The following is a 144179-nucleotide window of genomic DNA, read 5'->3' as shown; positions in this document are numbered from 1 at the left end:
AAAGATTTAAACAAACCGTCCATACCTAAGCCCACACCTGATAGTAATAGAACTACAGATGAGGAGGTAGACATAAATTATATTTTACAACAAAACAGAACTAATCCTGAATGGAAACAATGGTTAATCTGGCCCACAGACACGAATGTTGTGGGCCAGAGACAACATCCAGGGATAATAACGACTTACAGTGTAGGAAAACTGTGCCTTGAATGGCTACAAAAATCCACACTCCCAGAAATAAAATAACACTTAACTTTACCTAAAAATGACATTGACTTACGAGAATTCTTACTTGGACCTCGCAAACCACGTCATAAACGTTTCATATACGCCGTATTTACGCTGCTTATAATGAAACATGGAAAGTCACACAAATGGAAACTGCAGAAGTAATATGAGAAATTGATCGTATTAATTTAGAGAAAGCAATCTCTGTAGTTGACAATGGATTAACAACTCCGTCGTCCAGAATGTATTCTTTGGACAGCATCGTATCCTCTGCCATAGACATAATGGATCAAGACTTGCTAATGTTACAACATGGCCAGTCTCAATTACGTTCTATAATGCTGCTAGGCTGGATGTTACAAAACCTTCATTCTGGCTATGTGCCTTGGCTTCTAATCAACACCACGTCATTGTTTACTGTTTTTAACCTTACAGATAAACAAATCTCTTTGGCACAGAGGGGAGCAGACTGTACGTGCTGAGCATAGAAAAACTGGTAAGATTACCATTGACCGTTTCTGAGAAACCAGCCGTTGAATGGATAATAAATGGCACCATCACGATACCAGTGACGATTTTCCAGTTTCAGTATTGCTTAAAACACATACCAGCAGGCCTGTATGAAAGGTTGGGTAAAGAGTACATAAAGTCGACCTGGGATTTACCATACACACACAAATGTTGGAGTGGGGAAAAGGAGGTATTTCTTAGTGGTAATAATAGCAAAACCACATTTAGCGGTACACTTCTATGTCAAGGCATTCATTTACATGGAGCCGTGAGGGTTCTTCAAACAACTTATCATGCCACCTGCAGGGTTCCCCGGCAGCAGTGATAGATCCAATTTTTAGGCAGCTTTCCAATGGAACCTACATAATGCTGAATGATCACAGCTGTTATGCAATGATGCCAAGGACAGCCTATCTCGTTAGTTTGTCAGCCAGGGTCACTTGTTGTATGCAAGTATTGTTTCCAAAAACTAAGACAGACGGGGAGTCGCCACTATGGCCTCCACTGAACATCTCTTCTATACAAATTGATACCTTAAGCAGAATGAAAGCCATTCTTTTACAAAAAACTGTGCCACTGACCTCATCCAGAGACACATATGATCTGCAAGTTGCAAGGTCCTCTGCGGAGATACATGCATTATTATCAACAAACTGCCCCATATATTTAGCAGAAATGTTAAGTTGTATCGTAAACATGTCTGATACCAGTGGTAATGTACATGCATTCAAGACGATTTATTCGGGACTGTTAGCACCCTTTGAAGCAGTCCTGGGCATTTTTCCTAACTTCGTGCACTCTGTGTTCGGCGGCCTGCCTCTCATCTTGGGACTCGTAGCAGGGATACTATTTTTATTCCTCCTGCTCCGTTATGGCAAGTCCAGTCACCAGCGAAACCCAAATTACCATGGAGAATGCTCTTCTGGCAATGCAGTATCGTCAACGCATAACACAGATCCTTGGCTTGGCTCGTTTGAGAGATCTGAATACCACATGGTTCCTGTCGTCAGATCAATCTGGCAAGATGGCATCTTGCCTGTTCTACGATGCCTGCTTTGTGGAGAGGAATGCGTGTTGGATATCTGTCTAACACTTCCATCAGCAATGCCAACGGATGTTGACGCATTACTGGGTCCGGTAACGGCTCATGCATTGTGTTGCCCACAACGGCTACCAATCCTGATGACGGCATTCATTGAGATCTCACCGGTAATTCCAACTGTAGGTGTGATACGTGGACCGACAGGCACACAGGTACCATCAACTGCGAATATTGTTAATGCGACTGACGCTGACGGCGATGCTTCTCATCTGTGTACGATTGATCTACTTAATGAAGTGGTTCAACTTTCATCTACTGTGGTAGAAGATTTCTTTGCCAGCCTAGACAAATTTATGTTTTCTCCTGACACCGAGAATAACTTTTGAAGTTAGCACACAGCATTCTTTCAACTCTGAAATCCGACCTTCACTTTTTCATAACAAAACTTCTAATTTTGGGACTCTATTTTTTTTTTTACAAATTAATTTGGCTTTTTTCCAAACACAATGAACTTTGGCACAAAACAATCTGCTTAAAGTAGAACAATTCTTAGAGAACAAGAATTCTTTGAATACTTCCTAGAAACAATATTGACCTAATCCACAACCCAAAACAGTTTGTATGTTCTGCTATGGGATGTTTTGACTTTTCTTCTGTAACTAAGAGCCATTTTATAAATGTAATTTCATGATTCATTCGGTTATTATTTCCAATATGATATTAAGTGCTTACGATGAAATCCTTCATTTTTACTGCGTTCAGTACAAATTCTAATTTTTTCGTGTACAACCATTTCAAAATGCATTTTTTATGTACCTTGGGGTGGGGTTAAAAAACACATGCTCTAAAATATGTTTTAGTGCTTGAACTTAGTTGAACATGATAAACGTGAAGTGGGTGTTGTATAGCATTTTAGGACCCTACTGTAATTTTCCCGATTCATGCCCTTATATAGGTATACATCACCATATCCTTATATAGGCATAAAAATCATAACCATATTTAGACATAGCTCATGCAGTCCAAATACAGCAGGGCTACTTCCACTAGTTCCGAAAATCCACAACGATTTCTTGGAAAACTGCTTCAGCAGCTAGGGACTTCCCCTTGCTCGAATACTGACTTGTCCAAGAACTCATGGAGTTTTCAAAGAACTGAGGCTCTTCGATGACGTTATTATGTCCACCTTTACGTCAAACTCGGCACCTTCAAGGTATAAATATACCCACACTTGCCATAGCAAACACACAGTGGTTTGGAGCAGTTCGACTATCTACTTGCCCGTCGCATCCTGCTACAGCAAGTGCCAAAGGAAGCCGACTCTCCAGCAGACACACTGAGAGAAACGCTGTCTTTTCTCTTGCCAAGAAATCCAGCTCCAGTGTTTCCAAGCTACCCTTGCGGGTTGTTGGGAAATCGAGTCCTGAGCCTGACCTTCTTCATTCTAAACCAAGGTACGGAGCTGATTAGACCCTTAGAGAAATCTTGGATAGATTATTGGCAAAGAATACTACATTTATGGTACACCTTAATTACTCCTCCCTCGTACTAGGCTTAGGTTAGGTACATCAGGTAGGCGTATTTTAGAAGCACCAGTTGAGTACTTTTTATCCTCTGTTATTTATGTATGTATTTATCTATGGTCTAGGAGCCATACAATGCTTTTACAATATTATTTTATCCTACTCTTATTACTGTACGCATTATACTTTGCAACCAGTATTACGATTGTAGCAGTTCATTTCTTTTGCTCGGGAAAGAAGACTGTTCAATAAATACTTTTATTGAAAACGCCCGTCTATCTACTTCTCTGCAAACTCTGGTGAAATGAAGCATGCACGATTGACTGAGTGAAATATCTATCTATTGCTTCCATGACTCTGAAGATCAGTTTTATCTTGGGGAAACAAAGTTGTCATGTTTATGCAATTGTCAGAAACTACATCCCTTTTTGTGAACTCGAGAAAGTTTCTAGTGACCTCTGAGCTAACTGGCACTCACAATTAAGTCTAATATACTCGATAGAGACCTAGTAGACATAAGTCCTACGTCACATCTATAGGTTATATTATTCCAATGCGCAGAGCCTATTGGGAATATAGGAACTACACTACAACCGCAGACACGTTGTCCATGCAAAGCAGAGTACAACAGTCAATTTTTCATGGAGAAAGGCAGCGGATCGCAAAGGAGACTGACAGAAGTTCCAGGCAATTAATATGCAATGAAAGTTCCTCCTGCGACCAGCGGCCGCCCGTGGAAATCTGGCTGCAGCGGGCTCCCCAACCCCATTGGATGGCATTGGATTCTATCACTACATCCGGATCCGGGGTAGATCTGAAGAGGACTCGGCTGTATCAGGCCTCCATGTGGTTCTACCACCACAACATCTCTAACCTCGCCTCCTCGGAGAGAGGGATCTGTTCTGAGTACCCGAGGCCTGTTTATCAAGGCTCCCTTGAGCCGGTCGAGCTAACGAGCTCATGGTTACGCACCTGCGCGCCGCGAGAGGTATCAAGACCTGAGAACACTTTTGGCAGCCTACGCAGCAGCCCCATACACACGCCTATTCCCTGCTGATGAGAGGTAACAACCTCGAAACACGTGTCCAGGGATGGCCAGCACAACGGTGGATATACTCGACATTTTTTCAGAAGCGCACACGCTGGAACGAACTGCATTTACCATAATGCCCAGGGCCAACTGGCTGGTAGGAGGAGCCGTGTGCGACCATATGGATTGTTGCCTTTCTGGAGATGCCAAATCTTGAGCCTTTGGAGCGCCCGGTAGTGATGTGGATCCGGGAAGATCTCCTGAATTGAGAAGGCTAGCAGCTTGCGACCCGGGCTACATATCTCAATGACACACTCTGTTAGTGCAAAATCAACCTCAACTCTCTCTTGATAGACCTGACTATCTCAGCTGGCAGGAGCTGACAACTCCGTCAGTGGATCAGAAAACCCAAAAACTCTATCAATTGAGTTGGAATTAAAATCGATTTTTTGTGGATTTACAATAAATGCGAGACTCTGTAAAAGGTTGATCGCTCATTCTAGATGGGTCATCACTAGTTAAGGACAAGGAGCCATGATGATGATGTCTTCCAAGTATATGATCAGATGTACGCCTGTGCTCTCAATGATTCCACTAATGGACGAAGGAGTTTTGTGAAGCACCAAGGTGCTGACGAGAGGCCGAATGGAAGGACTCTGTATTCGTACCACACTTCCTGCCAGTGGAACTGTAGAAAACGTCGATGTGGCTTGTATATGGGAACAGACAGGTACGCCTATTTGAGGTCCAGATAGACTATCCAGTCCCCCTCCTAAAGGAGGTCAAGTAGGGGATGGATGCCCTCCATCTTGAAATGCTGAAATACTACTCATCCATTGAAGTAATTTAGATTTAAAACTAGCCTGGATCCACCCCCCTTCTTCTCGGCTAGGAAGATTCTGCTGATGAAGCCCCGGGGTGAGGATCTGTGGCTACTATGGCCCCTTTCCTTAGGAGAGAATTTATCTCTTTGGAGATAAAGTCCTGATCTTGTCGGGTAAAATACATATGGGGGGGGGGAGGAAAAACTTGATTGGGAGAGTTGTAAAGCTCTAGCTTGAACCCCTACACTGCCTCTAAGTCCAATGCATCCTGCAAAATCGTGTACCAAGTTTGCAGAAGAACTGTATCCTGCCCCCCAACATTACGTCCGTAGACGGAATCAGGCTCACCTGAATTTCCGGTATCCTGCTGACCGCTCTGATTTCCTCCATATCTGCCCTTCCGGAATCTGTTTGTGGCTCAACGGGTCGGGTAGAAGGAGAAGTTATTGTTGCAATTTGAGTCTTGTTAGCTTCCTCATTGCTGTTGGTACTGACCATGCAGGGCACCCAGTTGTAATCACGGGCGAACAACCGCCATTGGTATCATCCAGCCCTGCCAAAAATCGGGCGGAAAGCTCATTTGAGGGATCCGTGAGCCTTATCCAAACCACTAAATGTGGCAACAAACTTCGTCAGTTCCTTGTGAAAGGATTGGCCGTATAGCAGGCCCTGGACTAGGGGACCCGATTCAGAGGAGGAGAGTTCTGCTAATTTGGGATCGAGTTTTTGTAGTATTGAGCAACGTTGCTCACTGGACATCGCGCAGTTCGCATTGCCCAGCTGACAGACCGCCTTCTGCATCCAGCCAATCAATTCCTCTAGATTAATAGCCATTGCGGACTCCTTGACTTGAAAGCCTAACTACAGTCTCTTCGTGAGGTGTCCTGTCATGTCCAAAGCTTGTCCTGGCATGATCTCCATGCCCGGACTATGCCCTATTTAGGGTCTTTCGAGTACTACTTAAGGTATGTGAGCATGGAAGGATCCACCTCCGGCGTCTCTGCCACTTTACCTGCCAGGTCAGGCCTTGAGCACTCTGACCTTAGCCGTGCCCTCAATTTGTCAAATGCCTTCCTAAGGTTTTTTGGAGGGTCTAGGGGCCTCCTCCTGGTCAGATGCCTGGTCCGAGGAGGTATCATTGCTATCCCCCTGAGGTATCTCAGCGATGGTTGCTTCCTTATTGGAAGTGCCATAATCATGGTCATTAGCCTTCGCCTAGGCCAGCTTCGCGTAGTCCGCCACAAGGGGATTCTTGGTCCCTTTCCCACTGGCGCTGGGGTGACTGCCTGAGCTGGGGAGCTAGTCCCGCTGCTTGGCAGAGGTGCATAAATGGCCCTTCAGTGGCTCTATAACCCTCACAAGGGCCCTATTCACAGAGTGCTGCACTCCTGCGTCTAGCGCCTCAACGAGGTCCTGCTCCATGGACTCAGAGTGTTCCTCCTCAAAATATTCCTGCTCAAAGTAGTATTCAGACATTATGGCACACCGTAGTGATAAAGTTTCCCACAGGAGACAGCCTGTCTTCCACACGAAGGGTTAATTCACATAGGTAATCAGATTCAACTGATAGTCAATAAGGAGGAGTGGAGAAACCTTAGGCAAACCAATGCACTTTTATGCAAATAGTATGTTTTAAATTTGGAGGGAGGGCTTGCCAGATCCACTCTAGGCAGAGCCTATGCACAATTATTGAGCCCCTCTCAGTACTATGAAGGGACGTCATCGATAGCCTGGAGCGAACAAGTGGGAACCAGAGCAAGGAAACGCTGCTCATGCGCTCATTCAAGCCCGAATAAAGAATTTACAATCGGCAAAATGGCTGTCGCGCATTCTCAATGCATTCTGATCGTCAGCACAGAAAGAGGACTATGCATCAGATTGATGCGTGTCCTCACTCCCTTTTCCTCCCTCTCCACTGGGACACAATATGGGAGCAAGGCGCCCGGTTGGGGAGGCAGACGTTCCCAAAGCACGTGCACGACTCGCGTGCCTACAATTAGCAAATACTCATTATCCTGCATTCAATTGAGGCAAAACGCGCTTCAGCGTTCACCTGACAAATATAAGCTCCTGTTGCAAAGCAAAGCAGAATCAACATAAGACAACGTCAAATATCACCATGAGACTATAACAACATCAAATACATACCCTAAAACTAACGTCAGTGATACTAACAAACAAATTAAATGGGGATGCACTGAACTGGCTGTAGAGCAGCAAAGAACGAGGAGACAGTCACCTTGGCTGGAGAATATATCTGGGACATTCACCATGGTTGGTCATGTGACCCTTAAGGTATTCATGGGTATTGTAGTATTTTGGTTACTTTACTTTTATTGGCTGCGGAGAAAATATCAGTAAAGAAAGCATAATCTGAGCCTCCGGTCCTGACATAGAATCGAGAACTTGCGGCCTACATCAATTACGCTGGTCAAATTACCACGTCACCCAACGGCCGTAACCTTTATCTAAAACGCTAGTGAAGAACAATAGTTATCCGATAACGGCTTGCATATAAGAAAGGACATATTAGAGAGAGCTTTGGTGCCTCTTGGTAAACTACATTTAAGTAGGGTGATTGTATTATAATTATTTGTCAAACCCCACTGGGGGGAGGGTTTACCTAGTGGACTCTAACTAGTCCACCTTTATGACCTAAGTAATCCATTTTTAACCATTAGATTTAATAATGTGATCCTGTGAAACATAAATTTGATTTGGGGGCGTGGTCACGGAGGCGACCAAGATGGCCGCATCCGCTTGAAGCTCCACCGGTCGGGCCAAAAAGCTGCTAATTAGTTCGATGTAAGAGCTTGTTTTTGGCAGCAGGACACCATCCTATAGTGCCCGGGAAAATGCGGAGCCCTGGAGCGGTGCGCCATTTGCCCCGGATATACGTCGATGCGGGCCGGCGCTGTGAGCTGAAGCGGCGTTGCGGCCTACATCGCAGCTGCAGATCGTCTGATGGGGCGGTGAGTCTGGGCCCGTTCCCTGCTCTGGCACTGCTTTCTGCTTCTTTCCGCCCTGCCCGCGAGCTTCTCGCTTCCCGCTCCTACCATGCCACCCTTCCGTGCGGGCCCCGTGGTTTCTGGTGCACTCGCGGGGTGTTGCGGCCTTGTGGGCGTTCCTAGACCGGGGCCTGCAGTGCTGGGCTCGGCGGGGAGCGGGGCTGGGTCTGCGGGGCTCCAGCGGGGGGCGGAGGCGGGAGCGGGGTGGGGCTTGTTGGCTCCCCCCTCAGCCTTCCCGGCGTGCTCCGTGACTGGTGTGGTGTAGTGGCCTGCACTGAGAAACTATCCCGGTGTTGTTGGCGCCGCCTCGTCCGGTCTGGAGCATCATTGGGGGCACTGACTGCTTTTGGTCCCGACTGTTGGTCGCATTGCCTGACTCTGGCTGAATTCCTGCCCTACTGCTGCGTGTTGGCCACCACCTGTGGCAACTTTTCCAACCGGGGGCCTGCTGTGACTCTGTGGCCTGTGCATCTGCTGGGCGATCCCCACTTGGGCGGAGCCACGGAGTTGGCGGCGTTTAACATTGCTGGGAACACTGTCTGCTCCAAAGGTCTGTCTCTGGCGCATGGTCTGACAATGGTCGCAGGCCTGACTTCCTGTTTGGACACAATTCTCACCTGTGGCACCTTTACGGACTGGGTGCCTGCCGCCGCGTCGTGACCTGTGCCTGCTACAGCTCCCCACACCGTGGTGCCTGGTGCGTGTCGCCGCGTCGCCGCTGCCGTGTTCACGTGCAAACATCCTCCCATCTCGCCCGGCCTCTACGCTGGTCATACATGGTTGGTCCCGCATTGTGCCTAGGAGTCTTCTTCTCCCTTCCATTTGCTCCTACAACTCTGGTTCCTGTCGTTCTACGATTCTGGCCTGGTGTGGACAGCATTGCCTGGCGGCTTGGCTGCTCAGTGGTACGGACTGAGCAGTGGTTATAGCCTCACACTCTTATTGTCTGGACCCCCTTCTCTTTTTTAACACGATGGTGAAAAAGGACCCTAAGCAGAGTAAGCTGCAATTTGATAAAGCACTGGGTGCCGCGTCGGAATGCTCCCGCCGATCAATCTGCTGAGGCCTCTGGCCCACAAGACGCTGATTGCCCTGCCTCCCTTGCCACGGCCATGTTAGCTGAAATCAGGGCCGGTTTCAAGGCGTTGGATGGCCGGTTTGACGACCTGGACAAGAAATTGGCCGATATGGGAACTAAAATTCAGGTGTATGATCGGCGGATGGATGCCGTCGAGTCTAGAGTGTCAGACGTCGAGGACGGTGCTGCATCCTCCTTGAAGCGGCTGGAAAGGGTCGAGAAGATCCTCAAAGATGTGGCTATCAAGAACGAGGACTTGGAGGCCTGCAGTCGCCGAAATAACATACGAATTCTTGGAGTTCCTGAGACGACAGCCACCAGTCGGATGGACACGTTCGTGGAACAACTACTGACGGACCTGTTCGGCAGGGTAACATTCACTCAGGGCTTCGTGGTGGAGCGCGCCATAGATCGCTGGGCCCCCGTCCTCGACCGGGCCTGCATCCAAGGCCCATCATTGCCAGGCTCATGAATTTTCAAGACAGAGATGCCGCTCTTCGCTCTGCTCATTACATGGGGCACGTCCAGTGGCAGGGTAACAAATTGGCTTTCTTCCCCGACCTCACCATCATGGTACAGGAGGCGAGACGCAAGTTCCAGGAGGTCAAGGCTACTTTGAAAAACGTGGGTCTCCGTTATGGCATGCTGTACCCGGCAAGGCTAAAGGTGGACATAAACGGCAGGACTCGAGTGTTAGACACTCCGAATGAGGTGCAGGAGTTTTGCCGGGAATATAATTGCACCATTCCCACTGACTACGAGTGTGTGTGGTGGTGCATGTTGTGGTCCTGAGGCGAATAGCCGGGACAGCGTGATAACTTCTCTGCTTAGCGCTAGAACTTAAAAATTGCATTTCTTTCTTATATTGTGCATCTGTGTAATTTCTGCTTGCCGCTTGATTTTTAATCTGCACTCTTGCTTAATTTGTGCACTCGGGAAAGCCCGTTTTTAACTGTTCGGAAGCAAATCACAAGCACTAACTTTTGGAACTCACCTTCACGAGTCGGGCCGCCGCTGATTTAGAGCGGGTCCTGGGCCCCCCTCGAGAACAAACAAATCCCTTGGCTCCCCTGCCACTAACGATCATCCGGGTCCGCCATTTTAGGGGAGGCACCCGACCGCATTGCTAGGCCCCGCCCACCCCGAGGCACACCCCCTCAAAAGTAGCCACCGATTGCACCATTCCCACTGACTACGAGTGTGTGTGGTGGTGCATGTTGTGGTCCTGAGGCGAATAGCCGGGACAGCGTGATAACTTCTCTGCTTAGCGCTAGAACTTAAAAATTGCATTTCTTTCTTATATTGTGCATCTGTGTAATTTCTGCTTGCCGCTTGATTTTTAATCTGCACTCTTGCTTAATTTGTGCACTCGGGAAAGCCCGTTTTTAACTGTTCGTAAGCAAATCACAAGCACTAACTTTTGTAACTCACCTTCACGAGTCGGGCCGCCGCTGATTTAGAGCGGGTCATGGGCCCCCCTCGAGAACAAACAAAGCCCTTTGCTCCCCTGCCACTAACGATCATCCGGGTCCGCCATTTTAGGGGAGGCACCCGACCGCATTGCTAGGCCCCGCCCACCCCGAGGCACACCCCCTCAAAAGTAGCCACTGATTGCACCATTCCCACTGACTACGAGTGTGTGTGGTGGTGCATGTTGTGGTCCTGAGGCGAATAGCCGGGACAGCGTGATAACTTCTCTGCTTAGCGCTAGAACTTAAAAATTGCATTTCTTTCTTATATTGTGCATCTGTGTAATTTCTGCTTGCCGCTTGATTTTTAATCTGCACTCTTGCTTAATTTGTGCACTCGGGAAAGCCCGTTTTTAACTGTTCGGAAGCAAATCACAAGCACTAACTTTTGGAACTCACCTTCACGAGTCGGGCTGCCGCTGATTTAGAGCGGGTCCTGGGCCCCCCTCGAGAACAAACAAAGCCCTTGGCTCCCCTGCCACTAACGATCATCCGGGTCCGCCATTTTAGGGGAAGCACTCGACCGCATTGCTAGGCCCCGCCCACCCCGAGGCACACCCCCTACTTAATGACTCCCCCACCCCGGAGGCGCAGCGGACGGGCGTAGCGGCGGCGCCGGCGGGGTGCCGAAGGCGCGCCAAAGGCAAGCCCGTCTGCGCCCGTCTGCGCCCGACCGGGACCAGGGGCCACAACCGCTGGTCAAATTCCACCAAGATATTATACCTCCCACACGCTACATCAACTGCGTGGGCATACCAATGATCACTGTCGCATGTCCTGGGACCCCCTCTCACAACTCTTCGACTGTCCGCATTGTTTGTTCCTCAGTCACCCTCCCTCACAACCCCCCTCGCTTCGTATGTTTCTGCTTAACTGCAGATCTCTACCCAAACATGCCACTGAACTATCTCTGCTGATCTCGGACAAAGACCCTGATGCCATATTCCTCACGGAAACATGGCTCAACACTGACTCCGATCCCGATGTCATTCAAGCCCTCCCTATTAATTACCTTATACACCGAGTCGACCGACCTGTAGGAAAAGGAGGCGGCATAGCCATTATATACAAAAACTGTATACCTGCCGCTCCTTCCCCTCGAACCTTGCAAGCTGCGAACATCTCACCTTTTCGCTGGACTTCTCCCCCACCTGTACGTTCTCGGGAACCCTTATTTACCGACCACCTGGCACCCCGATCAACTTTATAAATCAGCTTGCCCCAGAGATAGCCAATGGTGTATGCTCCTCACCTAACTATACCCTATTAGGTGACCTTAACGTACACCTGGACGACCCTTTAAACCAAGCAGCCATCGAACTCAACAATAACCTATTGGCACTTGATCTTTCCCAGCTGGTCCAACATCCCACCCACGAAAAAGGGCACCTTCTGGACCCTATCTTTAGCAACTGTGTGCATCTCACAGTTAGCCCACCCATCACCCTTCCCTGGTCTGACCACTTTTTGATCCCATTCACTTGGGCACCAGTAGGATCCCGCGCCTCACCCCCCTCCGCACCTAGCAGAGGCCGCAAGTGGTCCCAACTCAATACCAATCAGTGGACCTCCACACTGGAATCCTCCATTCCACGGAATAACTCAGACCCCATTCTCAGCAACGACAACTTCAATAACTGGATCGCAACTTCCCTTGACCTTATCATCCCTTTTAAGGACCTTCCTTCCAAACAGAGACTCAAAAGTGCCCCTTGGTTCTCCCAGGACCTACGCACCCTCAAGAGAGCATGTAAAAGATTGGAAAGGAAGTGGCGCCTCGATTACTCTCACAGCAGTAAAACTGAATATCGTGCGTCCATAAAAACCTATAAAACAAGTATAAAAACAGCTCAAGCCATCTACTTCGAAAATAGGATCAATGATGCAGCATCCAAGCCCAAGGAGATCTACCAGATTGCTAAAAACCTACTCAAACTCCCTGATAAACCACCAGACCCTCTGACCGCTCAAACCCGCTGCGATGAACAGGCTGACTGTTTTCATAACAAAATAGCCACAATCTATTCCTCCTTCCCTTCCTCCCCACTCCCCCTCCCAGATCAGCAGCATACCAGACCCCCCCCCCCTCTCCTTCCTTGAAACCTTTCCTTCTCTGGACCAAGCCAGTCTTGAACCCATAATACTTCAAGTAAAATCTAGGATCCCCCAGTGACCCAGCCCCAGCCCGTTTCTTAAAAACTGTCACGCCGACCATCCTCCCTACCATTTTGAATTTGATCAATAACTCTCTCTGAACTGGGATCGTCCCCCCTAAATGGAAACAAGCTACAGTCAAGGCCCTCCTGAAAAAACCCAACCTGGATCAGGCGAACCCGGGAAACTACCGCCCGATCTCCCTGCTGCCATGGATCACCAAAGTCACGGAAAAATACGTTAATCAATTCCTCACCAAATTCCTGGAAGAAAATAATTCCCTGGACACCTCACAGACTGGGTTCCGCCCCATGCACGGAACCGAAACTGCACTATTAGCAGTAACAGAAGGTGCCAGAAAGATTGTAGACGAGGGTGGCACTGCGCCCATTATTTTATTGGACCTCAGTGCCGCCTTCGACACTGTGAATCATGACATCCTACGTCACAGAATGTCAGAGCTCGGAATAACATCCACTGCAGCAGCCTGGCTCCATTCCTTTCTTTCAGACCGGTCTTTCCGAGTCTGCGAGGGCAACACCACCTCACCCAGCAAACCCATCAGTTGTGGTGTGCCTCAGGGCTCGTCCCTGAGCCCCACACTGTTTAATATTTACATGCTCCCCCTCGCAGATATAATCCGCCCATTCGGCATTGAAGTCGTGTCCTATGCCGACGACACGCAACTGGTGGTCACTCTTACTCATCCCTCCTCCCACCACAGTGAACTCAGAAACTGTATGGAAGCAGCCTACACCTGGATGAGTCAGTCCTACCTAAAGCTCAACGGAGAGAAAACTGAGCTAATGGTGCTGGGCAACTCTCCCCAAAAATACATTAATTCTCTGTGGCCCCCTTCACTAGGCCCAGCCCCCCCGCCCAGGGATTCCATCAAGAGCCTGCGCATCTGGCTGGACTCTGCTCTCACCTTTGGCCACCAGGCAACAAAACTAGCAGCATCCTGCATGGGTATTATCAGACTCATTAGGAAGATCTTACCACTCCTCCCTCTCAAGGCCAGACAGATCATGGTCCAGGGTCTCATCCTCTCCCGGCTGGACTTTAGCAATGCCCTATACCTAGGCTCCTCTGAATCCACCCTGAAAAAACTGCAGGTGATTCAAAACTGCGCGGCCCGCACCCTCCTGCGCATTCCCCGCCGGCAATCAGTGAGAACTGAATTAAGGGCACTTCACTGGCTACCGGTAAAAGATAGGGTCATTTTTAAAAGCATGTGCATCGCCCACCGTGCCTTCTGGAGGAAAGGAGCAGTCCTCAATCACAGCCTGATTACTCCCTACAACCCCAACAGGCAGCTGAGATCCTCCCTCGCCTTCCAGCTCATCATCCCCAGATATAAAAGAGAAAGAAGCGGAGGGAGAATGTTCTCTACTAACGCAGCAAGGCTCTGGAACTCCCTTCCACTTGCCATCCGCTCAGAACCAAACATCCTACCATTCCGTAAAAAATTAAAACCTTTCTCTTCAGGAAATAATCCCTGACCCGCCTCATCCCCATCGTATTCAGTTATAGCGCTGGGACGCCTGCGGGTAGCTATCGCGCTTTACAAAAACATATTCCATTCCATTCCATTCCATAAGAAAGATCATGCTGGGGCGTCTGGTGTGCCGGGATCTGCTTACCCGCCACAGGGGGACTCACAGACAAGTGTGGAGCTCTTCTCCCAACCCGGGACTGGTTGACGGATTTTTCATATTTCTTCTCTGTGTCTTGCTATGCTTAATTTGTTCATTCATGTTGTCATTAATGCAATGCTGTTATTTGCTCTAATGCCCGACTGGCGCGGCGTTGCCATGCCCTATGGTGAATACCGTAGTGTCCTTTCCTAGTGTTCTAGCTTTGCATTGTGCTTCATTTGCTCCTACAGATCTGCTAAGATTTCCTATGCACATGCACTTAGTTAACTATTTCGGGGTATGCCTCTTTGGGGTTTGTAAGAGGCTAGGTGGTGGGTGGGGGGAGTGTTGGTTCAGTTCTAATGGTCTTTGCAGTTTTTTTGATTCAGTGGTTGCAATGTGGCTGGGCTCATGAATGCCCAGCGGCGCGTTTGTTGTGACAGTATTTCAATGGTTCAGCTAGGAAATGTGCCCGGTCCTTCCGGGGTCTCGCTAATGACATGGGATGTTAGAGAACTAAATAACACTAGAAAACATAGGCAGGTCCTCAATTACATAGTGCGACGTAAGGTCGATATAGTGTTCATGCAAGAGACACATTTGTCTGCATCAGATCAAGCTCCGGTTCCGGCAAGTTGGGGTCCTCATAGGTTCTTCTCCAATTACAGTCGCTATGCTCGGTGGTTTGCCATCTTCATACATAAGCGGGTCCCGTTTGCACTTCATAACATGTTCCAGGATCCCGAGGGTCGTACCCTGATTGCTACTGGTTCATTGATGGGACAGAGGGTTACCTTGGTTGGGATTTATGGCCCTAATGTGGACTCCCCGGCCTTTTTTTTATGATGTACAGGTACGACTCCTTTCACTGGACCCCGGGCTATTGATATTGGGGGGTGATTTCAATCTCCTATTGGACCCCGCTAGAGACAGCACCTCCACTTCCCCGACACTAAGCCCCGTGCCCGACAAGCCCTCAGGGACATGTGTGCTCAGTTTTCCTTGGTGGACGTTGAGCTCCAACTGCATCCACACCTTCCGGATTTCACTCATTACTCAGGGTTTCATAACACATGGACTAGGATCGACTATTGGTTGGTCTCCCCGGGGGTGGCGGATTGGTTGGCTGATGTCCTCACCCTCCCCCGCACACTTTCGGACCACTCTCCAGTGCTATTGCGGTTGAATATTTCCAGACCGGGAGATTATGAGAGACAGTGGCGACTCCCTGGCCGCGCATTGTTAGACAAGGTTTTTAATGAAGAGATCAGACTGGCGATTGAGGATTACTTTGATATAAACACTGGGTTGATGGACACGTGGGCTGTTCTCTGGGAGGGCTTTAAGACCTATATTAGGAATCAATCGTTTTTATTGAGCAGTATAACGTCACATAACACAGCTTAGCTGCCTACATCCACCGGCCGGCAGAGCAAGATCAAGTAACAGTACATATGAATCAAACACAGCCTTTGGGTCTACACCCCGGGGGCGACCCGGCGAGGGCGTCTGCAATGTCAGGTGGGACGGCCAGCACTCTTAGCATTTTACTGCATTTAAGAAGAAAGACAGGAACAGCAAAAGAAAATAGAAAACCCGCCCGCGACCCCAACCCCCCACCCCACACCCCCTCCCCCCTCCGCATCAGTCTCGTCTATCCCCCTTGCGCAGACTAAATCAAACCCGCCCCCCAAGCACATCCCAGACCCCTTGAATCTATTGGAGTACCCCCTGGGGCACCACCGGGATAAGTTGCAGGATCTGCAGGAACTTTGGACATGTTACTTCGCGCAGATCACGAGATAGGAGGTGGATGAATGGTTCCCACAGCTCTGCATAACCCTCCCCCCTGCCATCCATGCTCAGGGAAAGTTTTTCCATCGCCAATAAATGCCACAGCTGCCGAATTCAGTCCCTCTGATCAGGAAGGTCAGTGGATTGCCATTGCGTAAGGATGACTAAGCGCGCCGCTAATAATACCAGAGCAATCTACTTACCCCTCATAGAGTGCAGCGGAAACGCCTTTGCATGCGGGAGCCTTAGCAGCACATGTTCAGGAGCCCTGGGAAATGTGATGTGAAATGCATCATCTATATCATCGAGGACCACCTTCCAGTATCGCTCTAGTTTCGGGCAATGCCAGAGCAGGTGCGTCAAGGTGCCCGGCGCACCACAGCCCCGCCAACACAGGCCGGAGCATTTCGGGTCCCAGGCCTTAATACGCGCTGGGGTATGGTACCAGTATTCCACCGCCTTGCAGGCCAATTCTGCACCTGCAACATTGGTAGCGGTGTGATGCGCGCTATAAAACACTTTTTCCCACTCCTTATGTGACAGCGGGCGCCCTTGCTCCGTCTCCCAGCGAACCTGCGCTTTAGTACGCGGAGCATTAGGGCATGCAATGATCATAGCATATAAGTCAGAGATAAGTTTGCGGTCATCTTTTTTGCAAACCACCCATCGTTCCAGGGCCGTCAGTGGGCGGGACATATCGGCAACGTTAGGGGGCTGAGTAACCCAATGTGCTACTTGCGAAAAGGGGAAGGCATCGGAACCGGGGAGGGAAAAGTAGTCCCGACAGAGTGAGGGGAACGGAATTAAACCATTAAGGTCAAACAATTGGCCCACCCTCTTGCATCCTTCCTCCCTCCAGAGCTGGAAGATCGGGGAGGAGCAGCCAGACGGGAAATCCAGGTTATCGACAATGGGCGTCATGGGCGAGGGGAAGATGGTCTAGCCTTTGCGCCACGCCAATTGGTCCCACGCCTTCATAGTCGGCGATGTCACCGGGGACGAGTATAAGCCCCAAGCTCTATGTTTTCTAGGGAGCCATAACTTACGCCAAACTTTGCAACCGGCCACCGCCTGATCCATAAACAGTCAGTGCTTACTGGAGTATGGCCTGTTCCATTCGAGAACAAATCGCAGACAGGCCGCCTGGTAATACGCTTGCAGTGCGGGAAAGTCCAGCCCAGCGCTAGCTCTAGGGGCCATTAACACCAAGGAGGCCATCCTTGGACGTTTGTGATTCCATAGGAATTTGGTAAGCATTCCCTGCAGCTTCTGTATGGTACCCGACGGGGGCTGAGAGGCAACATCTGGAAAAGGTATAAAATGAACGGCAGGACCGTCATCTTGATTGCCGCCAGCCTACCAAACCAGGCGAGTTGGAGACGGGACCAGTCAGCTAGAGATTTGGTGGTTTGCTCCACTAAGAGCTTGTAGTTAAGGGAGACTGTGCGTGCTATATTGGGGGCAAGGCGAACTCCCAGGTACGGGATATCAGAGTGAACCCACTGGAAGGCAAAGTCCTCTTGTAGGTCTTGCACATTAGTAGCAGGAACCGATACATTAAGTATCTGCGATTTAGAAAAGTTAACTTTGAAACCTGCGACGTCACCAAAATCTCGCAACTCTTCTGACAACTGCCGCAGGGAGGTGTGGGGACACATAAGCGAGAGAATCACGTCATCGGCATAGAGGCTTATTTTGTGTGCATCCGCGCCAAACCGAATCCCCTCAATACCTCTATTGGACCGCACTCTCTGGGCAAAGGGCTCCATATAGAGCGCGAAAAGCAGCGACGACAGGGGGCACCCCTGTCTCGTCCCGCGAGTGATGGGAAAAGGGGTGGATCTGCAGCCGTTTACTCGGACCGCCGCTTTCGGTGCCGCATACAGGCAGCGCACCCACCGTAGGAAGTTATCCCCCATTCCAAAAGCCTTCTAAACCGCAAACAAATACGTCCAATCGACACGGTCGAAGGTCTTCTCCGCATCTATTGATAAGAAGAGGGCCTGCGTGCGAGAGCGATGGACAGAATCCATAAGGTGCAGAAGTCTCTTAGTGTTTTCCCCCCCTTGTCGCGTCGGTATAAACCCCACCTGGTCCGGTTCTATGAGACCGTCCATGAGTGGGCTAAGGCGAGCAGCCAGAATGCTAGCGAAAAGCTTGGCGTCGATGTTGAGGAGCGAGATCGGCGGTATGATCCTCACTCCATGGGGTCCTTCCCGGCCTTGGGGATAACTGTGATCGAGGCCTCCGACATGGAGAGGGTCACCTCTCCTGTCTCCAGGAATTAATTGAAAAGGCGCGTTAAAAAGGGCGCTAATTCTACACAGAACGTCTTATAAAAAATCGCCGAAAAACCGTCTGGTCCCGAGGATTTGGCTAGCTTCAATCGCGCAATCACTGAGATGACTTCCTCGATACGAATGGCAGCGCCAAGCGCTGCAGTCGAGGTCTGGAAGAGGGGCATGATGCCACATGAAGCAAGGTACGCCTCGACCCGCTCCGGCACCGAAGGTTCCTGGCGGTACAAGGTGTGATAAAACCGCCAGAAGGAGTCCTCCGCAATAAGGGAATCGGTAGTCTGCTCCACCGCACCTGCATCCCTAATGGCCTGGACGGCATTCTACTGTGTCTGGGCTCACCTATGTGCCAGCATCCGACCCCCTTTGTCCCCGCTGAAGTAAAACTTGTGGCGCAAGCGCAGAAGGGCATATTCCACTCGATCCAAGTCGAGATGCTTAAGCATGCGCCGTTTCGTTTCCAACTCCCGCCAAATGCGCGGAGCCCCGGTCCTCTTGTGGATTGCCTCCAGACCTCCCTCTCCAACTCTTCGCGCTTCTCCCTACGAATCCAGGCAAACGATGCAGACACCGCAATAAAGTGCCCCCGGGCCACCGATTTGAGGGCTTCCCAGATGGACCTCAGCGACATACCATCCCGGTCATTGTCCACGAAATATTGAGTAATCGTGGCCCTCATGCGGGAAACTACGGATTCCGAGTTAAGGAGGGAGTCCCGAAGACGCCACCCGGACGACGACGGGTGCTGCTCGTTACATGCAATCTGTACGGAGATAATGGCGTGGTCAATCAAAGAGCGTGGGGAGATCTCTGCGGCAGACAAATGGGGCATTAGCGACGTCGTAGCGAGGAAGTGGTCCAAGCACGCATAGGTTTTATGTGCTGCGGAATAGTAAGTGAAGTCGCGCTCTAGGGGATGCTGAGTACGCCAAATGTCATGTAACCCCCCCTCTTGCAACCATTGTTTCCCTCCCTGTGAGATGGCCCCTGCTTGATGCGAGCGCTCAGCCGACCTATCTAGCACCAGATCCATTACTACATTCAGGTCTCCCCCCACCAGCACACAGGCATCTGGGGAAGCCAGCACCTCCGCAAGCGCCATCTTCAAAAAGGGCTCCTGGTGTTTGTTTGGGGCATACAGGGAGCCTATCGTGAGATGCGTGGCCCCCCATTGAATCCAGACCGCCAGAAAGCGTCCCCTGACGTCAACCACTTGTGACAGGACCTTACAGTGAGCTTTAGCACTAAACAGGATAGCCACCCCTTGCTTCTTCGCTGGACCTGAGGACCACAACTGTCTCTCATCCTCTTAGTATCCTTGGAGAGGAGATGAGTCTCCTGTAACAGACACACAACCCCATACGCACTCTCCAACAGTGAAAGTATGGCTGCACGCTAAACCGGGTTATTGGGACCCCGTACATTCAAGCTAACAATTTTCAAAGCTTTACCCATACTCGCTAATAAGGGCTAAGAGCATTAGACCGGGGATCAGAAACAGGACCACTGAAGGACCTCTCGGAGGCACCCAACCCCCCCAATCTACCCCTACTCCCCCCGAGCACTGATGCGGAGCCCCAAAAACAACCCCTCCCGAAAACCCCAACAACCCATGGCACAACAGTTCAAAACAGGGGAGCAGACGAAAGTTCGTAATAGAGGCCCCAAAGGCAGGGGAACATGGCGCCAACCAATCATTCATCCAATTCCTGATACAGGACTCCCTGCCAAACCAGGACATAGATCATTTAGTCATTTTCCTCATGCGAACCGTCCCCTCCGGCGCCAGCTAGTGGCCCTGCCAGGGCCTAGTGAAGGTCCATACCTCAAGTGCCTGCTGAAGTGTCCGTCACCTGGCCCACAAAGGCCACCGCAGCCCCACGTTCCACCATACTCTCTGATAAGTCAGGTTTCGCCCTGGAAGCAGGACTACCAACTCTCTGCCATTCCGCGGATCGCCGCCGCCGTCGACTGGGAGAGCCGCCAGCCTCAGGCGGGGGGGGCGGGCCGGTCCAGCCCCAAGATGTCACAGGACCGGAACTGGATGAGCCTGGTCTTCCACTTAAAGATGAGTCGGAATGGGTGCCCCCATGTGTAGGGAACATTCTGCTCACGTAGGTAGTTGGTGACGGGCTTGAATTCTCTCCTTTTAACCAGAGCAGAGGCCGCAATGTCTTGAAAAAACAATGGATGATGGTCGTGGAAATGCAGGACTGCAGGGGGGAGAGGTCACAAGCCTTCCTCAGGATGCGCTCTTTGAGTTGAAAGTCATGCACACACACCAGTATGTCGGGGGGGGCCTGCGGTCCCTGGGGGAGACCAACACGATGCACTCGGTCTAGTTGAATATCCTGCAAGCCCTCCTCATTAAGAACGTGCCTGAAGAGGGATCCCACATATTCGGGTAAGTCTGACCCCTCACCCTTCCAAGGTACAGCCCTAATCCGGATGTTATTGTGGCGGGACCTATTCTCTAAGTCCTCAGCGTGGGCCTGCAGATCCAAATTCTGTTCTGTCAGACGGATCATGTCTTGCAGGAGGTGATGAATGTCCTCTGCTGCCCCCAGATCATGCTCCTCCAGGGTCGCGACCCGCTCACCCACACCATCCACGTCCCTCCGCACCTCGCGGAGATCAGACACCAGCTGGCAACGCAATTCCGCGATGTCTTCCTTGATCACGGAGAACAGCTCCACCATGAAGGCCTTAGTCACTGGCGCCTCAGGATCTTTCTTCCGCAGGGTCTTGTCAGCTCCCGGCGAGAGGGACAACACCGCCCCCTTTGGGGTCCCATCTTTCAGTGTCTTATCCTTTCTGACCCTGGCCGTTGCCATAGCTAACCCTGCAGGAGCCAACAGGCAAGCTAAGAAAGCAATGGGGACCGCCCCACACGGGCTCCCTCTGCCGGCGTCTCTGTAGGCCTATAGGCAGCTCCACTCGCCAGGCCCGCGTACTGACCCCATGCCCAAAGTGCTGCTACGCTCCGCTGTTGACCGCCTCCGAGTTCGGCACAATGAGTGGCAGCAGAGAGCAACGTCCAGTTCCAGGTCCCTCACTGCCTGTCTAGGCCCACTCAAACCACCGCGGGGAGGGGGTGTGGCAACAGCCCCAACCACCGAACAGCGTTCCACTCTACAAGGGGGCCCACCACCGTCCGCCAGCCTGCGGACTGAATCTCAGCCACCCCGGGACCCTCTCCCGCTCCTCACCTCCAGGTGTCTCCCAGGGCTTTGCGTTGGAGTTAGTGTTGATGATGGGTATCAGGCACCACCGGGACCCCGGCTGCTGGGACCACGACGTCCTTTACTCCTCCCGGCACACTCCACACACCAGTTTTGGGTCAGTTGCGCAGGCCCCTCACTTCATCCCTCCGTCAGCCGACAATCTCCTCCAAGGGCCAGCCAAGAGCCCCCGTACTTGTGTGGCCCCCACCACAGCAAGGCCAGCCAGGAATAGCTCCTTCTTCCCGAGCGGCACTATGCCTCAGTCAAGTACCCCAGGCGATGTAAGCGCCGTCACATTCAGGCACCCGGCAGGGACGGCCGAACAGACCCAGGGCCCACTTTGGGCTTCAGGCCCACCGTAGGCCCCGGGCCACACTCGGGTGTCGCAATGCAAGTCCAAGAGCGGGGGAGGGCTCCTCCGCAAGCACTGGCACCCCAATGCACTTTGGGCTTCAGGCCTATCGTAGGCCCCATGGAACCGCGTAGCCTGCCCAGCCGCCCCGCTGCAACCGGGACCGGGGCACTGCTCCTCGCTCCTACGCCAGGCTGCTGTAGCTTTTGAGCGGCGGCGTGGGCCGGCGTACAGATGTCCCCCGGCGGCCCTCACTGTCTCACCGCCCGCCGAGGCCGCAGGCCGGATCAGCGCTCCCACCGGGCTCCAGGAAGCTCTGGTCCACAGCGTATTCCCGGCAGGCCCAGCCTCCGTCGTCACCCCTTCCGCGGGGACCCAGCCGGCCCTCTACTGCGATGCTGGCTGCGGTCACTCAACTCCTCCCCGCTCGGGGCACCCGGGACAGTCCCCGATGCCACTTCCAGGCACACCAGTCCGCAGGGCAGCCGCACCACTCCGGGGCCGCTCAGCTCTCCGACCACGAGGCTCGCCTGGCGGGTAACTCGTCTAGGCCCCACTGCGCTATACCTCCTTAATCCGACCCGATTGCAAAGGAACGGCACCGGACACCGCCGGGCAGCACCCGGACTCACGGCACCGCAGATTTAGATGTAGATGGGCGCCTAACAGGGCTTTAATCAAAGCTAAGTAATATGCGGCGCCGAGGGACTGAAAGCACGTCCTACTCTGCCGCCATCTTGGCCACGCCCTTAAGACCTATATTAGAGGAGTATGCATCGCCAAACACGCTGGTGTCCTACATGACCTCCGCTCCACTTTGAATCGTATTGAAGGCGACATCGCTGCTTTAGACCGTGAAATGCTCGCTGCGCCTTCTGGGGCTGGGGAGTCGAGGCGTTTAGCGCTGCTACTGGAGTTTAGAGAAGCTGCAGAGAGGGAGTTGTTGTTCCTCAGTAAGCAACACGTTGCGCGTCGATATAGCGAGGGCGAGCGTCCCGGTAAATTGTTGGCCAATACTCTACAACCCCCGCGTGACTCTGCTTACATCACTGAAGTGACTGGCCCTAATGATATCCCACTATATTCTACTCCGGACATTTTTGGCCATTTTCTTTCCTATAATAAAATGCTCTATACTTCAAAGCTCACTGGTGGTCTGCGCGATCAGGGGTATTACCTGTCGGAAGTCGCTCTGGTGCATTTAGAACGTTACATGCAAGATTTTCTGTTGGTTCCCATCACTCCGGATAGTATTGTGGAGGTCATCAATGTCTTACATGGCTCTTTGGCTCCCGGTCTTGACGGGTTTTCGGACGATTTTTATAAGACATATAAAGGCATTCTGGTTCCGCGGTTGGTGGAGGTCTATGCGGAGGCCCTTGAGATCGGTATCCTTCCCCCAACTTTCAGAGAGGCGGTCATCATTCTCCTGCCTAAACCAGGGAAGGATCCTAAACTGTGTGGCTCTTACCGGCCACTGTCGTTGCTGAACCTAGACTATAAAATATTGGCCAAGGTCATTGCGATTAGATTGTCTTTATTGATGGAATCTGTCATTTCACCGGCGCAGTCGGGATTCGTACCTCACAGATCCACCTCTCTTAATTTGAGGACCTTATATACTGTGTTGCATAGGATTGACCCTTCCATGCCCGCCGCTGCTATACTTCTGGATGCTGAAAAAGCATTCAACTCCCTCGAATGCCGGACTGCTTTGTTTCCACAGTGGATCTGTTATATACCAGTCCGACAGCCAGGCTGCGCCTGAACGGCACTCTCTCTGACCCTTTCCCCTGGTCTCGTGGTACGAGACAGGGGCGCCCTTTATCCCCGCTCCTTTTTATTTTGTCCGTGGAGCCTTTGGTGCGCCAATTCCAGGAGAACCACCTACACTCTGGCCTTCAATTTCAGACGGGTCCCCTCTTAATTTCATTGTATGTGGATGACACTGTCCTCTATGTTAGGATGCCCCATATCAATTTAGAACCTTTGACTTTGGAAATCATTAGGTGCGGCAAGTTCTCAGGTCTCTGTGTTAACTGGCACAAGTCCGTTATTTGCGAACGCTACTATTGCGATTAGTGTGGGGGGACAGGATGCCCCGAGTCTGCTGGCACACTCTTACTTTGCCATATGATAGAGGAGGTTTCGGGGTTCCAGATCTTTATTTGTGCTACCTGATTGCACAATGTTGCTACGCGTATGTATGGTTTCACCCGGATGCACGCGTCCCGTATTTAAAGCCGGAGGCAGACCTGGTACTCCTGCGCCAGCTCAATACTATCCTCCCTACGGGATTCCCCAGTGATCCGCGAGATGTTCAAACGGTCTCTAACACCTGTTGGGTTTGGGACAGGCTACGCAGGTTGTTGGGATTTGAATCGTTATACTCTCCTGAGTTACCACTGCCTAACCCTTCTCTGCTCCCAATAATGGGGGAAACCTTGGTCCAACGCACCCTGGAGAAATTTCAAGTTCGTACACTCGGAGATTTATTCCGTGATGGTCACGCCTTTTCGATATCGGAGGAAGCCCGCTTCAGTGATCGCTCCTTTATGGACACCTTTGTCCTGACTCGTGTTCGCTCCGCACTTCGAGCCATTTTCCCTTCCTTTCCTTCTGCCCCTGAGCCGACCCCTCCATTGACGTCGTTGATACAGAGCCCTGCTGGTGCGCATTTGATCTCAAAATTGTATAAACAATGTTGTGCGATTCGGCCAGTATCTGATACCAGGGTGAGGGCGGCCTGGGAAGTAGACTTGGGTAAGCCTATTACCGACGACCAGTGGGAACAGTGTTGTAGGGCCACCAGGGAGGTCTCAATGAACAGCAGACACAAACTACTCCATTTTAAGTTCCTTCGCAGGATGTACAACCTCCCGTATGCTCCCATACAATAGACCACACCAGGCCACACCACTGCCAGAAGTGCTTGTCTCCCTTTGTCAACTTCACCCACCTCGCCTGGACGTGTCCTAAAATACATCAATATTGGACTCTTGTTCACTCTACACTGGGGGACATACTATCCATGCTGCTTTTGCCCACTCCTGAGATTGCTCTGCTGGGTTATGTGTCCAACTTCCCTCGGAAGGTTAGAAAACTGGCTGCCTTGGGCTTTCTATTGGCCAAGCGTGAGATTGCATTATTGTGGGGTAGCAGTAGAATACCCACTCTGCAAGCCTGGCTCCGAAGCTTGGCGTTTTGCAATGTAAACTGTGAGGAGTTTTAGACTTTAATTCCTAGTTCTTCCAGACCCGTGGACATATGGGCCCATACAGAGACTACATAGTCAGGCATAAGGCGACTCAGGGCTCACAGGTGGCTGATGGCATAGTCCCTGAAGGGGTGGGTTAGGTGTCCACTTTTAGGTACGAGTGGAGGGTATTATTTGTCATTGTTTATGGACATTATTGCCTCACTGATGCAAGGTGTGGTTTTCCTTGCTGTGGACGATGTGATCTTCTTCTATTTTGAACCACTGTGTTGTTTGCTCTCTTACGCATTGTATGTGTTCAATATTTGATCATACTTCACCACTTGCTTTCATTGCCATATGTGACAGTTTTATGCTTGGTCTGTTACAAGTGAATTCTGACACCCTTATTGTTATAAGCTGCACTGTACCATCGTTGCAACGCTTATGTGTGAAAACCAGAAAATATTTTTTTTTTTAAAACATACATTTGATTTATTTCTAAGGCACTGCACGGAAGTAGTTCTGTTAGATTAAACTAAAGGATTCACATACATAATCTATCTCAAACTGTGACTATACAGCTTTAACGTAATACAATCTTTTTGTCTGGACACTGGGACAGACATTTTGAAGGTGCTTCCTGCCCGGCAAGTATTTAATTGGAAGGCTCTTAAGCTTCATTTCCTATTTTTATATGACCAGAGCAAGTCTATTCTAATTTATATTGGAGGTGGGTTATCCGCAGGTAATATTATATAATGAGGTCAAACTGGCAATGAACAAAGTATTTTATATATTTTTTTCCTCTTTCCTTATTAAATGCAGGGATTCCCTGAACCTCGATATTGATGTGAAGCGTAGTGAGTGATCATTCAGAAACTCCGATTACCGCTAAATGTTTTGCAGACTATATTAGGAGTGGTATAAAACTATGATAGATATGTCTTGCCTAAGCATAGAGATTTTTTCTTCAGTTTAGAACACTGATCCAAGAATGGATGGACTAATTATGCATGTGCGTCCACCCTGAGATGATGCGATTTCTAGCTTTGTTTTATTTAGGTTTTGGTTTTAATTAAAATTGTTATCAACGGTCCGAGTGAAGTTTATCTCACCTCACCAACATATTAATCTCGGTGAGTTGGATACATCTAGATCACAGAATGAATGAGGATGATGAACGGAACGATTGGTATGGGATTTGTGGAGTATTTGCAATACCTCCAGTCTTGAATGGTCCATAATGACTAAAAGTTTAAACTGAATGTATTGTCTGAGCTTGGGGAATGTAACAGCGAAAAATGTAATCGATGGAAGAACGAATAGACACCTCTGACTGTTTTGCAGTTTTATTATAAGTTTTATGTAAGGTTTTGTTTGCAAACCTACCTGCTAAAAGAAAAAGATTTGTAAGATTACATGACAGTGTGGTGTAGGAGATTTTTTTATTTTATTATTCTTGTTTATAATGAGAAAGGCTCTGTTACTTACCGGTAATCTTCATTACTCCTTGTCCCGTTATCCTCGTCCCATTCATTACTAATTGGAGATAACCATCTCCCGACATAAAAAAAGATCAGAAGAATGCTGGGACACTAACCCCGCCCATTCCACCGGTAGTACATAAGGGGTACTTACCCAGCATTCCTCCTGAACAACCTAAGCCCACAAGGAAGGCCGGCCGGCCAGGAGGGGGGCGCTGGTGTATGAATGGGACGAGGACAATGAAGATTACCAGTAAGTAATAGAGCATTGCCTCCAGTTCTCTTATGTCCTCATCCCGTTCATTACTAATTGGAGAATACCAAAGCAGAAAAGCCGGCCTTCCCAAACAAAACAGATGCCAACCCAGGAAACAAAACCAAGGCAGCCACTGTAGGAAGCAAAAGGCAGAACTGGCGGAAAACCCCAGGCAGAGCACCCAGACAAGAGGGAGCCCACCCAAGCCAGGACGCACTCAACAAAACAAAGTTAGAACAGCCGGGAGACCAAACTGACAACCCACAGAGGCCAACCAGCCCACAGAAGGAACACCCCACAGCCAACCATAGAACGGGAGAGCACAGACTCACAAGTCAACTGAGGCAAGAAATAACAAAACAGCGAGCAGGCCACACAAAGAGGAACAAACCCCCGGAAGCCAACCCACCAGGGCCAAGAGCCAGAAGGGAGCAGACCCAGCAGGGACCAGAACCCCAGAGGATGATAGTCGACCAGGAAACAAGGCACCAAAGGAATCAGAACCACCAGGAAGCCTGAACAGCATGAACCATTAAGGGCAATCAACCCGGACAACAGAACTCGGGAAAACAAAGAAGAAAGGGGAACAAGAGGAACACATGAACCCAAGAAAACAGCCCCAGCAGAAACCCCAACCTGCAAACCAGCGAAACCGGAGCAGGAAGCCACAGCCTGAAGAAGGCACACCCCAAACCAGAGAAGGAGAGCAACGGAATGGGCAAACGACCCAGAGAACCCAAGACCACAGCAAGGGAACCCCAAGGGAGCCAACACCAGTAGCAGACAAGACCAGGCAGAAGGCAGGGGCAAAAAACACAAAGACCTGTAAAGACTGAGGGCCAACAACCCAGAAAGGCCCCAAAGGAGCGGGACAGGCCCAAACAACACAGCACGGAAACCCTAACCAACCAGGGGAGAGGCAACACCAAAAAAAAAAACCCGACCACAGAAGCAACAGAAGCCAGGGCGGAAAGCATAAAAAACCAAACCCCATGGCCCAGCACGGCCAAAGGCAGGGCCCGAGCAGGGGAAAACCCCCCAGGGCAGAAAACAGCAACAGAGGACACCGCAGCCGGGAAGCCTAAGCTGAGCAACCCGACTGACCAGAAGGACCCAAAGGCCCATCCCAGAAACGGGGGAAGGCTCAAAGAAGGGAAGGCCCCAGTAGAGCACAGGCAAGAGAGCAAACAGCTCCGGTGTCGCCCAAACAAAATCGCCAGAGTAGGGTAAAACAGAAGCGGAGGACAGACCCATACAGGCGCATCCAGAGCCAAGAGGCCACAATGGCTGGAGCACACAACACCCGCCAGGACCAAAACCAGAATGCAGAGGGACCAGCCACCCCACAGGCAGAAAAGACACGAGCAAAGAAGTGGCAGGCCACACAAAGAACCCCCAACACAGCACCAGCGAGCAGCCCAGGACCGCAGCAAGAGAGCACCCAGGCAACTCCGAACAGGTTCAACCAAACGGAAACCCACAAACCAGCCAAGAACAGGAGCCAACAGGGAGGAAGTCCGAAGGTAACAAGCCACCACAAGGAGCCACCGCCGAAGGCCAAGCAGACGCAGCTGCAAGCCAGCAGATGAGGAGAGACCGAAACACGCCCTCCGGAACAAAACGAGGACAGGGAAAAGCTGATGCACAACCCCAACCAAATAGAAACACCAGAAAGGGCAGGGACAAGCACCACCCTCCACAGTGTACCAAGCCAGAGGAGAACACCGCCGGCCAGAAGAGACCCAGCGTAGGCCAACAGAACCCGGGAATCCAACCAGGCAACAAACAAAGCCGACCCAGAAGCACCACTGACACCAGACGAGACAAGAGGAAGCAGGGAGGAAAGGCCGAAGGCAGAAGTACAGCCACCAGCCAAGAGGCCAAACACAAGACACCCCAGAGGAAGCAAGAAGCAACCCAGACAGCAGAGCAGGCGAAGTGGCTAGAAACCCACTCAGCAGCGGGGACCAGAGAGTGCTGACCAGGGCCCCCAAAAGCACACCGGCAAGGGGGACAGATCCAGAAAGGAGGCCAGACCAGCACCACAGTGCCCTCCAGCAGCCCGGGGAAGCAGAGAAGAGGAGAAAACCCCAACGGGAAACCAAGGCCGACATTACAACCCCAAACATGAGAGAAGCTGCCCCCAGGGAGGAAAGGCCACAGGAAAAACACCTGAGGCCAGGACCAGTAACCCCGAGGCACAGGACACAGCCAAGGAAGCCCCGCAACCCGCCCGAACGCAAGGGCCAGCAGACAACCAGGGCTAAAACGCAACATAAACTAGTGCGCAAAGAAGAGCCAGGCCGAAGAGCAGACAAAGCCACATGGGTTATAACCACGAGAGCCAGGACAGAAGCAGGATGACAGAGACAACAACCAGCACCACAGCCACACAGGCACAACCTCCAGGAGAGGCAACGGGCAGAGACCCACCGAAGCCAACAAGAAGAGCCGGGGCCCAGAGCACCACCACAGAGACACAGGGAATGAAGGCCAGGCCAGGTCCGAGAGCAGAAGAGACCAGGCGCCCACAGACCGGCAACACCGGGGTGCCAGAGGAACAAACATAGAACTCTGGCCAAGAAAGACAACCCAGCCACAGCACGTAGACAGCCCACCAACAAACGGACAGCAGCTAAAAAGAACAGGGCCACAGGGGAGAAGAACCACGGGAAACCGGAGGGGAGGCACCCAAAAACAAGCTTACGCAACGGAAAACACCTACTGAAACAACCATGCAAGGCAGCCCAGTGAGAGACGATCCCGCAGTGTGAGCAAGGAACAAGCCCCATCACACAAACCAATAAGCAGCCGGCCAGGGAGACAAACAACCCCGACCCAGGGCACAATGCGACCGCCCCAACCCGCCCAGGAGCAGGAGAACAGAAGGCTTACCCCAGCGCTTCCGAAAAAACGTCAGCAGGAGCGAAACTCCATGAAACCAACTCCCACACAGAACAAGAATAAAGCATGCGAGGGACAGGTGAGGACTCCGCAAAGGAAAAATAACACAGCAATGAAACCAGACCCGACGCCGAACTGAGGGAGCCCCACAGACCGGCAGAAAACGAAAACAGGTACAAGGAACTGAGCACCGGCAATGGCTCCCTGGAGTACCAGGCCTGGGCAGAGCACAACACCTCCCAAAGCACCCCTTACCTGGGAACGACAGCCGAGAACAAGCGCAGGGACACGAAGACCCAACCGGACGTGACAAAAGGAAACTCACCACCACAGGCAACCAAAGATGGGCTAAAACAGCCAGCATAAGAACAAGGCTCCCCCACTGGATCACCAGGGAAGAGGCACCGGCAGGAGCCTGCGGTAGACGGAGGGCCACGAACACCCACCAACAACAGGGGAACAGGTCAGTGGCAGGCAGCACAACAGTGTAGCTGCTGGGGGGGAGCGCAACAGTACAGCGTAACACACCCGGCTTCAGCGGGGCACACAGACTATCCCCAATGACAGCCGAGACCATGCCAGAACGACATGTCAGCAACCAATGCCAAGCCGGTCAAAGCAGCGCCCAAGGGCCCAGTCTGGGATGCAGCAGTAGCCTCAAACAGCAATGCAGACCGTGAAGAAGCCGGCAGCAGCACACCCCCAACCAGCAAAGCCGAAGGTACACACAACCCAGAGCAAGTCACCAACACCGCAAGAGACCAGAGGGTGGATGGGGCAAAAAGACGAAACAGCACGCTTCATGAAATAATGCTGGCTGATAGAACCCACAACAGCAGGAGGCAGTACCCAAAGAAACAGAAACCCAGACACGCGAGGGGGTAGACCCTGTCAGGGCAGACTCGGGAAAGGAGAGCACTGGAGCTAAGCAACCCACAGAGCCATCTGCCACCAGCCAAGTCATCGGTTACCCGCCCACTCAAACACAAAAATGCACCTGCAGGAGCCAGGACAAAAGGAAAATGTGCAGCGTAGGCAGTCTGAAGCCCATCCGAAAACTGCCACCACACCGAAAGGAAGCAACAAGCATCAACCCATACTGCCTACAACGCCAAGCGGAAGTGGGGGCCACCAAGCAACAAGGTCCCCACCGCCAGCCACAAACAAACACACCAACAGCGCAGAAGCAGCGCACAGGGGGCGTGGAACAGAAGCAAAACAGGCAGGGAAACTAAAAACCTGCAAGACGCACTCACTCGGAGTGGGGGCCAACCCCAGAAACAAGGCCCTCACTCCAATAGCCCATCAGGAGAACAAACTGATGAAGAAGAGAAACACAGCAAAGCGGGACTCACCGGGGGGGGTGGGCGCAAACAGCCACAAGGTCCCCCACCTACACCGTCCGGGATCCAGGATCCACCGCCAGACACCAAAGGCAGCAGAGCTCTGGCAGGAATCAGGAGAAACAGGAAACCGGCTCGAAATCCACCCGGCCAAACCCCAGGAAGACGAGCCACCAGTAACCCGGAAGGATATGGGAGGCCGGCTCACCAGCCGCAAAGGGCCACTAGAAACCACAAACATACGAATCAAAGAGCTGGTTGAGAAACCAATCCTTCCAGCAAGCCCAGCAGGCCGGGAGGCAAGGAAACATATACCCCAACCGCGCAGCCAGGTAGCCAGGCAGCAGGACGGGGTAAAACAGGAACAGAAGCCACTCAAGCTCAGCAGGAGCAGCACCAGCATCCACAATCAAGTCTGCCAACAGACATAAAAAAGAGCAGGAGGATTGCTGGGTAAGTACCCCTTATGTACTCCCAGTGGGAGGGGCGGGGTTAGTGTCCCAGCATTCTTCGGATCTTTTTTCTGTCGGGAGCTGGTTATCTCCAATTAGTAATGAATAGGACGAAGATATAAGGGAACTGGAGGTAATGTTTAAGTGATATTGGTTGTACCGTATAGGATGAAAGTTGTTAGATTTGGATTTTCATAGCTTTTATGTGAAATTTTAAATCGTGATATTTTTTATCCTTTTTCAATCATGTCTTCCATGGTGTGTAGAAATTTGGTTCAGTTTTCCAGTGTGGCTTCGTTGTCATTTCATGGTTTTCTATTTTAATGCATAAGGAAAAATAATTGGTGAAATGACTGATTAGGTCTCGTCTACGCAGCGCGCATGCGCTGGAGAGAAAAGAGACCTTCAGCCATCGGTAGAGCTTTCCAGTTAAAAACGTGCACTTGTGGCATTGCTTCCAATGGCAACGCTTGCACGTCTGGCTATTCACTCACAGGAGTGAGCAGCTAGTGCCAAATGTAATCAATTATCGGGGCGCCAGCCCCTCGCTCCTGCGGGGGAATCGCGCCGGCCCCCTCCTCCCTCCCCTCCCCCCTGCTGCTATTGAAGGCGGCGCGCGCACACCACTCGTGGTCTTGTGTTCTGCTGCAACCACTGTATGAATATCGCCGAGACCCGTGCTGTAATCACCCGTAATATAGAAGTACTATATTTACTTAGTACTCGTAAATCCGTACCGTGTCACTGACCCGTGCAAAGCGCCTTGACTCTCGCTAAGTAAAACTAAAGACACGTTTCCAGGGCAGGCAGTAACTTCTTTTACAGCGCCTAATACATCCTGCCACTGGCCCTATTCACCAGTGTCATGTTCGGTCTGAGAGAATCCTTTCTCTAAAATGACCCTGTACTTCCCAATAAAAACAGGCACTGGTCAGATATTGCCACGTCCAAAAATAGCCTGCATTTTTTGTGAAAATGGTAAATGTCTTGAGACAGCCTCAGGGGTAGCTGCTAAGCACAATTTGCTGTCTGTCAGGGTCGGAGAAGGATCCATTTGTCAGGTAACTGGATCCACGTCTGCCCTATCATCGATCTGACGGACGGGGCCATTCTGGGGCAGATGATGGGGTTTCCTTTGTCCAGCCCGCATTCACTAACCTAAGAATGGTGCCTTCTGCTGATGAGGATGTGTTCTTCCAGGTGTGCATGCTTCTCCAATAAAAACATGTTTTTATTGGAGTGTTTAATTCAATTCCCCTGTGTGATCCAATCAGAGGCTGCACACCCTAACCCATGGGTTGGGCTGTGGCTGCCAGGACGACAAGTGATGGAATAAAACTGCATGTTCCACTGAAGCATCCACGCCACCCTCTGCAGCGTCTTACATAGGGACCCCCATAAAACGCCTTATCTAGGGATTTTTATATGGGGGCCCCCCTAAAACTCCTTACCTAGTGCCCAGAAGCCCTCTGCTCTGCAGCCTGTGGACGGACGAGGCTGTGGGTATACAGGTCCTCATTTTAGGAGGCCCACTTGTTTAAATGAAAAGCATTTCGGAGCTAGGTCCACTTAAGGTAGTGGCCGAGTGGTGAGGTGAAAGTAAAGGAATTGCAAAGAAATGCGGAGACTGTAAATTACTTTTAAAGCTGCAAGTTAAAAGATTGCTGGTTTTTGAATTTTGCTTTTTTTGCTCAGTGGGTTTTTATTTTCCTCGCACCTAAAAGACAATGATTGATGATTTATTTAAAGACAATGGTCAAAGATTAGTTCGTAGAAATACAATGGTGTTGAGCAGGGAAGTATTTTAACTTTTTCAGTTTGACCTGACCTACATGCAAGCATTTAAATAACTGAGGATAACCACACTTTTACCAGTTGATAAAGGCTGCAAGGACAGCCGAAACGCGTCCTGAATCAAAAGCTGCTACCTGAATTAATGCTGATCCATTTTAACACCAGTGAAAAGTGTCTGCTATTGAAATTCATGAGAATACTTACACCTCGTGGGCAGACCTCTTCAGTAGTTTTTAGTTGAACTCTGTGTATGCATAGACGCCAGCGGTGACGTCATTCTCTGCACCCCAGGGGCCTCATTTATGAGGCTGTGCGTCACTTTACGCCGCCGGTGCGTCACTTTTTGCGATGCACCAGTGAGGTCATAAATGCGCCTTGTTGCGCCATATTTACAAAGTGACGCATCTAGGTAGATGCGTCACTTTGTAAACCCCTGCACCACATTATACCTGCACCAGGTATAATGTATGCAAGGGGGTCATTTTGACAGAAGAAAGGGTCATGGAAGTGACGAAGTGAAATCTATAAGATTTCACTGCGCCATTTCTTGGCCACTAATGCGTCAAAATCTTACGCCTGCTTCATGGCAGGCGTAAGACTGACGCAGGCACTAACAACATGGGACTTGTCCATGTGAAAGTACACATTGCTGGAGTTGCGTCACTTTTTTGACACATTCCAGCAATGCGTCACTTTTGCGCCTACAGATACCTCAGAAATACTGACGTATCTGTAACTCCTTGCGACATGATGCATCATATTATAAATACGACGCATCAATCATGACGCAAGAAGTGCGCACTGAGATGCGTAATTTTTCATAAATGAGGCCCCCAGTGATTTGGAGCACTCGGATCAAAAAGCATTTGTTTGAAGGTCACTATATATATATATATATCAGCCTCGATGACATTGGCTATGAGGGCTTGGAAGTAGGGGACCCAAGGACATTTGTTTGCAGCACCTTCGGGGGTTATTTTTTCCCTGTGGCACATCGTATACCAACAAGATGCACGACGGGATCAGCAGTCCGTGGCAGAGGCTGCTGTGACGTCAGAGAAAGTATGTGCTGCAGCTGGGCCTTTCATTATTCAATGGGAGGAGCTCGATATTAACTTGAGGGAAAACACCTGCGGCATCTGAGGAAGGCTTGACGCCGAAACCGGTCATGCCGACTTTTGCTTAAATGAATGTCCTGAATGAACCCCGCCGTGTCCCTTCCCTTTTTCAACTGAGAGAGGATTATTGGTATATATATATATATATATATATATATATATATATATATATATTATATATATATATATATATATATATATATATATTATATATATCGTAAATCGTATATTTACGTATATCGTAAATCAGAAGGCTGGGCGCTACTAAAAAGACGGAGGGCTCAATCGTAAGCGGTTTTATTGGCAACATCACCAGCCCGTGAATTTCACCTACCCACTGGGGTTTTATTGACTATATTTCAGGAATGTTGCAGAGTCCACTGGGATAACAAGACGCTCAAAACTACCAATACCAGAAAGCATTGGGATTGCCGATGACTGCAAGTACACGCCCACTGAGGCAGACTTATTAAAGCTGTTAAAAAGAGTTTGAGCATGTCTGTGATGTTTCTTGAGTCATGCTCGTGATCAAGGATTAGCCACCCGAAACGAGTTGAGCTGTTTGAGATTTGGAGAAAGCATGTAAGCTGGTCGTGCTGCAAACACTTACCTGCAGAGGCTCACTCTCCGTGTGGGCGTCCCCACAAGAGGCTTCTTTGTGATTTGATGTTAGCGGCCATTGCCCGGCCGCTGGGACTAACCGCCGCTGTGAAAGCGGATCTTTCGGCGTTCAGAAGGCTGGGCGCTACTAAAAAGACAGAGGGCTCAATCGTAAGTGGTTTTATTGGCAACATCACCAGCCCGTGAATTTCACCTACCCACTGGGGTTTTATTGACTATATTTCAGGAATGTTGCAGAGTCCACTGGGATAACAAGACGCTCAAAACTACCAATACCAGAAAGCATTGGGATTGCCGATGACTGCAAGTACACGCCCACTGAGGTGGACTAATTAAAGCTGTTAAAATGAGTTTGAGCATGTCTGTGATGTTTCTTGAGTCATGCTCGTGATCAAGGATTAGCCATCCGAAACGCGTTGAGCTGTTTGAGATTTGGAGAAAGCACGTAAGCTGGTCGGGCTGCAAACACTTACCTGCAGAGGCTCACTCTCCGTGTGGGCGTCCCCACAAGAGGCTTCTTTGTGATTTTATATATATATATATATATATATATATATATATATATATATATATATATATATATATATACATATATGGGAAACATCCTTTAACAGGCGGATTTTACTCCGCGTGGCCTTTACAACGCGTCCCTTACAACGCAAGTCGTTACCACGACTTGCGCTGGAGGGCGCTAAAGGATTAAAAATAGTAAATTTACTATCCCAACACCTTCCATAGTGTCCACGGGGACTGGTGTTAGAATAGTAAATTATACTATTCGAAATCCGCGCCCCCAACGCAAGTCGTGGTAACGACTTGCATTGTAAGGGACGCGGTGTAAAGGGATGCGTTGTGACGGTACGCGTCGTACCGTCATACATCCATATATATATATATATTACCTACTGGCGGTCGCCAGTAGGTATATATAGTTAGGATTTTTTCTCTATGGGTTTTTTGAAAATTCTATGTCTAATAACTTTGGCGTTTGTGGACGGAATTGGCTGAAATTTTCAGGAAAATGGAACATTTTGTTTCTGAGCAGCCCCTGAAAATTTTGGGGGGGTTCGTCAAGGGGGGGGCCGAGAAAAAAGGGGGGTCCCAAAACGCGTTTTTCCCATGTTAATTTCCATAGGGCGGTTGGCCTCACTTTTAGCCCGAACGGCTGAATGGATTTGCACGAAACTTGGCAAAATTGTAGGGACTGGTAGCCCGATGTGCCTTTTGTAGGTCTCAATATATGTGCTCCAGTGGATTTTGAGAAATTAACGTTTAAAAAAAGATATATATCTGTAACAGCGGACTGGGCAGCGGCCCAGGACGCGTACGTGTCGCGCAACGGAGCTTTGTGAAGCGAAGCTGATTGGTTCTCCGGCGTCTGTCAACATTCCAAACAGTCCGTAGCGGCCGCCATCTTGTCTCTCGGTAGGATCGAGAGACAAGAGGAGGTCAAAACAAAGGGGGAAATAACTATAAGGGGGCATAGTAGATCCTCGCTGACCCCCTAGGTTTGATGTGGAGGTTTTAAAAGGGCCCCGCGGGGCAAAAAAAAATAATAATAATAATAATCGAACGGCTGAATGGATTTGCACGAAACTTGGCAAAATATTAGGGACTGGTAGCCCGATGTGCCTTTGCTAGGTCTCAATATATGTGCTCTAGTGGATTTTGAGAAATTAACGTTCAAAAAAAGATATATATCTGTAACAGCGCTCCGCTTCGCGTACTTTTCGCGTTACGGAGGTTTGCGAAGCTGATTGGTTCTCCGGCGTCTGTCAACATTCCAAACAGTCCGTAGCGGCCGCCATCTTGTCTCTCGGTAGGATCGAGAGACAAGAGGAGGCCAAAGCGAAGGGGCAAATGACCATAAGGGGGAATAGTAGATCCTCGGTGACCCCCTACGTTTGATGTGGAGGTTTTAAAAGGGCCCCGCGGGGCAAAAAAAATAAAAATAATAATAATCGAACGGCTGAATGGATTTGCACGAAACTTGGCAAAATTGTAGGGACTGGTAGCCCGATGTGCCTTTGCTAGGTCTCAATATATGTGCTCTAGTGGATTTTGAGAAATTAACGTTCAAAAAAAGATATATATCTGTAACAGCGCTCCGCTTCGCGTACTTTTCGCGTTACGGAGGTTTGCGAAGCTGATTGGTTTTTCGGCGTCTGTAAACATTCCAAACAGTCCGTAGCGGCCGCCATCTTGTCTCTCGGTAGGATCGAGAGACAAGAGGAGGCCAAAGCGAAGGGGCAAATGACCATAAGGGGGCATAGTAGATCCTCCCTGACCCCCTAGGTTTGATGTGGAGGCTTTGAAAGGGTCTCGCAGGGCAAAAAAAAAATATACCGTTTTTTTAGTTTTTTTGCGTGGAGTGCGCCCGGTTCGCGAACCGGGAAGCGGTCTGGGGAGCGTACTTTCTTGAAAATTAGTGAAAAAAGTTAGAGTAAAATAATAATTGTGAGTGATCAGATGTAGGGTAGCTCTGAGAAGAGCTTTTGGGTTTATGGTACATTTAGGTACTTATAAGTAGGTACCAATGCACAGTCTTAAATTCAGAGTGAAAACTCTGTTGCCCTCATCTGAGAAGTGAACTCCATCTGCTCTGTAGATATCTTGCATGTAGTAACGCAAGTTATTGTTGTACAGGGAGCCCATTCCATGGTCTCTCATGTAAGCTGAAACAGATTTGTTTACATGCTTCCTCGATTTCTCAATTTGTGGACAAAATTGGTTCGACCACCTCCATTTCTGTCTTTGGCATATATTTGAATATACCAAGGCAGTCTGAGGAAAAAGTGCCATCAATTGCTCAAAGGTGTCCTTTAAAAGCATTTCCAGACCTACCCCAGTCAAAGTGCCCAAATCATTACCTCCACAGTGCACAATTAACAGGTCAGGTTTCGGCAAATGCATAAAGGTTTTCACCAATGGTATCAATTGGTGACATTTTAATCCTCTGTGGCCAAACCACTTAATTTCCACATCTTGTAAATTGAGGTTAGGTAAATTCCTGTTTTCAGCGTACCTTTGAGCCCAATAGATGTAGCTATGTCCAACAATCCAGACAGAAAACATGGCGAGAGAAGGTTCTCCTGCAGTCAGATGAAGTGTGGCAATGAAATGGCAGTTGAAAAAATGAGAGTGTAAAATGAAAAAAACTGAGGAGTTTCTGTGTTAATGAAGCAGTAAGAGTGATTGGTGGATTTTGATTGCTGAAAACAGAAAGTTAGTGTGCATGGATGAGTTCGTTGAAAGATGTATTTTGAGTGGCGAAGAAAAAATCATTAAATGAAAGATTGCATTGGATATGCAGGTGCACTGAGAGTTCAGAGTTCAATTGCAACATTGTTGTGTGAGAGGTCTTGCAAGAGGTGGTTGCTATGCAGAAAAAGCAGAGAGGGGGCAGAGGGGGGAAGGGTTTTGCTTTGAAAAAAAGTGAGGGAAGAGTTTTGATTGGGTGACATGAGAGATCTGTGTGAGGAATTACAGCATTTCTGTGCTTTTGATAGCTGCAGACTCTGGAGTGCATACCTTTTGCTCTGCTGAAGACAAATTGGTGTGTTTCTGAGACTGTTTTGAAACTCAAAGTATTTGCTAAGGTGAGAAAAAATTTCTTTAATTTAGATAGAACATAGTGTGCTTTAAGGAGAAAATTATGAAGAAAGTTGTGTTTTTCAAATGTTGCTTTGTCTCAAGTGTTTCACAAATAGATTTTTTTGTTTCTTTGAGAAATTGTAATTGGAGAAAATGTGAAGTATTAGTACTGACAGGGCTTTTATGTGCATAGGAGTTGTGGAGTGTTTTCAAATTATGACTTGTAAATCGTTTTGAGAAAAAGCAATGGTTTTAATATTGATGAGAAGGACATAATGGTGTCTGCTTCTTTATAAGGTAATTGAGAGTCTCTGATGTTATTTTTCCCATTTCAATGTAAGAAGTTTGTCTGTGGAGCAAATTGCTTGTAAATATGCTCCCACCTGTGCATGGCAAATTTAGATTTTGAATGTTTCCGTTACATAGGCATGTTAAAGGTGACTGAAACATGCTGCAAAGGCAATCAAAAAATGCTTTTATGTGTCTTAAGGACATTTTAAGTCATTTCCCCATGTGCAGTGTTTTCAAATTATGAGTTGAAAATCGTTTTTGAGGTAAAGGAATGTTTTCAAAATTTATGTGCGCCATATGACCCCAAATTTCTTTTTCAGGGGTGCAGCAGGGTGTTCTTGAGACACCCCTGCACCGTCGGAAAAATTCGTAATTTGCGATGAGGTAATTGCTAATCGCAAATTGCACCTTCATTCCTATGGGCCTCCTGCTGCATGGAAATGAATGGGTAATCTTGCTGAAATGCAAAGTCGAATCTGTATTTAAAAGGGTCTGCACCTCTGTACGGGTGTTCGCTATGTGAAGCACGAAAGTTTTACGGGCCGAACTCAAGGCCACCTCTCTCTGAGACAAAAGAGCTCTTATTCTTGCCATGCCGTTGAAATGTGCTCCCAAGGTTGGTATTTGTGGCCAGATTGAAAACTCCCTATGTTCATGTGTGGGAGGAAATAGAACATTTCTGCAGCAAATAACCCGTTCATTTACTGTTACGATAAAATGAATACTTTTAATTAACCCAGAACAATCTTCATTATTGAGCATCAAATAACTACCATTTTCCAAGAACTTGAACGTGGGGATGATAGCAGGAACTGGTGTGCCTTGCAACACGCAAGCCATATTTGGTCGGTGTTTGTTGCATGAACCGTGTAACTGTATGTGCCTACACATTAGTGAATGATCTGGCGTCTCAGTGCATTCCTCTCCATTCAGATAAAGTTCTTGATCATCTTTGAAAATCTGTATGTGTATGGAAGCGACCAGACTTCATGAAGAAAACCACTACCTAAAGGTTAATAACGACCTATTGGTATATATTTCATACAATTTGAAAACTTATATAAAGCAAAAGGCAGCGTTATTAAACCGTGGATAAGGCACGTTGCCAAAGCAGTCAACCTTTTGGATTTATACTGGAAATGTTAAAGGAAGAGTTACGGAGTAGGGCCTGTAAATCTTTAATAGACAACGAGTAAAATTACTCCAACCATCATATTCCTCTAACTCCGGGATAGTAGGGGTGTTTAATTTTTGAGAAGTAGCCAATCCAAAGCATTTGGTCTGGGAAATTGTTTCATTCACAAACCACATATGTTTTGGGATGAGACATGCACGGTGGAAAGCCTCAGTGCCTTGTACCTGCCAGGTTCGTGAACCCCAAACTGATGTAGATCCTGGATATTTTTACTCTGTATTACGTTAGCATGGTCTCATTACTGGTTTAAACGCCATTTTTCCTTTTTTGTAACTTCTGCACACGACACTTAGTTGTTGCTTTAGCTTTCAGCCTACCTGCGTCAAGATCTATGCCTGCTTCAAGCAGGCGCAGGGTTTTGATGTAGCTTTGTCCTATCTGATTGTAAATGCGGCACACCGTGGGTGGCAGAGCAGCGGTGCACGTTAACTGGTGCATCCCTGGGGATGTGCTAGTTAATATAAATCTGCCCCTTTACATTTAATTATGTGCAGGGGACACAGAGTAGGTGAGGTTTATCCAAGGTTAAGAAGAGATGAGTCCTGTTCAGTGAAAAATTGGAGATAGGCTTCAGTATATTATATACTTAAGTAGTGTGTTAAGTTTTTGATGACTGTTATTAATTTACTGTTGGGTAATAGTGGTTAATAACATTTTTTATTATATTTTACCACAGATTCAACTGCAGATTATTTCAAGATTTTAGGATGCCTAGCAAAGAAAGAGTAAGAAAGGCTGCAAAACGTCAAAGACAGCAGGACCATGGAATAATGCAGCAGTCCTCTAACAAAAAGATTTGTCAAGTCACCAAGAAAGCACCGGGTAAGAGTCGAAAAACAGTCATAAGAAATATGTGTAGTAAAAAAAATATTACTACAGAAAATGTTTCAGTCCAGAAAAGGACAAACAATTCAAATGGTAAGGAAAGGCCAATGAGAAATGTTACTGCTAGAGTAAGAGATAACTCTATGCATGAAAGTAGAAGGAAACAACAGTTTAGGGATATTCGTAAACGAATGTTCCGCCACAGGATAATTTGGAATTTGTTAAAAAATATTAAGAAAGGTCAGCAGAAAGTGGTTTTTTATAAGAGAAAAAAAATAGTTGAGAAAGTTATTGATCAGGCATTTGAAATTAAACGTAAGTTATTTATTTTGACAATCAATAGAATTAGGAAGCTAAACAAGGTAATTTATGATTTCAAAAGAAATAGTAGATGGAAGAGAATAGTTAATCGTAGTAATTTTTGTGAAGTTTTTTCTGGAGAATGGATGCATAGTTCAAGCTCTGAGGCATTTTTTAATGAGGAGAGTTATTTCCAGGATAATGATTTGGTGCATGCAGTTGACACCAGTGGTCGAGCTTATGAAGTGAAAGATGGTTGTCCAGTTGAAAAAGAAAAACTTGTGAGAACAGAGATAGAAGAGGTGTTAGGTAATGAGGTTTTAGGGAGACGTCCTAAGGGTCCTGTGTACACCTGGAAGTGTAGTAGTATTTGCAGTGTACGACAGGATTCCATCAATTTGCTTTGTGATTTTATACGGTCATTTAGTAAGAAAAGTTTGAAGCAGAAAATGAAGTTGTTGCAAGAATTAGATCCTTGCAGAGTGAGAGAAGTGATAGGTTTGCATGGTCATTCACTGGCTTGTCTTTCCAGGAGAGTATGCCAGAGTGTTTTTCATCATTTCAGGATGCTAGCAGTGCATCATAATAAAGTGAGGAAATTAGTTAGAATGTTGTATTATGCTAAGAGTCCAGCAATTATGCTTAAACAATTATGCGCTGCTCTTTTGCATGGTTCTGAAATAGATGTGAAGAATATATGTGAAGAAATTGAGTTTTGTTACTTTGGAAGTAAAGAGGAGAATGTTGAAATTGACCAAGAAGAAGAGAGTAATGTGGAAGATAGTGTACAGGTTTCCAGTACAGATAATTTCCAGAGGGAAATTGCGACGTTTGAGGTGAAATCAAGTAAGAGGCCAAATTTCACTTGTGTGTGTTGTCGACGCACTTATTATAAGAATCAGACTAAGTTAGTGGATTTATATGGAAAAAGTGAAAGGGAAAATAATAGTGAATGGAAGGATTTTACAACATACTTGATGGTAGAAAATTGTTTTGATTTGGGATTGGATCAACGTGTGTGTACTTATTGTTGTAACAAATTAAATCAAAACCAGATGCCTGCTAGAGCAGTTCATAATAATCTGGAATTGGTTGAGATTCCTTCTGAATTGAAGGATTTAAATACTTATGAATCTATTTTGATTCAAAGTATCCATCCCTTTCAGGCTATTGTAAGAATGGAGCCAAAGACAGGGAAATTGCCTCCATCAGATTTACAGAGAGGATTAAAGGGAAGAGTTGTTTATTTGCCTCTAGATTTGAAGAAAAACATTAACACAATTGGAGTAGAAAAAGTGGAAGAGGAACCTCTTGTTATCTTAGTTAATGGGGTTCCGACAAAGAATAAGAAAATATGGCAAGATTTAGTAGATGTTAGGAAAGTCAAAAGGGCAACATTGTATTTGAAAAAATATAATAAATACTATAAAAATTTATATGTTGCAGAAGAGGAAGTAAGTGAGGAAGAGGATAGCGATTTGTGTGCTGGTCAAATTGAGAAAGTAGAACCCTGTACTAGTGAAGAAATATATGAACATTATAGTGTTCATCCTTTGCATTCCAAGGAAGTCATGGGGAATGCTATTGAGTTGTTTCAAATGAAACAAGCGAAAGGGAGTCCCATTAGTGTTTGGGAGGAAAGTTTGGAAGCTCGGTGTTTCCCACAGCTTTTTCCAACAGGTCAGGGAGGAAGATATGATGAGCGACCTCATCAAATTCCTGCTTCTGAATACCGGACTTTGCGATTGTATGCAGGAGATCCTAGGTTTCGACAATGCATTCCTTATTTGTTTCATCTCCTGTTTGAAAGCGATCTGTCTGGACTGTCATATGCAGTGAACCACATCTTGAAAAGTGGTATACACATGTAAAACATCTCGGCAAGTGACTTTATGGATAAAGTCAATGTCCAAGACAGTATTTTGGATTCTCACCTGATTAATCTCATGGCGTGTCAGCGTGGTACTAATGAGTACTGGTACCGTCGTCATGGTGATTTAAAATGTATGCTGAGGAACTTAGGAACTCCCACATGGTTCCTCACTTTGAGCTGTGCTGAGTATGGCTGGGAAGACTTACTTGAATTTCTACGAGAGGCAAATGCTAACGTAGAAAACATCGAATTCAAGACACCCGGAGAACTGTGCTCTTTGGATCCAGTCAATGTATGTAGGTACTTCAATCATAGATTTGAAGGTATGATGTCTTTCATCATGAATAAGAAGAATCCACCTCTTGGAGAGGTGTTGGATTTCTTCTGGAGGAAGGAGTACCAAGCAAGAGGTGCTCCTCATATACATATGTTGCTGTGGATCAAGGATGCACCTAAATTTGGAACGGATGCAGACGACTCAGTGATGAGTTTCATAGAACAGTATTCTACGTGTGCTGTTCCAAACGCAAAGGAGAAAAAAAGCCTAAGAGAAAAAGTTCTACGTTTCCAAAGCCATCGATGTGGAAAGTACTGTCGTCGTAAATTCCGGAACAAAGACAAGTTCTACACCAAATGTCGTTTCGGCTTTCCACGATCGGTGATTTCTAAAGGAAGAGTGAACAGTTTGATGTCTTCGCTGCGACATAATGTGATGAAGAAATCACCTAAAAACACATACAATTTGAAGAGGAACGAAGAGTCTAAGTACATTAACGACTACAACCCGGTGATTTTGTCCATGTGGAATGCTAACATGGATATACAGTTTGTGGCTGATAACTGTATGGCTGTGGCTCGGTATGTGACATCTTACATCACCAAAAAAAGAGAAGACAGAATTGAAGGATATGTGGGAGGACATTTCCCATGAAAAGAGCCTCAGCAAGAAGTTGTACAGTTTCAGTCTGAAGATGTTGTCGCATCGAGAAATCGGAGCTTACGAATGTTCTGACCGGTTGTCTTCAGCAAGTCTCTATGCCAAGTCCAGGAGTATCGTTTGGGCGAGGGTTGGTCTTGCTGCAACGCGTAATCGAGTTCTGAAACCTGTGCGGGAAATTGAGTATTTGGCGGAAAAGGAGCCAAACAGTACCTACATTTTGAAGAGCAACATGTTGGATACATATTATCCAAATCGAAGCAGTCACCTCGAGAATGTTTGTCTGTATGAGGTTCTGCAAAATTACATATTCAAGAGGAACATCAAAGAAGATACTGAGAAAGGAGTGTATGCTGTAATAGGAAGTGAGGGATGTCTGGTCAAGCAAAGAAAATGCCACTTGATAAACCATCGAAAATTGAGTGGCGAATCTCCTGAAAAAAAGGAGTTTTTCTATTTAGCACTTTTGCAACTTTTTAAGCCTTGGCGTGCAGAAGAGGAACTGCTTGGAGATTTCCTTTGTTACGAAGACTCATTCAATGCTGCCAAGGAGACCATAGTATGTCCTGCTTTTCCCAAATATGTAGAAATGTTGAATGTGGAAATTGAGCAGGAAGCAACGATTGCAGCCGAGATTGCCAGAGACAGTTCTCAGGACAGTCAGAGTTCTGCTTCATTGAGTCAGGATCCACTAGGAGGACCTCTTATCGAAAATGAAGCTGCCACTGCTATGAATGAAGTGGAAAGAGCCATGGCACATGCTCAGGAGGATGCGGTTAACTTAGAAGAGTTGGAAAGACAACTCAACGTTGAGCAGAGGAAAATATATGACGAACTTACCATGCAAATTGATCATGGATTAAGTCATGACAAGAAAGAGTGCTCATGTACGTCGTTGAAGCCTGTCCGACTGTACGTGAGTGGAGAAGCGGGAACTGGAAAAAGTTTCCTTATTAAAGCAATTTCATGTTATTTGCAGGAAAGGACAGAGTCATCGCTGTCTTGTGTTGTCACCGCTCCAACTGGACTGGCAGCACATAACATTAAAGGGATTACTTTACATCGTTTACTGATGCTGCCAGTGGAGCATGACAACAAATTAGAATATCACAAGCTATCTGGAGATGCTTGTTTTGAAGTTTCAAGAGTCTTGAGGAAAATGAAACTTCTTATCATTGACGAAGTAAGCATGGTTTCCAATGTCATGCTTGCCTTTGTGCATTTGAGAATGCAAGAAGTTCTCAAAACAGAGTATGATGTGTTATTTGGTGGCAAACACATCATTGTTTTCGGAGATCTTCTGCAGCTGACACCAGTGAAAGGGCAACCTGTGTTCAAAATGCTCACGCATGAAGATACCAGGAAGTGCTTAGGGAGTATTGGCAACGTCAATATATGGTTAAACTTCAATTATGCTGAACTGCATGAAAATATGCGTCAGGCAAAGGATGAAGTTTACAAGACTATTCTACAAGATGTTAGAATTGGAACAGTGACCGAGCATGGGAAAGAAGCTTTACATGCACGATTACTGACAAATTTATATCCAGACGAAGATGTTGTGCCTGAGAATATTTTTCAGAAAGTTACTGAGAAAAAATCTGGAATATGTTTGATGCCATCTCTTGCAGAATGTGCCAAATTCAACAACAAAATGTTGCATTTAGAAAAGCAAGAGATTGTGAAATTGGAAGCTATTGACAGAGTAGAGCATATGGGATCAACAATTATTTTGTCTGAGAATCTGAAAACAAAATTGGATTCATTAGAGAAGAGTATATCTAAAACTGCGGGTTTTGAAAAGACTCTGAATGTGTGCTTGAACTGCCGTATAATTTTAAGAAGGAATTTACATGTTGAAAGAGGTCTGGTAAATGGATCAATGGGTAATGTTGTTGATTTTGTGAAATACAGAAATAGAGATGGAATTGAATTTTTAAAAATTAAATTTGATGGCATTGAGGAAGTACAGCTAATTGCTCGTTGTTCTGCTAGATTTTTGCTTGTAAAAGACTTATATGTTCGTCGTAAGCAGTTTCCTGTTTGCTTGGCATATGCGGTGACAATCCATAAATCGCAAGGTTTAAGTGTAGACTGTGCATTGGTGAATATTGGCAGTTCTGTGTTCAAGGAGGGTATGGCATATGTGGCATTGTCACGAGTTAGGACTTTATCGGGATTGTACTTGATTGAGTGTGATGTCACAAACATTTGTGCGGATCTAGATTGTGTTAAGGAATACAATAGGTTGAGAAGAGAGTATGCGCCACATTTGCCTCAGTATCCTTTGTTTGAGAAACGTGTGGTAGGCCGGAAACGAAGAAATGTGACCAATACTGGGGAGGTTGTAGCAAAAAGACGAAAAGTCGATGAACCTGAAATTATAAGCAGAAACAAAAAGGATTCTGTTGAAGATGTTGTTGGTTTTCAATTTGAAAACAGTTCTGGTGTCAACTGCTATGCTAATGTAGTGATTAATGTTTTGTTTTCTCTACAAAATGTAAAAGAAGAGATTGTGGTCAATTCTGATCAAAGATTTTGCAGTTTGTTAAATTCTGTGTTAGAGAAATGTAGCACTGATAGAACAAACATAGAAAGTGTGTCTGAAATTCGAAATCTGTTAGACAGATGTTCAGGCCAAACACAATTCTCTCAAAATAGTCAGCAAGATTGTCAGGAGTTTTTAATGTATATGCTTGATGTATTGTATGCTGAAGGTGTAGATGTAGATCATCTGTTTGGGCTTTCTTATCAATGGCAGCATGACTGCGAGAAATGTAGGGTATCAAGTAGTACTAGTGTAGACTCAGAAAGATTTATATATTTAACTTTGCCAGACAGTAAATCAGTCTCTTTTAATAAGCTAGTAAAAGCAGCTGATCACAATATGGAGTGTAGGCAATGTAAATCTGAAATGATGTCCACATTATTTATACGAACATATGGCCAGTATGTCATTTTAATGTTCCAACGATGTAGGCCTGATGGAACAAAATTGACAACTTTAATTAAAAATTTTGTGGCTTCACAGTTGTCAATATCAGGAAGGACTTTTGTAACTGTAGCAATTATATATCATGATGGTTCTTCAATAACATCAGGACATTATACAGCTTATTTAAAGTGTAGAAATGGCTGGTCATTCTGCAATGATTCTGTTTTAATTTTCAAAAAAAAATTGCCATATGACCTTAAAAACTCTTACCTGGTGTTTTTAAAACCAAAATTTTAGGGAAAGAATCTCGGGATGTGCTCTGAGGAATTTCAAGAAGTTCTCATGGCTCCTACACTATTTGGCCTTGAAGATAAGTGTAGTACAGAGACATAACTTTTTACCATAACACTGGACGTTATTGAGAAATATGTGCACTTTGAATGAGTTCAGAAAAACTATTTCTTTTTATAAGCTAATTGAAGCAGCGAATCAAAACATGGAGTAGAGGGAATGTAAGTCTGCAATGCTGTCTACTGTTTTACATTGCTTTGTGATTAAAAGTGATGTAGAGAATTAAATAATTGTACTAGTCATAAAGGTAGTGTAAGTCTGCTTCATAGTAAGCAGTATCAGTGTGATAGGAAATGTAGAACATGATTGAGCAAGAAGGGAAAGATATTACTAGTCCAGGATTGTGTAAATGATCTTCAACATTTTAATTCTGAAAGTTGTGGAAATGCGAAAAGACGGGATTGGCTAACAAGAAATCCAAGAGTTATACATGGCTCTGACAAGATTTGGCCTTGTGGAATCTTGTGGTAGAGAGCAAGAAGTCATTTATTGTATGTAACATGTTTTTGAAAACGATGGAGGTTTTCTTTCAGAAAGTGGCGGGTTGAAAGTAATAACAGCACAACAGAGTGTAAGCTGTTCATAGGACATCCTTGGCCGTCATGGAAAGTAAGTTAACTTTAAGGAGTTCTGAATTCTGATTTCTAATGTTGTATGGGTTTTTTAAACACAATCATTTTGATTGTGTTTTTTTTTCCCCGCTGTTATATGATGAATACCTTCAAGTCACTGTTTTAGTGAAATTTGATACATTCTGAGAACAGCAAAAATAAACCATTTAACATGTATAATTAATTCTGTTCTGTTTGCATTTATGATGTACATGTAGAACTGTGTAGGAGGCATGGAGAAGGTGAGGCTTCTGTAAGTGTCAAAGTTGTTGCATATAGTGCTCATATTCTACGTAGTCTTTTATATTTCATTACTTTCACTGTTTCTGACTGATCTAAAAAATTTTTTTTAAAAAGAACAGTAAGTATAAGGGAAGGAAACAGACAGTTATGTTAAAAGAAACACAGCTATAGGGAATAAACTAGGGATACTGTTACCCGCAATCCTCTGCTGATGATGTCACTGAGCATGTCATGAATGATGTAATATGTGACATCATCAGCAGTGGATTACGGGTAATAGTGTCTCTAGTTTACTCCCTTATAGCTGTCTTTCTTTTAACATAAGTGTCTGTTTCCTTCCCTTATACTTACTGTTCTTTTAAAAAAAAAAAATTTTGGGTTCGCTTCCGGTTCGCGTACCGGGGAGCGAACTGGGAAGCGAACTAAGAGAAATAGAGGTTGGCACAGTTGCAAATATTGTACCAATTTTTTAATAACGGGGAGGTAGTTCTGAAAAGAACTTTTTTAAAAAAAAATTTTGTTGTTTTATATTTTTTTTATTATTTTTCTGAACATTTTTTTACTTTTTTTGAATTTTTCTGAACAGTTTTATATTTTTTTTGTTTTTTTTTCGGAGGGGGCAACGAAAACGATTCATTGTAAAGGGCTCAACAGGAGCAAGAAAACAAAAAAAAAGAATTTATTGTTTGGGGAGTGTCGGACAAACATGAGCATGATTGTCAATAGCTCTGTTGATCAGAGTGATGCTACTTTCTGCGTAGCAAATGAATCCACTGCAATGTACGCAGACTTGTTTTACTTCACGAAATCTCGTTTGTATATTTGGCACCATCTCCCTGCCCTCTGGTCCCGTTACTTCCGGTACAACAGATCTTCTGGCCATAATAGGGAGATTATCTAGGTCGTCCTGTTCCTCTTCTTCCTCTTCTTGCTGAATTATAACTTTAGCAGGTGGTCCACTCTTCCTTGGATGTGGTGGAGGTGGTGGGGAAGCACCAGCTGAAGCTAGTAAAGAAGCCATTGCTCACTGGTAACAAAGGGTCTTTCTCTCACAATGATGAAAGTCAGAGTGAGGAAAGAAGGAGGGATTTTCACCATTTGGGAAAAAAAATAGTTCTCAACCAATGAAAAGTGTTCATTTTAGATCATATGACCTAGTCTTACATCATTAGGAAACCGAAAGTGAAATGAACCAATGAAAAGTGTTATTACCAAGTCACATGACCTGCTGTGTGTATGTTACGCGCTTTGCAGGGCCTCCCGGTTTGCTTCCAGAAACCTGTGCTTTGCGACTCGGTAAGCGTACGAGTTCGCTAACGTAGCACGTCATATGACGTATCACGCGACAACGCGAAACGTCATGCGGACGGGAGGCGTCACGATGTTGTTTTCTAACGCGGCAGTTGCGGTAAAGAAACGTTTACCGGCTCGCGGTCTATTTCGCGGCATCAAGGTCAGCTAACGGGAAGCTTCCCGATTCGCGAAGCGGGAACGAAGAAAAAAAAATATTAAAAAAAAAAGTTATTAATAAACATATAAAATATATTTTTGGATTTAAAGAAGAATACATTTTACAGCTACAGATATTAGCTGTTAAAAAACCAATGAAATTCACTGAAAAAACCATAGGTTATAGACCATATATAGTTAGGAATTAGCATTTACAAAACCTTGAAAATTCACTGAAAAAACCATAGGTTATAGACCATATATAGTTAGGAATTAGCATTTAAAAAACCTTATTTTACTCACACAAAACCATTGAAATTCCATATATAGTTAGTTGCACTAACTATATATCGCGCACCCGCAATCCACTGCTGATCATGTCACATATTACATCATTCATGACATGGTCAGTGACATCACTGATGACATCACTGATGACATCTCAAATGACATCACTGATGACATCTCACTTGACATCAATGATCACATCACTGATGATATCATTCATGTGATAATACAATGCATCTCCTCACACTCTAATATAACCTCCGTTACACCCAGTGTTAAATAGAGAGTATCATTTTTGAAACCATTGACACACCAATACTAGTTACTACATACGCACTCACTGATTCCTATGTCTACACACACATTCACTCATACAATCATTCATACATACAATCACTCATATTTACAACACTATCATATGCACTCATACACCTATACAGACACTCACACTCTGCCACTCATCCATGGAGTTACTCACACACCTAGTCAGTCCTGAAAAGAATCAATCACACTTCCATTTTCTCATCTATACAGTTAAACACAGAACACCTTACATTTTTGAAACATATACTAACACATAGTTACTCTCTTATAGAATCACTGATACAAGTACACATTGATCTGCACAGAGTCACACACCTCCCAGCCAGCCATACACACACTCAGTCTCCCATACAAATACTTGTGCAACCAATCAATAACCCATATAGCTACTTATATAGCTACTGATTAACACGTGCAGCAGCTTGCACAACAACAGACATACTGATGCACACTTTTAGACAGTTTAGTCACTAACCCGTGCATTCAGTAAGACGCATTTAATCACTCACTCATACAGTCAATCACGCACCTACTAAAACCTTTATTCAGACACTTATACATCCACTCATTCTTCAATATGTAAAACATATTTAAACTTTACAGAAACACATAATCACTGGATGTTGTCATCAGTGATGTCATCAGTGATGTCACTGACCATGTCATGAATGATGTAATATGTGACATGATCAGCAGTGGATTGCGGGTGCGCGATATATAGTTAGTGCAACTAACTATATATGGAATTTCAATGGTTTTGTGTGAGTAAAATAAGGTTTTTTAAATGCTAATTCCTAACTATATATGGTCTATAACCTATGGTTTTTTCAGTGAATATATATATATGTATATTCATTTAAAAAACCATAGGTTTCACATCAGTTATAGTTAGCTGGAAGTTTTACTCGCATAAAACCAATGAAATTCCCACGCTATAGTTAGTTGGGCTCACTATAACTTGCGCGTGCAATGCACTGCTGATGACGTCACATATTACATCACTCATGACATGGTCAGTGACATCACTCATGACATCACTGATGACACCATCCAGTGAATGTGTGTATTTCTGAAAAATAATTATGTGTTATATATGTATATGTAAAAGTTGATGGAAGAAGAAATGTTTAAATAACCAAGTTTAAGTAACCAGCCTGTCTCCGGACTCAGCCGTTGCTCCCCCTCGCCTCCTGCAGCTTCTGGTATCGGAGCGCTGCTCTCCTCCTCAAGCGCCTCGCACTGCTGCTGTTTTATTGACTGATTGTGCTGAGTAATCGTAGCGCTGCTCTCCTCATCAAGCGCCTCGCACTGCTGCTGTTTTTATTCACTGATTGTGCCGAGTGTCTAACTTTGTGCTCAGCAGTGCCCACGGGAGTATTTAATTTAATGTTAACATTTCCATTACTATTATTGTCTTCCTTGTGCCCAATATCGGCGTGTTAGCCTGTGTGTTGTGTATTTTAACCGATCGCCATTTGGTTGTGCCTTCAGCCCGTCCCTCCCCCCACGCTCCCGCCTCCCAGCCGCCCCGCCCACGCTCCGCCCCCCTCCATCCTCCATTTATGACAGCTGGACAATCGCGCAGCGTTCACGCGCAGCGGTCGCGCCCCATGCGCGCCGAAGGTGCGCCAAAGGTAAGCCCGTCCGCGCCTGGTCCGCGCCCAGTGCCATTCCCCCTGGCCCCTGCACCACCCATCCCCCCCACATCACATACGACGCCTCCACCCTCCTAGCCCTTAACCCCGGCTGACTCCCCAAATGCGCCCAAGCCGCTCCTGGACACACCCATGGACCCTTCACATGCTACTCCTGCAAGTTCAACGGCACAAAGAAAACCTCCTCCTCCACGAACACAAAACATATATCTGACTCCAACCACCTAAAATGCATACTGCTCAACACCCGTTCAGTCCACAGACACGCCATCGACCTCTGGAACTTACTAGACACCATTTCTCCCGACGTCGCCTTCCTAACTAAAACATGGATGAACGCCTCCTCAGCCCCAGACATCACCATTGCCATCCCGGAAGGATACAACATCATTCGTAAGGACCGCACCGACCAAACAGGAGGAGGTATCGCTATCGTCCATAAGTACTCCATCCGCATCTCAACCAGCTCAGACGTCAACCTTGCCAACACCGAACACCTTCACTTCCAGATCCACACCGACCCCAAGACCAATCTCAGAGGCACCCTCCTCTACAGGCCACCAGGACCCCGTGCACAATTCAGCGATGATATCACCGACTTTATCACCCCACACGCCCTCCCCTCCGAGGAATACATTCTACTGGGAGACCTCAACTTTCACCTGGAAAAGAGCAACGACAGCAACTCCACCTCCCTTCTGGACAATCTCACCAACCTCGGACTCAAACAACTTGTCACTACGCCCACCCACATCGCAGGTCACACACTCGACCCCATCTTCACCTCCAGCAAACATGTCTCCTTCAGTCACACCACAGCCCTCCATTGGACGGACCACAGCTGCGTACACTTTATCTACAATAAGACCACAACTCACAACCATCCTCAACCCTCTCTGCGAAGAAACTGGAACAAAATCACCACCGACCAGATCTCCTCATCGCTTCTTCAAAACCCCCCTGCCCACTCCTCAAACCCCGACCAAGCAGCCACTAACCTCACCCAATGGCTATCCAACAGCGCCGACATCCTAGCACCGCTGAAAAAACGTCAAATCAAACTAGGCAGCAAAAATGCCTCCTGGTTCAACGATGATCTTAAGAAATCGAAGAAACTCTGTCGCACCCTCGAGAAGGCCTGGAAAAAAGACCCAAACACCAGCACCAGAGACGCATTCAAAAACGCCACCCGCATACACCACCAACTAATCCGGTCTGCCAAGAAAGCCGCATTCAAAGACCGACCAGATAACAACGCCCACAACAGCAAGGAATTATTCAACATCGTCAAAGAATTTACCAACCCCTCAGCCAACTCCAACGACATCACCCCCTCTCAAGCCCTCTGCGACTCCCTAGCTTCGTTCTTCCACAACAAAATCGCAGACATCCACAACAGCTTCGACAACCGACCCGGAGACCAACCCACCCAACCTTCTGCAGGATCTTCCCCCCCATTGAACATCCTTAATAGCTGGAACCCAATCTCCACTGAGGACACCATCCGCCTGATGAACTCCATCCACTCAGGATCCCCCACAGACCCTTGCCCTCACCACATCTTCAACAAAGCTGACTCCATCATAGCACCGCTCCTCCGAGACGTCATCAACTGCTCCCTCAACTCCGCCACCTTCCCGGAAAGCTGGAAACACGCAGAACTTAGCGCCCTTCTGAAAAAACCCACAGCGGACCCCACCGAACTCAAAAACTACCGCCCCATCTCGCTCCTTCCATTCCCGGCCAAAGTCATCGAGAAAGCTGTCAACAACCAGCTCGCTGCCTTCCTCGAAACCAACAAATCCCTCGACTCCTCACAGTCCGGCTTCCGAGCCAAACACAGCACGGAGACCGCCCTCATCGCAGCAACAGACGACATTCGAACTCTACTGGACAACGGAGACACTGTCGCCCTCATCCTCCTTGACCTCTCCGCAGCCTTCGACACAGTCTGCCATAGCACCCTTCTACAACGCCTCAGAAACATCGGAATCGAAGGAAAAGCACTGGAATGGATCACCTCGTTCCTCACCGGAAGAACCCAGAGAGTCCGCCTCCCACCATTCAAATCAGAGGCCACTGAAGTCATCTGCGGCGTACCACAAGGATCCTCACTCAGCCCCACCCTCTTCAACGTATACATGAGCCCCCTCGCGGCCATCGCACGCCAACATAACCTCAACATCATCTCCTACGCCGACGACACTCAACTGATCCTCTCACTCACCAAAGACCCTAACACCGCCAAAACCAACCTTCATGAAGGAATGAAAGAAGTGGCCGAGTGGATGAAGCACAGCCGTCTGAAACTAAACTCAGACAAAACAGAAGTCCTTATCCTAGGTACCTCCCCCTCCTCCTGGGATGACTCGTGGTGGCCAGAGGCCCTTGGAAAAGCACCCACCCCGACGGACCACGCACGGAACCTGGGCGTCATCCTCGACTCCTCACTCTCCATGAACAGACAAGTCAACGCCGTTTCATCATCTTGCTTCAACATTCTTCGCATGCTCAAAAAAACATTTTGCTGGATCCCCACCAAAACCAGAAAAACGGTCACCCATGCACTGGTTACAAGCCGCCTGGACTACGGAAACACCCTTTACGCCGGTATCACCGCTAAACTCCAGAAAAAACTCCAACGCATCCAGAACGCATCAGCCAGACTCATACTAGACATCCCGCGTAAAGACCACATCTCCAGTCACCTGAAAGACCTTCACTGGCATCCCGTCAATAAGAGGATCACTTTCCGCCTCCTAACCCACGCACACAAAGCACTCTACGAACTTTCCTTCTACACCCCCTCCCGCCAGCTACGATCCTCCAACCAAGCCCTTGCTACCGTACCTCGCATCAACAAAACCACCATGGGAGGTAGATCCTTCTCCTACCTCGCAGCTAAAACCTGGAACTCACTCCCCACTCACCTTCGTCTCACTCAGAACCACCTAGCATTCAGAAAGCAACTTAAAACTTGGATATTCGACAAATAATTCCCCACCCTCTTCAAGCGCCTTGAGACCCTCCGGGTATGTAGTGTGCTATATAAATCTTTTGACTTGACTTGACTTGACTAAATAAGTGTTTACATGGATGTTTTTTTTTTTTAATTGATTGGTTAACTGGTTTATTAAGTGTATCTTAGTGAATACATATATTAAAGAGTGATGTTTGAATATTTAAATATATGTATTAGTGTTTCACTTTGTATATAAGTGGCTGCATGGGTTGGTGAGTAGCTACATGTGTATGTATATGGGTTATTAGATGTTTTTATTAGTATCAGTATGAGTGTTTGTATGGTTTGGTAGAGGTATTACTTAGCACATAGATGCATGAATGACTGACTCTCTCTTTGTATGTGTTTTGAAGACAGCATATGTGCAGGACTGTATGGCTGGATGACTGTGTATATGTGTGTGTTACTGAGTAAATGAGTGTCTCACTAATTTCTTTATCAGTAACTACATATGTTTTATTCTAGTGTATATGAATATTGATGTATATAAGTGAGTATATCTGAGAGTAAGAGATTGTAAGAGTTCCTATTTAAATTAGTATGTGTTTATATAAGTGACTGTTTAAGAGAGTAAGTATGTGTACGTTTTCTTTGAAGTAAAGTGGTAGTGTGTGTATAGCTGTAGATGCAAATAAATGGATGTTCAATAGTTTATTTGCATGTGTGAGTATGTGTGTGAGTAACTTTTGGATGACTGTCGGTGTGTAACAGGATGTATAGGTGTATCACTACATATAATGAGTGAGTATATGTATGAGTGACTATATAGAACTGTTGGTGAATCAGTGCATGTGTATATAGATGGTGGAATTATTCAATTGGTTGTAGTAACTGGTATGGGTATCTCAATTTTTTTGAAAATGTTAGTTTTTATTTTTGAATATGTGTTTCAAGGGTTACATTTCAGTGAAAGGAGGTCGGTCACTCTGTCACAAGGATGGTGTCATCAGTGATGTCATGAGTGATGTCACTGACCATGTCATGAGTGATGTAATATGTGACGTCATCAGCAGTGCATTGCACGCGCAAGTTATAGTGAGTCCAACTAACTATAACGTGGGAATTTCATTGGTTTTATGCGAGTAAAACTTCCAGCTAACTATAACTGATGTGAAACCTATGGTTTTTTAAATGAATTTAATCGTTTTTTTTAAGGCTAATTCCTAACTATAACTGGTGTGAAACCTATGGTTTTTTCAGTGAATTTCAATGTTTTTTTAAAAGCAAATCTTTATAGGTATAAAAAATAATAAATTTTAAAGCGAATTTTATATTGTATAATTATGTCAATTTTTATTATTTTTTATATTTTTAACCCCGGGGCGCTCCCGGGGCGTGTACCAGTGAACGCACGGGTAAGCGCAATATTGCGGCGCGCCCTGGGGCGCGTACCAGGGAGCGTCCCGTTAGCGCTATTCTCGCAAACGAAAACAACATCGTGACGTATCACGTAGACGCGTGATGCATCATATGATGCACAGCGTAAGCGCACCCGGAAGCACGCGTGCGCATACGATCGCGCAACGTCTCGACGCGCTTACGCCGCGCGCCCGCGGGCACACCCCGGAGCGCGACTACGGGCGCGCCCCGGGGCGCGTAGCGTAAGCGCGTCGGGTCCTGTGACCTGAAACTAACACTTTCTATTGGTGCAGAACAGTTTGACCGTATGTTTCTGTGAAGTTTAAATATGTTTTACTTATTGAAGAATGAGTGGATGTATAAGTGTCTGGATGAAACATTAAGTATGTGCGTGACTGACTGTAGGAGTGAGTGATTAAATGTGTCTTTCTGAATGCATGGGTTAGTGACTAAACTGTCTGAATGTGTGTATCATTATGTTTGTTGTTGTATAACCTGTTGCATTTGTTGATCAGTAGCTATATGAGTGGCTATATGTGTTATTGATTGGTTGCCCAAGTATTTGTTTGAGAGAATGAGTGTGTGTGTGGGTGACTGGGAGGTGTGTGATTCTGTGCATAGATGTGTGAGCAGATGATCCACAAGATGGGTTCAAGAGTGCAGTGAATTTCAATGGTTTTTTAATAGCAAATATCTATAGCTGTAATATATATTCTTCTTTATAATGTATACTATATTTTCTATGTATGTAATACATTTTTTTTATGTTTAATATGGTTGCTCCCTGGAGCAACCAGGCCTGGGCAGAGCACAACACATCCCAAAGCACCCCTTACCTGGGAACGACAGCCGAGAACAAGCGCAGGGAAACGAAGACCCAACCGGACGTGACAAAAGGATACTCACCACCACAGGCAACCAAAGATGGGCTAAAACAGCCAGCATAAGAACAAGGCTCCCCCACTGGATCACCAGGGAAGAGGCACCGGCAGGAGCCTGCGGTAGACGGAGGGCCACGAACACCCACCAACAACAGGGGAACAGGTCAGTGGCAGGCAGCACAACAGTGTAGCTGCTGGGGGGGAGCGCAACAGTACAGCGTTGTTGTATAACTCCTATATATCCCTATATCGTGTTAAGTTAGCATAGGTACGTTTGAGATTTAAACGCCATTTTTCCTTTCTTGCAACTTCTGCACACGACCCTCATTTGTTGACTTAGCTTTCAACCTAGTAGTTTGGCGTGGTGAATGTGAGAATAATATGTTATTGCTCTGATATCTGCTTTGTTTAATAAAACATGTCTGCACGGAGAGTGCTGAAGTTTCAGGAGCAACACGATATGGAATTGTTATGAGGTTTGATCTCCACGCCTTCATAGTCATAACACAAGTGCAGCCTTTGCCAACTTGGGCTTGAGGCGGGATTGATATTGCTTTGCACGAGAATTGTTAACACACTTGATGCGGTGCACATGCAGAGAGAGCTGGTGTATGCTGATGTGATTCCTTCATGCTAGGACACTAAGGTATGGGCCCGCCCTAAAACAACCCAAAGAGACCTTCTTAGATAATAATATAATATATGTGTTAGGGAGGGTGAGATATAAGTGTTGTTAACTCTTATTCATTACAGCATGTTAACATGCTGTCACCATTCGCTTTTTATGTCTTAGTAACTATGCTGATAATTTTGCTACTGATAATAAGTATACTTGTATTATCAAAGATACTGCGCCTGAGAAGACGGCATTAGTAAATAAACATTTCAAATGCACATGTGTCTTCTTTACTCCATGTTCTGGTTTGTAATGATAATATAACGAAAGAGTGTTCATGAGTCCCACGTACCCTGAGGTACTGTAAGTTCATGTTCTGGTTTGTCTAAACATTGGGTGTTTGATATGTCCAATGAGACACTGTAGCTAGCTCGGTAAGGGGTGAGTTGGTTGCTAAGGTAAGTTTTGGGACACCCTAATTTGCCGAGGTTCCACTCCTCTGTGCACAGTTCTGTGTGAGTACAGAAACCCTGCAACATGGCGCCCAACGGTTTCGGTGGTCTTATATCATGACACTCGAGTAGTTTATCATTCATGCCTTAACCCCTTCACATCCGTTTCCGGAAAACGGGGTGTTGGTGAAACCTACCTATTTTTTGAAATAGGTCTTTATTCAAGCTTGATTCTTACTTAAACGGTTTCTTTGAATTACTACCCAGTTGTGCTACAAAGTATTCTTTGTGTTTTCTTGTTTTCAATTCTGTGATGGCGGCAGCGGTGGCTATTGCGCAGCATAGTCGCGTAGCGGTACGCAACCATCTTCAGACGTACCAGGTCCCAGTAGATGGGATGGCTGTGATTTTCGTGGTAAGTGCAGATCCGGCGTTTCCTTACGAGTTGTTTTACTCTTGGGTTACGTTTCCGGCTGTGGACGCTAATTCTGGTTTGTTCCACTCCTACACCGACTCGGATGTCCCGGCTGAATATACGCCATACAGGGCATTGGAAATACCTATTGATCATTGGCAGCATCGAGTTTGGTTTGATGGCGCCCTCCCCCACTCTTTGTCCCGTGCGAGGTTAGGTCCACTCTCGATTCCAGGTACGAATTGGCCTGCATTGGGTGGCTTTACCCCGCACCCGAATCACGGGGCTTGTACCCTGGCAGAAATTCGCAGGCTTCATGTAGTTTCCATTTCCGTGATTCGTGCTTTAGTGCAATACATCGGTCGACATCTTCCTGGTGGTCCCCAGGGGGGTGCGGCCGCTCCCATGGAACGAGGCGGAATGCGTCTCAATCCAGTGATGGTAAATTCGGTTTTTGGTGCGCGTCCTGTTGACAACGATGACTTCCCATTCTGGCTAGCGGAGAAGTTTGATCAACTGGAGGCGGTTTTTCCGAATTCTACTCCTGCTGATAAACATAGAATGTTGACGATTACTCTACCGAAGGATATTACTCCTGAACTTGCTGACTGTGACAGCTGGGGGAAAACATTTGCGGCAGTTTATACAAGGTGCTTCGGCACCCCGTCTATGACTGCCCTGCCTGAAATCGTTCGACGTGTTCAGAATGATCACGGTCCAGAGGCAGCGGTTGAATTGGGTATGCGCCTGTGTGGTTCTTTTGAGATTGTAAGTGATCTCATTCTCTCCAATGTTAAAGGAGATGCAGTTAACTTTCAGGTGTCGAATGCTTTGGCTGCTCTGCCCGATGCCGACAAACCCCGCCAGTTAGCAAAGATTGTGGTGGCCGCTTATAAAACGATTGGCCGCACAAGTAGAGGTCTGAAATATTTTCCAGTGAAGGAGAAAAAACAACCACAGGGGCAATCTGCAGTGACAGATGCCCAGCCAAAGTCCAAGAAACAAAATTGGCCTAAAAAACAGACACAGGGGAAGCAGACAATGCAGACTCAGGGTTCTTTTCCTGCGATACAAGCTCCTGCGCCATCCGAAAAAGTTTATGATTTGCGCGACCGCGCGATGATTAAATCACCTGATCGTTTTCAGGGTTCTGATCAACGCTCTCCTCGTTCCTTTCAGGACACATCGGCCCAGAAAACCGGTGGAGGAGGAGGGGGTGGACGTGGACGTGGTGGCCAACAAGGACGTGGTCAGTCCCGCCAGACGGACGGCGCAGTGAAGCAGGAGGATTCTACGCCTCGGCGTCCGCAGTTTGCGAAAAAGAAAGTCGCGGCCTTAACTGCGCATCGATATGCCACAGATAGTGAGAACGCGGCTTCGGAATCTGACGTGGGCTCTGACCTTGCTGGACAGCGCGGCGGAGATAACCATAGTCAGAGAGGCGCTGCGTCCACTACTGAGGGTGACAGCGACTGAAGTCTACGTTGTGATAGAAACAGCGGATACGAGACTTGCTCCCCCTGAAAGACTATATGAAATTGTCCTGTTAATTGAAGGTGACATACAGCGTACCGTTAAAGGTGTATTTTGGGAGAATCTGTCTTCTACATATGATATTTTACTTTCGGAGGCTGACTGGCCCCCACCTTTTGTGCTCGCGGCGCCGCGAGGGGAGGAGGTAATCCTACCCAGTTTCGCGAACACTGTCTCGAAAGAGCATGCGCAGCATTTTGCAGAAGAGTGGGCTCGGGCTCTCGCGCCGGCTCTGTACCGTAACCAATGTGGTTGGGATAAATTGTCGCCTTGCCACGAAATTCCGTTGCGGTCTCAGCCGCAGCCTCAACCTCAATATCCCATTCGGCGTGAAGCAAAATCTTCCGTCGCGGAAATCCTTGAACAATTGGAATATCAGGGAGTTATTGAAACGTGTGTGTCACCGATGAATAATCCCCTTTTTACTGTGAATAAACCTGACGGATCATATCGTTTGGTTTTGGATTACCGGCATTTGAACTCGCATTGCCGTAACTGTGCAGTACAGAATACCCACGGCTCTGCCCTAGTGGATAGTCTCGTGCGTAAGCGTTTCAAGACAACGCTTGACATATCCAATGGTTTTTATGCCCACAGATTGGACAGCTTTAGCTCCCAATGGACCAGTTGGAGTCCAAAAGCAATTCCGGCGTCTTCCAATGGGCTACAAGAATAGTCCTGGTGTATTTACCGCTCGAATTGTCTCTATTCTGGAGGCACTCGACCCTGATGCTTTTTCGTATGTGGATGACATATATCTCACAGACGACGATATTTGGGAGCATCTGTGTCGTGTAAATTCTCTTGTTTGCAACTTCGCAGACATGGGTTACAAATTCAACTTTGCAAAATCGCACATTGCTGAACACACAGTGTTGTTTTTGGGCTATGAGCTCAACAATGAAGGTAGAGGTTTGGCTCCTCACTTCTTGGAGAAGTGCGCACTATTGCGCGCACCAACAACTCTGAAAAAATTACAATCCTTACTGGGCTTTTTGAATTTCGGCAGAACTTACATTCCGGAATATGCCCAGCGTATCAAGCCTTTGTATGCTTTGATACAACCAACTTTCTCAAAATCATGCTGGCTGCCTGAGCATTCAGCCATTTTGCAATCCTTGCAGGCTGATCTGCTCGCTTCTAAATATTTACTGACTCGTGATAACCACACCAACCTGGTCATAAGAATAATTCCTGGGACGGTGGGTTTCACGTACCTCACTTTTAATGAAGGTGACACAGTACCTATTGCTTACAAGTCACACTTGTACACCTCGGCTGAGATGCGGTTTCCCACCATAGAAAAGGTTTTAACTGCTGTACAGATGGCTATTCTAAAGGAACGAGCTCTGTCGCAGGGGAAGCGCATGCTAGTGGTAACACCCTGTCCTCATTTAGAGGCAGTCACGAAAGCCAGTGTACCAAATTCAAAGGCTTTGCACCCTCGGTGGATACAGTGGGCTGCGTCATTGTCATCCGCAGATGTCATGTTTATTTTTGACGCTTCCTTACGGTCGCAGGAGTACTTGCAGTATGAATTCGTTCATCCTGCTCCTCTGGCGATGCGACCTTTGGAAGACTTCCATTGCATCATTTACACTGATGGGTCGGCGCAGGTTGCGCATGGCTCTAAACATGCCTACGTTTCCGCATGCGCCATTGTGGTCGGTGCTATGTTGAATGATGAGTTCATTTCCAGGGAGGTACACACGTTGCCCTTGGGCGATTGCACCGCACAATTGGCAGAGCTTCGTGCTCTCTTACTAGCTTTGGAGTACGCAGATCCAAGTGTTACTACTCTAATTGTAAGTGATTCTTACTACTGTGTCCAGTCTTACAATGAAAACTTGTTCTTTTGGATTCAAAATGATTTTCATGATTCCAAGGGTAGCACAATAAAACATAAAATGATCTGGGTTCGAGTGGCAGAGCTTAAGGCTATGTTGCCACTCGTTTATGTGATTCATACTCTCGGTCATCAGCGCGTGGGAGTTCACGCTGTTGGCAACTCGCTTGCTGATGAAGCGGCGAAATCAGCAGTATCTACATACTTAGTTGCAGCAGTTACTAGGTCTAAAACCAAGATTGATAGCGACATCTTGGCAGCGATTGCTGCCTCTGAGAAGGGAAGTAAACATCCTCCGGGATTCCCTTCGAAGTATAAATACCACTTAAGTCCCGAAAAGGTTCCTTTTGTGACAATTCCTGATGTTGGGGAACGGCTGATTCCCAACTCGGATCGCAGAGCAGACTTGATTACAGCGGCTCATGAAGGTGTGGCGTCTGCGCATGCGGGCGTCTCGGCCACTGTAACTCAATTACAATTACGTTTCTGGTGGCGGGGACTGTACAAACAGACGCGTGATTATGTCCTTCTGTGTGACATATGCCAGCAGATTAAACCTTCAACTGCTACGCGTCCGCCTCAGACTCAGTTGTACATTTCTAATAAACCACTAGGCTGTGTTTATTTAGATCACTGCGGTCCATTTTCATCTGATACTGCGTATAAATACATCTTAGTAGCAGTTGACTCATGCACACGCTTTGTGTGGGTATGGCCACATCGCAGCGCTGATTCCCGGACTGTCATCAGAGATTTGCGTATCTTTATAGGGATTTTTGCCTGTGGTACCTTCCATTCGGATCAGGGTCCGGCTTTCGCCTCTAAGGCGTATAAGGATGCCATGACTTCGATGGGGGTCCAAGTCAAGTTTTCGTCACCCTACAGACCCGAGGGTAATAGTGTAGTTGAACGAATGAACCGTGATTTAAAGCAATCTTTGACAGCCCGAGTTATAGGCACTGGCAGAAACTGGCTGGCTCACCTCTATGGCGTGCAGCGTGCTCTTAATAATCTCCCTAGAAGGTCTCTGGGTGGGCGGACCCCATACGAAATGCTCTTTGGCATCAAGATGTTCGTCCCTGACCTTGACGGTCTAGACTCGGTGGTTCGCGCCACTTCCTTTGACGCAGATGAACATTGCAATGTTTTACAGAATCTACAAAAGACGAGAGACACTCTTGCAAAGGAACATTTGCCCTCCACATCGGATGATGCGTTGCAGATCCCGGTAGTTGGCTGGCTACCCCAAGTTGGAGAACTGGTTCGAGAGAAGATCGACAACAAGAAAGAGTTTGGTCCCTCCTATCGAGCTCCGGTCCCAGTGCTTGGAGTGAAGGGCACAAGAACAGTCATTTTACCACCACTTCCAGGTCGTAAGGAAAACAGGTTTATTTCTATTGACAATGTCAAGATACACAGAGTGGCCGATTCTTCTTAGCATGACACCGGCTGTTTCCTGTCCTTCCATTGTGAGAAATTCAATTATGCCCACTGCTTCTAATAATGAACCTGAGGTGGCCATCGAATTACCTGCTGTTTCCAGTCCATTATTGAATAATTTACCAGGAACTAACCTTGATGAGACAGACTATACATACCCCAATGATTTGTCCATGCCTGACATGCAAGCTCGTTTAGCCACGGAATCCAGATTTTCATTTGACTCTGCTTCCCTTGCCTCGAAAAAACCCTCAAAAATTGCAGTATATGCTAGCCTGTTTAAAAAACATTTTTTGATACCTCCTTGGATATACATTTGGCTGGTCCTTTTTTCAGTTTACCTTTTTATGTCAATTGGTTTTGTGTTTTATTTTTTTCGCATTATGAATGGACACTATGTCGAGGAGAGAACTTGCATTACTCATTTGAATGGAACTTTGGCCCCACTTTCCTCTTCACATTCTACACACAGATTAAAAAGAGACTTGACTTTGGTTAACATCACAGCGTGGCCTGTTCTGGATGGAATCGCGTGGGATGCAGTTCGTTTTCAGATACATGGTCCAACGGAAGTCGTTAATGTCCCTAATGTACTAAGAGTTAATATGGGGGATGTGGTGAAACAAAACATTCGTTCTGATGATTGGGATGTTAATGCTGTGGAAAGTTTGTTTTCTGATTTGAAATATTATGCTGCTTTTGATGCTGAGGATTTATATTTAGAATCTGCTAATTATGGTGAATTGTTCTGTTACCAACATTATGGCAATCACTTCTTACACAAGACATCTTCGCGAAGGGATGCGGTTAATTTTACTCAGTGGGAACATTGCCCAGCACCAACACAAGGGAGTTCAGAAACGTTTCTTAAAAAGTATACTTATTTCACTGACTTTAATCAGTCCAATCCCGAGTCCTTTTATTTTAAATTTCACAAACAGCCACTGTCCAAGGTTCGACTTACAAATACAAAATTGTTATATTCAAAGGCCTTCCTGGATCAATTAGTTATTGGAGGGTATGAGTTATGGAAGGATACCATAGACCTTAAATCAGTTTGGGGCTCAAGGGCCTGGCAGGTACAAGGCACTGAGGCTTTGCACCGTGCATGTCTCATCCCAAATCATATGTGGTTTTTAAATGAAACCATTTCCCAGACCACGTGCTTTGGATTGGCTACATCTAAAAGGTTAAACACCCCGTCTTTCCCGGAGTTGGAGGAATATGAGAATTGGAGTAATTTTACTAAATTGTCCATTAGAGATATACAGGCTCTGCTTCTGAATTCCTCCTTTAACATTTCCAGTATGAATCCCAAGGGTTGGCTGCTTTGGCACCGTGGTGCTGATTCTTGCCAAAAGAGATTTTTAAATATAACTGACGGTTTTAAGACTGTTAGATCTGATCCCCGTTTTGATTTGAGTCATACTGTCACCTCTTACTCAGTTGGCAAGTTGTGTCAAGCTTGGCTGAAACATTCAACTTTACCTGCGGTTAAGTATCACCTTTCCAAACTGAATGCAGACGTGGATTTGAATGATTTCATTAAGGGCCCAGCTAGTGGCAGGTCTAAAAGGTGGTTATATGGTGTTTACAATGAAATTTGGAAACTCTCACAGATTGAGGCTGCTTCACGCCTTAGGGCTATTGATCAGGCAAATCTTGAGAAAGTGCTTGCAGTGGTTGACAATAGCATTAACGTGCTTTCCTCTAGAATTTACACATTGGATAATATTGTGTCGTCTGTTGTTGATATTGTGCATGATGAAGTGTCTGTATTATACCATGGTCAAAATCAATTACGTTCAATCATGCAGTTTGCATGGACACTACAGACTCTAAAAATGGGTAAAGTTCCCTGGGGATACATGAACGTTTCCTCTTTATTTGCACCGTTTAATTGGACAGACAAACAACGCTTGCTTTCAATGCGTGATGCTTCCTTTTCTATGCTCCATATTGAAAGATTGGAATCTTTACCTTTTTCTGTGGCAGAGACCACTGCTGCTACGTGGCTTATCCACGGTTTAATAACGCTGCCGTTTGCTTTATATAAGTTTTCAAATTGTATGAAATATGTGCCAATAGGTCGTTTTGAACCCTTAGGTAGCGGTTTTCTTCATGAGGTCTGGTCACTCCCATACACATACAGATGTTTCAAGGATGAACAAGAGGTTTATCTAACAGGGGATGAGTGTACTGAGACGCCAGATCATTCTTTAATGTGTAGACACATACAGTTACACGGTTCATGTAACAGGGACAGACCGAATATGGCTTGCGTTTTACAGGGCACGCCAGTTCCTGCTATCATCCCCACGTTTAAATTGTTAGAGAATGGTAGTTATTTAATGCTCAATAATGAAAACTGCTGTGGTTTAATTAAAGGTATAGCTTTCATAGTAACGGTTAGTGAGCGAGTTATTTGCTGCAGAAATGTTCTTTATCCTCCCACACGTGAACATAGGGAGTCTTCCATTTGGCCACAGATACCGACCTTGGGAGCAGAATTCAGCGGCATGGCTAGAATAAGAGCTCTATTGTCCCAGAAAGAGGTGGCCTTGAGCTCGGCCCGTGAAACTTTCGTGCTTCACATTGCTAACACCCGCACGGAGGTTCAGGCTCTTTTAAACACTGATTTGCCCTTGCATTTCGGAGCCATGGTCCGTTCTATCTTTAACGCATCCTCCACAACGGGCCTAGCACATTTTTTTAAAGTTGTTAGCGGTGGTCTCGTGACTTCCTTTGAGAAGATATTTGGAGTCATCCCTGCATTCTTCCATTCCATTTTTTCATCCTTATTTGGAGGGTTCCCGTTTTTGCTTGCATTAGCGGCTGGCGCATTGGTGGTTTTCTGCCTTTTTAAATATGGATGCCCTTCCTGTGCAAGACCACGCACGGCTACTACTGACGCGGTTTCGCAACCGCATGCTTGATTACTATGGCACACTGCCGTTAGCGACTCTAAGCACGGCGTTTGGATTATCTTTTCGGTTCTCCTATTTCACCTGTGTCCAGCCTGTATTTCGCTGTCTGACCTGTGATTTCCTTTGGGCCATTGATTTGTGTCTCTGCGGACCAGCATCTTCTGACGTCGATTTTGATCAACTGATGAGTCCTATCATTGCTCACGAGTTGGTTTGTTCTGACGAAAGGGTTATGGCCTTGGCGGTGGCACATGGACTAATGGGTCCCTGGGATGTGTTGTCGGCAGCGCAGAATTTCTTGGAACTAAGTTTTCTTGAGAACCCACCGAGCTGTCCTCTGATGGTTATAGAGGATCCGGTGCTGGAAGATCACGTATGTTCCTTTCATCTTTTAAATTGGATGGCTGAACTGTTTTCTGATGAGGACAGTGACTTCCTCCTGGAGGCTGTTGCAGCTTACTTTTCATATACGGTCTTATCATAGACACTGCCTCAAATTGACATGCTGATTGATAGCATTTCCTTGATTTTATTGACTTTTGGTCAAGACATTTTATTTTTTGCTTGCCTATTGGCTTGAGCCACAGTATATTTGTGGGCTATTTTTTTTAGCATTAATTTTTATATTTGAATCTTTATTCATGCTCGTTTATAAATGGATTCTGCTCTCATGTGATGGCACTTCTGTTACCTTATTTAGTCCGTTCTCGGATCATGGGGGGGTGTTGTATAACTCCTATATATCCCTATATCGTGTTAAGTTAGCATAGGTACGTTTGAGATTTAAACGCCATTTTTCCTTTCTTGCAACTTCTGCACACGACCCTCATTTGTTGACTTAGCTTTCAACCTAGTAGTTTGGCGTGGTGAATGTGAGAATAATATGTTATTGCTCTGATATCTGCTTTGTTTAATAAAACATGTCTGCACGGAGAGTGCTGAAGTTTCAGGAGCAACACGATATGGAATTGTTATGAGGTTTGATCTCCACGCCTTCATAGTCATAACACAAGTGCAGCCTTTGCCAACTTGGGCTTGAGGCGGGATTGATATTGCTTTGCACGAGAATTGTTAACACACTTGATGCGGTGCACATGCAGAGAGAGCTGGTGTATGCTGATGTGATTCCTTCATGCTAGGACACTAAGGTATGGGCCCGCCCTAAAACAACCCAAAGAGACCTTCTTAGATAATAATATAATATATGTGTTAGGGAGGGTGAGATATAAGTGTTGTTAACTCTTATTCATTACAGCATGTTAACATGCTGTCACCATTCGCTTTTTATGTCTTAGTAACTATGCTGATAATTTTGCTACTGATAATAAGTATACTTGTATTATCAAAGATACTGCGCCTGAGAAGACGGCATTAGTAAATAAACATTTCAAATGCACATGTGTCTTCTTTACTCCATGTTCTGGTTTGTAATGATAATATAACGAAAGAGTGTTCATGAGTCCCACGTACCCTGAGGTACTGTAAGTTCATGTTCTGGTTTGTCTAAACATTGGGTGTTTGATATGTCCAATGAGACACTGTAGCTAGCTCGGTAAGGGGTGAGTTGGTTGCTAAGGTAAGTTTTGGGACACCCTAATTTGCCGAGGTTCCACTCCTCTGTGCACAGTTCTGTGTGAGTACAGAAACCCTGCAACAGCGTAACACACCCGGCTTCAGCAGGGCACACAGACTAACCCCAACGACAGCCGAGACCATGCCAGAACGACATGTCAGCAACCAATGCCAAGCCGGTCAAAGCAGCGCCCAAGGGCCCAGTCTGGGATGCAGCAGTAGCCTCAAACAGCAATGCAGACCGTGAAGAAGCCGGCAGCAGCACACCCCCAACCAGCGAAGCCGAAGGTACACACAACCCAGAGCAAGTCACCAACACCGCAAGAGACCAGAGGGTGGATGGGGCAAAAAGACGAAACAGCACGCTTCATGAAATAATGCTGGCTGATAGAACCCACAACAGCAGGAGGCAGTACCCAAAGAAACAGAAACCCAGACACGCGAGGGGGTAGCCCTGTCAGGGCAGACTCAGGAAAGGAGAGCACTGGAGCTAAGCAACCCACAGAGCCATCTGCCACCAGCCAAGTCATCAGTTACCCGCCCCCTCAAACACAAAAATACACCTGCAGGAGCCAGGACAAAAGGAAAATGTGCAGCGTAGGCAGTCTGAAGCCCATCCGAAACCTGCCACCACACCGAAAGGAAGCAACAAGCATCAACCCATACTGCCTACAACACCAAGCGGAAGTGGGGGCCACCAAGCACCAAGGTCCCCACCGCCAGCCACAGACAAACACACCAACAGCGCAGAAGCACCGCAGCGCACAGGGGGCGGGGAACAGAAGCAAAACAGGCAGGGAAATTAAAAACCTGCAAGACGCACTCACTCGGAGTGGGGGCCAACCCCAGAAACAAGGCCCTCACTCCAATAGCCCATCAGGAGAACAAACTGATGAAGAAGAGAAACACCGCAAAGCGGGACTCACCGGGGGGGGGGGGGCGCAAACAGCCACAAGGTCCCCCACCTACACCGTCCGGGATCCAGGATCCACCGCCAGACACCAAAGGCAGCAGAACTCTGGCAGGAATCAGGAGAAACAGGAAACCTGCTCGAAATCCACCCGGCCAAACCCCAGGAAGACGAGCCTCCTGAAAGTTGTTAGATTTGGATTTTCATAGCTTTTATGTGAAATTTTAAATTGTGATATTTTTTATCCTTTTTCAATCATGTCTTCCATGGTGTGTAGAAATTTGGTTCAGTTTTCCAGTGTGGCTTCGTTGTCATTTCATGGTTTTCTATTTTAATGCATAAGGAAAAATAATTGGTGAAATGACTGATTAGGTCTCGTCTAAGCAGCGCGCATGCTTTGGAGAGAAAAGAGACCTTCAGCCATCGGTAGAGCTTTCCAGTTAAAAACGTGCACTTGTGGCATTGCTTCCAATGGCAACGCTTGCACGTCTGGCTATTCACTCACGGGAGTGAGCAGCTGGTGCCAAATGTTATCAATTATCGGGGCGCCAGCCCCTCGCTCCTGCGGGGAAATCGCGCCGGCCCCCTCCTCCCTCCCCTCCCCCCTGCTGCTATTGAAGGCGGCGCGCGCACACCACTCGTGGTCTTGTGTTCTGCTGCAACCACTGTATGAATATCGCCGAGACCCGTGCTGTAATCACCCGTAATATAGAAGTACTATATTTACTTAGTACTCGTAAATCCGTACCGTGTCACTGACCCGTGCAAAGCGCCTTGACTCTCGCTAAGTAAAACTAAAGACGCGTTTCCAGGGCAGGCAGTAACTTCTTTTACAGCGCCTAACACATCCTCCCACTGGCCCTATTCACCAGTGTCATGTTCGGTCTGAGAGAATCCTTTCTCTAAAATGACCCTGTACTTCCCAATAAAAATAGGCACTGGTCAGATATTGCCACGTCCAAAAATAGCCTGCATTTTTTGTGAAAATGGTAAATATCTTGAGACAGCCTCAGGGGTAGCTGCTAAGCACAATTTGCTGTCTGTCAGGGTTGGAGAAGGATCCATTTGTCAGGTAACTGGATCCACGTCTGCCCTATCATCGATCTGACGGACGGGGCCATTCTGGGGCAGATGATGGGGTTTCCTTTGTCCAGCCCGCATTCACTAACCTAAGAATGGTGCCTTCTGCTGATGAGGATGTGTTCTTCCAGGTGTGCATGCTTCTCCAATAAAAACATGTTTTTATTGGAGTGTTTAATTCAATTCCCCTGTGTGATCTAATCAGAGGCTGCACACCCTAACCCATGGGTTGGGCTGTGGCTGCCAGGATGACAAGTGATGGAATAAAACTGCATGTTCCACTGAAGCATCCACGCCACCCTCTGCAGCGTCTTACATAGGGACCCCCATAAAACGCCGTATCTAGGGATTTTTATATGGGGGCCCCCCTAAAACTCCTTACCTAGTGCCCAGAAGCCCTCTGCTCTGCAGCCTGTGGACGGACGAGGCTGTGGGTATACAGGTCCTCATTTTAGGAGGCCCACTCATTTAAATGAAAGGCATTTCGGAGCTAGGTCCACTTAAGGTAGTGGCCGAGTGGTGAGGTGAAAGTAAAGGAATTGCAAAGAAATGCGGAGACTGTAAATTACTTTTAAAGCTGCAAGTTAAAAGATTGCTGGTTTTTGAATTTTGCTTTTTTTGCAGAGTGGGTTTTTATTTTATTTTATCTATAAGATTTCACTGCGCCATTTCTTGGCCACTAATGTGTCAAAATCTTACGCCTGCTTCATGGCAGACGTAAGACTGACGCAGGCACTAACAACATGGGACTTGTCCATGTGAAAGTACACATTGCTGGAGTTGCGTCACTTTTTTGACACATTCCAGCAGTGCGTCACTTTTGCGCCTACAGATACCTCAGAAATACTGACGTATCTGTAACTCCTTGCGACATGATGCATCATATTATAAATACGACGCATCAATCATGACGCAAAAAGTGCGCACTGAGAAGTGACGCACGGCTGCTTTCACACAGCGATGCGTAATTTTTCATAAATGAGGCCCCCAGTGATTTGGAGCACTTGGATCAAAAAGCATTTGTTTGAAGGTCACTATATATATATATATCAGCCTCGATGACATTGGCTATGAGGGCTTGGAAGTAGGGGACCCAAGGACATTTGTTTGCAGCACCTTCAGGGGTTATTTTTTCCCTGTGGCACATCGTATACCAACAAGATGCACGACGGGATCAGCAGTCCGTGGCAGAGGCTGCTGTGACGTCAGAGAAAGTATGTGCTGCAGCTGGGCCTTTCATTATTCAATGGGAGGAGCTCGATATTAACTTGAGGGAAAACACCTGCGGCATCTGAGGAAGGCTTGACGCCGAAACCGGTCATGCCGACTTTTGCTTCAATGAATGTCCTGAATGAACCCCGCTGTGTCCCTTCCCTTTTTCAACTGAGAGAGGATTTTTGGTATATATATATATATATATATATATATATATATATATATATATATATATATATATATATATATATATATATATATATATATATATATATATATATCGTAAATCGTATATTTACGTATATCGTAAATCAGAAGGCTGGGCGCTACTAAAAAGACGGAGGGCTCAATCGTAAGCGGTTTTATTGGCAACATCACCAGCCCGTGAATTTCACCTACCCACTGGGGTTTTATTGACTATATTTCAGGAATGTTGCAGAGTCCACTGGGATAACAAGACGCTCAAAACTACCAATACCAGAAAGCATTGGGATTGCCGATGACTGCAAGTACACGCCCACTGAGGCAGACTTATTAAAGCTGTTGAAATGAGTTTGAGCATGTCTGTGATGTTTCCTGAGTCATGCTCGTGATCAAGGATTAGCCAGCCGAAACGCGTTGAGCTGTTTGAGATTTGGAGAAAGCACGTAAGCTGGTCGTGCTGCAAACACTTACCTGCAGAGGCTCACTCTCCGTGTGGGCGTCCCCACAAGAGGCTTCTTTGTGATTTGATGTTAGCGGCCATTGCCCGGCCGCTGGGACTAACCGCCGCTGTGAAAGCGGATCTTTCGGCGTTCAGAAGGCTGGGCGCTACTAAAAAGACAGAGGGCTCAATCGTAAGTGGTTTTATTGGCAACATCACCAGCCCGTGAATTTCACCTACCCACTGGGGTTTTATTGACTATATTTCAGGAATGTTGCAGAGTCCACTGGGATAACAAGACGCTCAAAACTACCAATACCAGAAAGCATTGGGATTGCCGATGACTGCAAGTACACGCCCACTGAGGTGGACTAATTAAAGCTGTTAAAATGAGTTTGAGCATGTCTGTGATGTTTCTTGAGTCATGCTTGTGATCAAGGATTAGCCATCCGAAACGCGTTGAGCTGTTTGAGATTTGGAGAAAGCACGTAAGCTGGTCGGGCTGCAAACACTTACCTGCAGAGGCTCACTCTCCGTGTGGGCGTCCCCACAAGAGGCTTCTTTGTGATTTTATATATATATATATATATATATATATATATATATATATATATATGAAACAAAGTTGCTCTCGCAGTGAAGACACCCACGCGTTGTTTTCTACTTAGCTTTTTAATGGAAAACCGGCAGCAGCCTCAACGTTCAAGCTCCCATCATCATAGTTTTTCGCCCAAATAAGTAGAAAACAACGCGTGGGTGTCTTCACTGCGAGAGCAACTTTGTTTCATTATTAGTGGCTGGCTCGAGGCCACGAAGACAACCCCCCTGCACCTGAGCGGGTCCTTGTGCTCACCGAACATGGAGCACGGTTGAGGAGCGCTGTTGCTGGCGAAACAGGGCACAAGAGAAGCAGCCCACCGCTCATGCAACAAATCATCAACCCGAAGGATTAAAAAGTATGGAGGGAATTGGACATAAAAGCACCACTATGGGCAAGAATGACTACATGAACCAGGATGCAATGCGCCAATATAGGCGGGACTACTACGAGTAACATCGCCAATGCGATAAAAGATTGCAAAACTGTCTATCCACCACAAAGCCATAACCAGTGAACAAGAGCGGCAACCACGCTCGAAACGCGTATGGTGTTCATGGCGAAAAACTATGATGATGGGAGCTTGAACGTTGAGGCTGCTGCCGGTTTTCCATTAAAAAGCTAAGTAGAAAACAACGCGTGGGTGTCTTCACTGCGAGAGCAACTTTGTTTCATTATTAGTGGCTGGCTCGAGGCCACGAAGACAACCCCCCTGCACCTGAGCGGGTCCTTGTGCTCACCGAACATGGAGCACGGTTGAGGAGCGCTGTTGCTGGTGAAACAGGGCACAAGAGAAGCAGCCCACCGCTCATGCAACAAATCATCAACCCAAAGGATTAAAAAGTATGGAGGGAATTGGACAGAAAAGCACCACTATGGGCAAGAATGACTACATGAACCAGGATGCAATGCGCCAATATAGGCGGGACTACTACGAGTAACATCGCCAATGCGATAAAAGATTGCAAAACTGTCTATCCACCACAAAGCCATAACCAGTGAACAAGGGCGGCAACCACCCTCGAAACGCGTATGGTGTTCATGGCGAAAAACTATGATGATGGGAGCTTGAACGTTGAGGCTGCTGCCGGTTTTCCATTAAAAAGCTAAGTAGAAAACAACGCGTGGGTGTCTTCACTGTAAGAGCAACTTTGTTTCATTATTAGTGGCTGGCTCGAGGCCACGAAGACAACCCCCCTGCACCTGAGCGGGTCCTTGTGCTCACCGAACATGGAGCACGGTTGAGGAGCGCTGTTGCTGGCGAAACAGGGCACAAGAGAAGCAGCCCACCGCTCATGCAACAAATCATCAACCCGAAGGATTAAAAAGTATGGAGGGAATTGGACAGAAAACCACCACTATGGGCAAGAATGACTACATGAACCAGGATGCAATGAGCCAATATAGGCGGGACTACTACGAGTAACATCGCGAATGCGATAAAAGATTGCAAAACTGTCTATCCACCACAAAGCCATAACCAGTGAACAAGGGCGGCAACCACGCTCGAAACGCGTATGGTGTTCATGGCGAAAAACTATGATGATGGGAGCTTGAACGTTGAGGCTGCTGCCGGTTTTCCATTAAAAAGCTAAGTAGAAAACAACGCGTGGGTGTCTTCACTGCGGGAACAACTTTGTTTCATTATTAGTGGCTGGCTCGAGGCCACGAAGACCACCCCCCTGCACCTGAGCGGGTCCTTGTGCTCACCGAACATGGAGCACGGTTGAGGAGCGCTGTTGCTGGCGAAACAGGGCACAAGAGAAGCAGCCCACCGCTCATGCAACAAATCATCAACCCGAAGGATTAAAAAGTATGGACGGAATTGTATAGAAAAGCACCACTATGGGCAAGAATGACTACATGAACCAGGATGCAATGCGCCAATATAGGCGGGACTACTACGAGTAACATCGCCAATGCGATAAAATATTGCAAAACTGTCTATCCACCACAAAGCCATAACCAGTGAACAAGGGCGGCAACCACGCTCGAAACGCGTATGGTGTTCATGGCGAAAAACTATGATGATGGGAGCTTGAACGTTGAGGCTGCTGCCGGTTTTCCATTAAAAAGCTAAGTAGAAAACAACGCGTGGGTGTCTTCACTGCGAGAACATCTTTGTTTCATATATATATATATATATATATATATATATATATATATATATATATATATATGTATGTATGTATATTCATTTAAAAAACCATAGGTTTCACATCAGTTATAGTTAGCTGGAAGTTTTACTCGCATAAAACTAATGAAATTCCCACGTTATAGTTAGTTGGACTCACTATAACTTGCGCGTGCAATGCACTGCTGATGACGTCACATATTACATCACTCATGACATGGTCAGTGACATCAATCATGACAGCACCCCGGAGCGCGACTACGGGCGCGCCCAAGGGCGCGTAGCGTAAGCGCGTCGGGTCCTATGACCTGACACTAACACTTTCTATTGGTGCAGAACAGTTTGACTGTATGTATCTGTGAAGTTTAAATATGTTTTACATATTGAAGAATGAGTGGATGTATAAGTGTCTGGATGAAACATTAAGTATGTGCGTGACTGACTGTAGGAGTGAGTGATTAAATGTGTCTTTCTGAATGCATGGGTTAGTGACTAAACTGTCTGAATGTGTGTATCATTACGTTTGTTGTTGTATAACCTGTTGCATTTGTTGATCAGTAGCTATATGAGTGGCTATATGTGTTATTGATTGGTTGCCCAAGTATTTGTATGAGAGAATGAGTGTGTGTGTGGGTGACTGGGAGGTGTGTGATTCTGTGCATAGATGTGTGAGCAGATGACCCACAAGATGGGTTCAAGAGTGCAGTGAATTTCAATGGTTTTTTAATAGAAATATCTATAGCTGTAATATATATTCTTCTTTATAATGTATACTATATTTTCTATGTATGTAATACATATTTTTTTTATGTTTAATATTCTTTTTTTTTTTTTTTTTGCCCAGGTGCGCTCCCGGTGCACGCACTGGGGAGTGCACCGGTGCGCGCAGTTTTGTGGAGCGTCCCGGTGCACGCTCCGGTGAGCGTCCCGTTAGCGCTATTGCCGCGATCGAAAAACCACATCGTGACGCGTCGCGTAAGCGTGACGTATCGCGTAGCCGCGTGATGCGTCTTATGGCGCGTCGCGTAAGCGCGACGTATCGCGTTGCCGCGCGATGTGTCTTATGACGCGCTGCGTAAACGCACCCGGAAGCGCTCCGCGGCTCGGCCCGGTGCGCATAGCGTAAGCGCGCCGGAGCGCGTAACGTAAGCGCATCGGGTCAGGTGACCTGAAAATAACACTTTTCATTGGTTCTCATCATTTTTTTTCTCCAAATGATGAAAGCCCCCTCCTTTTTTCCTCATTCTAACTTTCTTCATTGAGAGAGCAAGAGCTATTTTTGATCAATGCAATGGCATCACTTGTAGCTGCAGCTGGTGCTCCCCCACCACCACCACCACCACCACCAAGAAAAGAAGGTCCACCACCACAGTTCCTTGGACGAGAAGAAGAAGAGGAGGAAGAAGAGGAGGAGGAGGAACAATCAAGGCGCTTCCTGCATGAAGAACCAAGGCAAAGGCACGTTAAAGTGCACTTTATTTGGCAATTCTTTTCAATCCCTGAAGACAAAAAAAAGGTGAACGCCCCCAAAGTCACCTGTCTAATTTGTGGCTCAGTCCTCTCCAGGGGCAATCCCCCCCAAAAATATTCATTTGGTAATTTTACCATTATCTGCCACATGGAGAGGTTGCATCCCAATAACTTAGCCCAGGCTGAAGTACAGGAACTTCAGAACAACCCGCCCCCTGTGGCCAGCAATACCTCTACTGAAGACTCACTTTCTGGTCCTGAAGGACGCCAAATGGTGCCAAACATACAATAAAAATTTGGCACCATAAAAATTGTTTGCATTTTCTGTGGCAAAACGTTATGTTATGGTGAACTTAGTGTCACCTTAATAAATAATGCTGTAGACAACCACCAATGCAGCAAGAAAAGGAAGCACTAATTATTTTCTTTTTTTTTGCTCCTGTTGAGCCATTTCCAATTCCCTGTTTTTTGTTTGTTCCCTTAAAAAACACAAAAAAAATATAAAATTGTTCAAAAATACAAAAAAAAAAAAATGTTCAGTAAAATAATAAAAAAATATAAAACAACAAAAAGAATAAAAAAAAGTTCTTTTCAGAACTACCTCACATTTATAAAATGTTGCTAAAAATTTTAAACTCTGGCATTCTTTTTTCTCTTTTGTGCGCTTTCCGGTGCGCTCCCCGGTGCGCGTACCGGGCGCTACCCCCGCGAAAATCGAAAAAAAAAAAAAAGAACGCCCCGCGGGCCCCTTTTATGGCCCCCACATCAAACCTAGGAGGTCAGGGGGGTTCTACCCTGCCCCCTTTTGGTCCTTTCCACCTTTGTTTTTTGCCACCTCTTGTGTCTCGATCCTATCGAGACACAAGATGGCGGCCGCTGCGGACTGTTTCGAATGTTTACAGACACCCGAGAGCCAATCAACTTTCCGTACGCAAGTCGCGTGGCGCGTCCGGAGCGCCCGGAGCATTCCCCGGTGCGCGTACCGGGGCGTGGCTATAGATATATACATTTTTTTGAACCTAAATTACTCAAAATCTTCTGGAGCACATATCTTGAGACATAGCAAAGGCACATCGGGCTACCAGTCCCTACAATTTTGCCAAGTTTGGTGAAAATCCAATCCCCCTTTTATCTCGGCCCCCGCTTGACGAATCCCCCCCAAACTTTCAGAGAAGGAACGGAGCGCCGCGAGGCAAAGTTTCTGAAAAATTCAGGCAGATTCCTCAACCGGCGCCAAAGTTATTCCCAATAGAATGTTGCGATTTCCCTATGGAAATCAATCCTAACTATAACTACCTACTGGCGACCGCCAGTAGGTAATATATATATATATATTAGGTAATATATATATATATATATATATATATATATATATATATATATATATATATATATATATATATATATATATATATATATATATATATATATATAAGGCTTACAACGTCTTAGCATCTGTCGAGAAAGATGAGACGAACCCATGAATGGTGCAATATTCTTTATTGGAGCCCAAACACCGCACCGACCATAACGCGTTTCAGCCTGCGAAGGGGCCTTGATCACATGACAAATGCTGAAAAAGTGAGGTGACCCTTTTAAAGTGCTAGCGTGCCTGTAAACTTAGGTAGACACAGAAGATAGACTCATGTCAATTCCTCCATAATACCAAACACCCCCGTTATGTACATCATGATGTGTAAAACATATACTGACTGTTAAGTACAATAAATACCAGTTGTTAAACATAACGCACAAATGGGTAAAAAGATTAAATATTTGAACCTATAAAATGGAATAAAAACATGTAAAAACTATAACAACATGCAAAAACTAAGATTCAGTTCATTACATGTCTATATGTTCTCATGTTCTGTCCCACTATTTGTTTTACCAAAATAGTATCCATAATGCGCTAACCTATAGTGTGGACACTTAACGTCAGAGAGCATAGTTAGTCCTGGTAATCAGATCAAACCATTTTATATCACCGCCCTCTTGTGTATAGAGTGTCCTATTTATCTTTACAAACCAATGTACAATCGAGGAGCAATAGAGCCCAAGTGGGCCGTATTCTTTGTGCAAAATAGAAAAATAAATATGCTAATTAACAAATGTTGCACAATTCATAAAACCTTACCACGCTAGATCAAACCCAGTGTTAAAATACTTGAAAAAAGTGTCACACTAAAATTTAAATACATATGATAAAAAACGTTATAAAAGATTCAATCAATTGATACGAAGAGCAGCATATATACATAATGTGGTTGATAGTTACATAGATTATTCAAGACAACAGGTTGAATTCATAGGTGGGTATACATGTCTTCCCTAAAGTTCATGCCGTTGGGGATCTTACAATCGAACAGTATTATATGACGTGTTTCTAATTTACGCAGGAGGGCCTCGCGGTCACCCCCTCTCCTTAAAGGAGGAACTGTATCAATCAGAAAATATTTCAACCCTTCGGTATTCTTATTGTGAACCTCCTCAAAATGTCTTGCAACCGGGTACGCGGTGTCGCCGTTGGTAATGGCTCTTAGGTGCTGGAGTATCCTTTTGTGTGCTGGTAGCTTGGTACTGCCTACATAACGTAGGCCGCACGGACACTTCAGCACTTTGCAAGTTAACTTGGCTTGGATGCGCACAGGATGGTTGCTAAAGGGAATCAAATACTCGCTCTTACTGGTGCCATTCTTGCATGCTTTGCACACAGAGCACTTGAGAAATCCCTTGCTTCCTAGTAGCCAGTCTCCAGATGATCTAATCTCCGGACTGCTGGACACCAGGCATCACGCATGGATTTGGCCTTCCTGAATGTGATGTTAGGGGGGTACGCAGTTGGTCTCCTAGGACTTGATCACTAGCAATTAGCGACCAATTGCTGCGTACAATCCTCCGGTTAGCCTGATGTTGTCTGCTATATGTCAGGATCAGTCTGGTCTCAACATGCATAGTAGGGGACGCCTGCTCTAGTGGTGCAACCAACTGTATTCTTCCCACCGTATTAGCTCGACGCAGGCCGTTATCTACAACCTCAGACCGGTAGCCTCTCCTGAGGAATCTAGCCTTACATTCGTTCTGGGCCATGCTACAATCCACGTCTGAGCTGCAAATCCTTCTAACACGCAGCATCTCACCGTATGGGATGCTGCGTATTAGAGGAGCCAGATGGTGACTGGATGCGTGAAGTATTACGTTACCAGCAGTTGGCTTTCTGAAAAGTCTAGTGCGCAATTCCAAGTTTTGTATGTAGATTTCTACATCTAAAAAGCAGATGGAGGAACAACTCATCTGACTAGTAAAGCCCAAGTTCAAAGGGTTATTGTTCAAATCCTTGACAAATGCAGAAGCCTCATCTTCACTACCACTCCAAATTATCAGTAGATCGTCAATGTATCTCAGCCACTTGACGACCTTGGTGGCAAGAATTTGGCGAAAGGATGGCAGCAGGACCTGCTCCTCCCAGTAGCCCATATGGAGACAAGCATAACTGGGGTTGAAGCAGGCCCCCATAGCCACCCCCCTTGTTTGATGGGAAACCTGGTTGGAGAACAAAAAATAGTTATGATGCAAACAAAGCTCAATCATTTCCAGCACCATTGTGGTGTGCTCCTTAAGACAAGGAGATCTACTACTGAGATAGTGCAATACTGCTCTGAGACCATCCCTATGGTGGATAGAAGTATAAAGGGAGGAAACATCCAATGTAATCAGTAGGTAACCTGGTTGCCACTGTACATCCCTCAGCTTGTTGAGTAAATCTCCAGTGTCCAATACAAAATATGGCAGTTTTTTAACGTATTCTTGGAGGAAAAAGTCAACGTATTTACTTACATTTTCCAGGATACCATTACGTGCCGATATTATGGGGCGTCCTGGAGGTTTTTTACTGTCCTTATGTACCTTTGGGATGAAATATGCCACTGGCATAACAGGATTCGCAGTTCTCAGAAATTTGTACTCGTCCATAGACAACAGGCGAAGGCTTCGCCAGGCCATTAGTTTGCCATAGATCAAGTTCCAAGCCAATTTGACTTCTCCCATGTTGACTCTCTCGTGGCACTCTCTGTCCTGCAATTGGGCCCAAGCTTCTTCCATGTAATATTTTTTGGGCCATAAGTGGTGGACTTATTAAAGCTGTTGAAATGAGTTTGAGCATGTCTGTGATGTTTCTTGAGTCATGCTCGTGATCAAGGATTAGCCATCCGAAACGCGTTGAGCTGTTTGAGATTTGGAGAAAGCACGTAAGCTGGTCGTGCTGCAAACACTTACCTGCAGAGGCTCACTCTCCGTGTGGGCGTCCCCACAAGAGGCTTCTTTGTGATTTGATATATATATATATATATATATATATATTCACTGAAAAAACCATAGGTTATAGACCATATATAGTTAGGAATTAGCATTTACAAAACCTTGAAAATTCACTGCAAAAACCATAGGTTAGAGACCATATATAGTTAGCTGGACATTTTATTGACATAAAACCAATGAAATTCCATATATAGTTAGTTGCACTAACTATATATCGCGCACCCGCAATCCACTGCTGATGATGTCACATATTACATCATTCATGACATGGTCAGTGACATCACTGATGACATCACTGATGACATCTCAAATGACATCACTGATGACATCACTGATAACAACATCCAGTGATTTTTTGTTTCTATAAAGTTTAAATATGTCTTACATATTGAAGAATGAGTGGATGTGTAAGTGTCTGGACGAAGGATTTAGTAGGTGCATGACTGACTGTATGAGTGAGTGATTAAATGTGTCTCACTGAGTGCATGGGTTAGTGACTAAACTGTCTTAATTTGTGCATCATTATGTCTGTTGTTCTGTAAACTGCTGCATGTGTTGATCAGTAGCTATATGAGTAACTATATGGGTTATTGATTGATTGCCCAAGTATTTGTATGGGAGACTGAGTGTGTGTGTGGCTAGCTGGGAGGTGTGTGACTCTGTGCAGATCAATCTGTGATTGTATAAGAAGGTAAGTATGTGTTAGTATATGTTTGAAAATGTAAGGTGCTCTATGTTTAACTGTATAGACAAGAAAATGGAAGTCTCATTGATTCTTTACAGGACTGACTAGGTGTGTGAGTAACTCCATGGATGAGTGGCAGACTGTGAGTGTCTGTATAGGTGTATGAGTGCATATGATAGTGTTGTAAAGATGAGTGATTGTATGTATGAATGATTGTATGGGTGAATGAGTGAAGGTGTGTGTAGACGTAGCAATCAGTGAGTGCGTATGTAGTAACTAGTATTGGTGTGTCAATGGTTTCAAAAATTATACTCTTTTTAACACTGGGTGAAACAGAGGTTATATTAAAATGTGAGGAGATGCATTGTATTGTCACATGAATGATATCATCAGTGATGTGGTCATTGATGTCAAATGAGATGTCATCAGTGATGTCATAAGTGATGTCATTTGAGATGTCATCAGTGATGTCATCAGTGATGTCACTGACCATGTCATGAATGATGTAATATGTGACATCATCAGCAGTGGATTGCGGGTGCGCGATATATAGTTAGTGCAACTAACTATATATGGAATTTCATTGGTTTTATGTCAATAAAATGTCCAGCTAACTATATATGGTCTCTAACCTATGGTTTTTGCAGTGAATTTTCAAGGTTTTGTAAATGCTAATTCCTAACTATATATGGTCTATAACCTATGGTTTTTTCAGTGAATTTTCAAGGTTTTGTAAATGCTAATTCCTAACTATATATGGTCTATAACCTATGGTTTTTTCAGTGAATTTCAATGGTTTTTTAATAGCAAATATCATAAGCTGTCGAATGTCAAGTACGTGGTAAGTAAAAACATTTTCGTGTTTATGCACACTGATCTGCTTTGAATGCTGCCCCCCACCCCTCATTTCTATTAGGAGTACTCTCTCTTTGCAGATAGTGAAGGGTAGTTAACGCAGCCCTTTGCCCCCTTTGTAATCCGTCGTGCCTGCTTCTCTCTCCATTTGATTGATTGTTCTCTTTGGTTCATTCTCTATTTACAAACAAGCACAGAGTCGCAATACTCTGTTTAGTCTTTGCAGATAGCGAAAAATCGTGTAAAAAAACTTAAAGAATCGAGCAAAATCAGTAGGCCACTAATGGGATCTCTTTTTGACCTCGCTAAAATAGAAACATTAGGAACAACCTGTTGAAAATAGCAATGCGTATGTACATAAGCGGCGTTCATTTGTGTTCACAGTACCCCTTGTTGATTGTTTGAATCGAGCATTGAATTGTTCGAAGTTGGTTCTCTTAAGGATCTTCTCTGCCTGCAAACGAGGAAGAATAGGAATATTCTCTCTCCCTTTGCAGATAGTGAAGGGTAGGTAACGCAAGCCTTTAACACGTCGTACCTATTTCATTCCTCATTGATTGATTGATTGTCCGAACATTGACTGTTTGGGAATTAGTTCTTTTTGGAGGTATTCCCTGTTTGCAAATAAACGTAGGAAAATCTTTGCAAGTAGTGAAAGGGTACGTAATGCGGACCTTTCTCCCCCGTTGTAATCTGTCATGCCTATCTACTCCCCACTGATTGATGCACCTGTTTCACCCGGACCATTTACTAGACATACGTCATCTGGCCCGACCAGAGAGCACCCCTAGTGAAAAGGACATATGCAATAATAACGAAGTGATCACTGTATCCTGTTAACAGAAACTTTAGCATGAAACAACCTGGAAAGAAAAGAATAGGAAAACGAAAATCAGTAGGCCACTGATGAACATGAACTTTTATTAAACAACGAACAAAGAAACGATAACATAACGTAATGATAAAACCTATTAATGTCCTAGAAACAAGAAAACGTTAAAATATGCCAGTGGTGAGAGACCAGAAAAACAGTAAGAGAAACCAAATCACCCCTCGCTGTCCCACCGCCTGCCACGCCCAAAAAATCGATAGACTAGGGAAAATGCAAGTCAGTAGAACATCCGCCCCCACTCTGGAAACTTCCAAGGTGGGGCAGGGTTCCGGCTACGCCCAGCCGGGAGCAGCCCATATAAGGCAGGTCCTGCTGCCACGCCTCGGCCAGGAGATCCTAACGTAGGGTGTAGCCGGAGGAGAGGCCGAGGCCAGCGGGACCCGGCCAGGGGATTGCCTTTACAACGCTGAACAGTTGCAGGGGGGGGGAATGTCTCCTCGACCCTCCCCTCTCTCTCCCAGTCCGGCCGCGGTGGCCCTTGAGAGTTGCAGGTAGTCCCGCCACATGCTCTTCCGGTCCAGCCACCAACGGTCGGGGGGCCGAGGCCGACGGGATCCGGCTGCAGCCGATAAACCAAGAAACCCGTTCATCGGGCCAGAGCCAGGGGCGTCCGGCCGACATCTACCGGAAGCCCGGCCCGAAGACGGACGGGACACTTCTTCTTTCATGAATAATGGCTGCGACAACACTGGGGGGGGGTTGTCTTGCACATGCCTCCGACCCCCCGCCCCCCCCTCGTCCTCATCGCCTGGTCCGGCCATAACAAATCTCAAGCGAGACGCCGTGGGGTGCACTGGGAGGGAGAGACGGTGCGAACAGGCCTCTCCCGCCTCCCCAGGTGGAGGCTTCCCAGCTGCACCCTCAGCGCTCCAGGCGCCCGGAAAAGGGTTCTTCCACTGTGGCCATGCTGCAACGTCTCGCCCGGCAGGGTGGAGCCCGTCCGCTCATTTGACCCCGCGATCGCCAGTAGCTACCGAACTCTGAAAATGGCGGTCGACCTGGCAAGAGCGGGCCCAGCATAAAGAAATGGCCCGGTCACTGGTTGACTCCACCACCGTAGTCCTCCACGACCTTGAAGATTCTAGAGGAGCCGCGGGAGTCTCCGACCCCCGATGGGGAATGACTGCCATGATCACCCGTGGAGTGACGAAACTGTATCCGCGGGACGTCGGCGCCAGCCTCACTTTGAATTACTAGAATCCTGCAGACCTCACTTCCGGTGAAAGCACAGTGTGACCCGGTAGGAAAAATTGTTGCACCCCCTCCCCTTTTTGACTGATAGTTCAAACCACCGATCCTTTCCTTTGCCCTTTTAACGGAACTTTGGACTGCCTCCCCCTCTTTTACATTTTCTAGAGAAAACAAAACATTAACCACTACATTAGCATAGCAGTTGACACCAGAACTGTTTTCAAATTGAAAACCAACAACATCTTCAACAGAATCCTTTTTGTTTCTGCTGTGACCCTGCTACAGCACAGGCATTGTCCCCAGCAGTAATTCTGCAATGCCGGTAAGAATAGCTGTGGTGCCTACTGGACTCACTCACCCCCGCGGCGCCCCACGCCGTTATTTGCTGGGTGGCAACTTGCTAGACATCACTTTCGTGCCATCTAGATTTCAGCGCGTTCTGCTGCCTTGGAACTATTCGCACAACAGACCGCTACTGACAAGAATATTTCATTATTGGTGCTGTCAATTTCAATAAATCTATTGGATAATTCAAAAGAAATTGCCACTGTCTCTTCGTTGTTTAAATGTTTTTACTGTTTTTGTTTTGTTGTATATATTTATATGTTATTAAAGTTTTATATTCCTACTACTTTGTTGGAGTGCTATATATTTTTAATGTGACACATAATTGTAAAAACTTTGATGTACAAAGAGTCATTCCTGGAATCTTCCGCTTCAGGCTCGGTCCCCTCCCCAATCACAATGCAGGATGGTTTTCAGATAGTAGGAACACGTGTGGTGTGACGGATCTCATCGGGTGTGGGCCTTGATCTACTATAACTCCTTTGAAGAGGGGTGATTCTTTACAGCTGGGGCCATAAACTACATCTGCAGGGCTAGCTGATAGCCTGGACAATCGGACACAGAGGAAGAGGAGTGTCAGAGGGTGCGGTAGTGAATAGGGCGAAAGGGAGGTGTCGGGCGGGCACAGAGTGTGATTCTCAGGGAAGAGCAGCGCAGATGGGGGGAGGTTTATTGCCCATGCATAAGACAGAGAGCGGTGGTGACCAGTGCCTGGGGAAGATGCTTGCGAGGGTGAGGAGCCATGCTACGAATCGACAGCGTGCAGAGAGTGGGTCTGGTCAAGACATCTAAAATGGCTGCCGTGCACGACAAAAGTGTGGCATTTCAAAAAAGGCAAGATGGCGCAGACAATGTTTTTCAACACTTCCTCATTTCCTTCGAATCGAACGTTAACAGACGTTGGGGCATATTACCAAAGTTAAGCGATATTTATCGCTAACGATGCTTACCAACGAATTTTTTACCGCTAAGCATCGTCAGAAATTATCGAAGATAAACCTTGCTATTATCAAGGTTTATCGCAAATGCGATAATAAACGGCCGCAATGCATGAATATTGCTAAAAACTCAGCGATATTCATACATTACCGAGCTAATGCTCTTAGCCATGTTATCCACCTCCCATTGGATAACATGGCTAAGAACTGCTCAGGGCAGGTGTTACTTTTTGGAGATATTCGCGCTTAGCGCGAATATCTCCAAAAGTTGGTAATAGGAGATAGATATCTTGCATGTTGTAATGCAAGTTATTGTGGTATATGGAACTCATACCATAATCTCTCAGGAAAGCAGAAACTGATCCTTTTGGGACCGCCTAAAAAGGCCTAGGGGGTGAGGAGTACTCTACTTTGCCCCCTTTTCACGTTCCGAACTATTTTATTTTACTCTCTTCTGTAATTACACAAAATAGCAGCGATAAGATGCATCGGAGACACACAGTGAGAGAAAGGAGGCCGGAGATGAAGAAGAGATGTCAAATACACATTGGAGATAATATAGTGGCAGAAGGGAAGTAAATATGAGTAAACTTACCATGTAACATAAAAATGTTGCACTCTATACTATAAGTCTCATTTTATACTACAATCACTTCGCTACAACCTCATAAATTAAAAATAAAAATGAATAATGTCTCAAACAATTTTTGATTTCTAAATATAAATTTATTCTTCAGAATTTTCTAAATTTGAAAGAACTAGTAACATGTCCTCATCAGCAATGTCCTCATGAAAAGTCTGCAATAATGATTCTTGTAACTCTATGGTCTCCAAACACTCGATAAATTCGCCATCAAGAGATTGATCAAAAAAATCATTCAAGTCATCTCCTCCTTGTGACAATATTTCATTATTGGTGCTGTCAATTTCAATCAATGTAGTGGAATCATTCAAGTCATCTCCTCGTGACAATATTTCATTATTGGTGCTCTCAATTTCAATCAATGTAGTGGAATCATTCAAGTCATCTCCTCCTTGTGACAATATTTCATTATTGGTGCTGTCCATTTCAATCAATCTAATGGAATCATACAAGTCATCTCCTCCTTGTGACAATATTTCATTATTGCTGCTCTCAATTTCAATCAACGTAGTGGAATCATTCAAGTCATCTCCTTGTGACAATATTTCATTCTTGGTGCTGTCCATTTCAATCAATCTAATGGAATCATACAAGTCATGTCCTCCTTGTGACAATATTTCATTATTGGTGCTCTCAATTTCAATCAATGTAGTGGACAATTCAAAAGAAATTGCCACGGTCTCTTCATTGTGAGCCATTTTATTTTGAAATTGCTTGCTGTAAATTGCAGAAAAAAATAATCACTTCCATTTATCGTTTTTAGTAATACATAATATAAAACTAACTTTATCAAGTATTTAGTATAACAGAAGGACTGCAAATAAATAACAGAAAACATTTTTCAAATTATCTTCAAGTGTACAACATAGTTCCCCTTACAAATTAACAACTCACCTTTTTAAAAGTAGGAGAAGTGTTAGTACTGTGTAAATCAAACACCAGAAATTCACCACCAAAAATTCCTCACAAATGTACCTCAGACAGTAGTATCACAAAATGGCTGTGGTTTCCTCTCATTTGACATGTATACATAACCAATTAACTTTCATCACACACAAATACAAAACCAAAGTAACATTTTAATTGGTTCTAAATTTCAACACTTTCAAATGTGTTTTCCCCATGCAATTTTCCATAGGACATTTACATACGTCTACAGCCTGAATGGCTGAACGGAATTACACCAAACTTGGCAAAATGGTACATCAAACCTAAGAGGTCAGGAAGGATCTACTATGCCCCCTTATGGTCATTTCCCCCTTCGCTTTGGCCTCCTCTTGTCTCTCAATCCTACCGAGAGACAAGATGGCGGCCGCTACGGACTGTTTGGAATGTTGACAGACGCCGGAGAACCAATCAGCTTCGCAAAGCTCCGTAACGCGAAAAGGGACGCTACCCGGTACGCGAACCGGACGCTGCAAAAACACAAGATGGCGGACTCCCGTTACACTGCCGGTTAGCTGCCCGGTTCGCGTACCAGGAAGCGCCTCTACCGCGAAAAATCGCGGGGGACTTTAATATCCCCCTCATCAATCCTAGGGGGTCAGGAGGGGTTTACCTTGGCCCCTTTCCTTCATTTCCCCCTTCTTTTTTCACCACATCTTGTCTCTCGAACCTACCGAGAGACAAGATGGCGGCCGCTCCGGACTGTTTACAATGTTGACAGCTACGCTGCCGGTTAGCTGCCCGGTTAGCTGCCCGGTGAGCTGCCCGGTTCGCGTACCGGGACGCGCCTCTACGGCGTAAAATCGCAAAAAAAAATTTATTTTTTATTTTTTGCCCCGCGGGGCACTTTAATATCCCCCTCATCAATCCTAGGGGGTCAGGAGGGGTCTACCTTGCCCCCTTTCCTTCATTTCCCCCTTCGTTTTTCACCACATCTTGTCTCTCGATCCTACCCAGAGACAAGATGGCGGCCGCTCCGGACTGTTTAGAATGATGACAGACACCGGAGAGCCAATCAGCTTCGCTTCGCGAAGTTCCGTTACGCGTCAGGTACGCGAACCGGGGCGCTAACCGGAGCGCTGTCACAGATATATATTTTTTTTTAAACGTTAATTTCTCAAAATCCACTGGAGCACATATATTGAGACATAGCAAAGGCACGTCGGGCAAACCATATCTACAATTTAGCCAAGTTTCATGTAAATCTATTCAGCCGTTCGAGCTAAAAGTGAGTCCAACTGCCCTATGGAAAAATGAATGTGAAAAACGCGTTTTGGGACCCCCTTTTTTTCTCGGCCCCCCCTTGACGAAACCCCCCCAAATTGTCAGGGGCTGCTCAGAAACAAAATGTGCCATTTTCCTGAAAATTTCAGCCAATTCCGTCCACAAACGCCAAAGTTATTAGACATAGAATTTTCAGAAATCCCATAGAGAAAAAATCCTAACTATATATACCCACTGGCTATCGCCAGTAGGTAATATACATATATAAACATATATAATCTGCATATCTAATATAAATATAAATGCATGCATACATATACATATATGCATACATATGCATGTTATTTACATGAAAGTTTTAAAAACACTAATAAAAGCAAAACTAAAAAGCCACCTCATTACAAACAGAATGGCTTTAACTTAAACGAGGGCGAGATCTATTGCATTTTCAATGCTTGTTTACTTTGGTTCTATCAAGAAGGCATTCAGATGTGTCACACATTTGCCATAAATTCTGAATGTTAGCACTCTAGTTGCTCATTAGATCACTGTAGTAAAGCTAGTGCTCACCAGGGAAGTCTGCTGCTAATCATGGTTTGCAGCCATTTTCCCGCATTTTTTATCCCGCAGACTTTCAGTCCGCATACCATTATCCCGCAAGGTCATTGACCTCGCATACCATTATCCCGCATTTTTTCAAAAACGCATGTGCATTTATCGCGCATGCCTTTACAAAGAATTACGTTTTAAAGGCATGTATGGTAAATTCATTTGCGTTGTGAAGACCACGATGACGAGAGAGGTAAGTGGGTTTGTGTTAATTTTTTCGTGGGTTAGTGATTGTGTAGTGTAGTGTTGTGTTAGTGTAGTGTAGAGTTGTGGTGGTTGTTTAGTGTAGGGTCATGCTGGGGGTAGTGTTTTAGGGTTTAGGGTTGTGTTGTAGTGTTTGCGTAGTGTAGGGTCATGCTGGGGCTAGTGTTTTAGGGTTTAGGGTAGTGTTGTAGTGTTTGCGTAGTGTAGGGTCATGCTGGGGGTAGTGTTTTAGGGTGTAGGGTAGTGTTGTAGTGTTTGCGTAGTGTAGGGTCATGCTGGGGGTAGTGTTTTAGGGTTTTGGGTAGTGTTGTAGTGTTTGCGTAGTGTAGGGTCATGCTGGGGGTAGTGTTTTAGGGTTTAGGGTAGTGTTGTAGTGTTTGCGTAGTATAGGGTCATGCTGCGGTGTAGTGTTTTAGGGTTTTGGGTACTGTTGTAGTGTTTGCGTAGTGTAGGGTCATGCTGGGTGTAGTGTTTTAGGGCTTAGGGTAGTGTTGTAGTGTTTGCGTAGTGTAGGGTCATGCTGGGGGTAGTGTTTTAGGGTTTAGGGTAGTGTTGTAGTGTTTGCGTAGTGTAGGGTCATGCTGGGGTGTAGTGTTTTAGGGTTTAGGGTAGTGTTGTAGTGTTTGCGTAGTGTAGGGTCATGCTGGGGGTAGTGTTTTAGGGTTTAGGGTAGTGTTGTAGTGTTTGCGTAGTGTAGGGTCATGCTGGGGGTTGTGTTTTAGGGTTTAGGGTAGTGTTGTAGTGTTTGCGTAGTGTAGGGTCATGCTGGGGGTAGTGTTTTAGGGTTTAGGGTAGTGTTGTATTGTTTGCGTATTGTAGGGTCATGCTGGGGGTAGTGTTTTAGGGTTTAGGGTAGTGTTGTAGTGTTTGCGTAGTGTAGGGTCATGCTGCGGTGTAGTGTTTTAGGGTTTTGGGTACTGTTGTAGTGTTTGCGTAGTGTAGGGTCATGCTGGGGGTAGTGTTTTAGGGTTTAGGGTAGTGTTGTAGTGTTTGCGTAGTGTAGGGTCATGCTGGGGGTAGTGTTTTAGGGTTTAGGGTAGTGTTGTAGTGTTTGCGTAGTGTAGGGTCATGCTGGGGTGTAGTGTTTTAGGGTTTTGGGTAGTGTTGTAGTGTTTGCGTAGTGTAGGGTCATGCTGGGGGTAGTGTTTTAGGGTTTAGGGTAGTGTTGTAATGTTTGCGTAGTGTAGGGTCATGCTGGGGGTAGTGTTTTAGGGTTTAGGGTAGTGTTGTAGTGTTTGCGTAGTGTAGGGTCATGCTGGGGTGTAGTGTTTTAGGGTTTTGGGTAGTGTTGTAGTGTTTGCGTAGTGTAGGGTCATGCTGGGGGTAGTGTTTTAGGGTTTAGGGTAGTGTTGTAGTGTTTGCGTAGTGTAGGGTCATGCTGGGGGTAGTGTTTTAGGGTTTAGGGTAGTGTTGTAGTGTTTGTGTAGTGTAGGGTCATGCTGGGGGTAGTGTTTTAGGGTTTAGGGTAGTGTTGTAGTGTTTGCGTAGTGTAGGGTCATGCTGGGGTGTAGTGTTTTAGGGCTTAGGGTTGTGTTGTAGTGTTTGCGTAGTGTAGGGTCATGCTGGGGGTAGTGTTTTAGGGTTTAGGGTAGTGTTGTAGTGTTTGCGTAGTGTAGGGTCATGCTGGGGGTAGTGTTTTAGGGTTTAGGGTTGTGTTGTAGTGTTTGCGTAGTGTAGGGTCATGCTGGGGGTAGTGTTTTAGGGTTTAGGGTAGTGTTGTAGTGTTTGCGTAGTGTAGGGTCATGCTGGGGTGTAGTGTTTTAGGGTTTTGGGTAGTGTTGTAGTGTTTGCGTAGTGTAGGGTCATGCTGGGGGTAGTGTTTTAGGGTTTAGGGTAGTGTTGTAGTGTTTGTGTAGTGTAGGGTCATGCTGGGGGTAGTGTTTTAGGGTTTAGGGTTGTGTTGTAGTGTTTGTGTAGTGTAGGGTCATGCTGGGGGTAGTGTTTTAGGGTTTAGGGTAGTGTTGTAGTGTTTGCGTAGTGTAGGGTCATGCTGGGGTGTAGTGTTTTAGGGTTTTGGGTAGTGTTGTAGTGTTTGCGTAGTGTAGGGTCATGCTGGGGGTAGTGTTTTATGGTTTAGGGTAGTGTTGTAGTGTTTGCGTAGTGTAGGGTCATGCTGGGGTGTAGTGTTTTAGGGTTTAGGGTAGTGTTGTAGTGTTTGCGTAGTGTAGGGTCATGCTGGGGGTAGTGTTTTAGGGTTTAGGGTAGTGTTGTAGTGTTTGCGTAGTGTAGGGTCGTGCTGGGGGTAGTGTTTTACGGTTTAGGGTAGTGTTGTAGTGTTTGCGTAGTGTAGGGTCATGCTGGGGGTTGTGTTTTAGGGTTTAGGGTACTGTTGTAGTGTTTGCGTAGTGTAGGGTCATGCTGGGGGTAGTGTTTTAGGGTTTAGGGTAGTGTTGTAGTGTTTGCGTAGTGTAGGGTCATGCTGGGGGTAGTGTTTTAGGGTTTAGGGTAGTGTTGTAGTGTTTGCGTAGTGTAGGGTCATGCTGGGGTGTAGTGTTTTAGGGTTTTGGGTAGTGTTGTAGTGTTTGCGTAGTGTAGGGTCATGCTGGGGGTAGTGTTTTAGGGTTTAGGGTAGTGTTGTAGTGTTTGCGTAGTGTAGGGTCATGCTGGGGGTAGTGTTTTAGGGTTTAGGGTAGTTTAGTTGTTTAGTGTATGCTAAAGGCATATTCGTTCTAAAAGTTTTCGTTATTTTAATTTGCGGCCTAATAGTACATGCAGGATTTTTTTTGCGGACTGATGGTATGCGGGATTTCGTCATACATTCGCTAATCATACTTTCTATGGCAAAATGAACCCCCTCATTTTGTTCCTTTTTAAATTAAATGTTTTAAGAGTTACCACTTTATTCCAATCAAGATGGCTTCAGGTGTGCCATACCTGTGTAATAAGTAGGACTGTTAGCACTCTAGTTGTTCTTTAGAACTCTCTGGGACATTCTGTCATTGGGCTATAGTTGGGCTACATCTGGCTGATATTTGGGCTACATTTGTTTTTTTTTGTCTCTGGTGGCCATCTTTGGGCTACATTGGGCTACATTGGGCTACATTGGGCTACATTTGGGCTCCAACATATATATAGCCCAATGTAGCCCAATATATATTTTTCAAACTTAATTTTCGTAAAAACCACTGGAGCCTATATCTTGAGACATAGCAAAGGCACATCGGGCTACCAATCCCTACAATTTTGCCAAGTTTGGTGTAAATCCATTCAGCCGTTCGGGCTAAAAGTGAGGCCAACCGCCCTATGGAAAATTGCATGGGAAAAACAAGTTTTGGGACCCCCCTTTTTTCTAGGCCCCCCCTTGACGAAACCCCCCCAAATTTTCAGGGGCTGCTCAGAAACAAAATGTTCCATTTTCCTGAAAATTTCAGCCAATTCTGTCCTCAAACGCCAAAGTTATTCGACATAGAATTTTCAAAAATCCCATAGGAAAAAAATCCTAACTATATATACCTACTGGCTATCGCCAGTAGGTAATATATGTATATATATATATATGTATGTTATGTGTATATATATATATATATGTATATATATATTCACTGAAAAAACCATAGGTTATAGACCATATATAGTTAGGAATTAGCATTTAAAAAACCTTATTTTACTCACACAAAACCATTGAAATTCCATATATAGTTAGTTGCACTAACTATATATTGCGCACCCGCAATCCACTGCTGATGATGTCACATATTACATCATTCATGACATGGTCAGTGACATCACTGATGACAACATCCAGTGACTATGTTTCTGTAAAGTTAAAATATGTCTTACATATTGAAGAATGAGTGGATGTATAAGTGTCTGGACGAAGGATTTAGTAGGTGCATGACTGAATGTATGAGTGAGTGATTAAATGTGTCTCACTGAGTGCATGGGTTAGTGACTAAACTGTCTTAATTTGTGCATCATTATGTCTGTTGTTCTGTAAACTGCTGCATGTGTTGATCAGTAGCTATATGAGTAACTATATGGGTTATTGATTGATTGCCCAAGTATTTGCATGGGAGACTGAGTGTGTGTGTGGCTGGATGGGAGGTGTGTGACTCTGTACAGATCAATGTGTACTTGTATCAATGATTGTATAAGAGAGTAAGTATGTGTTAGTATATGGTTGAAAACGTAAGGTGCTCTATGTTTAACTGTATAGAGTAGAAAATGGAAGTGTGATTGATTCTTTACAGGACTGACTAGGTGTGTGAGTAACTCCATGGATGAGTGGCAGAGTGTGAGTGTCTGTATAGGTGTATGAGTGCATATGATTGTGTTGTAAACATGAGTGATTGTATGTATGAATGATTGTATGGGTGAATGAGTGAATGTGTGTGTAGACGTAGGAATCAGTGAGTACGTATGTAGTAACTAGTATTGGTGTGTCAATGGTTTCAAAAATTATACTCTGTTTTTAACACTGGGTGAAACAGAGGTTATATTAAAATGTGAGGAGATGCATTGTATTGTCACATGAATGATATCATCAGTGATGTGGTCATTGATGTCAAATGAGATGTCATCAGTGATGTCATTTGAGATGTCATCAGTGATGTCATCAGTGATGTCACTGACCATGTCATGAATGATGTAATATGTGACATCATCAGCAGTGGATTGCGGGTGCGCAATATATAGTTAGTGCAACTAACTATATATGGAATTTCAATGGTTTTGTGTGAGTAAAATAAGGTTTTTTAAATGCTAATTCCTAACTATATATGGTCTATAACCTATGGTTTTTTCAGTGAATTTTCAAGGTTTTGTAAATGCTAATTCCTAACTATATATGGTCTATAACCTATGGTTTTTTCAGTGAATTTCAATGGTTTTTTAATAGCAAATATCATAAGCTGTCGAATGTCAAGTACGTGGTAAGATTTTTTTTTTCCGTGTTTATGCACACTGATCTGCTTTGATTGCTGCCCCCCACCCCTCATTTCTATTAGGAGTACTCTCTCTTTGCAGATAGTGAAGGGTAGTTAACGCAGCCCTTTCCCCCTTTGTAATCCGTCGTGCCTGCTTCTCTCTCCATTTGATTGATTGTTCTCTTTGGTTCATTCTCTATTTACAAACAAGCACAGAGTCGCAATACTCTGTTTAGTCTTTGCAGATAGCGAAAAATCGTGTAAAAAAACAAAAGGAATCGAGCAAAATCAGTAGGCCACTAATGGGCTCTCTTTTGACCTCGCTAAAATAGAAACATTAGGAACAACCTGTTGAAAATAGCAATGCGTATGTATATAAGCGGCGTTCATTTGTGTTCACAGTACCCCTTGTTGATTGTTTCAATCGAGCATTGAATTGTTCGAAGTTAATTCTCTTAACGATCTTCTCTACCTGCAAACGAGGAAGAATAGGAATATTCTATCTCCCTTTGCAGATAGTGAAGGGTAGGTAACGCAAGCCTTTAACACGTCGTACCTATTTCATTCCTCATTGATTGATTGATTGTCCGAACATTGACTGTTTGGGAATTAGTTCTTTTTGGAGGTATTCCCTGTTTGCAAATAAACGTAGGAAAATCTTTGCAAGTAGTGAAAGGGTACGTAATGCGGACCGTTCTCCCCCGTTGTAATCTGTCATGCCTATCTACTCCCCACTGATTGATGCACCTTTTTCACCCGGACCATTTACTAGAGATACGTCATCTGGCCCGACCAGAGAGCACCCCTAGTGAAAAGGACATATGCAATAATAACGAAGTGATCACTGTATCCTGTTAACAGAAACTTTACCATGAAACAACCTGGAAAGAAAAAAATAGGAAAACGAAAATCAGTAGGCCACTGATGAACATGAACTTTTATTAAACAACGAACAAAGAAACGATAACATAACGTAATGATAAAACCTATTAATGTCCTAGAAACAAGAAAACGTTAAAATATGCCAGTGGTGAGAGACCAGAAAAACAGTAAGAGAAACCAAATCACTCCTCGCTGTCCCACCGCCTGCCACGCCCAAAAAATCGATAGACTAGGGAAAATGCAAGTCAGTAGAACATCCACCCCCACTCTGGAAACTTCCAAGGTGGGGCAGGGTTCCGGCTACGCCCAGCCGGGAGCAGCCCATATAAGGCAGGTCCTGCTGCCACGCCTCGGCCAGGAGATCCTAACGTAGGGTGTAGCCGGAGGAGAGGCCGAGACCAGCGGGACCCGGCCAGGGGATTGCCTTTACAACGCTGAACAGTTGCAGGGGGGGGGAATGTCTCCTCGACCCTCCCCTCTCTCTCCCAGTCCGGCCGCGGTGGCCCTTGAGAGTTGCAGGTAGTCCCGCCACATGCTCTTCCGGTCCGACCACCAACGGTCGGGGGGCCGAGGCCGACGGGATCCGGCTGCAGCCGATAAACCAAGAAACCCGTTCATGGGGCCAGAGCCAGGGGCGTCCGGCCGACATCCACCGGAAGCCCGGCCCGAAGACGGACGGGACACTTCTTTCTTTTATAATGGCTGCGACAACACTGGAGGGGGATGTCTTGCACATGCCTCCGACCCCCCCCTCGTCCTCATCGCCTGGTCCGGCCATAACAAATCTCAAGCGAGACGCCGTGGGGTGCACTGGGAGGGAGAGACGGTGCGAACAGGCCTCTCCCGCCTCCCCAGGTGGAGGCTTCCCAGCTGCACCCTCAGCGCTCCAGGCGGTGGCATCCTAACAACTACAGTGCTGCACAGTTTCGGAACGACCTAGATAACGGTTCTTCCACTGTGGCCATGCTGCAACGTCTCGCCCGGCAGGGTGGAGCCCGTCCGCTCATGTGACCCCGCGATCGCCGGTAGCTGCCGAACTCTCAAAATGGCTGTCGACCTGGCAAGAGCGGGCCCAACATAAAGAAATGGCCCGGTCACTGGTTGACTCCACCACCGTAGTCCTCCACGACCTTGAAGATTCTAGAGGAGCCGCGGGAGTCTCCGACCCCCGATGGGGAATGACTGCCATGATCGCCCGTGGAGTGACGAAACTGTATCCGCGGGACGTCGGCGCTCCCATGCTGGCGCCAGCCTCACTTTGAATTACTACAATCCTGCAGACCTCACTTCCGGTGAAAGCACAGTGTGACCCGGTAGGAAAAATTATTGCACCCCCTCCCCTTTTTGACTGATAGTTCAAACCACCGATCCTTTCCTTTGCCCTTTTAACGGAACTTTGGACTGCCTCCCCCTCTTTTACATTTTCTAGAGAAAACAAAACATTAACCACTACATTAGCATAGCAGTTGACACCAGAACTGTTTTCAAATTGAAACCAACAACATCTTCAACAGAATCCTTTTTGTTTCTGCTGTGACCCTGCTACAGCACAGGCATTGTCCCCAGCAGTAATTCTGCAATGCCGGTAAGAATAGCTGTGGTGCCTACTGGACTCACTCACCCCCGCGGCGCCCCACGCCGTTTTTTGCTGGGCGGCAACTTACTAGACATCACTTTCGTGCCATCTAGATTTCAGCGCGTTCTGCTGCCTTGGAACTATTCGCACAACAGACCGCTACTGACAAGAATATTTCATTATTGGTGCTGTCAATTTCAATAAATCTATTGGATAATTAAAAAGAAATTGCCACGGTCTCTTCGTTGTTTAAATGTTTTTACTGTTTTTGTTTTGTTGTATATATTTATATGTTATTAAAGTTTTATATTCCTACTATTTGTTGGAGTGCTATATATTTTTAATGTGACACATAATTGTAAAAACTTTGATGTACAAAGAGTCATTCCTGGAATCTTCCGCTTCAGGCTCGGTCCCCTCCCCAATCACAATACAGGATGGTTTTCAGATAGTAGGAACGCGTGTGCTGTGACGGATCACATCGGGTGTGGGCCTTGATCTACTATAACTCCTTTGAAGAGGGGTGATTCTTTACAGCTGGGGCCATAAACTACATCTGCAGGGCTAGCTGATAGCCTAGGACCGGCCTGGACATTCGGACACAGAGGAAGAGGAGTGTCAGAGGGTGCGGTAGTGAATAGGGCGAAAGGGAGGTGTCGGGCGGGCACAGAGTGTGATTCTCAGGGAAGAGCAGCGCAGATGGGGGAAGGTTTATTGCCCATGCATAAGACAGAGAGCGGTGGTGACCAGTGCCTGGGGGAGATGCTTACGAGGGTGAGGAGCCATGCTACGAATCGACAGCGTGCAGAGAGTGGGTCTGGTCAAGACATCTAAAATGGCTGCCGTGCACGACAAAAGTGTGGCATTTCAAAAAAGGCAAGATGGCGCAGACAATGTTTTTCAACACTTCCTCATTTCCTTCGAATCGAACGTTAACAGACGTTGGGGCATATTACCAAAGTTAAGCGATATTTATCGCTAACGATGCTTACCAACCAATTTTTTACCACTAAGCATCGTCAGAAATTATCGAAGATAAACCTTACTATTATCAAGGTTTATCGCAAATGCGATAATAAACGGCCGCAATGCATGAATATCGCTAAAAACTCAGCGATATTCATGCATTACCGAGCTAATACTCTTAGCCATGTTATCCACCTCCCATTGGATAACATGGCTAAGAACTGCTCAGGGCAGGTGTTACTTTTTGGAGATATTCGCGCTTAGCGCGAATATCTCCAAAAGTTGGTAATAGGAGATAGATATCTTGCATGTTGTAATGCAAGTTATTGTGGTATATGGAACTCATACCATAATCTCTCAGGAAAGCAGAAACTGATCCTTTTGGGACCGCCTAAAAAGGCCTAGGGGGTGAGGAGTACTCTACTTTGCCCCCTTTTCACGTTCCGAACTATTTTATTTTACTGTCTTCTGTAATTACACAAAATAGCAGCGATAAGATGCATCGGAGACACACAGTGAGAGAAAGGAGGCCGGAGATGAAGAAGAGATGTCAAATACACATTGGAGATAATATAGTGGCAGAAGGGAAGTAAATATGAGTAAACTTACCATGTAACATAAAAATGTTGCACTCTATACTATAAGTCTCATTTTATACTACAATCACTTCGCTACAACCTCATAAATTAAAAATAAAAATAAATAATGTCTCAAACAATTTTTGATTTCTAAATATAAATTTATTCTTCAGAATTTTCTAAATTTGAAACAACTAGTAACATGTCCTCATCAGTAATTTCCTCTTCAATCATCTCATCTGGAATCTCCTCATTAAAAGTCTGCAATGATGATTCTTGTAACTCTATGGTCTCCAAACACTCGATAAATTCGCCATCAAGAGATTGATCAAAAAAATCATTCAAGTCATCTCCTCCTTCTGACAATATTTCATTATTGGTGCTGTCCATTTCAATCAATGTAGTGGAATCATTCAAGTCATCTCCTCGTGACAATATTTCATTATTGGTGCTCTCAATTTCAATCAATGTAGTGGAATCATTCAAGTCATCTCCTCCTTGTGACAATATTTCATTATTGGTGCTGTCCATTTCAATCAATCTAATGGAATCATACAAGCCATCTCCTCCTTGTGACAATATTTCATTATTGGTGCTCTCAATTTCAATCAATGTAGTGGAATCATTCAAGTCATCTCCTTGTGACAATATTTCATTCTTGGTGCTGTCCATTTCAATCAATCTAATGGAATCATACAAGTCATGTCCTCCTTGTGACAATATTTCATTATTGGTGCTCTCAATTTCAATCAATGTAGTGGACAATTCAAAAGAAATTGCCACGGTCTCTTCATTGTGAGCCATTTTATTTTGAAATTGCTTGCTGTAAATTGCAGAAAAAAATAATCACTTTAATTTATCGTTTTTAGTAATACATAATATAAAACTAACTTCATCAAGTATTTAGTATAACAGAAGGACTGCAAATAAATAACAGAAAACATTTTTCAAATTATCTTCAAGTGTACAACATAGTTCCCCTTACAAATTAACAACTCACCTTTTTAAAAGTAGCAGAAGTGTTAGTACTGTGTAAATCAAACACCAGAAATTCACCACCAAAAATTCCTCACAAATGTACCTCAGACAGTAGTATCACAAAATGGCTGTGGTTTCCTCTCATTTGACATATATACATAACCAATTAACTTTCATCACACACAAATACAAAACCAAAGTAACATTTTAATTGGTTCTAAATTTCAACACTTTCAAATGTGTTTTCCCCATGCAATTTTCCATAGGACATTTACATACGTCTACAGCCTGAATGGCTGAACGGAATTACACCAAACTTGGCAAAATGGTACATCAAACCTAAGAGGTCAGGAAGGATCTACTATGCCCCCTTATGGTCATTTCCCCCTTCGCTTTGGCCTCCTCTTGTCTCTCAATCCTACCGAGGGACAAGATGGCGGCCGCTACGGACTGTTTGGAATGTTGACAGACGCCGGAGAACCAATCAGCTTCGCAAAGCTCCGTAACGCGAAAAGTACGCGAAGCGGAGTGCTGTTACAGATATATATCTTTTTTTCAACGTTAATTTCTCAAAATCCACTGGAGCACATATATTGAGACCTAGCAAAGGCACATCGGGCTACCAGTCCCTAATATTTTGCCAAGTTTCGTGCAAATCCATTCAGCCGTTCGATTATTATTATTTTGTTTTTTTTTTGCCCCGCGGGGCCCTTTTAAAACCTCCACATCAAACCTAGGGGGTCAGCGAGGATCTACTATGCCCCCTTATAGTTATTTCCCCCTTTGTTTTGACCTCCTCTTGTCTCTCGATCCTACCGAGAGACAAGATGGCGGCCGCTACGGACTGTTTGGAATGTTGACAGACGCCGGAGAACCAATCAGCTTCGCTTCACAAAGCTCCGTTGCGCGAAAAGTCCGCGAACCAGAGCGCTAACCGGTCCGCTGTTACAGATATATATCTTTTTTTAAACGTTAATTTCTCAAAATCCACTGGAGCACATATATTGAGACCTACAAAAGGCACATCGGGCTACCAGTCCCTACAATTTTGCCAAGTTTCGTGCAAATCCATTCAGCCGTTCGGGCTAAAAGTGAGGCCAACCGCCCTATGGAAAACTCAATGTTAAAAACACGTTTTGGGACCCCCCTTTTTTCTCGGCCCCCACTGGACGAACCCCCCCCAAATTTTCAAGGGCTGCTCAGAAACAAAATGTGCCATTTTCCTGAAAATTTCAGCCGATTCCGTCCACAAACGCCAAAGTTATTAGACATAGAATTTTCAAAAAACCCATAGAGAAAAAATCCTAACTATATATACCTACTGGCGACCGCCAGTAGGTAATATATATATATATGTTATGTGTATATATATATATATACATATATATATATATATATATATATATATATATATATATATATATATTACCTACTGGCGGTCGCCAGTAGGTATATATAGTTAGGATTTTTTCCCTATGGGATTTTTGAAAATTCTATGTCTAATAACTTTGGCGTTTGTGGACGGAATTGGCTGAAATTTTCAGGAAAATGGCACATTTTGTTTCTGAGCAGCCCCTGAAAATTTTGGGGGGGTTCGTCAAGGGGGGGCCGAGAAAAAAGGGGGGTCCCAAAACGCGTTTTTCCCATGTTAATTTCCATAGGGCGGTTGGCCTCACTTTTAGCCCGAACGGCTGAATGGATTTGCACGAAACTTGGCAAAATTGTAGGGACTGGTAGCCCGATGTGCCTTTTGTAGGTGTGGATATATGTGCTCCAGTGGATTTTGAGAAATTAACGTTTAAAAAAAGATATATATCTGTAACAGCGGACTGGGCAGCGCCCCAGGACGCGTACTTTTCGCGCAACGGAGCTTTGTGAAGCGAAGCTGATTGGTTCTCCGGCGTCTGTCAACATTCCAAATAGTCCGTAGCGGCCGCCATCTTGTGAAGTAGTGTGGCTCACTGGTTAGAGGCGGCAGACCCGAGAGCAGAGGACGGCCCGGGACCAGGGTTCGATTCCCGGCGCGGCAGGTTTCTGGACCAGGGTCAGCGGACTCGATAATTCTCTCGCCTCGGTGCCCACTCTGATCAGCGTTCACACTCGGCAACTCTGGGCATTAGCTTGCCTCATCTTCACTAACGGCCCCACCAGACCGCCGGGGATGCCTGGTCTCACCCTGGAGATACCCATTAAGGGACCATCTCTCAGGGAAGCCAGGAAGGGTTTCGCAGCGGTCGAAGCGCCTTGGGACCCTACGGGTAAGTAGTGCGCTATATAAATGCCTATACATTTACATTTACATTTACATTTACTTGTCTCTCGGTAGGATCGAGAGACAAGAGGAGGCCAAAGCGAAGGGGCAAATGACCATAAGGGGGCATAGTACATTGTCGCTCACCCCCTAGGTTTGATGTGGAGGTTTTAAAAGGGCCCCGCGGGGCAAAAAAAAATAAAAATAATAATAATCGAACAGCTGAATGGATTTGCACGAAACTTGGCAAAATTGTAGGGACTGGTAGCCCGATGTGCCTTTGCTAGATCTCAATATATGTGCTCCAGTGGATTTTGAGAAATTAACGTTCAAAAAAAGATATATATCTGTAACAGCGCACCGCTTCGCGTACTTTTCGCGTTACGGAGCTTTGCGAAGCGAAGCTGATTGGCTCTCCGGTGTCTGTAAACATTCCAAACAGTCCGTAGCGGCCGCCATCTTGTCTCTCGGTAGGATCGAACAGCTGAATGGATTTGCACGAAACTTGGCAAAATTGTAGGGACTGGTAGCCCGATGTGCCTTTGCTAGGTCTCAATATATGTGCTTCAGTGCATTTTGAGAAATTAACGTTCAGAAACAAGATATATATCTGTAACAGCGCTCCGCTTCGCGGAGATAAAATTATATGTGTATTACCTAGCTGTTGCTAACACCAGTTAGCGACGGCTAGTAGAAGATAGCGACCATCTTGGGCCCCACTTTGCATGTGAGTGATATTTATCACTAATGACATGCAAAGTGGGCATGCCAAGATGTTAGCGACTGGAAACAGTCGCTAACATCGCTATCTCCTATTATCAACTTTTGGAAATATTCGAGATAAGCGCGAATATCTCCAAAAGCTACCACCTGCCCTGAGCAGTTCTTAGCCATGTTATCCAATGGGAGGTGGATAACATGGCTAAGAGCATTAGCTCGGTAATGCATGAATATCGCTGAGTTTTCAGCGATATTAATGCATTGCGGTCGTTTTTTATCGTATTTCCGATAAACCTTGATAATAGCAAGGTTTATATGCGATAATTTCTGAGGGTAAAAAAATCGTTGCTAAGCATCGTTAGGGATAAATATCGCTTAACTTTGGTAATATGCCCCAACGTCTGTTAACGTTCGATTCGAAGGAAATCAGGAAGTGTTGAAAAACATTGTCTGCGCCATCTTGTCTTTTTTCAAATGCCACACTTTTGTCGTGCACGGCAGCCATTTTAGATGCCTTGACCAGACCCACTCTGTGCACGCTGTCGATCCTTAGCATGGCTCCCCACCCTCGCAAGCATCTCCCCCAGGCAGTGGTCACCCCCGCTCTCTGTCTTATGCATGGGTAATAAACCTCCCCCCATCTGCGCTGCTCTTCCCTGAGAATCACACCCTGTGCCCGCCCGACACCTCCCTTTCGCCCTATTCACTACCGCACCCTCTGACACTCCTTTTCCTCTGTGTCCGATTGTCCAGGCTGGTCCTAGGGTATCAGCTAGCCCTGCAGATGTAGTTTATGGCCACAGCTGTAAAGAATCACCCCTCTTCAAAGGAGTTATAGTAGATCAAGGCCCACACTCGATGAGATCCGTCACAGCAGAAGCGTTGCTATTATCTGAAAACCATCCTGTATTGTGATTGGGGAGGGGACCGAGCCTGAAGCGGAAGATTCCAGGGATGACTCTTTGTACATCAAAGTTTTTACAATTATGTGTCACATTAAAAATATATAGCACTCCGACAAAGTAGTAAGATTATAAAACTTTAATAATTTATAAATATATACAAGAAAACAAAAATAGTAATAACATATAAACATTTTTAGGGAAAAACAACGAAGTAGCGGTCGGCTGTGCGAATAGTCCCAACGCAGCACAACGTCCAGATTTCCGGCGTGGGGCGTCGCGGGGGGTGGGTCATCAGTAGCAAACTGTTGTGCGAATAGTTCCAAGGCAGCAGAACGCGCCGAAATCTAGATGACACGAAAGTGATGTCTAGTAAGTTGCCACCCAGCAAATAACGGCATGGGGCGTCGCGGGGGGTGGGTCATCAGTAGCAAACTGTTGCGCGAATAGTTACAAGGCAGCAGAACGATGGCACCAAGGAGATGTCCAGTAAGTTGCCGCACTGGTTTTGGTATCCTACATTGCTGCTCCGAATAACGGTGTGGGGCGCCCCGGGGGAGGTGGCGTGAACGGGCCTCTCCAGGTGGAGTGTCATCTGTTGTAGTGGGGCGCCCCTTTACCGTTTCAGTTGCCATTCCGTCCGTTTTTGGTCCACTGTGTCAAAAGCCGCAATTCAGCTGAGTTGCGCCCACTCTTGCGGTGCAGCGATAGGCAGCTGTCACAGGACTCTCAAAATGGCGGCAGGCTGTTTCCTTTTTGGGCCTGGTCCACTGAAATGGCCCTGGGACACCTTGGAAATCGGACGCTTGTCTGCTAGGTCTTGGACCCCATTCTCGAAAGCGTCCCCTCCGCCTTGAGAATTCATCAAAAGTTTTGGGGGCTCCGACTCCTGCAGGCTTCTGGTGGGGAGCGGCTGCCATGATTGCTCGCGGAATGACCACGACTGAGCTACGAGATGGTGGTGCTCTCATGCTGACGCCAGCTTCAGTCTGAAACATCCAGAAACAAGGTGGGGCTTTCATCGTTTGGGAAAAAAAAAAAGTTTTCATCCAATGAAAAGTGTTGTTTTTAGGTCACATGATCAAGCCTTCCATCATTAGGAAACCAAAAGTAAAATGAACCAATGAAAAGTTTTATAAACAAGTCACATGACCTGTTATGCGGCATAGGGTGTAAATGCGGAGAAAATACGTTGGCACGTGAGGCCACGTCAGTAGCGGACCGATGTGCGAATAGGCCGAAGGCAACACAACGCGCCAAGATCCGGATGGCACCGAGGTGGTGTCCAGCAAGTTGCAGCACTGGTGTGGCCATCCTACAATGCTGAAAGTCGGCGTGGGGCGCCCCGTTGGCCTGTGAGTTTGCGTCAGTAGCGGACCGATGTGCGAATAGGCCGAAGGCAGCACAACGCGCCAAGATCCGGATGGCACCGAGGTGGTGTCTAGTAAGTTGCCGCACTGGCGTGGCCATCCAACAATGCTGAAAGTCGGAGTGGGGCGCCCCGTTGGCCTGTGAGTTTGCGTCAGTAGCGGACCGATGTGCGAATAGGCCGAAGGCAGCACAACGCGCCAAGATCCGGATGGCACCGAGGTGGTGTCTAGTAAGTTGCCGCACTGGTGTGGCCATCCTACAATGCTGAAAGTCGGCGTGGGGCGCCCCGTTGGACTGTGAGATGGCGTCAGTAGCGGACCGATGTGTGAATGGGGCCGAAGGCAGCGCAACAATATTTTCGGAATAGAAGACACCACTAGGCGCTGAGATGCCAAGATCCGGATGGCACCGAGGTGGTGTGTAGCAAGTTGCCGCACTGGTGTGGCCATCCTACAATGCTGAAAGTCGGCGTGGGGCGCCCCGTTGGCCTGTGAGTTTGCGTCAGTAGCGGACCGATGTGCGAATAGGCCGAAGGCAGCACAACGCGCCAAGATCCGGATGGCACCGAGGTGGTGTCTAGTAAGTTGTCGCACTTCTGTGGCCATCCTACAATGTTGAAAGTCGGCGTGGGGCGCCCCGTTGGCCTGTGAGATGGCGTCAGTAGCGGACCGATGTGCGAATGGGGCCAAAGGCAGCGCAACAATATTTTCCGATTTGAAGACACCACAAGGCGCTGAGATGCCAAGATCCGGATGGCACCGAGGTGGTGTCTAGCAAGTTGTGGCACTGGTGTGGCCATCGTACAATGGTAAAAGTCGGCGTGGGGCGCCCTGTTGGCCTGTGAGATGGTGTCAGTAGCGGACTGATGTGTGAATGGGGCCAAAGGCAGCGCAACAATATTTTCTACAATATTTTCGGAGTAGAAGACACCACAAGGCGCTGAGATGCCAAGATCCGGATGGCACCGAGGTGATGTCTAAGTTGCGGACCGATGTGCGAATGGGTCCAAAGGCAGCTCAACAATATTTTCTGAAGAGAATACACCACAAGGCGCTGAGATGCCAAGATCCGGATGGCACCGAGGTGATGTCTAAGTTGCGGACCGATGTGCGAATGGGGCCAAAGGTAGCGTAACAAGATTTTCTGTATGGAAGATACCACTAGGCGTTGAGATGCCAAGATTCGGATGGCACCGAGGTGATGTCTAGCAAGTTGTGCCACTGGTGTGGCCATCGTACAATGGTAAAAGTCGGCGTGGGGCGCCCTATTGGCCTGTGAGATGGTGTCAGTAGCGGACTGATGTGCGAATGGGGCCAAAGGCAGCGCAACAATATTTTCTGACTGACACCACAAGGCGCTGAGATGCCAAGATCCGGACGGCACCGAGGTGATGTCTAAGTTGCGGACTGATGTGCGAATGGGGCCAAAGGCAGCGTAACAATATTTTCTGTATGGAAGATACCACTAGGCGTTGAGATGACAAGATTCGGATGGCACCGAGGTGATGTCTAGCAAGTTGGTGTGGTCATCCTACAATGCTGAAACTCGGCGTGGGTCGCCCCATTAGCCTGTGAGATGACGTCAGTAGCGGACCGATGTGCGAATAGGCCGAAGGCAGCACAACGCGCCAAGATCCGGATGTCACCGTGGTGGTTTCATAGTTGAGAGGCACTTCATCTGCAGTGGGGCGCCGAGATCCGGATGGCACCGAGGTGATGTCTAGCAAGTTGCTGTACTGGTGTGGTCATCCTACAATGCTGAAATGTAGTGGGGCGCCCATTTACCGTTTCAGTTGCCATTCAGCTGAGTTTCGGCTGCTCTTGATGCTACAGCGACAGGCGGCTGCAAGAGGACTCTCAAAATGGCGGCCTGTTCTTTGGATTTGGGCCTGGTCCACTAAAATGGCCCTGGGACACCTTAGAACTCGGACGCTCGATTTTTTTTTCCTTTCCTGTACATGCAAAAAAAGGTAAATGCCCGGTACGTTACACGCTTCATCTGCCACGATGAACTCTCCAGAGGAACCGAAAAAAATATAGTTGTGGTAACTATACCATGCATCGTCATATGGAGAGGTGGCACCAATTAATTATAGTGCTGCATAAAAGAGAGATTTGGAGGAGAACCCCTGACCTGCTAGTACATTCATCAAAGAAGTGGCACTGAGAGCTTCAGAGGCAAGGGAAACGGTCCCAAATATTTAGAAGAACTTTGGAAAGATTAAAATGACATGTTTAGATTGTGGTAAATTAATTTCATGTGGACAGATGAGTGTTACTCTAATAAATACAGCATATGAACATCATCATAGTCGATGGTTGGTAGAGACATTTTGACTATATCCTGGACCTGCCCGTCCTCGCCCAAAATGGCGCCGGAATAAATGGGACTCGTAACTCCTTGTTGTGTACTGGTTGCAGAACCTTGAAATCACGAGATACGTATGCAGTTTTGAAGCACATGGCGGGCGGGGACGAGAATTGATTGAATATTTCGACATCCCTATTGATATTAAGTTCTGATGTGTTATTGATTACTGTACTGTTGAAAATTCGAATTAACGTCACCCATGATACTTGCCCGCAAATGTATATCTAGATAATTTTATTGTAACTGGCCCTGTCGTATTTTAATTATAAAATGTACGTCCACCGATTCCGTAACTGTTAGACACCTTAGTTCTTGCAACCTAATGGCCCGCCCGTTACGTTCCTCTACAGTGTAAATGTCTATTCATCATATACGATTACAGTTTGCTCCGTGGCAGGCCCACGTGGTTATAGGCTCGTATTTGTATAATGACATTTTCACAATAAAGGTTTTTAAAAGAAAACATGGTAGTAGTATATACATTGGTAAAGTTTTTAATAATAGTCACTGTTTTAGAATCATTAAAAGGCAAGTGAAATAAAGCAGACCAATTACATGAAGGGTAAAAGGTATAATACGAAGGAACGCAGTAAAGATAAATGGTCAAGGGCTGTTGTGTTTTCTATTCCTGCAACATAAAGTGATCGATAAGAATCTCATATTCAGGCGTATCGGCGACTAAGACAGCAGGTCGACCCTCTTTTGCTCAACGGCTCCGTCATGGGACGAAGAAACGCTCTTTTTCTCGAAAAAAGAATATATTTTACTTGCAGGACAGTTGTAAAATTTCCGGGAAAGTACATTAGCCTGGAACATTATAACATATATTTAAGAAAAAATAATGTTCGGAAGTAATTAAAAGCGTAATTTTTAGGTGATATGACCAAGGCTTTCATCATTAGAATAAGAAAAGTAAAATGAACCAATGAAAAGTCTTATTAACAAGTAACATGACTTGTTATGCTTACGTTACGCGCTGCGCGCCCCGGATGACTTCCGGATGCGCTAACGCGGCGCGTCATATGACGCATTACGCGACAACGCAGGTCCAGAATATAGTCAAAATGTCTCCACCAACCAGCGGTCGAAACACAACCCCTTTCAGCAGGCTAAATAGTTCTGTTAAATGACAACAGAAGGGACAGGCAACAAGAACCATCAGTCAAAGAGGGGAGGGCTAGTTCTTCTCTACCAGGTTACATTGGGGCGCTACCGGAACTGATCGAATTGGTAGTCTACAGTGTTTCTGGATGTTTCAGACTGAAGCTGGGGTTAGCATGAGAGCACCACCATTTCGTAGCTCCGTTGTGGCCATTCCGCAACCAATCATGGCAGCCGCTCTTTATCGTTATTTTGGGCGGGGTGGGTGGCGGAGCCGAGCTGTTTTGCAGCCATCATTGTGTGGAGTTCAGTTCATCTCACTAGTTTTGTATTTGTCATGAGGGGTTGTTCCTAATGTTTCTATTTTAGCGAGGTCAAAAAGAGATCCTATTAGTGGCCTACTGATTTTGCTCGATTCCTTTTCTTTTTTTTTACACGATTTTTCGTTATCTGCAAAGACTAAACAGAGTATTGCGACTCTGTGTTTGTTTGTAAATAGAGAATGAACCAAAGAGAACTAATTCTAAAACAGTAAATACTTGGATAACAATCAATCAAATGGAGAGAGAAGCAGGCACGACGGATTACAACGGGGGCAAAGGCCTGCGTTAACTACCTTTCACTATCTGCAAAGAGAGAGTACTCCTAATAGAAATGAGGGGGGGGGGCACCATTCAAAGCAGATCAGTGTGCATAAACACGAAAATGTTTTCACTTACCACGTACTTGACATTCGTCAGCTTATGATATTTGCTATTAAAAAACCATTGAAATTCACTGAAAAAACCATAGGTTATAGACCATATATAGTTAGGAATTAGCATTTACAAAACCTTGAAAATTCACTGAAAAAAACCATAGGTTATAGACCATATATAGTTAGGAATTAGCATTTAAAAAACCTTATTTTACTCACACAAAACCATTGAAATTCCATATATAGTTAGTTGCACTAACTATATATCGCGCACCCGCAATCCACTGCTGATCATGTCACATATTACATCATTCATGACATGGTCAGTGACATCACTGATGACATCACTGATGACATCTCAAATGACATCACTGATGACATCACTGATGACATCTCATTTGACATCATTCTTGTGCTAATACGATAAACCTCTTCAGACTCTAATATAACCTTAGATACACTCAGTGTATACAGACACTCACACACTGCCACTCATCCATGAAGTTACTCACACACCCAGTCAGTCATGCAAAGAAACAATATCACCTCCATTTCTTCAACTATACAGTTAAACACACCTTACTTATTGAAACATATACTAACACATATTTACTCTCTTATACAATCCCTGATACAAGTTCACAATGATCGATACAACCACTCACTCATTCAGTGGCTCTCATGCACAGTTATTTATATATGCCAACTCTCACATGTACTGTGTTTTACATATGTACTTACTATGACATGTAGCATTGAGATATCCATTCACTCATCAATACACTCATGCACACAGTCAACTGCCCATGTAGCTGTTTCCACATGCACTCTTGAACTCATACACCTAGTGAATAAACTGCTCACACATCTATGCATAGAGTCACACACCTTCCAGCCACCCCCACACAAACTCAATCTGCCATAGAAATACTTGGGCAACCAATTAATAACACATATAGCCTCTCGTATAGCTAATGATCAACACATGCAGCAGTTTACAGAACAACAGACATAACGATGCACAAATTAAGACAGTTTAGTCACTAACCCATGCACTCAGTGAGACACATTTAATCACTCACTCATACATTCAGTCATGCACCTACTAAATCCTTCGTCCAGACACTTATACATCTACTCATTCTTCAATATGTAAAACATATTTAAACTTTACAGAAACACACAGTCACTGGATGATGTCATCAGTGATCTCATCAGTGATGTCATTTGAGATGTCATCAGTGATGTCATCAGTGATGTCACTGACCATGTCATGAATGATGTAATATGTGACATGATCAGCAGTGGATTGCGGGTGCGCGATATATAGTTAGTGCAACTAACTATATATGGAATTTCAATGGTTTTGTGTGAGTAAAATAAGGTTTTTTAAATGCTAATTCCTAACTATATATGGTCTATAACCTATGGTTTTTTCAGTGAATATATATATATATATATATTACCTACTGGCGGTCGTTTTCCATAGGGAATCCGCAACATTCTATTAGGAATAACTTTGGCGCCGAATGAGGGATCTGCCTGTAATTTTCCTTAACTTTGCCTTGCTGCGCTCTGCTCCTTCCCTGAAAGTTTCGGGGGGATCCGTCAAGCGGGGGCCGAGATAAAAGGGTGGTCCCAAAACGTGTTTTCCCCATGTTAATTTTTATAGGGCGGTTGGACTCACTTTTAGCCCGAACGACTGAATGGATTTCCACCAAACTTGGCAAAATTGTAGGGACTGGTACCCCGATGTGCCTTTGCTATGTCTCAAGATATATGCTCCAGTGGTTTTTACGAAAATTAACTTTGAAAAAATATATATTGGGCTACATTGGGCTATATATATGTTAGAGCCCAAATGTAGCCCAATGTAGCCCACAGATGGCCACCAGAGACAAAAAAAAACAAATGTAGCCCAAATATCAGCCAGATGTAGTGCTGAAGAAAGAAAAATTAGGGCACATTTTGAGTGACTTCTCAAATCCTCTTATATTTCATTAAAAAAATTCTGATATACAGTCTCCCAAGATGGCCACCAGAGACAAAAGAGCCCAAATGTAGCCCAAATATCAGCCAGATGTAGCCCAACTATAGCCCAATGACAGAATGTCCCAGAGTGTTCTAAAGAACAATTAGAACGCTAACAGTCTTACTTATGACAAAAGTATGGCACACCTGAAGTCATCTTGATTGGAATAAAGTGGTAACACTTAATACATTAAATTTGAAAAGGAACAAAATGAGGGGTTTCATTTTGCCACAGAAATTTTATATATATATATATATATATATATATATATATATATATATATATATATATATATATATATATATATTCACTACAAAACCATAGGTTTCACACCAGTTATAGTTAGGAATTTGCATTTAAAAAAGCTATTAAATTCACTGAAAAAACCATACGTTTCACACCAGTTATAGTTAGGTGGAAATTTTACTCGCATAAAACCATTGAAATTTCCACGTTATAGTTAGTTGGACTCACTATAACTTGTGCGTGCAATGCACTGCTGATGACGTCAGATATTACATCACTGATGACATCATCCAGTGAATGTGTATCTTTCTGAAAAATAAATATTTTTTATATATGTATATCTAAAGGTTGATGGAAGAATAAATGGGTAAATAAATGTCAAAATGGATGTTTTTTTTGTGTAAAATTGATTGGTTAACTGACTTATTAAATGTATCTTAGTGAATACATATATTAGCGAGTAATGTTTAAATATTTAAATATCTGTATCTGTGTCTCACTTTGTGTATAAGTGGCTGCATGGGTTGGTGAGTAGCTACATGAGTGTGTATATGGGTTATTAGTTGTTTTTTTGAGTATTAGTATCAGTGTCTGTATGGTTCGGTGGGGGATATTACTTAGAGCACAGATGCATGAATGAGTGACTCACTATTTGTATGTATTTTGAAGGCAGCATGTGTGCAAAACTGTATGGGTGGATGATTGTGTGTATGGGTGGGTTAGTGATTATGTGTGTGTTTTTATAATTGATTGTTTAAGAGAGTAAATATGTTTCCGTTTCTGTATAGTTTATTTGCATGTGTGAATTTGTGTGTGAGTAACTATATGGATGAGTATTAGTGTGTAACAGGATGTATAGTTGTATGAGTACATATGATGAGTAAGTACATGCATGAGTGACTATATGAACTGTTGGTGAATGAGTGGATGTGTATGTAGATGTTGGAATTACCTAATAAGTTGTTGTAATTGGTATTGGTTTCTCCTTTTTTAAGAAAATGTTAGTTTCTATTTTTGAATGTGTGTGTCAAAAGTTATTTTATGCTGATAGGAGGTCTGCCACTTTGTCACAAGGATGTTGTCATCAGTGATGTCATTTGAGATGTCATCAGTGATGTCATGAGTGATGTCACTGACCATGTCATGAGTGATGTAATATGTGACGTCATCAGCAGTGCATTGCACGCGCAAGTTATAGTGAGTCCAACTAACTATAACGTGGGAATTTCAATGGTTTTATGCGAGTAAAATTTCCACCTAACTATAACTGGTGTGAAACCTATGTTTTTTTCAGTGAATATATTTATAATTTCCACCTAACTATAACTGGTGTGAAACCTATGTTTTTTTCAGTGAATATATTTATATATGTATATTTATATATAAACCTCCAACTTTCCACTTAGTGCCTCCTGCACGGAAAAGTTCGCTGACAACCCAATTCAGCACTCGAGGCAAAGATGTAAAGTACGCTTCTTTTTATTTCATAAGGTGGGTAAAAGTCATCAGACGCGTTTCGGGCACGTCCGTGCCCTTGCTCACTGATAAATTACAGAGCAAACAACAATCATTTAAATTAGGCAGGTTGGCGCCAAAATTTCAAACCAACTCAACATGACAGTAGGACTAACGCGATTCATGAGTCACTTCACCCATACCATTTTGAGCGCCATTTTGTAGTGGTAAAAACATATAGACGAATCAATTGAAGTCATATAACCAAACTGTCGACATAAATGCCACATTATACATTATATATATATATATAAACATCCTGAGGGCGTCACATATACACAAATATACATAATAGAAAAAGAGATACACATTAAATAGGGTGTGTTTATATATATATATATATATATATATATATATATTAAAGCTTCAGATTGCCCTCAGGCGCGGCAGCACCCACCAATAACACCTCTGGGTAAAAGCTCAATTCGTACTCTGTTTACTTTCAGTCCACCAACAACGCCTCTGGGTATAAGCTCAATTCGCACTCTGTTTACTTTCAGTCCTCATGACTTGGGGCCATGGGGCCTTGAATCTTCTGGGCTTCGGTTGTGGACCAACAACAGGGATCTATGGCTCATTCACACTCTGGGGGCCCATCAAGGACCCTTTATGAACAGTAACAATAGGTGCGACCATCAAGGATTAATAGAGATAGGCACTACAAGTCCCACAAGACATTGCGTTTTACTCACCTGAGTGAGCCCATCTATGGGCGGTTAATTATAAATAAATGTGGGTGTGTCTACAACGCACAATCTCTTTGTCGAAGCCTCTGATGAGGGCGGATGCCCAGAAACGCGTCAGGCAGTAATTGTCAACATGAGGACTGAAAGTAAACAGAGTGCGAATTGAGCTTTTACCCGGAGGCGTTGTCAGTGCAATTTGGAGCGTGAATATATATTTTGTTTGTTTTCATGCTGAAATAATCAATAAATCAAATTGTGGAAATTCAGCGCGAGTGCGCCCATTACTTTCGTTTTTGCGAAGGAGTGAGAAATATTGAACGGCGAGGTTCCGCCGTAGGGCACGCACCCACACTGAGCGCTCGCAAGGCTGGGAAACCAGGAACCGGCGTGTGAAGATATATATATATATGTATATATATCCACTCCAAACCCCTCCAGAAGCGGTGATTTAAAAGTCCCGGATAGTAAGGTCCCAGTGTTCCCTCAGGTCCCCGCATACGTACCAGCCACCAGTCAAGTTTCCTCCGGGCCATAGGTTCCCATTACAGTGAATTTCACCTCCTGTGCAGTCACAGGCTGCTCCTGGCAGCGGCCCTTGTTTTGCTTGTGCTGCGAGGCGGGCTGGAGCGTTCCCAATATCTTGGACGAAAGACAGCTGCAGATGCAGAACCAGTAAAGCCCCAGCCAGCTTGTAGTACGAGGCCTCTTTCGCGTCTCTGGCTGACGCGCAAAATTCACTCCAAACCCCTCCAGAAGCAGAGGTAGAGGCCACACCGGGAAAAGCTCGAAGGAACACCTTTATTGGATAGCATTATGGCATGATGCATTTCGGCATTCATTTGCCTTCCTCAGATGCCGCTGCTCTTCAGATCTTTTACCAGCCACGCCTTTTCTAGTGTCCTGCACTCAACCATTAGTGGGAGTGCTCCCTGCCCCTGGTCATGTGTCCGCACACCGAGAAGCAGTACAATACCGGACTGCAACTCCCAGCATTCTCCATTCCTGGTAAGGTGTTGCATGGGGTCTCCTGGAAAATAATGCCTATGTCGGATGGAGGTGTTCAGGGTAAGACGCGGTGATTCAAAAGTCCCGGATAGTAAGGTCCCTGTGTTCCCTCAGGTGCCCGCATATGTACCAGCCCCCCAGTCAAGTGTCCACCGGGCCATAGGTTCTCATTACAGTGAATGTCACCTCCTGTGCAGTCACAGGCTGCCCTGGCAGCGGCCCTTGTTTTGCTTGTGCTGCTAGGCGGGCTGGAGCGTTCCCAATACCTCAGACGAAACACTGCTGCAGATGCAGAACCAGTAAAGGCCCAGCCAGCTTGTAGTACGGGGCCTCTTTCGCGTCTCTGGCTGACGCGCAAAATTCACTCCAAACCCCTCCAGAAGCAGAGGTAGAGGCCACACCGGGAAAATCTCGAAGGAACACCTTTATTGGATAACAATATGGCATGATGCATTTTGGCATTAATTTGTCTTCCTCAGATGCTGCTGCTCTTCAGATCTTTTACCAGCCAAGCCTTTTCTAGTGTCCTGCACTCACCCAATATGTATGTATATATATATATATATATATATATATATATATATGTATCCCAAAGTGCCCCAGAGCATGGGGGGGAAGGCACACAACACCATTCTCCTCAGTGACAAGCCTCGCTGTAACTCACCTGTCATTCCCCAGAGTTTTCACCATAAAGCCGACGCATTTCGAGGCTTTGCGCCTCTTCTTCTTGGGCTGGCAATGATACACTGAGCGCTCACCATTTCACTTCCTTTATTTTTTTATTTAGTACTGTCACCATTAGTGGGCGTGGCCTCATTAGCCTGATGGTATGCTGGGACTGATAGTCCTAAATGGTGGGTGTTGGACTTGGCCTTTTCCCCCAACATTTTTCGCTTTTGCCCCCCTAATTTGGAATGTCTCCCCCATGGGATTAAACCTGTATAGGCCATGTATGGTGTGAGACACCTTGTTAAATTGTAATGCTATGTAATGGTGTGAGCACTTGTAAATTCCCCCCATTGTAAAATGCACCTGACTAAAATGTCCTATGTTTAAAATGGATGCCATGGCCATGGGTTTTGCCACTGGACTGCCATAGGTCAGCGGTCTAGATAATATTACCCAGCTACCCCTAGCTTTTGGAGGTAAAGCCTGGCACCCAGGGTGCTCAACCCCTCCCCTTGAACCAGTTTAGGCCAGCTTTGCCAACATTCTAGAAGGTTCTGGCACTGCCTAGGAGGAGGGTATAAGTAAGGGGGATGTGCCACCAGGGAGTCAGTCAGAGCTGGGACAAGGAAGAGAGGGGACCTGCTGCGAGGTGCTACCGCCACATGGGCTTCTGAGCTGGGCCCTGCACCCCTAAACCCCCCCCCCTCTGCTGTCCCCCGGGCCCCTGACAAGGGAGGGCCCATACCCAGGTCACTGACGCTGTTTGGACCTGTCACCACGCCAGCGCTGCGTGGGAGAAGCACCCAGGAGGTGAGGAGTGTGCCCCTGAGGTTGGCTGTAGGACTGTCTGCCCCCTTGGGAAGCTGTGGCCCCTTTGAAGCACCGCATGGGGAAGATTGTGCCCCCAAAAGAACTGTTGCTAGCTGAGGTGCTGAGAGGCCCTGTGGAAGCGCTGGGCCCTGAGACTGTTGTGGCCCCTAAGTGCTGTAAGGCCCTGCCTGTCAAGCGCTGTAATTTGGAAGAAGTGCTATAATTTGGAGGCGCTATAATTGCGAAGCGCTGGAGAAGAGATGATTTCCTGCCCCCGCTGTGTGGCCCGAGGGAGGAGCGGTGCGCTGTGAATAGCGCCATATAAATAATTAAATAGAAGGGAGCCTACCCCTTATTGCCGCCGATATCACCGCCGCAGCCCGAGGAGTGTTGTCGCTGCCTTGCGCCGAGTGTAACTTGGCGAAAATCACTGCCGCGGCCCGGCGCCGCCTTGAAGGGACCCCCACTGTCGTGGATACCATTGCGGCAGCCCCCGGTGTGAGGAGAGGGCCGCCGAAGTGAAGGGAGGGCCGTGCTAGGCCCTGAGGCCGTCAGATCCCCCATCACGTGACGGGGGCCCGGCCGCGTCATCGGCCCGCCCCCGCAAACGCCACACCCGGATTGGCCTGCGCGGCCAAGCCTCTTGAAGGCCGCGCAGGGATTGGCTGCCGGCCGGCAGCCCGGGAAGAGGAGCGTCGCGAAGTCCTGGGACCCCGTGAGGGAGGGGGACCCAGGTGAAGGGTCGGTGCGGGGCCTCCGTGACTGAGGGGGAGCCCCGATTGCCAGCGACCGGAGCAGGAGGCCACCCCGCCAGTCTGTGCCCCCCAGTGAGGGGCCGGTGAGATAGGTGGGGCCAGGGCACACTGTCGGTGCCAGCCCTCGGTGTGAGGAGAGGGCCGCCGAAGTGAAGGGAGGGCCGCGCTAGGCCCTGAGGCCGTCAGATCCCCCATCACGTGACGGGGGCCCGGCCGCGTCATCGGCCCGCCCCTGCCAACGCCACGCCCGGATTGGCCTGCGCGGCCGTGCCCCTTGAAGGCCGCGCAGGGATTGGCTGCCGGCTGGCAGCCCCGGAAGAGGAGCGTCGCGAAGTCCTGGGACCCCGTGAGGGAGGGGGACCCAGGTGAAGGGTCGGTGCGGGGCCCCAGTGACTGAGGGGGAGCCCCGATTGCCAGCGACCGGAGCGGGAGGCCACCCCGCCGGTCTGTGCCCCTGAGTGAGGGGCCGGTGAGATAGACACTGTCGGTGCCAGCCCCGCCTCCTGTAACGAAGCCGGCCAGAGGAGCAGAGTGCCTGCGGGGCTCCCGTGAGGACGAGGGAGCCCCGATTGTGCCGCCCGGTGGCTGTATTAAATCCCCCCCGGGCCCCCGTGAGGAGGAGAGGCCCGGGTGACGCCGAGAGAAGGGGGGGACTTGAGGCATATTGCCCGTGCCTGCCCCCTCCCCTGGAAAGGAGCCCTGCGTCCTGTTGTGGAGAGTCCCGGGTCCCTGAGAAAGGAGAGGAGCCCGGCGGAGGGCCGAACCCAGCTGGAGGCGTTTCGCAGGGCCCCCATAGTGGAGAGGGAGCCCCGGTTGTGCAGCAGAGGCCTGAGTGAGGTCTTGCGGGCCCCGAGTGGCCTACGCAGGATTGAGGAGCTGAGCCCCACAGGGAGCATCAAGTGCAGTCGGTGAGTGGGGCCTGTCTTAAGTTGGTGGAGGGGGGGCAACGGGGTACATTGCCGGTGCCCGCCCCCGGGGACTGTTTTGCCTTATCAGGTGCCCCGTCTGGCAGAGGGCACCTGCAACTTGGGCTCCAGAAGGATTGAACTGTCCTGACTCTCCTGCGCTTAACTGCCCCACCAGATAACTCGGGATTGCCCTCATGGAATATTATTGGGGTGGAGAGGATCATTCCCCCCCTTTGAAGATATAGATCCCTGCTGTATGGGTTGCCCTGAGGTCCCCCAGTTATTAAGGAAACCTGGGGAAGGAAATGTTTAAGGGTACCCCCTGTTGTTAATGTTACTGATGCCAATGCATATTAATGTTTCACGCCTGTTAGGTGATCCTACGCTGATTCCAGGCTGTTAGACAACTAAGGTTGTGGGCCCCTGCGGATGTTATATACCTGCCTAAGTGAGCCTAATGTACGCACTGGTGAGGTGCCCAATGTGTTAGATGCCCAGGTGCTCAGGATTCAGTTAATGACCCCGGGTGGAGGTGATTAGACCAGCCCGGACCCTGCTGAATGAAGTGTTTATACCCACCTAATGAGTTGGTTATCTTCCGGGCCTAATGTGATGTTGCCTGAGCTCTAATGATATGTGCATTCTGGATTGAGGGTTTGTCAGTCCCTTGATTAAGGCCTGCCCCGCCTGATGTTTGATATCCCATTGCTGATTTATTGCAGGTGTTCCCGTATGTTGGGATTTACGGTGATGCCCTGAAGTTTTCCTTAACAGGGGTCGGGCTGGAGTTATAGTGCACGGTGTGTACTCATGTTGATGGTGTATTTTGCAATTACAGCCTATCACTAAGGACGAGAGCCTGAGTTGGCCCTGCCATATTGGCCCCAGGTTCAATGTTAATTTAGTCACATTTTTATATTTCAGATGTATATTTCAGATACTTCCCATGTAAATAATCCCCCCTTGATACACTTGGCTCTGGTGCCAGTTGGCGCCGTGTTATGATACCACTGTTATGCTTTTTTGCTTTGCAGGTTGGAGATACTAAACTTCTTAATTTTCCAACTCAAACTGGTGTCCTGCCTCTTTTGTGGTGTGCCTGGTGTGTCGTCTGTGGGTACCGCGTGAGTGCTTCACATGTCCTTCGAAGTTTGGCCTGCCCGTTTGGTTCCATGCTACCCCCTTGGAGATTTGGGTAACCCCATTTCTTACAGTAGGTATTTGCTTATTTCCATTGTAGGTCCAGTGCATCCATTGTCACATTTAAAATCAGTTATTTCCTTAGTAGGATGGGATTTAGGCAGATGAGACAGACGAGTTGCAAATAAACAAATAAGACATCTTTCAATACTTTTTTGCTGTGATATGTTATGCTACTTTTCGATGTTTCGTATGGACTCTTACACATCATAAAATAACCAAATGTGCAAGATTCCTTAGGAAAGAAAAATAGCATACTATTTTGTATAACGAACACGCACGGTATCTTTAAAATTAAATTACATATCATTATGTTGTATGAAACCATAATGAGGCGTGGCCCTGTGCCTTGCTTATCTGCACCTGTGCTGACCCATACAGTGGGCAGTAGCTGGCCAAGACTCCCTCCGCCAATATTCTTCCTCTATGAAGTTTGGGGCTCTGTCGTATGAAGTCTCAGCTATAGTAGATCGCTGAGTTAATTGAGCAGTAACGTATGAGGAGGTGAGCACACGGCAAAGTTTAAGAGACAAGTGAAAGACGTCCGAGATGCGTGTACACCGGGAAACATCCTTTACAACGCAACTTTTACCACGCAGTGCCTTTACGACGCAACTTTTACAACGCAAACCATTACAACGCATTGCGCTGGGGGGCGCTCTAGGATAGGGAATAGGTTTAATTTACTATCCAACACCTTCCCTACTATCCACGGGGACTGGAGTTGGAATAGTAAATTAAACTATTCACTATCCAGCACCCCAAAGCACTATGCGTTGTAAAGGCATGTGTTGTAAAAACAGCGTTGTAAAAGCATGCGATGTAAAAGCATGCAATGTAAAATCATGCGTTGTAATGTCATACATCCGTGTACACCGCAGCGGCGTATGCATTTGTCAACGTACGCCTACACGGCACAGTGAATATTGGTATATCATTCACATAAGCAACAATGGGTATCTATGACTGTGATGGAAAGTTGGCTCTTTAGAAGGAATTAGCCAGTTTCCATAATGAATAGGTCAGGCTGCATACACTTTCGGTAAGCTACGTGTTCCATACTTTAGATGGCTCTACATATATGCCTAAAATAGTGGAATATATTTTTAATGAAGACGGAAACTCATTTCATCCTTCACGTATCTTTTGTCAATGATGTACAGTACTCCCCTATGTATATTTGGTTTAAAAGATATGCATGGGTTTTTTGTTATAAATATGTTTATTGAAAAATTACATGACAGCCTACATAACCTGCATGGTGTCATTTAAACATCAGTTGATGAGGATTTGATTTAAACAAATATATAAATATTTAACAACATGTTAAAAAAGTATTATGAATATATCACAAAATGCAGTACCTAGTGTTATTTACTCACTTCTTTCTGACTATTTTTGTTTCGTTTTTACAAAAAAAGAATGTAAATGTTGCTACACTTTCTATTGTAGACAAATGAATGAACATCCATTATTAAGGGACAATGCAAGACAAAGGCATTGTCAGAACATTTCCCGATCTATCTACCATGCAGTAAAGATACATTATAAAAACATACAGACTGAACAGACAAATAATTGTGGATTTAATACCAGTTTTATGTAGATCTTTGCCAGAAATCCAAAACCCAGTAGCTATCACCCCTATTATAAAGATTGTGGCAGTGCTCCATTTTTGTGTTATGGGCTCTTTCCAATACACAAGCATAGATGCTAATGGGATGTACCAACCAGCTTTATGAGTGCTGCTTAGACACAAAAATGAATACATTCAGTTCCTCGCTGATGTAGGTGCCCTGAACAGCATCAAGAGTGAATCGTATGGTTTGCGAGGCATTTCACATGTTGTGAGTGCCATAGATGGAAGTCGTATTCCTTTTATGCCACCCCATGACCATGAGCAAGTGTACACCAATAGAAAAAATGTTCAGTCCATCAATGTTCTGGTGGTCCGAATTGTGGATCTGCACATTACCAGTGCATGTTACATGATTCCCCATTTCAACTTATTTTTTGTTTAAAAGATTTTTATTAGGATTTTTTGCAAATACAGAAGACAAGTCATATTAAAAGTACATAATCAACGTAATACGGTAAAACATTAGGCAAAAAATCATATGGAAAAATATATGCAACAAGAGAAAAAGAAGAAAAAGGAAATGAGGAAGAACGAGGGAAAGAAAGAAAGAAGAGAGACAGAAGAGAAGGTGAAAGAGGAAGGAAGAGCAGAGAGAGGGAAGGAAAAGTAATCTAAATAATATAGAAGAGGAATATTTGAAGTAACATCAAGAAGGTCAGATTTAATTTTCTGAGAAATTGAAGAAGATGAAGCAATTGCAATCCTATGTTCCTCACAAATGAAATTCCACCAAGTAATTACAGACAGTTTAGAGTTATCTTTCCACAGAGATAAAATCACTTTAAAAGAAAGAGCAATAAAAAGATCAAACAATCTCGCAGAAGCGGGTACAATATCTAAACCATGTGATAAAGAGCCTAAAAAGATATGCAAAAAGGATAAAGGAGTAGTGAAACCAAACATTGACATGCAAATATTCCAAATAGAATTCCAAAAGGTTAAAACTGAAGGGCACTCATAGATTAGGTGTTTGAGAGTGCCTGTTTCTTTTGAACAGGACCAACAAAATGGGGAAGATGAGGGTGAAAATTTACAGATATGAACAGGAGTTATAACAGCTCTATGGTAAATGAAAAATAAAGATTGAGTGATACGGGCAGCAGGTGAAACTTTAAACAGTTTAGTCCAAATTTTTTCCCATGTCGAAACAGAAAAAGAAACGGACAAATCATTTTCCCAAGCAATCTCCACAATTGATTTAGAACGAACTAAAACATTAGAAATCAGCAAAGTATAAACAAATGCAGCTTTAGGTAACTGGTTAGAGAATAAGGTATAAAGAGGAGTAGAGGGAGTAATATGTGGCATTTTAAGAGGCAACGTAAATGTAGATAAATGGGATTGTATGGCAGTAGTAATGATATTATATTCATGCAAACAGGAGGAAGGTAAGTGATAAATAGTTTGTAGTTCAGGAAAGGAAATAATAGAGTTATTAGAAAGAAATTGATGAACAAATAGAATATCCTTTTCCTTCCAAAATTTGTAGTAGAAGGATTTACCTTTATATTTCAGGAATTTATCATACCACACTATGGAGGAAATGAAGCATTGAAAAGGGGTAAATCCTTGGAGAATATAGTATGTAGCAAAGCTTGAGAGTGTTTGAGAACGGGGTACTTAGCCACAAAGGAGCAATTTGACATAAATACAATATGAGGAAATGTAAAATCCTTCAACAAGGAACGATCAAAAAGAACCCATCTATGAATCAGGGTACCTAAAAAGTCATACGCTAAAGAGAAAGATTGTTTAATTAGAAAAGCAGAGTGGTAATCTTTAAATTAGGAAAACGTACACCACCTTCCGTTTTGGGTCTGATAAGTCTATTTAAAGCAATACGGGGGTGCTTATTATTCCACAGAAATTTAGTACAGATGGAATTTATACGGGAGAAATAAACATTGGGTATTTTGAAAGGAAGCATAGATACGGTATATAATACATGAGGAGTAATCATCATTTTAATAGTATCAAATCTGCCCCACCAAGAAAGATACAAGGGAGACCAAAGTTGATAAGGGCAGCAAAAGTAAACTTAAGCGTGTCAATTAGTGATGAAGAAAACCAAATGCCAAGGTACTTGATTTTCGTAGGGCACCATGTAAAATCTGTAGTATTAAACATATATTGGTAACAAATATCATTTAGGGGCAGAACCTCTGTCTTAGATAAGTTCAATTTATAACCTGAGATAGAGGAATACAAACGAACATCATCCAAAAAGGGAGGTAAAGATTCAATTGGATTGGTCATATAAATCAAAATGTCATCAGCATATGCAGATATCTTAGTGTCAACAGAGGGGGATGTAAAACCAACAATTCGAGGATTATTTCTGATACGCTCTAAAAAAGGTTCCAGGCATAGGATAAATAACAAAGGGGAAAGGGGGCACCCTTGCCTGGTACCTCTAGCCAGAGGACAAAATCGTGAAAACTGGTTATTAACAAAAATACTGGCACGGGGGAAGGAGTACAAAAGTTTGACAAAGGAAATTAAATTAGGGCCAAAACCAAACCAATGTAGAGTTTGAAACATAAAATGCCAGTTAATTCGGTCAAAGGCCTTCTCAGCATCTAAAGACAGGGCAGCAAGCGGGTCTTTACAATTTTTGCCAAGAGAAATAATATTAGAAAACATACGAGCATTATCAGATGCTAGTCTACCCTTCACAAACCCAACCTGATCAGTTTTAATCAGAAGAGGAATAATAGAATCAAGACGGGAGGCAAGGATTTTAGCGAAAATTTTACAATCATAATTAATTAAAGATATTGGGCGATAATTTTTATAAAGGGAATGATCTTTATCCGGCTTGGGAATAATAACAATTAATGCATCCATAAAGGATCCGGAGGCCTTAGCATCCGCAATAAAAGAGTTAAAAAGTTGTAAAAGTTTAGGGGTGAATATTGAGTGAAAAGTGGAGTAAAATTCAACAGGAAGCCCATCGAGGCATGGAGCTTTTGACTTTTTAAGACAATTGATGGCCATAGTCACTTCCTGAAGGGTAATGTCATTCTTGAGTTGTGCAAAATCGTCAGGATTGGTATCATCAGTATATAGAGACTGATAATAATCATGAAAAACGGCAGCAATTTTCTCATCTGAGTAAACAAGTTTATTATGGGCTTCATGAAGGATAGGGCCAACTGCTTTATGTTCGGATTTGATTTTCAAATAGTTAGCCAGCATTTTGCCCGCCTTGTTTTGACCCCCATGGTATTTGGATTTAATCTTGAGCAAAGTATTACAGGCTTCAAAAGTGGCAATTTTATTTAGCTCAGTTTTTGCTACAATGAGATCCTGAAGGGCAGAAGTAGCCTTAGAAGTAAAATAAACATGCTCTAGGTCTTGAATTTTTTTTGCAGCTGATACTTATATTTAGTAATATTTAATTTCTTTTTCCTCGAGACATAAGAAATAGTAAAAGCTCAAAGAATAGCTTTAAAAGCATCCCAATTGTTAGAGATAGAGGTATCAGACGGGTTATTAAGGGTAAAACATTCATCAATAAAAACAGTGACTTCTTTTGTAAAAACAGCATCTGATAAAAGAAAAGTATTACATTTCCATCGATTAAACTGAGAAGAAGTAAGGGAAAGGTCAAGGACAGCATAAACAGGAGCATGATCAGAAATTAAAATTGAACCAATCTCAGAGCGTTGAATAGAAGGAAGTAAGGGTTTACTAACCAAAATGTAATCAATACGTGACCAGGTATGGTGAACATTAGAAAAAAAAGTATACTCAAGTGATTCAGGGTTGCAAGGCTTCCAAACATCAAGTAACGGACGTGAGGCAATGGCAGATTGAAATGATTTATGGGACCTATCTGGTTGGAATTTGCAGGAGGAAAGTCTATCAGAGAAGGGATCCAACCATTGGTTAAAGTGACCCGCAATTACTATGTTGGGACAATCTATAGAGGATAAGAGAATTTTAATGTCGTTCCAAAATTTGGGATCAGGGCGAACAGGCCCATAGATATTTAATAAAACCAGTGTCTTATTTTGAATCATAATCTTTGCCATTACCCAACGACCATCAGCATCATTTTGAGTAGACAATATTTGGACCGATAAGGCTTTGTGAAATAGTGTAGCAACACCCCCTCTTTTGTCAATAGCAGGAGAAAATACAACTTGGCCTACCCAATGCCTTTTCAACTTAATCGATTCTACATCCGTACAGTGAGTTTCTTGGAGAAAAGCAATTTGAGAGTTAAGTTTAGATAAATAGGACAATACCTTTTGTCTTTTAATTGGATGACCCAGACCTCGGACGTTCCACGAAACAAAGTTACACATGAAGGGAGGTAGGGAAGATGGGGAGCGATTGGATTGGAAACATTTCAAGGAGGCAACTACAAAGGAAAATACAAAAGGTAAAAACGTTAGATTGAGACAATTCGTATAACATATTCACAACAATGCCATACAACATTTCCAGAATAATAACAAGAAATGAAGAAAGGTGATGAGCCACAAAAAGATATTGTTGTGCAAAAAAAAAAAATACCAATATCCAATGATAGATACAGGAAAAATACACCAAAGAGAGGAAGAGTAAAGGGGGAAAGATAGAGACAGCAAAAAGAGAGAGAGAGACAAGAAGCAAAAAAGTGAACAGATCAAGGCAAGAGAGCCAGGTCTGAAAAGAAAGGAAAAAATGAGATATAAGGAGCGTGGAGAAACCGAAGAGGAGGCGGCCCCCAGCGAGCACCACAGAGAAGGGGATGAAAACAGGACCTTAAGAAGAAATAAGAGAACAAAAAGAAGAGAGTACAGAGGAGACATAAGGATCATAGGACTCAGAACAATCCAGACCAGAAGAATGAGTCAACAGAGATAGAAACATCAAACATTAGTATCCATGCTAGAAGGAGTAATACTCTGCGAAAATGAGTGAAGTTTCTGAGGATCGTCAAATGAGAGAGTGCGTCCATTATGAGTGATTTTACAGAAACAAGGGTGGAGAATGCCATATTGGATATTCAACTGTCTCATTTGAGGTCGGAGATGCTAAAATTCTTTACGTCGAGCATTCGTTGCATTGGAGAGATCTTGAGAAAGAAAAATATTGTGACCAGACCAAATAGGACGCCTTTTGAGTTTAGCAGCCTTCCACACAGTCATTAACTCCGTAAATTCAAGAAAGAGCATGATGATACCACGAGGCTTAGATGCATTAGGATGAAGGCGACCTAGACGATGGGCTCTTTGAATATTAAGAGGATGTGCCGTAGATGGGAGTTCTAGGAGATCCTTTAGAAATTTCTGCAGAAAGGACACCATATCAGGACCCTCAATATTTTCTGGAAGACCATAAAGGCATAGGTTGTTCCTACGATTGCGATTTTCAAGGTCCTCGGTGTGAAGCTTGAGCTTATGGATCTCTTGTTCCAGAAGAGGGATCTTGGAAGCAGCATCTTGTACATCACTGACCCGTTGTTCTAAGTCCAAAACTTTGCCTTCCATAACACCTAATTTTTCTTCAATTTGGGTAAGCTTAACGTTAGTGGCAGACATAAATGGTTGAAGGCCACGAACCTCCTCCAAAATGGAGTCCAGAACCGGACTGGAAGATGAAAGGGGAGAAGGCGGGTCATTTTTAGGTCTCTTTACCTTAGCTCCAGTTAGAGAGTGCTTTGGATTGCCTGAGTCATGAGCCATGTTGAAAAACGTGAACGTAGAATCCAAAAAGAACAGGCAATACACTTTTTTTTTATTTTTTTTAAACAGATTTTATTGAAGGTTTCATCATACAGCAATATTACGAAAGTCAACACCCTCAATGACCAAACATGTCCTCAGTTATACTCCAACAAAGTCCAAAACGTACCAACAGGCAATACACTTAATATGAGAACACAAGTCACTGAAGCACTGAGACCAGAAATACAGAGAAACACCAGCAGTTCAAAAATGTATGGATAAACAGTCTCGCTCAAAATTGAAGTAGGATAACGAAATTATAACCGTAGTATCCCCAAAAGAATTAAAACAGGAGCAGGCAGACGATTCATAAAGCTGAGCAGTAGATTCAATTGCCTGATAAACAAAGATTATTTATGCAGAAAAAAAGGTCATCCAAGCTGAATGGGGCCATTAAGCAGGAGGAAAAATCCATATACAGAAAGGAGTAAAGCACTGTATGCAAGGGCACCATTATCATATCTGAAATCAGTAAATGCGGGCAGTCGCGCCAAAAATACAAAATGGCGGCTGGAAACAAGTGAATGAATCATAGGCGTCTGAGGTGAAAAAGGTTGCCAGCAAAGCAAGTCACCAGTTCGTTTAAATCACATAGATAGAGATTGAAAAAAGCATGGTGCGTTCTCTTATCTGAAATTTAAATCTTTAACAATGTAAAGAGGACGCGGGCTCGGCGGCACAAAATGGCGGCCGCCCGCGCCCGAGATCGGCGGAGATTACCAGCTTTCAAAATTCGGTGAAATGAAGGCAATAGACATCAGACATCCACATCGCTGCATTCAGGGCATGTTCTGACATCCGAAGCGGCAACATAGGTCATCTGAAGTGCAAGCTGAAGTCCACAATCGTCCTCGTAAACTCGCAACACCACGGAGCTCAGTGAGGAGATGCCATCCCCCGACGGCGCGCAAGCCACGCCCCCCATTTCAACTTATGACTCAATAGTGCTACGCAACAACAGCATTGCGCGACAGAGGTCACCTTACTAATATGAGGGCCTGGCCTGTTGGTAAGTGTTGTCCTCATGCATTTTAAATATAGATTTAATTTACTTTAATGAAGAATATGTTCACAAGATTCGTTTTATTTGTATTTTTAAACCTTGATGTGATTCAGCATACCCAAGCAGGTCATGGATCTTACCACCACTGTGGAACACAACGCCTGGGGAAGTGCACTTCAATTACGCACATGCCAGGACCATTTTATATTATCTAGTACACAATTTGTATTTGACATGAGGTCTTCTCTATTAATTACTCACTTTCCTAGCAGTGAACTGATGTATGCATATGTTCGAGTTTAGTGCAGGCCTAATTTGGAGTTTGGTGGAGTGGTTACTCCATCACAAATGCGATGGCTATCCTGTTTGCTGTATTACAAGTGTATTATACCCATAACTGTCACATTTGAGAAGGAAAATCTCTTCCAACCGACTCTAAATCAGGCCCTTAGTTCTGTTAAGGGTGACATAATTCCAAATTAAACTAATGTTTGCATATTACTTATTAACAAGTCACATTATTGTCATCTTCTGAAGCACTAGCAGGTCATTGGTGGTTATCGTTTGTTCGTTTACACTTACCCCGAGTCAAGGAGTGTTGGGAAAGCAATTGTATTTCTTCAAATGGCAATGAACAAGGTAGTGACAGTAGTATCTCATTCATGGAAATTAAATGCTGAAACTTTAACTGTGTTAGCTTGCTGACATGTTCAACAGCAGTATGCTGAAATTTATTGAATGTGTACTTTTATTACTATTACCAGTGTGTGCATGTGCTACAGAAACATTTATGCAACACTGACATGTGAAATAATAGGTGATTAATATGTTACTATATAAAATATTTGAAACATGTATGTGTGTTTTTAATAGAGGTTTACTTGTATCATGGTTTCTATTTTCTGCTTGGTTTCCATTTTTGTGAGTGGACAGTCTACTTGCTGATGTACATATACCTTTTATGTGCTCTGTGAAAAAACCTACAATTTGAGAAATATATACAAATTAAAAAATTGGACTATGATAATTGAATGGGTCCTCAACTGTGTAGATCTTTCCTATATATGTTGTGCCTAAATGCCGTCTGTGATTAGATCACATAGTATTACTAATAAGTGTAAGTACAGATATCATTCAATAACAAGTATTGGCATGGCCAATAGGTCTCGCCGTTGGGGCCTTATAAGTGTTTAGTTATCCAGCACAAGATCCTTGGTGCAACAACATCAACTGTTGCATGGTAAACACTTATAATGTCCCAAAGGCGAGACCTATTGGCTATGCCAATGCTTGTTTTTAGTTTTGTTGTTGTTTCAGTTCCTACAAACCCCTCCCTGTTAACTCATTTGCAACTGTGTCAACAACACTAATCTCATAAATCTCTATGGCAGAGAATCATTGCTGCATGGAAATGCCATTCGTGTTCAAGAAATCACTTTTACAGATAAGCTATCACTGGGTACATGGAAAATATGTGCATGAAGCCAAAGAAGTCTGAGCGTGAAAAAGTAATTTCTAAAAGTTGTACTTTACTGCCATCTAGTGGATAAAATAGAGATATGCACGTAAAAAAACGAGTGCTAGTTTGTAATATGCATTAATAAAAGAACAGCACTCTGAAAAGAAATCCAATTGGAGAACGAAAGTATAAGTTCATGGTGATATTATTATCATAATTATTATTATTACTATTATTATTACCATCATTATTATCATTAATACTATTATAAAAAAATAACGATAACATTGTTAATAATAGTATCAATAATTATCAATAATAATGATATCAATTTCAATAGTATTATTATTAATAACGATAATGTAATAATCACAATAATAGTATTAATAGTTATAATAATATTGATAATAAAAAAGGGAAATAGCAGTAATAATAATAATAATAACAATAACAATAACAATAATATTAATAATAATAACTAATATTATTATTATTAGTAGTAGTATTATTATTATTAGTATTAGTATTATTAGTATTATCATAATAATAATAATTCCAAAGGACTGAAGAAAGTTTGATGTCATGTATTTGAGCAAAAGTGCAAACAAATGGTATCCTGCCAATGAGAGGCTAGTCAGTCTGACACTGGGGGGGGAGGGGGGGGTGCGGTAAATCACACAGACATGTTTATGTTTATGTTTACGTAATTTGTATTGCGCAACAAATACCCTAAGGTGTCTCGGCGCAATGAAGGTGAATTTAATACTTTCATACAACTAAGGGGTTTAGGATGAACAGCTGCACTCAGAATCCATTTGCTCTCTAGTGCATCCCAGGTTTTTGTATTTGTCCATGTCTTGTTTTTGGCCTCACATGAGGTTTTGGTACTGCATATTTTTTGCCAAGCTTCAAATGACAAACTTGTGCATAAAATATGCACTGTTGATCCGAGGGAGAGCGTGTGTGTGTATACAGCGGTTTTTGTTTTTTAAACTGTGGGCCAGAGCTACGACCATTACATTTTGCAAGTCAGTAATTACGAGTTTTTGCGACTCGCAATTAGAGAGTCGCAAAATGAAATACATGAATGTGTCTCAGACAGATTTAGCGATTCCCAATGGGTCGCAAATGACCTACCTCATCAATATTCATGAGACAGGTTGCAATTGTCAACCCATTGGTAATGGCCTGCGCTCCCAGGGATGTTGGCCTGCTGGGGTCAGCCGGCCACCATGTTTGTGATTGCTTTTTAAATAAAGCAATTATTTTTTGGAACGCAGCCCGTTTTTCTTAAAGGAAAACGTAATGCATTTAAAAAAGAAAAATGAAAAGCAGTGAGAGAGGTGATGAGTTTGGAGTCCTCCCTAACCTAGGGAGAAAACGAGCAGATGCCTTGAACATAAAGCAGTGGCGTCACTAGGGGGGTGCGGGGGGTGCGGACCGCACCGGGTGTCACCCCACCTGGGGGGTGACACCAATCTACACTGACAAGTCTACCTGCGTCCTGTTTTAGTGAAGGGTTTGGGTTTGCATTGTTCTGTGGCGAAAGTCGAAACGAAATCGAAGCCAAACCAAACCCAGTTACGCATATACCAGGCAGGCAGGCAATGGCATCGTTGACTTGCAGTCAGCAGTTTGGGTCCCAGGGCCATCAATCTTATCCCTACTACCAATGAGGTGACGGCCCTGGGACAGCCCCTGCGCCCTGTGCGCAGTGCGCAACTGCACCTGCTGCGCCTGCTCTTAGCCTCTGACTCATCACGGCGGTCACGCACCCGCCAGCGCCAGGGAGAGTGCGTACTGTGCGTCGTGAGAATAAACTTGAAAAGAACTACGACGACACCGGTCCGAGCCGAGGCGAGTCCGACTCCGGCACTATCTTCTCTCCCCTTCAAATTTGGAACGGTGAGAGACTGCTGACTGTCACTAGTAGTAGAGACAGTAGAGAATAGTATAATTTATTTTTGATGTATAATATACTGTATATCATTATCATAAATACTGACGTATTAGTAAAGCAGTGCAGGGGCACACAAATGAAAACACGGCCCTGAGGGCCCTCTTCGGCGGGTGCAAGCTGGCTTTCTAAATTCTTCCTATGCCCCACACATGCCCTTTTCGTCGAGGTAGCCTGCCCTGCCCAGCCCATCCCCCACCCTCCAGCGCTTCCAGGGCCTTTATTGCATTGCCAAATATGGCAAACATTGCAAAATTGCTGCATTATATCGCAAAGCGTGCGGCCGGTTTCAAGGATTTCTAACCCTCAAAGGCAGCAGGGAATCGATGGGTTTTGAATGAGCTGCTGCGGGCCTGTTAAGCTCTGGCCGAGGAAAGGTTGCTTTGTTCTTTGAAGCCAGCGGACTGTATGCAGGTGTGTTAATAGAGATAGCGATTCCATCTTTGAATATTATGTGACAGGCACTGTTGCAATCATGTGCAGGCCTCGAGTGGGAACCTAACATTTCATGTCTTTTTTGGATATACCAACTTAGGCCAAGAGCTCTGCCTGTTCCTTATGCTGTTCACCCTCGCCAGCGTCTCGCAGGAGATCTGCAATGCTTGACTGCAATTTTCTTTGCTCACAAGGCAACTCTAAAGCATCCTAGCTCATCTGAGGGTGCATGGTTTCCTATTTTTCGGTATCTTGCACAGTCTTCAGTTTTCCAGTGAACCAGTTCCAAATTTCAGCTTGCTCTTCACTACAGGGCCACCTTGTTGCTCGTACTCTTGTTTATACAAATCCAGGGAAGACAGATGGAGTAAGAGAGAGAGGGAGATAGAGGGAGCAAGACAGAGAGAGGGAGCTAGACAGAGAGAGGGAGCTAGAGGGAGTAAGAAAGAGAGGGAGCTAGAGGGAGCATGACAGAAAGAGGGAGCTAGAGGGAATAAGATAGAGAGAGAGGGAGCAAGACAGAGAGAGAGAGAGCTAGAGGGAGTAGGAGAGAGGGAGTTAGAGGGAGCAAGACAGAGAGAGGGAGCTAGACAGAGAGAGGGAGCTAGAGGGAGTAAGAGAGAGAGGGAGCTAGAGGGAGCAAGACAGAGAGAGGGAGCTAGAGGGAGTAAGATAGAGAGAGAGGGAGCAAGACAGAGAGAGGGAGTAAGAGAGAGAAGGAGCTAGAGGGAGCAAGACAGAGAGAGGGAGCAAGACAGAGAGAGGAAGCTAGACAGAGAGAGGGAGCTAGAGGGAGCTAGACAGAGAGAGGGAGATAGAGGGAGTAAGACAGAGAGAGAGGGAGCTAGAGAGAGCTAGACAGAGAGAGGGAGCTAGAGGGAGTAAGACAGAGAGAGAGAGAGAGAGGGAGCTAGAGGGAGCAAGACAGAGAGAGGGAGAGAGAGAGGGAGCTAGACAGAGAGAGGGAGCTAGACAGAGAGAGGGAGCTAGAGGGAGCTAGACAGAGAGAGGGAGCTAGAGGGAGTAAGACAGAGAGGGAGCTAGAGGGAGCTAGACAGAGAGAGAGAGCTAGAGGGAGTAGGACAGAGCTAGAGGGAGACAGAGGGAGCTAGAGGGAGCTAGAGGGAGCGAGGGAGCTAGACAGAGAGAGGGAGCTAGAGGAAGTAAGATAGAGAGAGAGAGCTAGAGGGAGGAAGAGAGAGAGGGAACTAGAGGGAGTAAGACAGAGAGAGAGGGAGCTAGAAGGAGTAAGAGAGGGAGAGAGGGAGCTAGAGGGAGCAAGACAGAGGGAGCTAGAGGGAGTAAGACAGAGGGAGCTAGAGGGAGTAAGACAGAGAGAGAGAGAGGGAGCTAGAGGGAGTAAGACAGAGAGAGAGGGAGACAGAGGGAGCTAGAGGGAGTAAGACAGAGAGAGGGAGCTAGAGGGAGTAAGACAGTACCTAGCGCCGTACATTTCCGACAGAGGTGGTCCATGTGGTATGTCGTGAGGGGGTGACACCATGAGTTACCCGCACCGGGTGACACCAACCCCAGTTACGCCACTGACATAAAGTGGTGTCTAGATCATCAAAAGGGGGGCTTGAAGAAGAAGATAATGAACCACTAACCCTCCTTTTTCTAGCTGGAGATCTGGAAGACAATGATCTTCTGGAGCAAATTGCTGTACTTTCTCAGCATGAAACTCAATCTCTTGAACTGCTCCTACTTCGGGAGGAACTACTATTGGTGGTCGTGGCTGTTGTTCTAGTTGTTTTCCACTTCTTTGAGTTTGCTGCAACAATTGAGTACTACTTTGCGATAGCGGAAAGTCAATGGCAACTTCACTGCTCGTCGGCATTGCTGTGATTAGACTGGCTGCCTCTGTGTTAGACATGGGCTTGGGCCTTGAATGGTGTAGGTCCACTGATTTCAGGGTACTGCCCCCAGCTTGCTCCCCAGAGGCCGTTCCGGCAGGCACAGTTTTCTGTTTTCCCAAAAATATTTGGGGCGACATACCAATGGTGGTTGTGGTAATCTCCATCTTCTCACTGACCACTTTCTTGGAAGCAGTGTTAGCAGCCTTGATATTGGCTACTGCACAATACTATGAGAATAGAGACATAAATGAGAAGGATAAAGTAGAGAAGAAGACTAAAGAATTAAAAACGAAAGTTCTTTTGCAAGAGGCTTATCGGCCTCGGCCTCGTCCTATTCAGCGTCAGTTTCAGCAACCCCCACAGTTTCAGAAACCATTGCAGACGCCTGAGTCTTTTGTTCCGCGATTTCCGCTAGGCCCTAATCAGTGCGCTTATTGTAAAGAGGAAGGTCATTTCAAGAGTAGTTGTCCGGTCTTGCTACAACGTGTGAATGGTATGCCTGGTCTGAGAGGTCGTGGTGGTTACCAACAAGTACCTAGGGGTAGGGGACGTGGTACGTTTCCTCAGAATGAACGTTCCTTTCCCCCCCAGAATTCTGCTAATTATTTTGACCGACAGAATGTTCCGAACGTCCAGTCTGCTCAGTACTACGTTGATGAATATTATGTTGGAGGCGAGAATGCTGGTTTTAATGATATCTAGGACAGCCATGGACAAAGAGAGGGAGTAGTGTCCGTTCCAGTAGGCCATAGTGGGCCTTATGTAGAAGTGATTACATCAGGTGTGGCAGAACCTTTTCTTTTGGATACTGGTGCAACAAAGAGTTCTATCATGCACTCTAAACTCCCTGGCGCACCTTTGTCTGGCTTGACGAATGTTTTGGTAGGATTTTCTGGCGCCCCAGTTAGCAACCCAGTTTCTAGTCCCTTGCCCCTTTCTATTGGTCCTTGTGAATTTGAGGCTCCCCTTATTCTAATGACTGGTTGTGGTGAGAATTTGTTGGGTTTGGACTCGTTGAAAAGATTACATGCGACATTATATTGTTCTCCGTTGGGAGTACATCTTACCTTGGGTAAGAAAGGGATCTCCCCAATGTATTTGTCGAAGGATTGCCTGCTGCTGGAATTGCGTTCTCTCCCTGATACACTTTGGGCTACGGGTCCTAATGATGTTGGTCTTTTGCAGATTCCACCTTACGTTGTTACGCTTAAATCAAATGCTAAATTTCCACGCATTCCTCAGTACAAAATTTCCAGTGATGGTGAAAGAGCTCTTTTAGCGATTATTTATGATTTGGTTGAGAAAGGTGTGGTTGAAGAAACGAGAGGTAATGTGTGTAAAAGTCTGTTCTGCCTATTCTTAAGCGTACTGACTCTTCTCGGCCACCTGTGTATCGATTTGTGATCGACCTTCGAGAGGTCAATAAGATCGTTGTGCCACAGTTTCCTGTTGTTCCGGACATTACTGCTTTATTGACTATGGTCCCTGCCTCAGCTGCTCGGTTTTATGTGATTGATCTGAAGAATGCTTTCTTCAGTATTCCGATTGCTGAGGAAAATAGGGATATTTTCGTCTTCTCTTTAGGAGGCCGCAGCTTCCGGTTTAAGCGAGCTCCTCAAGGTTATTGTGAGAGTCCCTCCATTTATAGTCAGGCTTTGAAAAAACAACTCGATACTCTTGTGTTGCCTTCTGGTGCTACTCTTATCCAGTATGTTGATGATCTGCTAGTGGCTGCTGATAATGAGGAGATTTGTAAAGAGGTTACTCTTTCTTTGCTACGACATTTGTCTGACCTTCATCATAAAGTTTCCCCTTCCAAGTTGCAGTATTGTCGACAAGAAGTGACCTACTTAGGTCATCTCTTATAGAAGGAGGGAAGACGATTGACCCCAGAGTGTATTCAAGCGATTGCCCAAATGACTGTACCATCCACACAGAGAGAAGTGTGTGCTTTCTTGGGTATCACCTCATATTGTCAGCAATGGATCCCGAACTTTTCTTTACTAGCGAAACCTTTGTTGGCACTTACTCTCAAAGATACACCACACCCTCTTCCTTGGTCTGATGAATGTCAGAAGAGTTTTTCTGAATTGCGTGATGCATTGTGTTCTGCTCCGGTGTTGGGTACCCCTGACTATAGTAAACCTTTTACACTTTATGTGCACGAGAGAGAAGGTTGTGCGTTGTCAGTGTTGACACAACAGTTTGGAAACAAGCAGCGCCCATGTGCGTATTATTTGGCTACTTTAGATCCGGTAGCTAGGGCGTTGCCTGGTTGCCTAAGAGCTACGGCAGCAGCAGCTGTTTCTTTCCGACAGTCTGCTAGTTTGGTATTGGATAATACATTGATTGTGATTGTCCCACATGCAGTGGATACCTTATTAAACAGGACGAAGACTCAGCACCTTACTAGGGCACGTCTGTCAGGTTACGAGTTGACGCTTTTTGCTAGTCATGTGCACATTAAGAGGTGCAACACATTGAATCCAGCTACATTGTTGCCGATTTGTGTAGAGACAGAAGATCAAGAACAGCATGATTGTGTTCTTAGGACAGAGGAGGAAACAAAGGGTAGAATTGATTTGAAAGATACTCCTCTTTCAAACCCTGATGGTACCCTATGGGTAGATGGTTCATGCTTTAAGCTTCCGAATGGAGAGACGACTGCAGCATATGCTGTCACAACTTTGCACATGATTGTTAAAACAGCGCGTATTGCCCAGAATTCAGCTCAGGCAGCTGAATTGATAGCCTTGACTAGATCGTGTGAATTGTCAAATGGAAAGAGAGTGAATGTTTTTACTGACAGCCAGTATGCGTTTGGCGTTGCTCATAGCTTTGTACGATTGTGGAAAGAAAGAGGATTTCTTACTTCTCATGGTACGAAAATCCAGCATTGCCAATTAGTGAGTGAGCTTCTTGAATCGCTTACGTTGCCAATACAAATCGCCATTGTAAAGTGTAGTGCGCATAAAAAGGTTACAGGTGATGTGGGTCGAGGGAATGCGTTTGCAGATGAAGTAGCGAGAGAAACAGCGAGAGATTTGACGAGTCGAATGTATGTTGCAGGTTCTGCAAGATGGGTTGTGGAAAGAGGAATGTGTGAAGATACAATAGAAAGTGTGAAGATGATTCAGGCAGAAGCTACTGAGAAAGAATTGAGTACTTGGAGAGAGAGTACGGGAATGTTGGTTTTGACAGGCTGTTGGGTTGAGTTGTCAGAGCATCGGCGATGGTTATTGCCAGATGCGTATGTGCTTCCAGTGGTTACTATGGCTCATGGGATGGCTCACATCAGCTCAAAAGGGATATGTAAGTTGTTGGCTCCGGTATGGCAGAATAGCGGAATTCCCAAATGTGCTGAGAAATTGGTTAAACACTGCATGATTTGCTTGATGCATAATCCTGGCAAGGGAACCCCAACTCCAGCTGGTCATTTTGCTCCTCCAACGTATCAGTTCGAGGTGTTGCAGATAGACTATATTCATATGGAAAGATGCAATAATTTGAAGTATGTCCTTGTGGTTGTTTGTGCCTTTTCCAGATGGATAGAGGCCTACCCCCTGAAGGATAATACTGCCTTGTCTACAGCCAAGATTTTGCTCAAAGAGTTTTTCCCGAGGTATGGATTGCCGAGGATGGTCTGGAGTGATAACGGAAGTGAATTTGTGGGTCAGATTATGCAGAAAGTGTGTGCGGGTTTGGGAATTAGACAGAAGTTCCACGCAGCGAATCACCCCCAGTCAGCAGGCCTGGTCGGTTGCTATAACGGCACGTTAAAGCTGAAGTTGGCCAAGGTGCAAGCGAGCTCTGGTCTCACATGGCGCGATGCTCTACCATTGGCACTTTTGTCTACAAGAACGACAATACATTCTCGCGTGGGACTTAGCCCATACGAGATTGTTTTTGGACGCCCGGCGAATGTTTGGGGTGTGCCGAGGCCAAGAGAATACAGCGATATTGAGTACCCTATGTTGGTTGACTATTTACATGATTTGACTGCTAAATTGCGTGTTCTTCACCAACAGGTTCATGATACCTTACCTTTAGCTTCTGTTGACGCGGGACATGCGATCCAACCCGGCGACTGGATTCTGATCAGGAACTTCCAGAGTTCCAAGAACCTACAGCCGAGGTGGACTGGTCCTTATCAAGTGCTGCTAGCAACGAGGACCGCTGTGAAAGTCTTCGGGAAAAAGAGTTGGGTGCATGCCACCCACACGAAAAGGATACCTCTGCCCTTACCGTATGATCAGTGGGTCCGGGAAGGTGTTGCCGATTCTAAGACTGAAAATGTCCCGAGATTTGTGCCTTTTAATGATGCTCAATTGAAATGGACTCAGTCGGAACATGCGGATGATGAAACTTTGCAAGAAGCTCTGCCGCCGCATTTGAGACTGGACACTACGCATCCGGAGATTCTTTTTCAGGATCAAACTGTGCCGAATAAAGAACGTTATAGTTTAAGGCCAAGGTCTAAAAAAAGACAAATAAAGTAATATTTTTTTGTGTATTGTGCTCTCTCAGACAAGATACTATTTTTCTTTTTGCTTTTTCGAACCACCATCCGGGTTCAGCTGCAGGGTTGTGGTATAAGTCTTAAGGGGTGAACTGCGAATTGACGAAAGGTCTGTGGTTCTAGGTTGTCTAGGACGCCTGGACGCACACTTGAGTGAAGAAGGAAAATTGCGGCGAGCAGCACGTTAAAGGATGGAGTCTTTTGTACCTGAGAGAGATGTTGAGAAAATAGACCTTAAAATGAAATTCTGTACATTGATACGTAGCAAATGTTTTATAATATCATGTTTTTTAATGTTTTTAAGTATTACGATAGCTTATGTGGGATGGATTGTCTATGCTACACAACAGACGTTTGCACCCACTTCCCAACCTATGCTTTATTACACTACTGTTTCTTTGCATCAGTTCCATACGTTGCCTGAACACGAACAGACAAGGAGGTCAGAATTTGTCAACAACTCGTTCATACAGTTGTTGCATCAGCATCAATTAGTAGTGAATACCACTAACTGTTGGGTTTGTGGTCTTATGCCGCATACGACCAATAAGGGTATGCCATATTTGGTTTTGCCTTTTTCTTTTAATAGGTCTGTGTGGGCTTTACAGACTATGTTTATCTATGCAAATGAGATACACCCTTCACGTTCCCTTAAGGATAAGTCCAGCAATAGTGCCTTGATAAAGGGAATAGTAGATATGATCCGAGATATCGATGCATATAATGCTATCCCTAAGGATGAGATGCAGGCTTATGTTGGTTGGAATTTGACCGGATATAGTACCAGCTTGACTGAGAAGGAGAGACGAAAAAGGTCTCCCCTGATTTGGATTGTGCCCCATCAAGGTTATTTTTGTTTGCAAGGCACTGGTCGAAATCCGAAAGCTCAGTTAGGTAAGTGTGTGTGTTCACACCTATGTCTATTCGTCCCAGACTTCTCCACCGTTCGTACCAGCTAAAGGCACATATTTTGTTTGTCACGACAGAGCCTATACATGGTTGCCACCTGATTTTTCAGGTACATGTTTTGTGGTGTTTTTGCTTCCCCCTACATATACTACGGCTCCGGACTATCATAGAACGAGATATGGTAGAGGGGTCTTCGATAAGGAAGATACTGCAGGACAAGAAGCAGGAGATTTCTTTAAGGGTTTCCTGCCCTTTTGGGGTCCTATGATCAATAGTGGGCATATTCGACAGCTTGTTCGCGTTGTTGAAGCTACTATTAACGAGACAGCAGGTGCTCTTAGTAATGTTACAGCTGAGCTTCAAGCAGACCGCCTTATGATGTTGCAGAATCGTATGGTTTTAGACGTCATACTTGCAGATCGAGGTGAAGTATGCAAATTGATCGGATCTAGTTGTTGCATTTACGTACCAGATAATGCCCCTATAGTGTACCAAGCCATCTCTAGGTTGCATGAGATCTCTGAGTCTATCCATGTAGACAAAGGAGACTGGTCATTGACGGGATGGTTTTGGGAATTGCTGTCTAAATGGGGATGGAAGATTTTGACATTCCTTGGAATGGTTTTGGCCATCCTTTTCTCTTGTTGTCTTTGTATCCAGTGTGGCCCAGCCATTTGTAGTCTTTGTGCTACTATGTGCGTTAGGAGACCTGTCCCGAGAGAAGTAGAGAATAATAGGATGATGCACAGCAACACTTAGATGACCTAATGAAGATTGATATGGACCTAGCTTCAGATTAACATGAGTTTAGGTTATTGCCTACGTAATGGCAAAAGGAGGGTCTGAGGTTCTGTAATTCTCGAGCCTGACTCCATTTTGTGTTGCCCTCACGTAGGCCTGTGAAAGAGGCCCGGCGAACAAGTCGCCTGGCCTTCTGAGTTCATGTATACATTAACTAGGTTTCTTTCGACTCTGAATGAACTGCAGAGAAACTGACCTTTTCACCTCAAACTGGCCTCGCAAAGCCAATTTCCCTTGGTTTTGATCCTTGTCTAAGATTGCCACTTAATGTTCAGGACCTCGTTAACCTTTAGTTTCCTTGCACATGTTTTATCTTGTTCAGCATCTATTACTGTTTCCTTTATGTTCTGACATTACATGGGTTGTGCTTTTCAATTATAAATTTGTCCGGCTTGCAAAGATTGAATTTGGGACATTCCTAATAATTAACTCTTGGGTTGGGTTACTGTAAATTGGGTTTTTGTTAATATGATACTCAGTTAGAAAATGTGCCCTATTGGTTAGAATTTTGCGCAGTGGGTGTACATTTATAATGAGAATATGGTGTATAAAAGGAGATGCCTTGCCTTAGTAATTTGAACAGTGTCCTAGGAATATACATTGTGATGTATTGTTGGGATTTCTGTTACTAGCTGCAGCTAATAAACTTGGTCTCTGACGCCACCCAGAAGTATTTTGTGTCTCTGTATACCAAGACAGGTGGAACCCGAAGATTTCAGTTGTGTCCCTGGCACCGCTGGGTTCTGACCCGGTTCTTCAGTGCCAGGCTGGCGAGTACACATTAACAGTGACAAACTTTAAGCAACGTGAGCGTCCAAGTTCACCAAAACCCCCCCACCACCTCCAGTCAGGTTTTTGTCCCATCCCAGACTGCCAATGAATATTACTGATATGGTCCATCTAGCAACTGTGAACGAGGCAGAGATCTCCAATTCAATGCGTGAAAAGCCACCTAACAGATCAGATTACATAGAAACCCAGGACACTGCAAATTCCTCCCTGACTAAAGTGGGTCAGAGCCATCACAAACACACCCACACAAGTAAAATCTGAACTCAAAGGCATTCCAACCTGTTAGACCTGACACCTTTAGCGTGGTTCTTCCCCCCATCTTTTTGCCTCTGACTCATGTGTTTTTGATGCTGTGCTGGATTTCGTTTTTGCTGGTTTAGATGCTTTGGACACTCTGCCGCTGCTGATCAGTGCCAGAGTGTAAGTGCTCCCTCTGTAAATTGCCATATCGATTAAATATACATGATTGGCATATTTGCATCACCATGAAGTCCCTAGTAAAGTGCACTATGTGTGCCAGGGCTGGTGATGACAGATGCTACTAGTGGGCCTGCAGCGCAAATTGCACCACCCACATGAGTAGCCCTAAAAAGGTGACTCAGGCCTGCCAGCGCAGGGCCTGTGTGCAGTCAGTGACTGCCATGTCCTCCTGGCCAGTGTCCCCACTTCCCTGTCTGTGCACATCAGACACCCCTATGGAAGGCTCAAGGTACCCCCCTGGGCAGGGTGCAGTGTATGGATAAGGTAGAGCATGTACTAGTGCAGGTAACATGCTCTGGTAGTGGGCAGCAGCCATTTTATGTGCTCACTGCTGTAAGGCTATCTTGCCCCATAGAGTAACATGGAGGAGGCTGGTCCCATGGGATACCAGCCTATCTTCCCATAGGAACAAGATGGGACATCGTGAAAGATATGCCTGAACTCAGAATTAATAACACATCTTTTAGTGAAGGTTGTTTTTAAATCCAGTGATGGAGAATAGCACTTTTAGAAAGTGGCTGTTCTCTTGTCTAACCCTTTCTGTGTGCCTGGGTTTGTGGAATGCCTGTCTGGTCTGGGTGTGACAGGGGCTGCATAGCCCCCGGAGGAGGGGGCCGGAGTCAGCCTGTGGGTGAAAGGCCGCATCTGCTGCTAGGGAGGTGGGAGGAGGAAGCGCCTGATAGTGCCGGGCTGTGTCTGCCTGACCACCATGCTCCTGCCGGCCAACTGACACCTCTGACCCTGAAGCTGACAGGAAGAAGAAAACCAGAAACACCCAGGGCTCCGCAACCCCCAGAACTGGTTTAGACCGGGCTCAGGGCCGACGTGCACAAAGACTTCAAAGGACTTCAAAGACTTTGAGGGGTATAAGGGAAGGACCCCTGACTACAGTAGATTAGATTCCAAGATTCTACAATCAAGAAGGAACCTCTGCTGGAAGAAGGACTGCTGGGGAACTAAAGGAAGATTGCCTTGCTGTGTGCTCTAAGGGCTGACCTGTTCTGCCGTGCAACTGAAAGCTGAGGAGGAGAAAGGGACTTTGCTGTGTGCTGTGACCCTATCTGCTTGAAACTGCCAAGACTTTGCTGTGTGCTGTGTCTACAAACTTGAATCTCCAAGGGCCTGAGAGGAGCTGGCCCCCTGTCTGCAACCCAGGGACATAAAGGTTGCCCAAGGACTACAAAACTCTGCTGTGCCCCCTGAAGCTGCTGCGTGGTGAACAGATTGTGAAACACTGTGTTTAGGCTCTGTAGCGCACTGGGTGCTCTCTAATCTGAGTGAGGGCGCCGCGCTAACCCAGCCTGCCGTGTGGCCGAGATCGACGTGTTCATCGACACGTGTGGGGTGAAGAGCGGAGGTTGGTGGGCCTTCCTAGTGCAAGGCGCACTGAAAACAACTGTGGACTGCGTCACCGCCGCGGGGGCCAGGAATATCTCCAGAAGATTGCCGATCGTTGGGGAGCTGAAGCGGCGAAGAACGAAGCCGCCGCGCTCCCATTGGCTGAGGGAGCCGAGCCCCCTCACTAACGCCGTGACGGGATTGGCCCGTGGAGCATAGCGTCATCGGCGAGGCCGCGCTGCCATTGGTTGGCGGCCTCGCGCTCAGAGGGGCTCGTCAGAAGTGCCGCGACCGGATTGGCCGGTTCCCCCCAAGGCTGCGGTGACGTCACGGAGGGCTCGGCAGAAGCGCCGCGACAGGATTGGCTGGTTTCGTGGAAGCTCTTCGAGAGCCGAGGAATCGCCGTAATCACCGCCGGGACCGGGGAAGACTGACCCGCCCTCGCCGAGGGATCCAGAGAGGTGCTCGAGCCCCCGGCCTGCCGTCTCTGCTCCCCGCCGCTCCCCGAAGGACTGAGAGCGGGCGGAGAGCTTGCTGAGACCGGCCGGGCCCGAGCGCGAGTGAGCGCCTGCCAGCGGAGGGTGCCTGAGTGAGGAAGAGGTGCCGTATGAGGGAAAAGGAGTTCCCCGAACCTCGGGTGAGACGCGCTTGTAGCGCTTAGGAGTTCTAGCAGTAGGGGCTGATTCCTGTGGCCCATTCTTTTGGATTAACATTGTGTTTACTGCTCGTTTTTAGAGCTTACATCAAAGAACTCAGCATCCCTCGTTTTTGGGTATTGAGAAAGCCAGAGACTTGAGACTATCGTTTTTATACAGAAACTTCCTGATTAAGTACAACCATTAAGATTAAGAGCAACATTCTATTGATGAAGTGGTTGGTGTGCAACTGCTTTATTGACCTTGCTGAAACTAGATAAAGTTATATATTTTTATAAAATATACTTACCTGTGTGGTCTCAGTTTGTGGTGGATTGGGGATTATTGTTGTGTTACGTGCAAATATTGTCCACATTGCCTCTGTTTAGCCTAGACTGCTCGTGCCAAGCTACCTAGAGGGTGAGCAGGGGTTATCTCAGAGGGTATTCCTTCACCCTGACTAGAAGCAAGGGTCCCTACTTGGTCTAAGGTACTTACCTCTGCCAACTAGAGACCCCCAGTTCTAACATTGTTGGACAGCGGTGCGGATTTTGAACTAATAATTGCACTTGACCTGCAGTGATTTCTTGTACATCACTAGTATAGTTTAGCACAACAGGTTGCGCAAGATTTTTTTCTTTTTGGTGAAACCTTTTTAGTTGAAAAGGTCAGGAAGCATCATGTCTCAGAAAGCGCTAAGCGTGAATGGAGAAGTGGAAGTGGAATTTGAAATCCAGGAGTTGTTCACCTATAACAAGGAGCAACTGAAAAAATTCTGCAAACAGCTTGAATGCCCAGCGAAGGGCAGCGCAAACAAGGAAGAGCTACAGAAAGCTCTGAGGGCCTGGTGGGAGGCCAAACATGGTGATCCAGAAGCTGCTACTGGAGAGGAAGGCACACAGGAGAATGCTTTTTTGCCCAGTGAGTTGCCAGTGAGGAAGGCAGTGTCTAGGACTGGCAGCAACCACTCCAGTAGGATTATTTCTCCAGAGGAGTTGGAGGAGAATCAGAGAGCTAGGGCCCATGAGATTGAGCTTTTTAAGCTCAAAGCCCAAGCAGAGGCGGAGGAGAGAAGAAACGCTCTCGCTTTGGAGGAGAGGAAACTCCAATTGGCTCATGAGTTGAGCCTGAGGGAGCTGGACATTAAATTAAAAAAGGGGGAGTCCAGTTCTAATGGTGGCAGCGCACAACCAGGACAGGCGGGTAAGGTATACATACCAAAGGATCTGGTACAGAATTATCAGAGGGGTGAGAATATTTATGCGTGGTTCAGAGCGTATGAACTTGCCTTAACGATGAATGAAGTGCCTGAGAAGAATTGGGGGGCAGGATTGTGGAAGCATTTTGAGGCCTCTGGGAGGGATGTTTTGGCACCCTTAGAAGACGCAGGTACTTTATCCTACCCCGCTATGAAGGAGGCTTTGTGCCTCAGGTATGGGCTCACTTCAGAACAGTACCGCCAGAAGTTTAGGAACTTCAAGAAGCTTGATTCAAGTACTTGGGTGGAGTGTGTGAGTATGTACACGCGTGCACTGGAAGGTTGGATAAAGGGCAGCAAAGTTACTGATTATGTGGGGTTGTGCCACTTGATTAGTTGGGAGCACTTAAGTAGTTTATGTGTTCCAGAGCTGCGCCAGCATCTTTTGGATAGCAAGTTAACTGACCCCAGTGAGCTTGCTAAAGAGGCGGACCGCTGGACTAGCACCAGGGTCCACAAGGGGGTGGTAAGTACCGCAGCCAAAGGTGGACAGGGTCCCCAGCAGAAGAGTGGGGGGGACATGGGTAATCAGAAGGAGTCTTCTAAAGGGCCCCAAAATGGTTCCCAGGAGAAGGTGTCTCACCCCCCAAGCCTAAGAAGGCCTGGCCCCCTAAGGGCACGCAGGACAAAAGGGGCCCACTTACTTGCTATTCATGTAGGAAGGTGGGGCACATTGCCCCCAAATGTCCAAAGAAGAAATCAGCACCCACTGGTGCTCCAGCTCCGGCGTTAGCCAGTGTAGCTTTGGGAGGGGATTTGATTTCTAGTGGGCAGAAGGGGTTAGCATTGATGACCCTTGTCTCTCTAGGAGACCAAGAGATGGCCCAGGAAACTTTGCTGCCCCAAAACACTAAGAAATACGGGCAGAAGGTGACCATCAATGGACAGGAAATAGAGGCCCTGAGAGACACAGGGGCCAGCGTGACATCTGTCAGGTGTCGGTGGGTGTCTGAAGAGCAAATTGTTTCCAAGGTACTCCGGCCTGTGGTGGCATCTGACAGTTCAGTGCGCTACTGCAAGTTAGCAAATGTTCCATTTGAATGGGGAGGGGTCTCCGGTATTTTGGAAATTGTTGTAAGTGATGCCTTGCCTGTAGATTGTCTATTAGGTAATGACCTG

This window comes from Lissotriton helveticus, chromosome 3_2 (genome assembly GCF_964261635.1).
Source record: "Lissotriton helveticus chromosome 3_2, aLisHel1.1, whole genome shotgun sequence".
Lineage (NCBI taxonomy): Eukaryota > Metazoa > Chordata > Amphibia > Caudata > Salamandridae > Lissotriton > Lissotriton helveticus.
The sequence above is the reverse complement of the archived record's forward strand: the minus strand, read 5'-3'. Positions refer to the sequence as shown.